A 110794-nucleotide genomic window follows, 5' to 3' on the forward strand; every position below is an offset into this window, starting at 1 on the left:
AGAAGAGTATCAACAGTAGAGACCTTCAAATTTCTAGGTTCTATCATATCTCAAGACCTAAAATGGTCACCTAACATCAAAAACATCATCAAAAAAGCACAACAAAGAATGTTCTTTCTGCACCAGCTCAGGAAGCTCAAACTGCCCAAGGAGCTGCTGATTCAGTTCTACAGAGGAATCACTGAGTCTGTCATCTGCACCTCTATAACTGTCTGGTTTGGTGCTGCAACCCAACAGGACCGACACAGACTTCAGAGGAGAATCAGAACTGCAGAAAAAACAATGGCTGCCAATCTGCCTTCCATTGAGGACCTGTAGACTGCACGAGTCAAAAAGAGGGCGGGGAAAATATTTACTGACCCCTCGCATCCTGGACACAAATTGTTTCAACTCCTACCCTCAAAACGTCACTACAGAGCACTGCACACCAAGACAACTAGACACAAGAACAGTTTTTTCCCGAACGCCATCACTCTACTAAACAAATAATTCCCTCAACACTGTCAGACTTTCTACTAAATCTGCACTTCTATTCTACTAGTTTTTCTCATCATTCCTATCACCCATTTCCTTCTCATGTTGACTGTATGACTGTAACTTGTTGCTTATATCCTAAGATTTTTTATTAATATTGCTTCTTCATTGCTTATTTGACCCCTATGACAATCATTAAGTGTTGGACCTCATGATTCTTGACAAATGTATATTTTATTTTATGTACGCTGAGAGCATATGCACCAAGACAAATTCCTTGTGTGTCCAATCACACTTGGCCAATAAAAATTCTATTCTATTCTATTCTATTCTATTCTATTCTAAGAGATTGGAGAACCATTTGAAATGGTTCTTGACCAGGGGGTTGGACTAGAAGACCTCCAAGGTCCCTTCCAACTCTATTATTATTCTGTTCTAAAACTGGCACTTTGGCTTCGCTGTCACATCTTGTGTATGAAATGAGCCTTCATCCCTCATCTCTTTCCTGTCTTCCCTACGAAAGCAAGGCATTGAAAGGTCATCCTCGCTTTACAACAGTTGGTATAGCAACCATCCCAAGTTACAAGGCACTTTAAAAAAATGGCTTTATGACCGTTGCAGACACCGCAAATCATCACGTGATCAAAATCCAGATGCTCGGCAACTGCTTTGTATTTGTGATGGTCACAGGGTGCTGGTGGTCCCTTCATTGACCTTCCGGCAAGCTAAGTCAAGGGGGGGGGGCAGCCAGATTCAATTAAGAACTGGTTAAAAGTGTAAGATATTTAATACTGCACATTGTAACGGCTGCAAGAATTGAGTTTGCACAAAAATGGAAGAACTCACAAATACCCAGCGATAAAGAAGTAATTTTAAAAATATATAAATGCGTAGGAATGGACAGATTAACTATGGAGTTAAAGGATCAAAAAGACTCTGATTATTGTTCAATCTGGACAAAGTGGTACACAGGGATACAAAAAGGAATGCGAATGTACAATAAGAGACGGAATAGTATATTATATACACAAATGTATAATTATAGAAAATATTGAGACGAATGTAAATATATGATGTTGATCCAACATGTAAGCATTAACATGTAACTATTAAAAAAACAATATATGTGTACATATATATATATATATATATATATATATATATATATATATATATATGTTAAAATGTTTTCAGCTGGAATTTTTTAAAATTAAGGGAGACTAGGATGGTCCCATTTCGGCCTTATTAGGCCTCATCAGCTAGCCACACCCCTTTCTTTTACTGGGATTCGATCTGGTGAACTCTGCATTGTAAAGCAGAGAACTAGCAGTTAGAGCTATTTGATCTGAATCCTTCCAGCTCTGTACCAGGGAGGGGCTATATGTTTTTCTTATGTCGGGTCACCATATATATATATGTCACATGTTTTTTTGCTGAATTTGAAAATTAAGGGAGACTAGGATAGATCTATTTCGGCCTTATTTTGGCCTCATCAGCTAGCCATACCCACTGGGACTTGAACCTGCAACCTTTGCCTAGTAAGGCAGAGAATTATCCTCTAGGCTACAGTATCCAATCCCTTCAGCTGTGCACCAAGGAAGGGTTACATATTTTTGTGTCGAATCACCCTGGTGTATTAAAATAATAAAATAAATCAATAAAATAAAAATAAATAAAATAAAATAAATAAAATAGAACGGGGTCGCTAACTGATCAACAGCATGGCAATCCTGGCAGGAAAGAAAGGGGGCTCGACTGTGGTTGTAAGTCGAGGACAACCTGGATTCCATGCATCTGGAGAAGGCCAGGTGGAAAAGAGGGGATTTAAATTTGATAAAGGAAGAAAATAATCTCTCCCAAGCACACACACACACACAAAGACACACTCTTGTGGACAGATAAGAGCACTGAACCCTACAGAGGGCCAATTTAGACATTTGAAGAGACTTTAAAACCAGAAAACATCCTTTTCTATAACACCTTCCTTCCTTCTTTCCTTCCTTCCTTCCTTCTCTTGCATTATTTTCCTCCCTCCCTTCTTCCTTTCCTTCCTCCCTTCCCTCCCTCCCTCCTTCCTTTCCTTTCTTCCTTCTTTCCTCCCTTCCCTCCCTTCCCTCCCTCTTTCCTTTCCTTCCCTTCCTTCCTTCTTTCCTCTCTTCTCTTCCTCTTTCCTTTCCTTCCTTCCTTTCTTCCTTCTTTCCTCCCTTCCCTTCCCTTCCCTCCCTCTTTCCTTTTCTTTCTTTCCTTCCTTCTTTCCTCTCTTCTCTTCCTCTTTCCTTTCCTTCCTTCCTTTCTTCCTTGATGCAGCTTTGATATGTAATGGTTGGAAGGGATTTCTGCAATTTCACACCTTTCCCAGCGAAGGGGTTCACTCAGGGTCAATTGCTTGATGAAGTAACCCCAAACCAGTGAGGACTTGGGACCAACCATCACTGCCACTCCAGCAAAAACACCTCCTTCCTTCCTTCCTTCCTTCCTTCCTTCCTTCCTTCCTTCCTTCCTTCCTCTATCTATCATCCATCCATCCATCCAACTATCTATCTATCTATCTATCCATCCATCCATCCATCCATCCATCCATCCATCCATCCATCCATCCATCCATCCATCTATCTAATTTATATGCTGCCCAACCAACTCCTCATCTATTGCATATTCCCTGGGGACTTTGTGCCCATCGTTTAAAGCACATTCCAAGCGTTTCATTCTGTGCTTTGGGAACCCAACAGCCAACAACGTATCCTGCCAAGCCTGGAATCTGGGCATCCGGATGCCAAAAGACGGCCATTGAGTTGTTGTTTTTTTAAAGCCAAATCACATCCACGGGTAGTTTAAAACTCCAGGAATCTGGATGGAAGATACTCGAGACAAAAATACACGTCGCTTGAAAGGCATCGAACACCCAGGGTCTGTTGCTATTCGTAAACCTCTGGAATGTTTCCGATTGGCACCGTCTCTTCAAAGGTTTCAGCACCTCTTTTGCAACTTTTTTTGATGGGTGGGTGGGATTCGAACCCTGTGCCAATTCCCCAGACGCAGCTCTTTCCCTGGATCGAGGTCTACAGCCCCTAAAGACAGGCTTGGTGGACGCACCCCTCCCCACCGCCCATTCCATTGGCCCCGCGAATCGCAAAAACACATTTGGAGACTGGTGAGACGAGGGGGTGGTGGATGGGGAGGGCTGAGCACGTCTCTCTCTCTCTCTCTCTCTCTCTCACACACACACACACACACACACACACACACACACACACAAACGCAACCCGCCCCGCCCGGACGGAGGGAAGAGGTGGAAAACGAGCTACTCAACCAGCACCTCGGAAGTTGTGTCTATAGCAACTGCCATAGCCCGACGCCTGAGAGACACCCAGGGAGACGGAGATGATGGTGAATTTGGGGGGGGGGGGCACACGATATAAGGAAGAGGAAGGTTTGGGGCCGTTTGCTCCTTTTAGTTTGCTTATTTATTTATTTGTTTGTTTGTTTGTTTGTTTGTTTATCCATCCATCCATCCATCATCTATCCATCTACCTCTATCTATCCTTCTATCCCTCTCTCCCTCCCTCTCTTCCTCTATCCCTCCCTCCCTCCCTCCCTCTATTCCTCTATTCATCTATTCCTCCCTCCCTCTATCCATTTATACGTCCATCTATCCCTCTATCCATCCATCCCTTCCTCCCTCCCTCCATCTATTTACTATCTATCTATCTATCTATCTATCTATCTATCTATCTATCTATCTATCTATCTATCTATCTATCTATCTCAATTCCATTTGTATGCCGCCCAATGCCCCAGGGACTCTAGGCGGCTCACAACCGAAATAAAATAAAAAAAAATAAAAATACACACAGTATAATATTTAGGACATCTAAAAAGTGCAATTGAAAAACAATTTAAAACCAGCAGTAACGAAACCGGGTCTTGCTGGTAGTTAAGTTGGTTCTTTTTCGGGGAATGGGGGGAGAGAGAGAGATAACCCCCCCCCCCCTCTGTTTCCTCTCCTCTTTGTAAAAATCCAGCGGAGCCTCGGTCCAACTGGCCGGCAATTCCTCGAGGGTATGAGAGCCCCCTCCCTCCCTCCGCCCCCACCCCCGCTGATAGCCAGGGCGGGGATCCCCCGGCAGGAGGGGGCGGAGGGAGCCCCGGGGGGACCCCAGCCCAGCCCAGCAAGGAGAGCCGGACCCGAACAGGGCTGGGGAGGGCGAGGCTGGGCAGCAGGCGAAGGGGCTGACTGGAGTGTAGCCTACGAGCCAGGAAAGCTCAGCCCCGGGGAAAGCCGGATCGAGCCCGGCAAAACAGCTGCGACCGCCGCTTACCTTGCAAGCCCCTTCCTCCTCCTCCTCCTCTGCCTTCTCCGCGATGGCTGAGCCGAGCCGGTCACTTCCCGGCCATGCGGGCTGACGGGCTGGGTGGCTTCGGTGGGGCGGCCGGCAAGGCGGGAGGGGGGACCCCCCAAAGACAGGAGCCCCGGGAGAGCGGGCGCTGGCAGAGAAGCGGCCCCGGCCAGCCCGCCCGCGTGCCTCGCTCGCAGCCTGGAGAGCCCGCCTCTGGGGGAGGCGGGGAGGGCTGGAGGGAGGGAGGGGCTGGCGGGCGGGAGAGGAGGAGGGGGAGGGAGGGGGAGAAGGAGGAAGAGGAAGGAAGGCGAGCAGGGAGGAGGAGGAAGGAAGAGGAGGGAAGAAGGAAGAGGAGGGTGGAGGAAGGAAGAGGAGGAGGAAGAGGAGGGGAGGAGGAGAGGAAGGAAGAAAAAGAGTGAGGAGGAAGAGGAGGAGGAAGGAAGAAGAGGGAAGGAGGTAGAGGAGGAAGGTGGAGGAAGGAAGAGGAGGGGAGGAAGAAGAGAAAGAGAAAGAGGGAGGAGGAGAAGGAGGAAGGGAGGAAGGGAGGAGGTAGAGGAGCAGTAAGGAAGGAAGAAGAGGAGGGGAGGAGAAGTGGAGGAAGAAGAGGAGGAGGACAGAGGGAAGTAGAGGAGCAGTAAGGAAGAAGAGGAAGGAAGAGGAGGAGGAAGAGGAGAAGGACGAAGGTAGAAGAGGAGGAAGAGGAGAGGGCTGGGCATTGGTGAAGGGGACATCGGGAGGATCGGTGGAGGGAACCAAGCCCCCCCCCCCCCCCAATGCCAGGTATTGACAAAATTGAAGCGGGAACAAGAAGTCGCCCAGCCAAAGGTGGGGGAACTACAAGCCCCATCATCCCCAGTAGCCAGAGGCTGACCCTCTCAGGGCCCAGTCTGCCAGTCGCCACCTCCCCCCCTACCCCCGCCTTCCCAGACTCACTTTCTCGCCCGGAGGCAGCAGAGCCTTTTCAGCACCAGGGAGGGGCGGACAGCTCCTGAAGGATGGCATGTTATCGCCTGCCTTCAAATTGGCCGGTTTTATGCATTTCTTTAATTGGATTTATTTCATTTTGTTCAATTTATATGCCACCCACTCCCTAAGCACTTGGGGCGGCTATATATATATATTATATATTTCCAGCTCAAACCCTTTCCCTCTTCCAGCCAGGAGAAAAGCCAGCCCCGAAGGCTGAAAGCTTTGCCTTTGGGCCCAACCGGACGCAGGATTCGATCTCAGGTCCCAGCTGGTAGCCCTGGAGGCAGCATTCCTTTCCTGGCAGAAATTATTCAGCCGATTTTTTTTTTTTTAAAAAAAGGAATTTTTATTAAATGTTGTTCCTCGTCGTAACTTCGGATGGTTGTTAAGCGAGGGCTACTTATGGATGCCGGCTTTTCCGATTAAACGCGTCAAACGGAAGGGGAATCCATCGCCTCTTGAGGCAGGCAGTTCCATCCCTCCATAAGTTCAAAAGCCTTCTCTCCGTTTATTGATCCAGTCCCATCGATCTGTGCTATCTTGTCATTCTGGCTGCTTTCGAAAGCAACGGAGGGAAATCCTCCTCTATTTTCTACAGAAACGGCTGCTCAGGGCCGGCTAGACAGATCCCCTTCTCCTTGCCAAGATCAATAAAAAGCCTGGGCTCTTTCGAGGGGTCCCTAAGATCGATCCACTAGATTTCCGAGAGGGTCGTTCCTGCAAAGGCTCGGAAGCCCCGCCCTCTTTTTTCCTGCAGCTTTAAGCAGCTCCGTCGGAATAGAGATTTCGCAGAATCTGGTTGGAGGCCTCCTCAAAATTGGATTCCTGGATGTCAACAGCCTGAGGCAGGAGCACACACAAACACACACAAACACACCTCCGTCCCCAGGAGGCAGGCTGTTGTGTGACTTATGCAACGCAAGGCACTCTGGCTCCACCCCTCCTTGCCAGGCATGGGGTGATTTCCCTGGCCCCGGACGAACGGCCCACGCTTCCTACAGGTGAAGAAGACAAAACGCACCTGGTGTTGCCGAGGAGATGCGGTGGGGCCTGACCTGACAAGGCCAGGCTGGCTCCGGTCCATGCCCCGCTCCCACTCCTCCCCAACGGGCTAAGATAGCACAAACCCCCTTCCTCATTGCAATGCTGCAAGTTTCGCCTCTCCCAAGCCATCTGTTCTCATTTGCCGGCAAAAATCTGGAACAGGCAAAGCTCTGGCGCCTTGCTGAGGAATAAGCGGGAGGAGGAGGAGGAGGGAGGAAGGAAGGAATAGAAGTAGAAAGAGGAGAGGGGAAGGAGGAAGGAGAGGAGAGGAAGAAGAGGAGGAAGAAAAGGAAGGGGAAGGAAGGAAGGAAAGGAGAAACAGGAGAAGGAAATAGGGGAAGGAAGAGGGAAAGAAGAGAAGGGATGAGGAAAGAGGGAGGAGAAAGGAGGAGGAAAGAGGGGGGGAAGGTAGGAAGAGGGATGAGGAAAGAGAAGGAAGAGAAAGGAGGAAAGAGGAGGGATGAGGAAAGGAGGAAGGAAGAGGAAGAAAAAAAGGACGGAGGAAGAGAGGGAAAGGAGGGATGAGGAAAGAAAGAGGCAGAAGGAGGAAGAAGAAAGGGGAGGGGAAGGGAGGGAAGGAGGGAGGGAGAGGAGGAGGAAGGGGGATGGAAGAGAAGGGATGAGGAAAGGAGGAAGAAAAAAAGGATGGAGGAAGAGAGGGAAAGAAAGGAGGGATGAGGAAAGAAGAGGAAGAAGGAGGAAGAAGAAAAGGAAGGGGAAGGGAGGGAGGGAGAGGAGGAGGAAGGGGGATAGAAGAGAAGGGATGAGGAAAGAGGAGGAGGGACAAAGAGGAGGAGGAAGAGAAGGAGGAAAGACGAGGAGGAAGAAAAAAGGAAGGAGGGAGGAAGGGGGGAAGAAGGAAGAGGAGGGATGAAAAAGAAGAGGAGGAAGAAGAGGAGGAGAAGGAAGAAGTAAAGTGGGGAGGAGGAAGACAGAAATCTGGAGATGTTGGTGGGGGAAAAGCAGCGTCAACCCGCAGCCTCTTCCCTTAGGAAAAACACCACCTGAACATATAAGGCAAAAGACTCAATTGACTGGTTTTCTTAGCTTCAACTCGGGTGGAGGCCTTTGACTCCCGAGCCCATGGGGCTGCCCCTTCCTTTCAAAGGGTCAAAGAGAGAAGGTAGCCCGGCTCTTGTCGCTCCTGGCCGCACGGCTGAAGGAGGAGACTCTTTCCTTGATTAAAAACTCTGCTGGACCAAAAAAAAGCCAGAGCAACAGAATAGCAGAGCTCGAAGGGTCCTTGGAAGGCTTCTAGTCCAACCCCCTGCTCAACCCGGAACATTCTATCGGTTCTATCCAATCTCTTCTTAAAAACCTCCCGTTGTCGGAGCGCCCACACTTCCAGGAAATTTCAGCAAGTTCTAGCTTGATTGAAAACACACAACCCTCCCAAGCATCTGCCAAGCGAGAACTGGGTTCGAGTCCCTGCTAGGGTAGACTGCACACAGCTTGTGTGCTGCTATGGCGTCCAATGGTGTCAGAGGCTGAAGAGCTACCAGGGCCTTCTGCACCTCCTGAGATGAGTGACTCAGGAGAAGAGGAGGAGCCTCTTCTTGATGCTAGGGTTTGCAGGGCCTCTAGGCGGCAAGAGTGGTTACTCAGGAGAAGGCTTACTCATGAGTGGCACTCCTGGCTACTGGGTCACGCCCTCAGGCTATTTAAGGGCGAGTCAGGCGATTCATCCTAGAAATCTAGTTTTAGTTCTCGTCTTTCGGCTTGTGATTTAAAGAACTAATGAATGAGTTCCATCTCTCAGCCAACTTCTGTACATCTAGGCTACTGAATCTTGCTTCAACCTGGTAATTACTGTTGTGTTTATCTCTTTCTGGGGCTCTGGCCAGCTGTTAAGACTTTATAATCAGTGCGGAGAAGCCTTTGCTAAAATTCACCTTCTTTTTCGAAAAGACTCAAACTGCATAAGACTTTTGTAAACGGTAAAACCTTTATTAGTTAATCCGGTGGTGTGCCTCTGTTTTTTGCGGGAACCTCGACGCTGGGACAGAACACATCCTTTCCGATTGGCTGCGGTTATGCCAGTGAAAGCGTCACGCAAAAGGATTGGTTGTCTCACTGCCCTTTGCGGCGGCCTAAATTAAATTTCCAGTCTCTTTCCAGGATACTGGAGAAGGCTGGGAGAATCCTTTAGGTGATGAGGCCCCGCTTTCATCGGGGAGGAAAAGAGCAAGCAGGGGGGGTGGAGGCACAGCCAGAACCTCACGTTCTTGGTCCTTGGCCATCCGTATCCTGGACTGGCTCCTGCGCGAAAACATTCGCCTGCGGCGCCCGGTTTGTCGCTTCCACCCGAAGCCGCGATAGAAGGCATTCGACCACATCGACTAGGCTGTGCTGCATTTGGGGGGGGGGGGAAGCAGTTTGTTGATTTGTTTGAAAATTTATATTGCCGCCTATTTGCACGTGGTGACTCCAGGCGGATTACAGAGATATAAAAACATCATAGCCCATGTTTCCCCTGAAAATATGACCTCCCCCAAAAGTAAGTCCTAGCTTGGTTTTTACACGGGCACCTAATATAAGATTTAGATTTAATTGGATTCGTATGTCCCAGCCCCCAAACAAACCCTAATGAAGACCCTGCCCACTCCAGTGTCCACAGGTAAAAATGAAGGTAAGGATGGGAGGGGTGAGGTGAGGTGGGGGAGCTTCACTACTACTTACCTTCGGATACTTGCAGCCAGGTTGTCGAGCTGAAGTTAGTGATAAATTAACAGCATGTCACACTATCTATAGAAGGCCTGAGGTTGATGGGAACTTGGGAGGGGGGGTTTCATGAGGGGGCAGATGCAACCACAAAGCATTCTTTTTGAGGGGTTCAAGGCCATCCCCGGCCCACCCACCTGGGCGGAAGCGGAAGGAGGACTGGCCATATTGGCACGATTCGAGTGGGCAACGTGACAAGTTTGTGGGTGGGGGAACGAGGGATGTGAGCTTTCAACCGGATGGTAAACTCAGATTCCGGTTCGCTCCGGAAATAAATTGGAACTTTGAGGAGCACTTGGACTTGGACAACACAATAGAACTCCAACTGAATCAAACTTCTGCGAAATCAAGCCGTCCACTTAGGAAGCAACACTGATTGACAATCATATTTCACCTGCTGTTGTGTACATTCAACACAATGTTTCAATGAGAATATTTCATTCATTCGGATCTAGGGTGTGTTCTTTGAGGGTTCCCCTTTATTTTTTTGAGCAGTGTATTTAATTTTTAATTTATTTATTTTATTTTATTTATTTTATTCGATTTTTATGCCGCCCTTCTCCTTAGACTCAGGGCGGCTTACAATCTGTTAGCAATAGCACTTTTTAACAGAGCCAGCCTGTTGCCCCCACAATCCGGGTCCTCATTTGACCCACCTCGGAAGGATGGAAGGCTGAGTCAACCTTGAGCCGGTGATGAGATTTGAACCGCTGACCTAACAGATCTACAGTCAGCTTCAGTGGCCTGCAGTACAGCACTCTACCTGCTGCGCCACCCCGGCTCTTTTAATTGGATTAATTTAATTGGATTAATGCTATTGTAACCTGACTGACTGAGTAATGCATAGGGTTTTTAGTTGTACTTTTTAATATATTAGATTTGCCCTGTAAGCTTTGTTTTTATATTTATTCTGGGAGCCGCCCCAAGTTTTCGGAGAAGGGCAGCATACAAACATTATTATTATTATTATTATTATTATTATTATTATTATTATTATTATTATTATTATTATTACTATTATGTCAATACAACACAGCAAACGAGATCACTATGCTGGATTTCGTATTTCATCCCCAGTCGGGCGCTTCCCAAGCCCCTAGGACTGCGTGATGTAGCGGCGAATTATGTTTGCTGATCCCAGTAAAGCGGCCTTTTGCAATTGACAGGTGGAGATTTTGTCAATTCCGATGGTTTTCAAATGTCCACTGAGATCCTTTGGTACTAGGCCCAGCATACTACTACTACTACTACTACTACTACTACTACTACTACTACTACTATTATTATTATTATTATTATTATTAATTAGATTTGTATGCTGCCCCTCTCCAAAGACTTGGAGTCCAGGGCTGACAACAGCAAAATCTAATTAATTAATTAACAAACAAACAAACAAACAAACAAACAAACAGACAGACAGACAAACAAACAAACCTACTGTTTTTATGTGTTGTGAGTCTTCGAAGATGGGTGGCATAGAAATCCAATCAATCAATCATAGAAACATAGAAGACTGACGGCAGAAAAAGACCTCATGGTCCATCTAGTCTGCCCGTATACTATTTCCTGTATTTTATCTTAGGATGGATATATGTTTATCCCAGGCATGTTTAAATTCAGTTCCTGTGGATTGACCAACTACGTCTGCTGGAAGTTTGTTCCAAGGATCTACTACTCTTTCAGTAAAATAATATTTTCTCATCAATCAATCAATCAAATAAAATAAAATAACTTGTAACTTGAAAATGAACATTCTGGTAAATGCTGCTCCTGCCTCTTGCGTGGGCTTTGCCCAAGGCGCCTTCTGCCCCCCGTCTTCCCCTGACCCACAAACCTGGAGTATATGCAGCCCCTTCAGACACACCACGGCCAGTTCGCAGAGTCCGTCGCAGGTCAGGTCGACGTAGTCCATGGACAGCAAAGGGCTGGGGAAAGTGCGCTGCCAGAGGAGGTGGAAGTCTCCGCGAGGCTGCTGGGAACCGGGGCGTCTCGCCGTGGACGCGACACACGTGTTTTCAGCCCGGTATTTGTAGCATAGGAGCTCCTAAAAGACCAAGGAGGTTGCCTAATACCGCTAAGCGGGTGATGAAACACATGCATTGCATTGAGTCTTCGGAGAGGGGCGGCATACAAATCTAATAAATTATTATTGTTATTGTTTTTATGGGTTGCACGCAGGCGCGCTTTTGGCACACTACAACATGAAAGGTTGGCCATCCCCAGAATTTAGGAAAATGCCTTCTCTGTGGCGGCCCCGGCCCTTTGGAATCAACTCCCCCCAGAGATCAGAACTGCCCCCACCCTCCTTGTCTTTCGCAAACTACTTAAGACCCACCTGTATCGCCAGGCATGAGGGAATTGAGACATCTCCTCCAGGCTTTTATAGTTTTATGCGTATGTTGCATGGTGTTTAAATGATGGGTTTTTAGATGCTTTTTTAATATTAGGTTTGTTTACATTGTCACACTGTTTTATGATTGTTGTGAGCCGCCCCGAGTCTTCGGAGAGGGGCGGCATACAAATCTAATAAATTATTATTATTATTATTATTAATTTACTGTATTTTTCGGAGTATAAGAGGCACCGTTTCCCCCCCCTAAAAGAGGCTGAAAATTCGGGGGTTTCTTATACTCTAAATGCAGCTTTTTCGGAGCATTTTCCCCCCAGCCCCTAACAAGGTGCTAACGATCTTCACGACTTGCAAGATTTTTTCCAGCCTTAAGTTTTTGCAGGCTTGTTTTCATTGCTACTCCCTCCGAAAAGATTTTTTCAAGCCCTAAATCTTTGCAGGCTTGTTTTCATTGCTACTCCCTCCAAAAAAGGTTTTTTCCAGCCCTAAAGACTTTGCAGGCTTGTTTTCATTGCTACTCCCTCCAAAAAAGATTTTTTCAGCCCTGATGAGGTGCTAACAATCTTCGTGGCTTGCAGGATTTTTTTCATTGCTACTCCCTCTGAAGTTTTTTTCCAGCCCTAAAGACTTTGCAGGCTTGTTTTCATTGCTACTCCCTCCAAAAAAGATTTTTTCGAGCCCTAAGTCTCTGCAGGCTTGTTTTCATTGCTACTCCCTCCAAAAAAGATTTTTTTCCAGCCCTAAGTCTTTGCAGGCTTGTTTTCATTGCTACTCCCTCCAAAAAAGATTTTTTCGAGCCCTAAGTCTCTGCAGGCTTGTTTTCATTGCTACTCCCTCCAAAAAAGATTTTTTCCAGCCCTAAATCTTTGCAGGCTTGTTTTCATTGCTACTCCCTCCAAAAAAGATTTTTTTCCAGCCCTAAGTCTTTGCAGGCTTGTTTTCATTGCTACTCCCTCCCAAAAAGGTTTTTTCCAGCCCTAAAGACTTTGCAGGCTTGTTTTCATTGCTACTCCCTCCAAAAAAGATTTTTTCAGCCCTAAGTCTTTGCAGGCTTGTTTTCATTGCTACTCCCTCCAAAAAAGATTTTTTCAGCCCTAAGTCTTTGCAGGCTTGTTTTCATTGCTACTCCCTTTGAAAAAGGTTTTTTCCAGCCCTAAAGACTTTGCAGGCTTGTTTTCATTGCTACTCCCTCCAAAAGAGATTTTTTCAAGCCCTAAGTCTCTGCAGGCTTGTTTTCATTGCTACTCCCTCCAAAAAAGATTTTTTTCAGCCCTGATGAGATGCTAACAATCTTCATGGCTTGCACGGTTTTTTCATTGCTCCTCCGAAGAAGTTTTTTTCCAGCTTTAAGTCTTTGCAGGCTTGTTTTCAATGCTATTCCCTCCAAAGAAGAGGGTTTTTTTAAAGCCCTAGCCAGAGTATAAAATAATGTGCTGATGATGACCAAACTAAGGACGCTAGCCAGATGAATACCTGGTAGGTAGATTTCCTTCCCTATTTTCCTGCCCCCAAATTAAGGTGTGTTCTTATACTCCAAAAAATACGGTAAGTCGCCCTTTGTCACGAGGACAGGAATGGCCAACCTCTTTACCTGCCCATAGGTGCCCAGCAGGATCTCCGGCTCGCTATCAAAGTCGACATCTGTCACCAGGGCACAGAGTACGCTGTCATACTGGTCACTCAGGGGCAAGATCAACTGGTCCTCCAGACCACTGTGAAGCACGTTCCTAGAAGGGACAGGGGGGAAAGAAAAACCAACGAGCTCTCAAGCAAGCAAGAAGCTAGATAGTTGGGCGGGAGACAGATTCCCCCGTTCCACCTACTTTACTCACCGATAGACCACCGAGAGTTCGAGCGTGCTGGTTACGAGGACGCTGTAGCTTTGAGGGTTGGGCTCGGTGGTGCCTGGGTGAGGGGCAAAGGATCACAGAGCAGAGAGCTTGGGTTGAGCCAGAGGTAGTGGCAACTTTAAAGACTTGTGGACTTCAACTCCCAGAATTCTGGGAATTGAAGTCCACATGTCCTAAAGCTGCCACGTTTGGGGACGCCTGGCTTAGCCTCACTACACAATGACTTTAAGACTTGTGGACTTCAACTCACGGAATTCTCCAGCTACCATAGCTGGAAGTTTGTTAAGGAGCATGCAGAGTTATCACTAAGTGGTCAAAGATAAACTTACACAGAGGAAACATGGAGGTCTTACAAATATCCAGCTGATAGCCCAGAGATAATAATTAATAATTAATTCAGTAATAATTCATAGAAACATAGAAGACTGACGGCAGAAAAAGACCTCAGGGTCCATCTAGTCTGCCCTTATACTATTTTCTGTATTTTATCTTAGGATGGATATATGTTTATCCCAGGCATGTTTAAATTCAGTGACTGTGGATTTACCAACCATGTCTGCTGGAAGTTTGTTCCAAGGATCTACTACTCTTTCAGTAAAATAATATTTTCTCATGTTGCTTTTGATCTTTCCCCCAACTAACCTCAGATTGTGTCCCCTTGTTCTTGTGTTCACTTTCCTATTAAAAACACTTCCCTCCTGAACCTTATTTAACCCTTTAACATATTTAAATGTTTCGATCATGTCCCCCCTTTCCCTTCTGTCCTCCAGACTCTACAGATTGAGTTCATGAAGTCTTTCCTGATACGTTTTATGCTTGAGACCTTCCACCATTCTTGTAGCCCGTCTTTGGACCCCTTCAATTTTGTCAATATCTTTTTGTAGGTGAGGTCCCCAGAACTGAATTCAATAATACAATACATTAAATGTATTGTATACATTACATTAAATTTAATGTATACAGATACATTAAATGTATAAAATATTGTTTACTTTAGCAAATATCTGAGTCAAGAACAGTCCTAGTCACACACAGCTAATTCAGTCATTAACTCTCAATACATATACAACACTACGAGTGTCGCCCAGAAGGTAATACACCACTCTCCTTTCCAATCCCCCGTTTCCCCCTCCCTTCGGATCTCACCTTTGGAAGACACAACCCCAGGTGGGTCATCAGGCTGGCCAACACTCGGAAGGGCGAAAACCAGGACCTTGGAAATGGGACCGTCTTGTTGGATGCTCCAGCTCTGCAGCACCACTTGAGTCGAGAAGGAGAAGACAGGCACCAATCAATCAACCCAAGGGCCAGAGTTAAGCCTCCCCCCGCCCAATCCCCAAAGGAGTAAGAGGGGGAGAGGAAGGGGGAAATCTTACCTCGCTTGGCGGGTTCAACCTGAGCAACCCGGATATATCCACTCTGGCAGCCAAAAGCTGTGATCCGCTGCCCCGAATGGGGGATGTTGTATACGTCGAGCCAGAGGACACTGCGAAGAGGGGAGGGGATACGAGAAAGTTTGGGAGGGAGGGAGGGAGGGAGGAAAAGAGAAAGGATAGAGGGAAGGAAGAATATGGAAGGAAGGAAAAGAGAACGGGGGGAAGGGAGGGAGGGAGGAAGAAGAAGAAAGGAAGGAAAAGAGAAAGGAGGGGAAAGAAGGAAGGAAGGAGGGATGGAAGGAAGATAGGAAGGAAGAAGATGGAATGAAGGAAAAGAGAAGGGAGGGGAAGGGAAGGGAGGGAGGAAGAAGAAGGAAGGAAGGAAAAGAGAAATGATAGATAGAAGGAAGAAGATGGAAGGAAGGAAAAGAGAAAGGAGGAGAAAGAAGGAAGGAAGGAAGGAAGGGAGGGAGGGAGGGAGAATATGGAAGGAAGAAGAGAAAGGAGGAGAAGGAAATGGAAGGAAGGAAGGAGGGAGGGAAGGAAGAAAGAAGATGGAAGGAAAAGAGAACGGAGGGGAAGGAAGGAAGAAAGAAAGGAAGGGAGGAAGGAAGGAAGAAGAAGGAAGGAAAAGAGAAAGGATAGAGAGAAGGAAGGAAATGAAAGGAAGGAAAAGAGAAAGGGGAGGAAGGAAGGAATGAAGGAAGGAAGAAAGGAAGGGAGGGAGGAAGGAAGGAAGAAGAAGGAAGGAAAAGAGAAAGGATAGAGAGAAGGAAGGAAAAGAAAGGAAGGAAAAGAGAAAGGGGAGGAAGGAAGGAAGGAAGGAAGGAAGGAAGGAAGGAAGGAAGGAAGGAAGGAAGAGAAGAGGAAGGGTTAGGGCTCCATCATGTCACACGATGAGGATTACCTTACCTACCACACCCAACATACTAATCTATGGTTTTAGTAGCAAACCACAATTGTGGGTTTCACACAAGACACCCAACTAAACCCAATCAGCCACATTATGGCTTAGCAGACCGTTGAGCCAAGTCGCGACCTATCGTCCCCTTTCATTCTGCCCCCTCTCCACCCCACCCTGACTTCGAGGCTTGATAACAAACCAGGTTTGCCTACTTGCTGGGCAGTTCCTTCAGCTCCGGAAAGAGATTCTCGACCGGCTGCTCCTCAAACTGATGGAGTTCTTCATTCTGCAAAATGAAATAAATACATCAAATAAGGCATAGGGAGCTTCGCATCTTTCGACCCCCCCCCCCCCCCCCGCAGTGAGCCTTCAAAATTCTGCCTACAACCTTGAGATTTCCATGTGGTCTCCTATCCAACTGCTATTTAGCTCTGCTCACAAGGGGGAGAAAGAAAAAAAGGGGGGGGAGAAATACCTGAGATATGATGGAACAAAAGAAAGACAAGAGAAAGGGGGTCTTTGCAGTAGAAAAATAGGATTAATATACTTTTATGTATGGTATGCTTGTGTTGTATGTTTTAAAATAATGGGTTTTTAGATATTTTTTAAACAGTAGATTTGTTCCCTGTATACTGTTTTACTATTGTTGTGAGCCGCCCCGAGTCTGCGGAGAGGGGCGGCATCCAAACCTAATAAATAATAATAATAATAATAATTTAAAAAGAAGAATTAAGAAACCCACAAAGGACTTAAAGGAGAACGGCAGTGGCACCATAGAGGAGGGGGACTAGAATGCCCAGAGAGGCCAAGCCCATCTGGAGGTCTCACCTCTTTGTAAAGATGAATTGCGGGATCGTTCCCACTCAGGAGGAAGACGGTCTCTGGGCGGTCAGCAACCTGGACCCTACACCACCAAGAGTAGCAACAAATACATCAGGCTTGAAATCCCACCACCGCGTTTCACAAGGAGAATACATACGTTCCGATGCAAAATCTGTGTCTAGTTTAGTGATGGTGAAACTATGGCACGAGTCCCACAGGTGGCACGCGGAGCCATATCTGCTGGCAATGAGTCGTTGCCCTAGCTCAGCTCCAAAGTGCATGTGTGTGCCGGCCAGCTGATTTTTGGCTCTCTCAGAGGCTCAGGGAGGGCGTTTTTGGCTTCTAGAGAGCCTCCAGGGGGGTGGAGAAGGGCATTTTTCAAAGCATATAATAAAAGTCAAAACACCAGAAAGCGGCCAATTTAAGAGAACTGCTTTGTTTCCAGTTCCATATAAATGGATCCTGGGGGAAAGGAAGGAAGGAGGGAGGGAGAGGAGGGAAGGAGAAGGTAAACTGAAGGAAGGGAAAGAGGGGTGAAAAGGGGATGCAAGATGGAGGGGGAAGGAAAAAAGGAAGGAATGAAGGAGAAGGCAAGATGAAGGAAGGGGAAGAGAGGAGAAAGGAGATTGCAAGATGAGGGAGGCGGGAAAAAAGGAAGGAAGGAAGGAAGGAAGGAAGGAAGGAAGGAAGGAAGGAAGGAAGGAAGGAAGGAAGGAAGGAAGGAAGGAAGGAGATTGCAAGATGACGGAGGAAGGAAGGAAATAGGAATGGAGGGAGAGAAGAAGGAAGGGAAGGAAAGAAGAAGGCAAGATGAAGGAAGGGGAAGAGAGGAGAAAGGAGATTGCAAGATGAGGGAGGCAGGAAAAAAGGAAGGAAGGAAGGAAGGAAGGAAGGAAGGAAGGAGAAGGCAAGATGAAGGAAAGGAAAGAGAGGAGAAAGGAGATTGCAAGACGACGGAGGAAGGAAGGAAATAGGAATGGAGGGAGAGAAGAAGGAAGGGAAGGAAAGAAGAAGGAAAGATGAAGGAAGGGGAAGACAGGAGAAAGGAGAAGGCAAGGCGAGGGAAGGAGGAAGGAAATGGGAATGGAAGGGAGGGAGGGAGGACAAAGGAAGAGGAAAGCAGAACAAGGGAGGAGTGAGAAAGGAAGGAAGGAAGGAAAGAAAGAAAGAAAATGTGTTCTCCAGCGAATGATGTTCATGGCCTTGAACCTGGCGATGACGCAAGTCTGTCATGACTAATATAGCTTTCTATATTTGTCTGCATCATTTTCGGAGTTGGTGGCTGTCAACTGCGCCCAAGATGCTTAAGTTCTCCACCCAACTGATGAGTAGACTTCCAAGAATTTTCTAAATAAAAATAGTTGGAGGTGCACTGCAGCTCCGAAGTTGTTACTATGGTTAAACTCAGTCTGGCTTCCTGTTCGAAGAGCCGGTCCTTTTATCCCTCATCATGAGTCACTACCTCAGCCCAATGTCTCTTCTTCAGATACTTCACACTTGAGACAGAACAAAGATCTGATCAGAAAGACAGGATAATTACTTCTTTTTCCTTCCTTCCTTCCTCTCCTTCCTTCCTTCCTCTCCCCTCCCTCTCCTATCCTATCTTCCTTCCTCTCCTTCCTTCCTCTCCTTCCTTCCTTCCTTCCTCTCTCCTACCTCTCCCATCCTATCTTCCTTCCTTCCTTCCTCTCTCCCTCCCTCCTTCCTTCCTTCCTTCCTTCCTTCCCTTTCCTAAAACCCAAGTAAACACTGATGTCTGGAGTTTCTGCATGGATGTGACCACATTAACATTAGCAGGGGAAGGCGGCTAACGGCGAAGGCAAAAGGTTGGATCAGCTTGTTGTGGTACGTACTCCGCATGGTACAGCTGGAAAGGTGTGAATTGTAATTCCAGGTTCAAGCAGCTTTCTGTGAAGAACCAAAAAGGAAAAAAAAAACATAGAAACCTGTAAGATTGACGGCAGGAAAAGACCTCCTGGTCCATCTCGTCTGCACTTATACTATTTCCTGCATTTTATCTTAGGGTGGATATATGTTTGTTTTGTTTTGTTTTTTTACATGATTTTTCTCTGACTTTTAAACATTTTAATACAGTTTGGTTTTCCCCCCTGATTTATTCCATTTTATTCACTAATTCCCTGATATTTCCCGGGCCGCCAATTTCCCTGATAATTCCCTCATTTCCGGGGTTTCTAGACACCCTGATAAAATCAAAATTAAAACTATCACTATCAAGGAGTAGTGATCCCAGCTAGGTACAATTTCTGATATTTTTTAAAAAATATACCAAGCCAAGTGTCTGCAAAAGGAGTCTCTTGATTGCAAGGTAAAAGACACTGCATGCTGGGTCTTGTAGTCATCATGATTTCTATCACTTGGGGCAACTAACTAAGGGGTCTCTTCCCTCTTGTTAATGCAGCAACCACGGAGAATCCGTTGTTTTTAAAAGTCATGTTTTTTTATAACAAGGAAACATTTGTCCTGTGGACAACTGAATGATGAATGAATGTTCTGGCTATTTTTCTTGCATCCATCACTCAAAAGGGAAAACCTCGAAGAGGCCAGGGATGGGGGGGGGGGGGAAACAGGAAAAAAAAGATAGCATTGGAGAACACAGAGCAGAAAACTCACGTGCAATAGAATCCAGATTATATTCAGAGCCGGGTTCATAGTCGCAATAAATATTAAGGAAGGGGCTGGCTTTGTCTCCAGAATCCTGAAAAGGAAAATAAGGACTTTAAAAAAAAATACTTATTTATTTATTTATTGGATTTGTACGCTGCCCCTCTCCGCAGACTCGGGGCGGCTAACAACAGTAATAAAACAGTATATAACAATAATCCAATACTAAAAACAGTTAAAAACCCATTATATAAAAACCAATCATACATACAGACATACCATGCATAAATTGTAAAGGCCTAGGGGGAAAGAGTATCTCAGTTCCCCCATGCCTGGCGGCAGAGGTGGGTTTTAAGCAGCTTACGAAAGGCAAGGAGGGTGGGGGCAATTCTAATCTCTGGGGGGAGTTGGTCCCAGAGGGCCGGGGCCGCCACAGAGAAGGCTCTTCCCCTGGGTCCCGCCAAGCGACATTGTTTGGTCGACGGGACCCGGAGAAGACCCACTCTGTGGGACCTAACTGGTCGCTGGGATTCGTGCAGCAGAAGGCGGTCCCTGAGGTACAACTCATGACAACTGAAGCCAATTTTTCCTTTGCTAAGCGAGGCAGTTCTTAAGTGAGCTTTGCCCCATCCTACAACCTCTCTTGCCACCGTTGTTAAGCAAAACCCCGTAGTCGCAGCACTGTTGAGTGAATCCAGCTTCCCTGTTGTTTTTGCTTGCCAGATGGTCACAAAAGGGGACAATACAACGGTCATAAATAGAGACCCCCTGAATTTTGATCAAGCGACCTCAGGGATGCTCCAGTGTTTTTAAGTATGGAAAACGGTTGTAAGTGTGGAAAACGGTCATAAGTCCCTTTTTTCGGTGCCATCTGTCCCTTTGAACGGACACTAGAAACATAGAAGTTTGACGGCAGAAAAAGACCTCATGGTCCATCTAGTCTGCCCTTATACTATTTCCTGTATTTTATCTTAGGATGGATCTATGTTTATCCCAGGCATGTTTCAATTCAGTCACTGTGGATTCATCTACCACGTCTGCTGGAAGTTTGTTCCAAGCATCCACTACTCTTTCAGTAAAATAATATTTTCTCATGTTGCTTTTGATCTTTCCCCCAACTAACCTCAGATTGTGCCCCCTTGTTCTTGTGTTCACTTTCCTATTAAAAACACTTCCCTCCTGGACCTTATTTAACCCTTTAACATATTTAAATGTTTCTATCCTGTCCCCCCTTTTCCTTCTGTCCTCCAGACTATACAGATGGAGTTCATGAAGTCTTTCCTGATACGTTTGATGCTTAAGACCTTCCACCATTCTTGTAGCCCGTCTTTGGACCCGCTCAATTTTGTCAGTATCTTTTTGTAGGTGAGGTCTCCAGAACTGAACACAGTATTCCAAATGGGGTCTCACCAGCGCTCTATATAGCGGGGTCATAATCTCCCTCTTCCTGCTTGTTATACCTCTAGCTATGCAGCCAAGCATCCTACTTGCTTTCCCTACCGCCTGACTGCACTGTTCACCCATTTTGAGACTGTCAGAAATCACTACCCCTAAATCCTTCTCTTCTGAAGTTTTTGCTAAATTAAACACTGTAAGTCTGTATTATCCACTCACTCACTAAGTGAATAAAGACGAGCGATGGAGAACATTTAGACACAGGTTCTAAGGAAAAGATGAGAAATATGTTTAGCCAAAGAAAAAAAAAGAGGAAAAAAATCCCAAGAGAAAATGCATACACAATTAGCATATTAATGGGGGATTTTTTTGTCTTTTAACACTAGTGTTGCATGTTAATAATGCGCATAAAATATCCTTGGTCTGCTGCCAATCATTCCGTCCCACCCAGTTGCTAAGCAACACCAAAAGGTGGAATAACTAGTAACAGTCAACTGGGAATATAAGGGACAGAATATACTTCAGTGCGTGAGACACTGAAAAGCATAGATCTCAGTGCCTAGAGGGGCCTCTAGATTTTATCTTATTAAGGCAGCCTAGTCCATATGTATATTTGGGGATGACTCTCCTTTGATTTAAGTGGTGAGTCACAGTGGCGCAGTGATTAGAATGCAGTACTGCAAGCTACTTGCAGTTTGAATCTCACCAGGCTCAAGGTTGATTCAGCCTTCTGTCCTTTCGAGGTGGGTCAAATGAGGACCCAGATTGTTTGGGGGCAATAGGCTGGCTCTGTATACTGTTTAGAGTGGGCTGTAAAGCACTGTGAAGCGGTATATAAGTCTATTGGTATTTATTTGTATTTATTAATTTTGTATGCCGCCCCTCTCCGAAGACTCGGGGCGGCTAACAACAATAAATGTAAACAAATCTAATATTAAAAATAATCTTTAAAACCCAAATTTAAAGAACCAATCATACATACAAGCATACCATGTATAAATTCTATAAGCCTAGGGGGATTGGAAAATTTCAATTCCCCCATGCCTGACGACAGAGGTGTGTTTTAAGGAGCTTGCGAAAGGCAAGGAGGGTGGGGGCAACTCCGATATCTGGGGGGAGCTGGTTCCAGAGGGTCGGGGCCGCCACAGAGAAGGCTCTTCTCCTGGGTCCCGCCAAATGACATTGTTTAGTCGACGGGACCCGAAGAAGGCCCACTCTGTGGGACCTAACTGGTCACTGGGATTCGTGCAGCAGAAGGCGGTCCCGGAGATATTCTGGTCCGGTGCCATGAAGGGCTTTATGGGTCATAACCAACACTTTGAATTGTGATCGGAAATTGATCGGCAACCAATGCAGACTGCGGAGTGTTGGTGTAACATGGGCATATCTTGGGAAGCCCATGACTGCTTTCGCAGCTGCATTCTGCACGATCTGAAGTTTCCAAACACTTTTCAAAGGTAGCCCCATGTAGAGAGCATTACATAGGCGAACCTCGAGGTGATGAGGGCATGACGGACTGTGAGCAGTGACTCCCGGTCCAGATAGGTCCAGATAAGTCTATTGGTATTTATGCAAGTGAATAATCCAGACAAATCCATGGATTGAAGGAACCGTTTGAAGTCACCGCTGACCATCGGTCAGCCTCCAATATTCCTGTTTCGTTAGCAGTCAGCCTGCCAAAAAGTAAAAGACGGTTTTGTTCTTGCATCGGTGCTGATGAGTTCAGCTTTAATCCGCAGAAATGAGATCAAGCACCGAGGGCCTTCCGTCGTTCCAAGTTTGCACAGGTGCCCTCTGCTGTTTTAAATGGCAGTTTCTGTGATGCTAAGAATAAAGCTGTGAATTGCTCAGATGTAAGAGAGATTTTAGGGCAGTGATGGTGAAACTATGGCACGGGTACCACAGGTGGCACACGGAGCCAAATCTGCTGGCACGCAAATCGTTGCCCTAGCTCAGCTCCAACGTGCACGTTTGTGCCAGCCAGCTGGTTTTTGGCTCGTGCAGAGGCTCTGGGAGGGCGTTTTTGGCTTCCAGAGAGTCTCCAGGGGGGGCGTGGGGGGTGTTTTTATTTTCAGAGCCTGGGGAGGGCAAAACATGAGCATACTGTAAAATTGTTTGTTTGTTTGTTTGTTTATTAGATTTGTATGCCGCCCCTCTCCGTAGACTCGGGGCGGCTAAAAACAGTAGTAAACAGCATATAACAAATCTAATGTTTAAAATAATTAAAAACCCTTATTTAAAACCAAACATACACACAAACATACCATGCATAAATTGTATAGGCCTAGGGGGGGGAAAGGGTTGTTCAGTTCCCCCAAGCCTGACGACAGAGGTGGGTTTTAAGGAGCTGACGAAAGGCAAGGAGGGTGGGGGAAATTCTGATCTCCAGGGGGAGCTGGTTCCAGAGGGTCAGGGCCGCCACAGAGAAGGCTCTTCCCCTGGGTCCCGCCAGATGACATTGTTTCATTGACGGGACCCGGAGAAGACCGACTCTGTGGGACCTAACCGGTCACTGGGATTCGTGCGGCAGAAGGCGGACCCGGATGTATTCTGGTCCGATGCCATGAAGGGCATGAATTGAATTACAGCCATTTTTTAATGCTTGTTCAATGTTAAAAGGGCATCAAGAAACGCAAGCCGTTGCCCCAGCTCAGCTCCAACGTGCATGTTTGTGCCAGCCAGCTGATTTTTGGCTCGTACAGAGGCTCTGGGCTGTGTCAAGAAAGGTCGTAAAATGCATCAAAACTCACTTAACAACCGTTTTGCTTAGCAATGGAAATCTGGGCCTCAATTGTGTTGTGAGTCAAGCACTTCCTATGTTTACAATTCTTGGGGAGAGGAAAATAAAGATGAACTGGTGGAAATACCTGGGATATGCAAAAAAAATGTGGATTTTCTTCCTGCCCCTGTTCTGCATGTGCAGGCCTAAATAGCAATTGGATAGGAGACCTCCAGGAAAACCCAAGGTTGTAGGCAGACCGAGAAGCTCAGAAGGGATCAAATTATTTTTATACGGCTATCAATAAAATGACATGATAGCTAGACCCTGAAGCCATCACAATTAAATCTAAATTCAAAGGAAATACGGTTCTGTAGAAAGCTTTTTTTTTTTTGCTGAACTGCAAATTTACCAGGATCTACAAGGTAACTACTGAGGACAGCCACTTAATAGGCCAACTTGGTGATCAGACTGTGTTTCAACAGCAGCAAAGAAAATGTTTGATTTGCAGCCCACAACATTTCTGCAAAAAACCCCACTGTGTGCCTTAAATCAAGGGTCCAGATTTAAGACTTCAACTCCACAAGAATTCTGGGAGTTGAAGTCCACAAGTCTTAAAAGTTGCCAAGTTTGGAGACCTCTGCCTTAAATGAACATAGCAAATGTAGCCATGTCACTGCAAAAAAATTGCAGCAGAAAACAATGAATGAAATAACTTGCATACCTTAATGAAGGTGATTCCCACGACAAGGCCTCTTTTGGGGGGAGGTTTGTTGAAAGTGTCAATGGAAACAATCTCAGCATCAACTGGGGGGAGGGGAAACCAGAAGCGCTACTTATGTTATGCAACCAAAGATTAATGTAAATAATAATAATAATATAAGAAGAAGAAGAACAACAACAACAACAACTTATTAGATTTGTATGCCGCCCCTCTCCAAGGACTCCGTATAAAACTGTATATGTATATATTAACATTTTTAGTAATTTGTATAATTCTTTAAAGTAATTTAGATTTCTTTTATATATTGTTGCATTTATAATGTTGTACGCGGCCCTGAGTCGCTTTGAGAAGGGCAGCATAGAAATCTAATTAATAAATAATACATTAATAAATAATTTATTATTTATTAATTTTTAAGACTGGTGGACCTCGACTCCTAGAAATCTGGGAGTTGAAGTCCACAAGTCTGAAAAGTTGCCAAGTGACAAAATGGATAGGAAATTTCAATTTCAGAAGGATGGAAATTCACGATGGAGACAGAAGTGGCCAGCCGGCAGTTGTGACTGATGGCGTTGTGCAGAAAATTTAAGAACATCTTCTCTCCATTCCACAATTGACAACCTGCATGAATTTTTGTCACATGCTGTCTTGACATTACGTCCTTTCCATAAACTGAAATGATTGTGGGAGAGCACAAGCAAATAACAGGGCAAGAATCAGTTGAAGGAGACAACATTGAATAAGAAGAATATAGAAGAATGAATGAGCTGGCAGGAATCTTGGAGGTCTTCTAGTCCAACCCTCTCAAGCAGGAGAACCTACACTATTTCAGATAAGTGACTGCCTATTCTCTTCTTTAAAAACCTCCAATGATGGAGCTCCTACAATTTCTGGTGGCAAGCTGTTCCACTGATCAATTGTCCTCACTGTTAGGAAGTTCCTCCTTAATTCTAGATTGCTTTCAACCATTGTTTCTTCTCCTGCTTTCTGATACTGTGGACAATAATTTGACCTCTTCTTCTTTGTGGCTGCTCCTCTAGTACTGGAATACTTCAGTTGGAAGGGATTTTGCAGTTTAGTCCAACTCTCTGCTCAACCAGTAAACCATTGTATGACGGTCGGGGTGGCATACAAATCTAATAAATTAAATTAAATTAAATTGAGAGATTGGACAAACCATTGACAGATGGTTCTCCAATCTCTTCTTAAAACCTCTGGTGTTGGAGCACCCACAACTTCTGAAAGCAAGTTGTTCCATTGATTAATTGTTCTCATTGTCAGGAAATGGCCAAGAGGTGAAGCTCTTGCTTCAGAATCAAGAGGTTTGCTTGGGTAGGGGGTTCGACTACATGACCTTGGAAGGTTCCCTCCCAACTCACCTGTTCAGCCTTACCTGGGATGTAGGTGAACTGCACCTCCCTGGCCACCGGCCGCAGGTTCCGCTTCATGTCTTGGTAGCGGAAATAAATGACTTTCCCTTTGAGGGTGGCGGCCAGGAGCCCTCCCGGGCCTTCCCCGGGGCCCCCGGCCTGGCCTGCCTCCCCCAGCCCCGCTGCAAGGTCCGGCCCCCATTGGGACAGGAGCTCTCCCCCGGTTTCCTCCGACCCTGCAGGCCCCTCTTGTCCTCGCCCGCCCCCGCGAGCCGCCCCGGGCAAGGCCGCCAGCCCGTAGACATTGCTTTGGGAGGAGAAGCGGGTGAAGCTGTCCTCCAGGAAGGGGGAGCCGCGGAGTTGCTCCATCCTGGCTCAGGCACCGCCGCGGGCAGCCCCGTCCTCCATGTCTTCTTCTCTCCCTCAGGACGCGACGGCCAAGAGGGGGCTTTCGAGACCGCAGTCGCGCTGCGGGTGACGTCTCCCGGGAGGGCGCGGCGTCGTGGAATATGCGCGTTGGAGGGCAAGCGAGGTTGGAGGGCGGAGCTGGAGGCAAGGGGGTGACGTCACTCAGAGCCAGGCTGGAATGTTTGACCCCGGTTTTGGCTTTGTTTTATTTGTTCGTTTGTTTAATTTCATTTGTCAAACAAGTATAGTATATACACTGCTCAAAAAATAAAGTCTGCAGAGAAGGGCGGCATACAAATCTAATAAATTATTATTATTAATTATATTATTATTATTGTCAATACAACACAGCAAACTAGATCACCATGTGTTGTATTGACAATTTATTAGATTTGTATGCCGCTCCAGACTTTATTTTTTGAGCAGTGTATATACTACTATTCTATACTACTACAGTACATTATTATTGTTGTTGTTTTTGTTGTTATTATTAAAGGGAACACTTGAATAACAGCTCCCAGATCTGAATGAATGAAATATTCTCATTGAATATTTCATTTGCACAACTATTCCATTTGCAGAACAGCATGTGAAATTGATTGTCAATCAGTGTTGCTTCCTCAGTGGACAGTTTGATTTCACAGAAGTTTGAGTTATACTGTGCTCTTTGAGTGTTCCCTTTATTTTTTTGAGCAGTGTATAAACATAAAAGAAGACAATAGAGCGGTAGGCACAGTGGTGCGCTTATGCACGCCCCTTACAGACCTTTTAGAAAAGGGGACAGGTCAAGTGTAGACAATCTAAGGTTGAAGATTTTGGCATTTGGGGAAGAAACCAGAGTCAGGTAATGGATTCCAGGTGTTGATCATTCTATTGCTGAAGTTGTATTTTCTGCAGTCTAGTTTGGAGCTGTTTACATTTAGTTTGAATCTATTATGTGCTTGTGTGCTGTTGCTGTTGAAGTAGTCATTAACAGGAAGGACACTTTGGTATATGATTTTGTAAACTATGGTTAGATGGGGACGACATAATTTCAGTATTTCAAGTCTGGTGGTGTTTTCATCCTATAATCTAAATGGAAATTATTTAAAAACATAGGCTTCAACCGGCAACCACGTTTAATACATTGTCTCATTTCCCCCTTTGACTTTTGCTTCATCACTGGAGGCTTTTGAGAAGAAACTTGTCTGAAATAGTATTAATAGGGTCTTTCTGCTTGAGCAGGTTAGATTGGAAGACCTCCAAGGTCCCTTTCCAGCTTTATTCTGATGGATGGATGGATGGATGAACTGTAGATATTGCAAGGGAGCCTATGGTGACCTCCAAGTAACATTTTAGAACGGTGGTTCTCAACTTGGGGGCCAGGACCCCTTTGGGGTCAAATGACCATTTCACACGGGTCGCCTACACCTCTCGGAGACCGCCTCCTGCCGCACGAATCCCAGCGGCCGATTAGGTCCCACAGAGTTGGCCTCCTCTCGGTCCCGTCGACCAAACAATGTCAGCTGACAGGACCCAGGGGAAGAGCCTTCTCTGTGGCGGCCCCGGCCCTCTGGAATCAACTCCCTCCAGAGATTCAAATAGCCCCCACCCTCCTCGCCTTTCGTAAAATGCTGAAGACCCACTTTTGTTGCCAGGCGTGGGGATAATGACCATCTTTCCCCCTTTTTATTATATTTTTGGCCTTACTGCATGATAGATTAGGTTGAATGTGTGTGACTGCATAGTTAGGGGTTTTATTATGTTATTAATGTCTTTTTAAATGGATTTTTTATTATTAGATTTGTAATGTATTGTATTACTGCTATGCTGTGAGCCGCCCCGAGTCTTCGGAGAGGGGCGACATACAAATCTAATAAACTATAACTATATAACTATAAAGCTTCTATTCTGGTGCCTTGGAACATATGTTTACAATCCGACCAATCAGGCATTTACAGTGGAGGTGTCCCTTTGACCTTCCTGCCAATCAGCTTGAAGCTCTGTTGGGAGAACTGGTGCTCGATTTATGGTTGGGGGTCACCACAACATAAGGGACTGCATTAAGGGGTTGAGGCATTAGAAAGGTTGAGAACCACTGGATTTCTCAGCATCGTGAGACTCAACATACCTGGAAAGGTTTGCCATTTCAAAAGGTCTCTACAAACACAATGGATTTGTAACCCATTGAAATTGATTGATTACATGGTTAAAATTTAACTAATGAATTCTGGGAGTTGAAGTCCAAATCTGCCGCACGAATCCCCGCGACCGGTTAGGTCCCACAGAGTTGGCCTTCCCCGGGTCCCGTCGCCTAAACAATGTCGTCTGGCGGGACCCAGGGGAAGAGCCTTCTCTGTGGTGGCTCCGACCCTCTGGAACCAGCTCCCCCCGGAGATTAGGATTGCCCCCACCCTCCTTGCCTTTTGCAAACTCCTTAAAACCTACCTCTGCCGTCAGGCATGGGGGAACTGAAACATCTCCCCCTTGCCCATGTTGTTCTGGTGTTTTGATTGATTGTGTGCTTGTTTTTTATATATATATATATTGGGGTTGTCTTTATGAATTTTTTAGCTTAAAATTATAATTGGATTGGTGGGTATTGGATTTGTCACTTTGCGCTGTTTTGCCGATGTTGTGAGCCGCCCCGAGTCTGCGGAGAGGGGCGGCATATAAATCCAATAAATCTAATCTAATCTCCAAGTTGTCACGGTTGGGAAACACTGACTTAGGCAAATTGTTCTCAGTTGAGAACTACACCTGAATTATACCATCTGTAGATTTTTTTCCGTTTCACCTGTCGCCTCAGTTTAAATCCCACTCACCCACCTACCATTTGTGTTCCAGCCTCTTCAGGACATTTCACTGGTGGTGCAGTGTTTTTAACCAAAAAACATGGTACAGAATCTAGGTGCTCGCTTTTAAGGTAATACGAGATCTAGTTGGGAGTCACAAATTCTAGCTTCATGCTTTTATTTCTAGTTTGTGCTGTTTTAACATGGCAAGAACAGTTTACAAAACTCTTTACTGGTCTAAATCACGCCAGGAAGCAGCTACTGCAGGTGAGGCTTCTGCAAACACTGTCCTACTGTCTCTTCTAGTTTGGCTGGTTTTACTACGTCCACATTACCTGGCCATTAGTTCTGGGACAATAGGTATAAGCACAAGAAGCAGCAATGAGGGGTATCACAAAACCTTTACCACTTCAGAAGCTACAGAAAAGTTTGAAATAAAGCAAGCTCTGGAGTCCCACGTCAAAGGTGGACTTCAGAGAAACCATTCCAGCAAAGTTGGGGAATCGGGGCGTTGGTTCAATTCTTGTGAATTAGAGAGAAATAGAAACATAGAAGACTGACGGCAGAAAAAGACCTCCTGGTCCATCTAGTCTGCCCTTATACTATTTCCTGTATTTTATCTTACAATGGATATATGTTTATCCCAGGCATGTTTCAATTCAGTGACTGTGGATTGACCAACCACGTCCGCTGGAAGTTTGTTCCAAGGATCTACAATAATATCTCCTCACATTGCTTTTGATCTTTCCCCCAACTAACTTCAGATTGTGTCCCCTTGTTCTTGTGTTCACTTTCCTATTAAAAACACTTCCCTCCTGAACCTTATTTAACCCTTTAACATATTTAAATGTTTCTGTCATGTCCCCCCTTTTCCTTCTGTCCTCCAGACTAGACAGATTGAGTTCATGAAGTCTTTCCTGATACGTTTTATGCTTAAGACCTTCCACCATTCTTGTAGCCCGTCTTTGGACCCCTTCAATTTGATTCATATCTTTTTGTAGGTGAACTGAACACAGTATTATTCCAAATGGGGTCTCACCAGCACTCTATACAGCGGGATCACAATCTCCCTCTTCCTGCTTGTTATACCTCTAGCTATGCAGCCAAGCATCCTACTTGCTTTTCCTACCGCCCGACTCTATCGCCCGACCATTCCTACTCTTCCATACAAAAATTATTTTCGTATGGAGGAGTAAAGCAAACTTACTCTCATTTAGATAGCATCTTTTGAGGATTTGCAATGTTAAGTATTGAATTGCTTAACACATAACGCAGAGGTCTTTAAACTTTGCAACTTTAAGACTTGTGGAATTAGCCTAGCTGGCTGGAGAATTCTGGGAGTTGAAGTCCACAAATCTTAAGGTTACCAAGTTTGGGGATTCCGATATAATGTGTAATAACTATAGTTATGAGCCTGTGCTTTGGCAAAAAATATCAGCTGCCTTCCTTCAATATGACCCCCCACCCCTCAAGACTGGCAGGTGTTGCCTTTCTCTGGAGAAGATTAATATGATGTAAATATAATTGCTGCAGGAAAATGTCCCTCGTCAATGAACACCAACTACTTCTTGCTGCAAGTCTTTTGGAAACCTCAAATTCAGTCATATTCAAGCTGCTTTTCTCTGGACTACCTGTCTTTTCATTCCTGACATCTGTCACAATCTTCCAGGTAATTTTAATGGCTGGGTAGATAACACTGCTCAAAAAACACTTGAGGTTTAGCAAAAGCTATTTCAGTGCCAGCAGGGGGAGAAAAGAAAGATTCCAGTTTAATAAAGTGAAAATGCAATGCCCTGGGTAGAGGATTATGTAATTTAAAGTAATCTTGATTTTTTAAAAAAAATAAATAAATATGGGGGCATGCTTATTTATGTTACGCAATTTCAGAGGACCTATCACTCTCGCTCCTGTAAGCAGGACGTCTCATTGGAATCTATTGTGGACACAACAATTTTTCTACAGATACACATTGTTGTGGTTAGCTCTGGCCCAGCTCCTGCCTCAAGGACTGTGGATGTGGGAGAGACCTGGTTTGCCCCTGGTGGAGTCTGATGATGAAGGCTCCTCTGACCAAGAAGACATGAGTGACAGGGAGGAGGAGAGTGGGGCAGACAGCTCAGGAGATCAATTATCTAGCTCCTCCTTGGATTCAGAACAAGAGTTAATGATACAGCCACGCATGCGGAGAGCGATGCATAGGCAGCAACAACTGAGAGATTATTATCAAAGAAATGAGGCCACCTGTGGTTGGGTGGGGCTGTGGTTATTAGTGAGGCTTCTATAAAGAGCAGCCTGTGGGTTTGGCCATTGTGGAGGATTATCTGATCGTTGTGTTTCGTGACTGCTTTACTGACTGACTTTTGTGTGCTGCTTTTTCCCTGCTTTGAAACTAAACCAGAGTAAAGTGTGTTTCACTTTGTGAAAGAAGGACTTTGAATTGCCTCACAACTGCAAGCTAAGTATCACAGGACTGATAAGGGACTTGTACAAATTACCAGTTTGTTTGGAGACAAGTGCTCTTTGCTATACCAAAAGAGGGCTTAGGTTAAGGGAATTTTCATTATAAAGAACATTGTTTTGAATTTTCAAACGTGTGTGTGTCTGAACTTTGTACCTGTGAATTTTTGGGAGGATTCTACCAGAGAGCCCGACAGAACACACACAAACATATATACACAGAGGCAGCCAAATTCGAGCATGCAAGTGTATTTTTAGACAGGTAGAATTGCAGCCAGTGTTCAGGAACTGGGCCACAGAAGAACTGATGGGAAAGGGGATCAGGGTTGGATTCCAGAAGGAAAGGGAACAGGGAAGGACAAGGAGAGGTGGCCCAGAAAACAAGCAAGATTTTGATAGAAGCAACAGAAATTTTAAAGTTGGGTGGGGGGAGAGGCTATCATCATAGTCGACACTAACGATGTCTCCACATGCAAAGTTGGTGGGGGGTTTTGTCTTTTTTTATTGTTTGTCGTGTGCAAATTATTTCACTATTAGTTGTTTCCTGGTAGACGTGTTTCGGAACATGCGACAGAATTTTAAGTCCACCTTCCAACAACTGAGTAAGGAAACATTAAATATGAGAAACCTTCGCGGAGGTGCTAGATTACATGATAAATGCTCTTAAAAGCAAAGACAAGGAGGGGAAAAAAATACAGCTGCTTTCATGACAATGTATACAGAACACCTGGCTGGAGAAATGCTCTTTTCAAACTAAGCCAGGAGGGAGAACCATGCGAGGCGAGAGATTAAGACAGCTTGCACATAGAGCATCTAAGTTTTAAATTAAGGGTTGGGGTTTTGTTTTGTTTTTGGCTACTGCTGCATAGTTCAAGAGTGACCTGCCTCTTGCCAAGGAGGAACAGGAGACTGGATATCTTGTATTAATTTGGACATGGGTATACAACACTATACTCCTGCACCAATCTCTAAAGCCGGGGTGTCCAGTCTTGGCAACTGTGGACTTCTGGCTGGCTGGGGAACTCTTGGGATTGAAATCCACAAGTCTTCCATGTTGCCAAGATTGGACGCTCTTACTCCGAAGGGATAAAACTGGGTTGATGCACATAAATTCAGGGTGCAAGAAAAAAACACGGGACGAAGCGGAATTATTTCACACAGCTCAACGACGATAGCATTTGTGAGGTTGGGGGAGGTCTGGGGTTTTCCTGCATTATTTGAAACAAGGCAGGTGGGAGACACTTAGCTCCTTCATTTAGAGATCGGTGCCATTCTGTCCACCTTTTAAATATTATTTTTGGGAAGGGGCTGACCGAAACTCAAGGGACTCCCTAGCCTTGTTGGAAAAGAGAATTGGAACTGCCGTGGTCAAAAAGGGGTGGACGGGTGGGGAGAATGAGATGAAGCCACAAATATCACAAGCTGTTCTTTTTTGCGGTAAAGGAGAAGCTGTTTTCCGTATCGGTTTCCGTGAAAAGTTTGGGGAGAAGGAGAAGAGAATGGCACCGTCAACAAAAACCGAACTTACGAGAGATGCTTTAAATATTAAACCATCAACAGAGCCATGGGGAGGATGTAAATGCTGACTCGGGAAGCAGGCTTGGAGAACTTCAAACCTCTCCGGAGCAGTCCACGGGCGACGCATCCCAGCCCTGTCCACTGCAGCGCAAAGAGGCGGGATGAGAAAGGAAGCGGGGATGAAGAATTTGTCACTTGAGTCTAATTCCTTCGTGCCAAGACCCTCTTTCTTTTTTCCCCCCTCCACAGGTGATCCAGGCAGAGTTCTGCAAACAACGGGCCAGGGGATGAAGGGCAGGGGGGCTTTGTTTTCTTTAACGCAGGTCTTCTTCTTCACCCTGTATGGTCTTCTTGATGCGCAGAAGCATGGTGGTCAGCCATTGGTCCAGGCGAGAGATGGAGTCGTATTCCTTCACCTGGGGGGAGAAAGAGAGAACTGTAGCCAGGAATATTCTAGAGCACGTGTCCTCAAAAACTATGGCCCGTGGGCTGCAGCCGGCCCATCTAAGCCACCCCGAGTCTTCGGAGAGGGGCGGCATCCAAATCTAATAAATAATAATAATAATAATAATTAATCCGGTCCATGCAGGACCATGAGGCAGATGGAAAGAGAGAGAGACAGAAAGAAAATTCAACCAAAACATGCAAACTAAAGCAAATAAACCCACCCCCAGGAGGGAAAAAAAAATAACTTTAATTTGTGTGCATTATTTAATGGACTGTTAAGTTGGCCACGCCCACCTAGTCACATGTTTCCCCCAGCCACACCCACCTACTTAATTGAACTGGGCATCAATGGAAAGGAGGAAGACAACCCAAACTTACTGATTCAGTGTAACTGTCAATATTCTGTTCCTCGTGAGCGTCCAGCAATTTCTAAGAAGGAAGACATATGGGGCATTGTTAGAATAGTTTTCCAAGTAAAACAGTATTGTTTTATTTGTTTCAGCCGTTGGTGCAAGGGAATTAGAAGACTCGTTGATTGGCACGCAGACGTCAGACACTGGCAAAAGAACCCCTCCTTGCTCTTGTGGACATTGTGTGATCTTGGGTAGACCAACCTGATATAAACGATCAAAGGGGAAGGTTTCCTCTCTGTCAGTCCCAAAGGTGCCTTTTTCTTTGAAGGCATTTCACTTCTCATCCAAGGAGCTTCTTCAGGATGAAAAGCAAAACGTCTTCAAAGAAAAACCAGAAAGTCCACTTGCCTCTTGCCAAATATATATTGTGATTCGACACAAAAATATGTAACCCTTCCCTGGTGCAGAGCTGAAGGGATTGGATACTGTAGCCTAGAGGATAATTCTCTGCCTTACAAGGCATAGGTTGCAGGTTCAAGTCCCAGTAAGGGTATGGCTAGCTGATGAGGCCAAAATAAGGCCGAAATAGATCTATCCTAGTCTTCCTTAATTTTCAAAAATTCAGGGGGAAAAAGTGACATATATATAAAATCTACGAAAACATATATATATACAATTGGCAGTTGCAAACAAACTATATTTACAGCAGCACGAAGCTTATAACTTCAGCCTGATGATGATGAATGTGATTTCACCGAAATGTCACACAGACACTCAAAATATTACACGGGGCAAAACCCGAACTCAGAACAATCTACACACACACACACACACACACAAAACCCCCAGTGCCTAAAAACAATGCCACTATTGTATCGCTTAAATCCTAGCTCTTTGTATGTTACTCAAGTCTCATACCTAATAATCTAATCCAAGTTTATCTTCTGTTCTTTGAGGCTTTAAACGTCTGCATGCTTTCAGTGAGACTGGCCTTAAACACTTAATATGTGGGTATATGCATAATTTTGAATTTATTTATTTTATCATGTTTATGGAGGTGGAATATTTCAAGAGCTGTATGCAACAAAATTAATTTTAATGTATGCTGATTAGTGTACATTCAAAGTGACAATAAAGTTAGACTAAGTCAGGGATCAGCAACCCACGTCTCTGGAGCCACAGGTGGCTCTTTAATCCTGCGGCTCCCTGTCGCTCAAAATACGCATCGCAACCATCGACATGTAATACCCGTCAGCACACAATTTAAGGAGCTTTCTGACCCCCAGTAGGCCAACCAGGGATACATCCAAGAAAAAAAAAAGTCTCAGAAGACAACAGAACATTTAATTTAACTACATATGCTAGTTCTGTGGCCGCTCAGGAAATAGAGAGGCACGGGAAGGGTTTTGTGGATCCCGGTGTTTTCTTTTCTGTGGGAAACGGGTCCAAAATGGCTTTTTGAGTGTTTAAGGTTGCCGACCCCTGGTCTGTCTAAGGGCTACTCACTTTAACCAGTTTGCATTCTCTGGAATCCGAGAAAGCCGGGAACATTTCTTCATACTTCTGTACAGCCAGCTGATCGAAATGAAGGAAAAGTAGGGAATCCCGGTTAGGGGGCTGGTTGAATCCAAAGGTATAATAATAATAATAATAATAATAATAATAATAATAATAATAATAATAATAATGGTAAAGGAGCTCAGTTTTACAAAAGGTGAAACAGCAGATAAGCCTTTTAGACTGCAACTCCTCCCTTCCTGCATTAATAGTACTCCACAGGTATTTTAATAGTAAAGATTATATAGACAAGACTGTTATATTGCTTTAATGTAGGTAGTAAATAGAGATAGAATGTGAGCAAAGAAGAAATAGTAAATAATAAAGAATTTAAGTAATGAACAAAAAGGGAAGGAAGGGAGAAAGAAAAATACAGTGATACCTCGTCTTAAAAACGCCTCGTCATACAAACTTTTTGAGATACAAACCAGGGGTTTAAGATTTTTTTGCCTCTTCTTACAAACTATTTTCACCTTACAAACCCACCACCACCGCTGGGATGCCCTGCCTCTGGACTTCCGTTGCCAGTGAAGCACCCGTTTTTGCGCTGCTGGGAGTCCCCGGAGGCTCCCCTCCATGGAAAACCCCACCTCCGGACTTCTGTGTTTTTTGTGACGCTTCAGGGGAATCCCAGCAGGGGAATCCCAGCATCGCAAAAACAGGTGCTTCGCTGGCAACAGAAGTCCAGAGGTGGGGTTTCCCAGCGAGGGGAGCCTCAGTGAAATTGCAGCATCGCAGAAACACAGAGGTCCAGAGGTGGGGTTTCGAGGACTTCCATGTTTTTGCGATGCTGCAATTTCGCTGAGGCTCCCCTCGCTGGGAAACCCCACCTCTGGACTTCCGTTCCCAGCAAAGCGCTCGTTTTTGCGATGCTGGGATTCCCCTGCAGTATCGCAAAAACACAGACGTCCAGAGGTGGGTTTTCCTATGGAGGGGAGCCTCAGGGGAATCCCAGCAGAGCAAAAACGGGCGCTTCGGCTGGCAAAAGGGGTGAATTTTGGGCTTCCACGCATTAATCGCTTTTCCATTGATTCCTATGGGAAACATTGTTTCGTCTTACAAACTTTTCACCTTAAGAACCTCGTCCTGGAACCAATTAAGTTTGTAAGACAAGGTATCACTGCATAACAATCTATAAAGAAAAAAGTACAATGTGGTGAGCTCAGTTAGTTGTTTTATTGCTCAAGTTTATACACAGGAATCTTCTCATACTGGCTGAACTGAGGGCAGCATAAGGTTCAAAGGCATTAAAGGGGAGAGTCAGATTTGACACAGGGACATAGGGATTCCAGACTAATTCCCCATTTATTTGACTCCTCCTCTGGATTGGCCACTTCAATGTAAACCTCTGTTTGGGGGATTATTAAAGCAAAAATAAAACGTCTATTTGTCACGATGGTCTTTTTCTCACCCATACGTCCCCTTAAAGTGTTGATTATGACCTATAAAGCCTTTCATGGCACCAGACCAGAATATCTTCGGGACCGCCTCCTGCCGCACGAATCCCAGCGACCGGTTAGGTCCCACAGAGTCGGCCTTCTTCGGGTCCCGTCGACCAAACAATGTCGTCTGGCGGGACCCAGGGGAAGAGCCTTCTCTGTGGGGGGCCCGACCCTCTGGAACCAGCTCCCCCCTGAGATTAGGATTGCCCCCACCCTCCCTGCCTTTCATAAACTCCTTAAGACCCACCTCTGCCGTCAGGCATGGGGGAACTAAACATCTCCCCCTTGCCCATGTTGTTTTGCCATTTGATTGATTGACTGTGTGTCTGTTTTTATATACATTGGGATTGTTTTATGAATTTATTAATTTTAAATTGTAATTAGATCGGTGGGCATTGGATTTGTTATTATGTACTGTTTTTTATTATTGTTGTGAGCCGCCCCGAGTTTGCGGAGAGGGGCGGCATATAAATCCAATAAATCTAAATCTAAATCTAAAATCTAATCTAAATCTAAATCTAAATCCCTCGCTCATTTTGAAGAAATCTGATTTCTTCATGCGGAAGATCTCTGGCCTAGAGCTTCTTGAAGACAAAGCTTTACAAAGCAGCATAAATAGAAAACATGGCACGTGTCCCATTCACTTTTCATCTGCAGAGTTTTAAAATTTTTAATCTATATTTATCCACATATTAATTCACTATGAGGCTGTAAACCGTCCAGAATCACTTAGGTTAGATGGGCAGTGTAGAAATTTAATTACAGAAATTGACAACTACAGTATACGCTTCTGCGTGGGCTCAGCATTTACAGACACTGCCTGACAGAACTATTTACGGAGGCTTTTAATAACAGATTGTCTTATTTCCTTCAAGGCACAAATATTTACATAGTTACTAGGACCAGTAGGTTTATAGTCAGGGCTGTCCAACGGAGAAGATATTTTATGGAGCGCATTGGGATGGCATGCAATGGTGAATTCACTTAAAACATACATCACTTTTGAACTTTTAAGATTCATTTTATGTTGTCAGGCAGGAAAAGAGTAGATCTACACACGAAAGTTCAATTGCTGTATTGCTAGTATTATTTTCAACTAATTCACCTGCATGGAATTAGATAAGGTCAGTGGAGTTCAAGGCGAGATTGGACTTAGTTTTCTTGTGGCTACTTTGGGATTTTATGCTGATCCCTCTTTTCAACCCGCCGTAAAGTTCTGCCATTCCTTCTCTCACCATTATATGTTTTTGCATTCCATTTTACCTTATGCTCTTTTATAGAAACATAGAAGACTGACAGCAGAAAAAGACCTCATGGTCCATCTAGTCTGCCCTTATACTATTTCCTGTATTTCATCTTACAATGGATATATGTTTATCCCAGGCATGTTTCAATTCAGTGACTGTGGATTTACCAACCACGTCTGCTGGAAGTTTGTTCCAAGGATCTACTACTCTTTCAGTAAAATATTTTCTCATGTTGCTTTTGATCTTTCCCCCAACTAACTTCAGATTGTGTCCCCTTGTTCTTGTGTTCACTTTCCTGTTAAAAACACCCCTCCTGGACCTTATTTCAACCTTTAACCTATTTAAATGTTTCGATCATGTCCCCCCTTTTCCTTCTGTCCTCCAGACTCTACAGATTGAGTTCATGAAGTCTTTCCTGATACGTTTTATGCTAAAGACCTTCCACCATTCTTGCAGCCCGTCTTTGGACCCGTTCAATTTTGTCAATATCTTTTTGTAGGTGAGGTCTCCAGAACTGAACACAGTATTCCAAATGGGGTCTCACCAGCGCTTTATATAAGGGGATCACAATCTCCCTCTTCCTGCTTGTTATACCTCTAGCTATGCAGCCAAGCATCCTGCTTGCTTTCCCTACCGCCCGACTGCACTGTTCACCCATTTTGAGACTGTCAGAAATCACTACCCCTAAATCCTTCTCTTCTGAAGTTTTTGCTAACACAGAACTGCCAATGCAATACTCAGATTGAGGATTCCTTTTCCCCAAGTGCATTATTTTACATTTGGAAACATTAAACTGCAGTTTCCATCGCTTTGACCATTTATCTAGTAACGCTAAATCATTTACCATATTGCAGACGCCTCCAGGAATATTACCCCTATTGCACACTTTAGAGTCATCGGCCAATAGGCAAACCTTCCCTACCAAACCTTCCCCTTTGTCACTCACATTTATCTATGTTTCTATGTTTCTATCTTACTCTTTTATCTTTAATCCATGTTATCCCGTCCCTTTTAAGTCTATTATTTCACTGTAGTCACATTTCACAGTATGTTATCTTATCTCATTTTACGGTATCTCACTATGGCTGCAGATCATCCTTGGATATGGTCAGCTAACTTGTCAGTAAAGAATGCCCCAAAGGTTTTGCAACAGTTCTAGAAACAAAGGGAGGTTGTCCAAACCTTAGCATTGAGCATGTCGATGCAGAAGTGGCAGAGGACTGCTTTGAAGAAGTATTCCTTTGCGCTGTATTTCAGCAAGGGACTGTCCATGGCAGTGCTCCCGACCTGGAGATCCCAGAAAAGGTGGGAGAAAGAAGAAAATCAGAAAGGGGGTTTTGTTTTGAAGGACGTCTAAACAAAAACGGAAGGAAATGATACGGTATTTATACCCTTATAGTCAGGACACGGCACCTGCCACAAAAGAGGTATGAAGGCATATCTAGTTTGGTTTTCTTAAGAGAAGTCAGTAAATCTTCCATATTGATGAGTCCAAATATGGCCAATGCAGAGCCGAGAAGAGGGGCCGGGCAGGGATGTGGTAATTATATTAATCTGTGTTATTAGTGCTTTTATTGATTGATTTGTATCTGTGATGTCTCCCTTGGATGTCAGCTCGTGCAGAATGCAGCTGCGAGAGCAATCATGCGCTTTCCCAAATATGCCCATGTTACACCAACACTCCACAGTCTGCATTGGTTGCCGATCAATTTCCGGTCACAATTCAAAGTGTTGGTTATGACCTATAAAGCCCTTCATGGCATCGGAGCAGACTATCACAGGGACCGCCTTCTGCCGCACGAATCCCAGTGACCAGTTAGGTCCCACAGAGTGGGTCTTCTCCGGGTCCTGTCAACTAAACAATATCGCTTGGCGGGACCCAGGGACAGAGCCTTCTCTGTGGCGGCCCCGACCCTCTGGAACCAACTCCCCCCAGAGATTAGAATTGCCCCCACCCTCCTTGCCTTTCGTAAGCTTCTTAAAACCCACCTCTGCCGCCAGGCATGGGGGAATTGAGATATTCTTTCCCCCTAGGCCTTTACAATTTTACGCATGGTATGTCTGTGTGTATGTTTGGTTTTACAATAGGGGTTTTTAACTGTTTATATTGGATTGTCCTATGCTGTTTACTACTGTTGTTAGCCGCCCCGAGTCTACGGAGAGGGGTGGCATACAAATCCAATAAAATCAAATGAGCCCATTCCTGGCATGTCAGGAGCTGAGTTGATTGATGGCTCTGAATGGGATGTGGAGGAGGCTTCAGCTAGGGAAATTTTGCAGGAAAATAGTTCCCCACTCCCACCCCAAGTTCTTGAGGCAAGTTTGATATGTGTCCATTTGGCACTGACTGCTTGGGTTGTGGTATATGTGTGTTCCTCTGTTATTATGCTTATTCTTACGTTTTATTATATACATTCTTTAGAGTAAGTGTTGAGCTGGGTAGCCTTACAAAGTCATGAATTACCTGACGTTTAGCAAAAATAGAACTACTGTACTCACAATAAATTTGTAAAATCCACAGAAGCAGCACCCCTGTTTTTCCTAACTCACAATGCCAACTGCCCTCCCCTTTTCATTAAAACTGGCAAATCTCAGCCCTGGTAGATTTTTGTTTTCACACCTCTGTTGTGGTTCGGTATGTTTTATTTATTTATTTATTTATTTATTAAATTTGTATGCTGCCCCTTTCCGTGGACTCGGGGCGGCTCACAACAGGACTCGGGGCGGCTTAACATGTTAAGAGGTGTCGTTTTACAAGGAGGAGTAGGGGGAAAACAGAAGCAACTAGACCTGCTCATAGATCTCGATAGCTTTCTGGTACTGCTCCAGCTGAGCTGCGTAGGTGGCCACTTTCAGCAAACATTTGTTGGCAGAGCTGCAGGAAAGAGGAAAAAAAGGGTGAGGGGGAGAAAGAATTGGAGGCAACTGGGCACAGGAAGACCAGCAACTCCTCTTCCCCACCCACCAACACAGCTTCCATCACGCCCGCCTGGGTAACATCAGTGGGCCCCAAAACATCCAAACCAGTTTAAAAAATGTCTTGAATGGGAGACAGGGCGGCTCTGCATTTTCACCAAGGCCTCTCTTCCTAATGTAGAAATACCAAAGAGTAGAACTATACCTCTCTAAGGCAAAGACTCGAACTCCAGACAGTGGGCAGAACTAGCTTGCAATGCTGCACCGCCACAGCTCTAAGAAAAACCCTTGGTGCAAATAGACTCATCTGGGGCAGATTTCAAACAACGGCTCCAAATCTCCACCACCATCCCAAAAACAAGTCACTTTAGTCTAAGTTTATAGAGAACCGCATTTCAAACCTGCGGCAGCTGTTCACAGGGAGAAAGCAAAAAAAAATATATATGGTCTAATAAGCAGTCAAAATAAGGCTGGATTAGTAGTGCAAGTCAGAGAAACTCATGGAAACATGGAGTACCAGCCACGCCAGAACCACATTCTCACTGCTTTCATATCCCCCAAAGCACAACGGTGAGGAAATATTGCTTCAACTTTGCTTCGGCGAACTGCATTACAAGACCAACTCGATATTTTACATTAGCTTGCCATCAGAGGAACACAGAAACCCCCCGGCCATTTCCAAAACAGGCAAGCTGTCCATCCAGCTTAGATCTTTTTCTACCAGTCTGTTTTCTGACAAACAGGAACGGAACCGTCATATAGCAGCCCAGAGCAGAAATGGAACCAGGAATGCTTGAATTACCTGTTTGATTCTTCACCTTTGTAGTAATCTGCAGCTTGTTCGTAATGAGCTATTGCCTGGAAAGGAAAACGGGGAAAAAACTGAGCATGTATGTGGTTTGGACTTGAGACCAAATAAATAGCCCATTATGGTAGACTCAGCAAAGGGCAGTGGGGCCTGGCGTGCTAAGGTCTCTGGGGTCACCAACAGTCGGACATGACCACTGTAAGCAAGCTTGTTGAGACAGGGTCTGCAAGACCCGCCTGTCCACCGTACCTTTTCAATGTCCACCAGCTCAGTCTCGTAGATCTCAGCTATGGTTATATGGTGCTTGGCTGCGATGGTAAAACGGCCCTGAAAAAAGAAAACCCAGGGAAATAGAATGAGTTCGAAACCAACTTTTGGGGAATAACTGGATGTCTCCGTCCCACCTGAGGCAGTGCTAATTTATTTTATTTATTGGATTTGTATGCCGCCCCTCTCCGTAGACTCGGGGGCGGCTATTAGGGTGGAAGAATACAGGCATCCGAGAGCAGGGGCGGCCACAGAGAAGGCCCTCCTCCGCAGCCTCGCCAACCTGCCTTGCTTAGTTGACGGGACCTGGAGGACGCCAACCCTGTGTACTCTTATAGGTCTCTGGGAGGTATGCGGCAAGAGACGGTCCCGTAAATAGTCTGGCCCTGAGCCATATGGGTGACCCTCCTCGGCTATGTGGAAATCAGGTGATTATCCTGAACCTCCAGATTCTATCAAGGACATAAAACTAGGCATGGCTCATTTAATGACCTCCTTGCTTAGCTACAGAATTTCTGGACCCGACTGTAGTCATAACTCAAGGATTGTCTGTAGTTTACTGCAAATTCTGTAGCAAGAAGCACAAAATGCCATCTACCTCTGACGGCGGTGGTTATTTTATCTAGGGGCAATCCCGAAGTACAAATCTTTGTTAGCATTATGACAGTACTATGCAATTTGTGTGTTAGCTAGACACCCCACTCCTCCACCCCGCCCACCATTTGTGATTCCTTGCTTGAGAGCCACGTCTAAACAAACCGGCAGAGAATTCGTGAAAAGCCATCCTCTTGGTGGGTTTGTCAAGTGAATGCTTTTTTTAAAAGAAAGTTTTTATTGTTTTTCTCCACATTAAAATCATACACAACATCACATATACAGTGTTCCCTCGATTTTCGCGGGGGATGTGTTCCGAGACCGCCCGTGAAAGTCAAATTTCCGCAAAGTAGAGATGCGGAAGTAAGTACACCATTTTGGGCTATGGACAGTATCACAAGTCATCCCTTAATACTTTAAACCCCTAAATTACCATTTCCCATTCCCTTAACAACCATTTACTTGCCATTATTACTGGTACTCACCATTGAATAAGACACTTAGTGATCCTGATATTTATAAACATCATTATTTATTAACAATAATTATTATTTTTGTTATTTATTTGCAAAAATTATTAGTTTGGCGATGACGTATGACGTCATTGGGCAGGAAAAACCGTGGTATAGAAAAAAACCCTGTGAAGTATTTTTTAATTAATATATTTTTAAAACCGTGGCATAGGCTATCTGCCAAGTTCGAACCCGCGAAAATCGAGGGAACACTGTACCTACCATACAAATCAAGAAAATATACGTTGTCTCTTAGATACAATAACCTAAATTACCGATACATTCCAATTTTACCTTTTATTGTTCAGTCTGTCTCAATCTTTCCTCTCCCCACTCCCCAATGAATGTTTTTCCCCCCCAAGCGTAAAATATTCCCTGTTTTTAATTAAGAAGGGTGCTTCCCAATTATATAAGCAGCTTACCATGTCTGTGTAGATCTCAATAGCTCTGAGGAGACAATTAATGGCCTCTATTAATAAAAAACACACACATACACAAAGTAAGCCATTTTAAATTCAGTCACATGAAGAAACAAAGACATTCCTCAATGCTAACCTTCCTGAAAGGAACAGAAGGCAGGAATATTTATAGCATATTTCTTTTCTTGGATGAGATCAATAAGCACTTAAGGAAAAACCACTGTGTTCTTCTTGGAACGGGGACAGACTATCTCGAGAACGGAAGGGACTTTTCTGTGTGGCTTGGCATTCCTCCTGAAGCGAGAACAAGGCAAACTGACGGGCACCATACTGGCATTTGGGGACAGACCTAACTGGCAAGGATAAGCAAAGCAACCCTTGGAAGGATTCCAATGCTGCCATCAGGTGGCTGCTTGAGGAACTGCAACCACGACCTCTAAAAAGACCTGGACTTACAACAGTTCATTGAGTGACTGTTCAAAATTACTGTGGCACTGAAAAAAAAAAAGCACTCAGCAGGCCAAAAATGGGCACATTTTGGGGACATGCTGAGGGTTTGGGAGACCAAAAAGGGCCTGTTTTTGGCCTGCAAAGTGCTTCTGGTGGTCAGGGAAGGCCAAAACAGGATGCACAGAGGCCAAAACTTTTTTTTTCCCTTGGAGTTTGTTTCTTCATTTATTTATTTCGACTTCTGTGCTGCCCAATCTCAAAGGACTCAGGGTGGCTTACAACAATATAAAAAATACAAGAACAATTAAAAAGAAGTCAAATATACAATTCTAACAATAAAATCCAAATTAAAGCCCACACTAACTAAACAATCAACATGCACGCACAACATTCATACAGTTTGGCCAGGATGGTAGTTAATTCATGGCCCCCCAGGCCGGCCGGCAAAGTTAGGTCCTTGTGGCCTTACAGAATAATTATAATAATAATGATGATGATTATGATAATAATAATAATTTATAATTTATTAGATTTGTATGCCGCCCCTCTCTGAAGACTCGGGGTGGCTATTCGGGTGGAAGAATACAGGCATCCGAGAGGGAGGGCAGTTGATTCCATAGAGCAGGGGCGGCAACAGAGAAGGCCCTCCTCCGCAGCCCCGCCAACCAGCCTTGCTTAGTCGACGGGACCTGGAGGAGACTGTCTCGTAAATAGTCTGGCCCTGAGCCATACAGCCATACATAAGTCATGGAAGAGCCAAGCTTGCCTACCCCTATCTAAAACAAACACAACTGCACCCTAATTTGTATCTGGAATTGGTTATATCTAGTTTGATGAAAAGAAAGACTAGGAGGTGACATGATAACAGCGTTACAATATCTCAGGGGCTGCCCCCCAAAAGAGGGAGTCAAGCTAATCTCCAAACAACAAAGAAACTAACCAAGGAGAGAAGCAACTTAGAACCAAGGAGAAACTTCTCGACAGAACAATTAATCAGTGGAACAACTTGCCTCCAGAAGTTGTAAATGCTCCAAGTTTGTTAAGAAGAGAAAGAAGTCCGTAATAGTAAAGGATTTCTTGCCTAAGTAGGTTAGATTAGAAGACCTCCAAGTTCCCTTCCAACTCTGTTATTCTATTCTAATTTGTTTTTATTGGCGGGCCCCAGGGGAAGAGCCTTCTCTGTGGCGGCCCCGGCCCTCTGGAATCAACTCCCCCCGGAGATTAGAACGGCCCCCACCCTCCTTGTCTTTCGCAAGTTACTCAAGACCCACCTATATCGCCAGGCATGGGGGAACTAAGACATCTCCCCCAGGCTTTCTTATATTTTATGTTTGGTATGTATGTGCTGTATGGTTTTTTTTAACAGTTGGGTTTTTTTAATATAATTTTTATTATTAGATTTGCTCCATTGTTATACTGTTTTTATTGCTGTTGTGAGCCACCCCGAGTCTTCGGAGAGGGGCGGCATACAAATCTAATAAATTATTATTATTATTATCATCATCATCATTATTAACACCTGTTCAGGGTGGACAAGAATGCCCCCCTCCCCCCCCCTCCCCAGGTACAGATTTGTAACTGACACTGTTTGGCTCCAAGGCCTCAGAACTCTTTCCTTCTCCAGAATCCAATCCCAGGAAAAATATTATTACTTTAAAAAGAAAAGGCAATCCAAAGGCGGCAAGCATCATATTAAAATCCTTGGGGGAACTTGGTGCAACAGCTTGGATCGTCTCTAATTTCATCTCCCTCTCATAGCCGATAATCAGCTTCCAAGCCTCCAGAAAGATTAAACAAATCCCTGGTGGGGATTAAAGCCGTTTTCTCCTCGAGTAACATTTTCCATCTTTCCAAACTATTGTCTGAGTCAGGGTAGCTACCAACTGATTCAATTGACTGCCGTTTTCTCATTAACAAGGACTAGCAACAAAGCCCAAAGCAGAATTCCTCTTCCCTGAAATAGACTCAAAAGCAAGAAGCGATGGGCCGGATAGGTCTTGCCAGGTGTTGCCTTCAAGAGAGACCAAAAAAGAAAAGGTAAAATCTTATTTCTAATCCTCCCCTAATCACAAAGGCCCTTGGGGGAGGGGGGAGGAAGAGCAGATTCATAATGCAAAGCTCAGATTTACTCTAAGCCAGTGTTTCCCAACCGTGGCCACTTGAAGATATCTGGACTTTTGCTGGCTGGGGAATTCTGGGAGTTGAAGTCCAAATATCTTCAAGTGGCCAAGGTTGGGAAACACTGCACTAAGCTGCAGAAAAAACTGATTTCTGGGAAAGCCTTCTTCATCATCATCATCATCATAACAATAACAACAACAATAACAATAATAATAATAGTATTTAGATTTGTTTGCCGCCCCTCTCCAAAGACTCGGGGCGGCTCACAACAATAAACTTAAACAGTAAGACATTAAAATGAAGTATGTATTCATGGATTAGAATCAAGCAGAATTGTTAAACTGCAATGCTGCATATAATTTTATTAATTTTTGCTCTTCGGCGTTCTAGCAACCTGCAGTTTGATGGGCGGTTTAAAGGTTTGAGCATCAAGACGCAAAGTGTAGTCCACTAATGACATTAGATTAATAAAGCAGAAGTGGAGGATAGTTGCAGCTTAGGGCTAACCTTGGGGTTCTCTGAGCTTGGTTGCAGATGTTTTATGGCCCAACTAGGGAACACCATCATTGCTACGTGATTATACTACTGATGATGATGTTAATCTATTTGGGTGGTGAAATGTCTAACAACAAAAAACAAGGCTCAGAGAATATCAAGGATCCTGGATACTCAAAATCTTTTCACGGAAATGACCTAGACAACAGGAGACGGCAGGGTCATGTGTGACTTGGCCCCTGAAACCATTGCTTAGTTCATATCTTGTCTTCTCCTGCCTAGTCATGACCAAAAGGCGAATAATTTAATAATAATAATAATTTATTGGATTTGTATGCCGCCCCTCTCCATAGACTCGGGGCGGCTAACAACAATAATAAACACATGTACAATCCAATAATAAAAACAACTAAAAACCCTTATAATAAAACCAAACATACACACAAACATACCATGCATAACTTGTAATGGCCTAGGGGGAAGGGCTATCTCAACTCCCCCATGCCTGGCGGTATAAATGAGTCTTACAAAAGACAGGGAGGGTGACTATCAATGTCAATAGCTATGTTGTCTTATTTTGAGGGAGAAACGAAATACAGTGAACCCTCGAGTTTCGCGTCCTCAAGCATCGCGAAAGGGCTATTTCGCGAGTTTTAAACCCGGAAGTAAACTCCACCATCTGCGCATGTGTGCGTAGATGGTGGAGTTCCCCAGCTGGGAAGCTGGGCGGCTTCCCTGGGTCTTTCCCCTCTTGCCCCGTAAGACCCCAGCGGCGGCGCAAGCAACGGCGTGGGCGGGCGGGCGGCACGCGCGGGGACACCCCAGCTCCGCTGCCCAGCTGGGGAGCGGATCTGGGGTTTCCCCAAGCGCGCGTGCGTTGCTGGGGCCGCTCCCCAGCTGGGGAGCGGAGCCGGGGTTTCTCCAAGCGCGCGCGCGTTGCTGGGGCTGCTCCCCAGCTGGGGAGCGGATCTGGGGTTTCCCCAAGCGCGCGCGCGTTGCTGGGGCCGCTCCCCAGCTGGGAAGCGGCCCCAGCAACGCGCGCGCGCTTGGGGAAACCCCAGATCCGCTCCCCAGCTGGGGAGCAGCCCCAGCAACGCGCGCGCGCTTGGGGAAACCCCGGCTCCGCTCCCCAGCTGGGAAGCGGCCCCAGCAACGCGCGCGCGCTTGGGGAAACCCCGGATCCGCTCCCCAGCTGGGAAGCAGCCCCAGCAACTCGCGCGCGCTTGGGGAAACCCCAGATCCGCTCCCCAGCTGGGAAGCAGCCCCAGCAACTCGCGCGCGCTTGGGGAAACCCCAGATCCGCTCCCCAGCTGGGAAGCAGCCCCAGCAACTCGCGCGCGCTTGGGGAAACCCCAGATCCGCTCCCCAGCTGGGAAGCAGCCCCAGCAACTCGCGCGCGCTTGGGGAAACCCCAGATCCGCTCCCCAGCTGGGAAGCAGCCCCAGCAACTCGCGCGCGCTTGGGGAAACCCCAGATCCGCTCCCCAGCTGGGGAGCGGCCCCAGCAACGCGCGCGCGCTCCCCAGCAACGCGCTGCGGGCGGCGGTGGAAGTAAAAACACCATCTGCACATGCGCAGATGGTGTTTTTACTTCCGCACCACTACTTCGCGAAAAATCGATCATCGCTTGGGGTCCTGGAACGGAACCCTCGCGATGATCGAGGGTTCACTGTACATATTTGTTGAAGCCTGAAGCATTGTTGGATGCACTGCATGATGGAAACTCACATACTGTCGTTTCAAGGGTGTCAAATTTAAGACCGTGGGGGCCGAATTCAGCCCACAGGGTGCTTAGATCAGGCCCACAGAATGCGGCCCTCCCAAGCTCTGTTTTCGCTGGCAGAGGACTGCAGGAGGCTGTCAAAGCTGAAAATAGACCTCGCTGGCAGAGGTCGGACCTGCACTCCAGACATCAGTGATGTTGAGCCGGCCACGCCAACCCCGGCCCACCCATGGTCAAACACAACCTTACTATTATTATTATTATTATTATTATTATTTATTAGATTTGGATGCCGCCCCTCTCCGTAGACTCGGGGCGGCTCACAACAATAACAAGAACAATGTAAGAACAAATCTAATAATTTAAAAAACGCTAAAAACCCCATTATTAAAAGCAAACACACACACAAACATACCATGTATAAACTGTATAGGCCTCGGGGGGGGAGATGTCTCAGTTCCCCCATGCCTGACGGCAGAGACGGGTCTTAAGGACTTTACGAAAGGCAAGAGAGTAGGGGCAGTTCTAATCCCCGGGGGGAGCTGGTTCCAGAGGGTTGGGGCTGCCACAGAGAAGGCTCTTCTCCTGGGTCCCGCCAAATGACATTGTTTAGTCGACGGGACCCGGAGAAGGCCAACTCTGTGGGACTTAACCGGTCGCTGGGATTCGTGCGGCAGAAGGCGGTCCCGGAGGTATTCTGGTCCGGTGCCATGAAGGGCTTTATAGGTCATAACCAACACTTTGAATTGTGACCGGAAATTAATCGGCAACCAATGTGTTTGGCCCCCAAAAAAATTGGGTTTGATACCCCTGCTGTTGATGAAACCGGTTTGCACAGGTTTATGAAGTCCACTAGTGGGAGATATGAACAGGCCCTCCTCATTCCCCAAGGGGCAACCCTATCTTATTCCTACCTTGCCCCCTTTTGCTTACCTTGAGGGTCGGCCTTTTTGAAAGCATTGCCAGCATCCACAAAGCTCATAGCTGCGTCGTGCTTGTTCTGCAGCTGGAGATGGAGCTGAGCAGCCTGGCAGAATGCATTCCCAGCAGCTATGAGAGAAAGAACAGAGTCAAGGGGGAAGTGGGGGAAGGAAATGAAAGGCTAGGGACTTGGCTGCATAGCTAGAGGTATAACAAGCAGGAAGAGGGAGATTGTGATCCCGCTATATAGAGCACTGGTGAGACCACATTTGGAGTACTGTGTTCAGTTCTGGAGACCTCACCTACAAAAAGATATTGACAAAATTGAAGGGGTCCAAAGACGGGCTACAAAATGGTGGAAGGTCTTAAGCATAAAACGTATCAGGAAAGACTTCATGGACTCAATCTGTATAGTCTGGAGGACAGAAAGAAAAGTGGGGACATGATAGAAACATTTAAATATGTTAAAGGGTTAAATAAGGTTCAGGACGGAAGTGTTTTTAATAGGAAAGTGAACACAAGAAAAAGGGGACACAATCTGAAGTTAGTTGGGGGAAAGATCAAAAACAACGTGAGGAAATATTATTTCACTGAAAGAGTAGTAGATCCTTGGAACAAACTTCCAGCAGACCTGGTTGGTAAATCCACAGTAACTGAATTTAAACATGCCAGGGATAAACATATATCCATCCTAAGATAAAACATAGGAAATAGTATAAGGGCAGACTAGATGGACCATGAGGTCTTTTTCTGCCGTCAGTCTTCTATGTTTCTATGCTTAATGCGTGACTTTAAAAGTTCAAAACCAGGGCTAAATTGTGAAGAATTTGTGCTGTAGCCTCCTCGGCTAGAAACAACAGGGCAACAAGGAGGAGAGAGCTTTGGGCAAAAATTTTTGCTTACACAATAAAATTAGATAAATGGCCGAAGTTATGGGACGTGGAAGTATAAGTTAACAATGTCAACCGCACATAAAGAAAATGTGTATAAAATGTTTTATAGATGACATTTTGCACCAGGAAGGTTTGCAAATATGTTTAAAGATAAATCTAAATGTTGGAAATGCCACCAGACAGCTGGGTCATATTATCCTATGTAGTGGACATGTGTAGAAGCAAAAAAATAAAAAATAAAATTGGACAAAAATACAAAGGTGGTTGGAAAAGATGACAAAGTAGCACATTGACCTAAAACCAAAAATATTTTTGGGGGGATTTTGCCCAAAACATATAGTAAGAGGAATGCATATTTAATTATTCATATATTAACTACAAATAGAATTATATTTGCACAAAACTAGAAGAGTAAAGGGATCCCTCCTACTGATGAGAATATAATTAGGAAAATATTAGAATGTGCAGAAATGAACAGATTAATGCTTACAATTAAGGAGAAAGAACAAATTGGATATTATATGATATGGAAATTATTTTATTGATGGCTGGAGAATAAAAATGGAAGAGTAGAAAATATGTTAAGGTAGAGATGTAAACAATATGGTTGTTATTATTATCACTATTAGGATTATTATGCTTAATATTATTATATTCTTTTCAGAAGATAGATTAAGGGGGAGAAATGAACAGGTTTTCTATGTTCAATACTATAATTGTAAAATTAGAGAATTACCATCAATGTAACGAATACTGTGAATTCTGATTGCATAGAGATATTTGTACCCAGACGACACATTGTTTAATGCAGAGGTCTTCAAACGTGGCAGCTTTAAGACTTGTGGTCTTCAACTCCCAGAATTCTGTCCACAAATCTTAAAGTTGCCAAGTTTGGGGACCCCTGGTTTAATGGAAGTTGAAATGTTTAAATAATTTTAAAAAATGGGGGGAGGAGGAAAGAAAATGCTTGGAATGTACAATCTTATTCACTTTGTCATCACTGCTATCAAATCTTAAACTACACCCATTGCTTGTAAAGCAATACTTAAAGTTGCACCACCTCCACAGCTTTGGGCAGTAGCAATCACAGCCAATGAGGTTCGTGTGAATATTAGTCATTGTTAATTGAAACTAGACGGAACAGCCCTTGCCCAGCCCTTCCTGATTCTGTAAGGTTGTTAGAAACATAGAAACATAGAAGACTGACGGCAGAAAAAGACCTCATGGTCCATCTAGTCTGCCCTTATACTATTTCCTGTCTTTCATCTTACAATGGATATATGTTTATCCCAGGCATGTTTAAATTCAGTTACTGTGGATTTACCAACCACGTCTGCTGGAAGTTTGTTCCAAGGATCTACTACTCTTTCAGTGAAATAATATTTTCTCACGTTGCTTTTGATCTTTCCCCCAACTAACTTCAGATTGTGTCCCCTTGTTCTTGGGTTCACTTTCCTATTAAAAACACTTCCCTCCTGAACCTTATTTAACCCTTTAACATATTTAAATGTTTCGATCATGTCCCCCCTTTTCCTTCTGTCCTCCAGACTCTACAGATTGAGTTCATGAAGTCTTTCCTGATACGTTTTATGCTTAAGACCTTCCACCATTCTTGTCGCCCGTCTTTGGACCCGTTCAATTTTGTCAATATCTTTTTGTAGGTGAGGTCTCCAGAACTGAACACAGTACTCCAAATGTGGTCTCACCAGCGCTCTATATAAGGGGATCACAATCTCCCTCTTCCTGCTTGTTATACCTCTAGCTATTGTTGAGATTCTTCCGGCAACTCAGGCTGAGGAATGTGCCTCTTCATGAGGATGAACTATCAGCAGACACAATGACGTACATATATCTTAGCAAGCCCAATATGCCACAGGATGAGGCACGTGATCAGATAGGCTACATACCACTCCAGTTCTTGGCCATTTTGAACATATTAGCCGCTCTGGCATAGATATCGCATGCTTCTTCAGTCCTGGAGGAGCCACCTCTGGGGAGGAAAAGAACACAGGTAGAATCATTTAGTTGCAAAAGTGTAGGATGAACAGGCTGAGCCAAGGGAGGGGTCAAAAAGGTCATCAGTCGCGAATCCCTCCGTGCCCACAAGGCAACTAGGTCCAGCCTACCTTGAATTCTATTGCCTCCTATCTGTCTAATTCAGTCCTGTCTTAGCAGCCATAATGTGAGGTGTATTTTTTATTTGTCCCTTGTGACATATTTAATTTTGTAATTTTATAATAAAAAGAAATCTTGCTTTAAGAACAAATGTCTGTGCTCTCAATCCATCACCTCCAGGATGATTTAAAGTTCAAACAGACTTTAATTACTCTCATCCTGACACTATCTACCGCCAATTTGCTTTGACAGTAGTTCAGATTCTTGGAGACAGCTTAAACTTGCAATAAATCTCTAAAGCCATTTTAATTGTCTGGATCGGGGGTCTTCAACCTTGGCAACTTTAAGACTTGTGGACTTCAACTCCCAGAATTCCTCAACCAGCATTGCTCTGATTTCCCTCGTACTTCGTAAGAAGTATCTAAAGAAAACCATCTCTTTCTCCATACTGAATTTCCAACAGTTGTAGCGCTTAGTATGTTGGCAAACAATTTACTTATTCTTTGTTTGTGTATAAACATCTATATGTTTACACCTTTTCGAATCGGAAGCTACTATTAGCTACATAATTCTAACAAAAACTCTGCATGCAATTAAATAATGGCCTGGCCGTAAGGGCCCCAAATACAGGTTGTGTATTTCACAACAAGGATCATGAATCAAAGAAAAGGCAAGTATAGCTTTACTTCAATCCAGATAGCAATATGATGTATGAACAAAATGATTGTTGCCTCAAGTTTTTTTATTTTTATTATTATTCATTCATTCATTCATTCATTCGATTTTTATGCCACACTTCTCCTTAGAATCAGGGTGGCTTACAACATGTTAGCAATAGCACTTTTTATATGTCTTTATATGACACTGAACTGATTAAATTAGATCTGCATTTCACTTTCAGTCCACACTTAGAAAATACTAAAGCACAGACCTTTGGAAAAATCACATCCCCTTCTTAAAAATAAATAAGAGAATTGTGTGCTACGTATTAAACAGACTCCAACATAAAAATTTAAAAATGGAGCTTTAGATTTATAGCATAATCAAGTCACACAACTTGTACATTATTGGATTTTAGTGTTTCAGTTCAAGTAGCATTGGCTACTGAAACTTTTAAAACATACGATTTAAAAGCGCTAATGCTTTAACTGTGCCCACTACAGTTAAATATATGAAACCAGACCACAAGGCTGGAGCTCAGGAAAAATAGTTGATTTGAGTTTTCCAGAAACCACACATCATATCTGCCAATGTTGCACCTGGTTATGCCAGCTCTGCTCTAATACCATCAGTCTGTAGAAAGCTTAAATTTTGTCCTACGGTTCCAGCATGTTCCCTTCCAGAAAGCAATTTCCCTGATCTGTCACTAGAAACCTACAGTTCATTTTCTTCAAGAATCACTTGCAGATGGCAGTCAGACTTTGCCAAATGCCAGTTTCAACCAAATAAAACCCAGGAAAGGAAAGTATTTTTAGTTAATGTTCTTTTGAAACACGAGAACAGAAAAGCAGGGGCCAAACTAACGGAACCAAGGAACATAGAAATAATATCTCAACGCATGTATTTTGAGATGTTGAATTTCTTCAGTCCATTCTGAAAAATGTCCAGAATCCAATTTGGGAGATTTCCAAGCCTTAGTGGTTGGAAAATTTGCAGCCTCTAAGGAAAGTTGAGTTGTCAGTTATGGTTTAGCTCAGAGACATGAGTGATAAATTCCAGAAAACATTTTAGCTGTTGCCCAAGATATACAGAGTGTGCTGGCCTGGGAACAATTCACAGGGCTGGATGCAAAGAATCATTTCAAATCCAAAAATTAAAAAAAAAAAACACCTGAGAAAACTTTGGACAATTAAATAGAGCCAACAAAGGCGGGTCATTGTATATCCAACATATAAGCTAAATGCTAGGAATCCAAAATGTTTCCCCAGACTATAATTCTGCACAATATTTTATCCTTTTAACTAAGGAAAATTTCTTAAAGTAATACAAAATGCTGCCTGCCAAATAGTTAAGAGGACCTTCTCTTAACAAAGTTAAAATCATGCCATTTTCTTATCTTTTCCAAAGCCAATGACATGTTTAACATGGAAAGGTTTTATGTAGTGCCCTATACTAGCCAGTCAGTTGCATGTAAACAAAATAAATGAGTGTAAACAGACAAATATTTTAATCCACACAATGCATCGGATGCCCTCCACAGAGCACAAGCATTTAATCAAGCTTGTATTTTTAATGCTTTTAAAACCAACACATTCCAATTTACACAGTTGGCATTTGCTATACTTCCTATGGAAATTGTCTCTTGGGACTTCACTAATTTTGTAATTAAACTAATCTAGAATAAGTTTGGACCAGAAACCTTGACCAATATTAGCAGTCAGAATTCTTATCCTGGAAATTGCATTTTGCTATGAGGTAGATAATTTAAATGGCCTCCTTTCACAGTACTTCCACGATGCTTTTTTTCTGGGAGTAGAGATTTGTGAATTCAAGTATTGTTCTACACAAATCCACTCAGTTACTACCAGTGTGTGACCCTCTCCCCTCCAATTGCCTCATCACACATAATTATTCATAGCAAACCTAGCACAGAAACAGCTAGGGAACATCATTTTTGCTTACAGATGAAGAATCTGGAAAGCAAGCATCTTCATAATCTATTTACCTTCTTCCAGATAAAACACACCCCATCAATGCTGGCAATAAGATGGAAACTAATCTACAACTATTGTCACACCAGGCTTTTATTCACAGTGGACACACACACCAATGTCCTGCTGCAGAAATGTGTGGCACCTCTCAAGTCCCAGACTGACATTATATATCATACAAGAAATCAACATTTGTCATACACCCTCCATTCTCTCTTTGCCCATCTCCCACTTGGCAAGAGGTGGTTGCATTGCCTTTGGGAGGAGAGAGACACATAGCTTTTTTAAAAGATCAAACTACTGCACTTCCACCCGCTCACATCCTGCTTTCAGAGGTGAAGAAAGCAATTTCTCCTGAACTTGAGGCATTATTGGGACACATGAAGAAATAAACCTTATGCAATTGGTTGAGAAATATTTTGCCCCACTTAACTGACCTACTTTTGGCACAGGGAAACTATTAACCTCTGTGACTTGGTTAAGACATTTAACATCAATTCTAAATTTGAATTCTGCATTAGACCACTCCCTATGTGAAGGCTCATTATAGTATGCGTGCATTTCATTCTCCAGCTCTTTCTGAAATGTGAAGGGAAATTATCCTTCACTCAGTTTTGTAAGTTGACAGCTAATTTTGTGGTCTACTATGCTGCCCTGTTGGGGAGATGGAGGGCAGATAACTTTCATAAACACAATGCAATGTGCCTCACTTGCTTGTAAACAATCCCTTGAATACTCTGCAGAATGTCCTTCTGTGGAGGTAAAAGCTGGATCCATGCAAGTCTTGTGTGTCTGTAACTTTCTAGGATCTGCAAGTTCCTAATCCTACAGGTAGTCCTTGACTTACAGCCACTCACTCAGCAACCACTGCAAGTTATGACAGCCCTGACTGAGCTGTAGTTACAACCGGTCCTCAAAGTTTATTTATTTATTATTAGATTTGTATGGACTCGGGGCAGCTCACAGCATAATAAAAAACAGTATACAATATCAAGTCTAAAATCCAATTAATATAATTAACTATTCCAAAAACACTGGAGCATTAAAATCATTAATTCACTTTCAACAAGCCTACTTCGCACCCGTCGTCCAGAGCCCAGGCCTGGCGGCATAGCTGGGATTTCAAGTTTTAACGAAAGGCAAGGAGGGTGGGGCCAGGACGAATCTCCAGGGGGAGCTGATTCCAGAAGGCCGGGGCCTCCACAGGGAAGGCTTTTCCCCTAGGTCGCACCAAGAGACATTGTCTAGTTGACAGAATCTGGAGAAGGCTGACTCTGTGGGACCTAACCAGTCGCTGAGACTCATGTGGCAGAAAGCGGTCCCGCAAGTAATCTGGTCAGTTGTGGATCGAGGAGGACATCCAAATTGTGGACCCTCTCTGAGGGAGTCAAGAGCTTCCCCCCCCTCCAGGTAATGTCCCAGGAGGACAGATGGAGGTGTCCTGGAGAGAGGCAGAACCCACAGCCACTCAGTCTTGTCGGGGTTGAGTTTGAGCCTGTTAACACCCATCCAGACCCCAGACACATGATCGAAATTCGCACACTGGGCAATTAAAATGTACTCAGGATGGTTGCCGCCTCCTCACAGTCCGACCAGCCAAGTCCAGGCTAAAACCAGATCCACTGAACCCCCAGAGTCCCTCGTTTCACTGCAGTTTCACTCAACAACGGTGGCAAGGACTGTCGTGAAACGGAGACAAAACTCCTTTAGCAAAAACCTTCTTCTCGCCTTGTCACTTATATTGCCCCCCCCCCCCCCCAAGCTTTTTCCATTGTGGTCGAGGACTGCCCGCAACAGTCACAGAAACATAGAAGATTGCGGGCAGAAAAAGACTTCCTGATCCATCTAGTCTGCCCTTATACTATTTCCTGTATTTTATCTTAGGATAGAGATATGTTTATCCCAGGCCTGTTTAAATTTAGTTACTGTGGATTTGCCAACCACGTCTGCTGGAAGTTTGTTCCAAGCATCTACTACTCTTTCAGTCAAATAATATTTATCTATTTAATTGGATTTGTGTGCCGCCCATCTCCGAGGACTCGGGGCGGCTCACAGCATATATAAAAACTGAACAATAATGTAAATCCAATTAATACTACAATTAAGAGAAAAACTTATCGACTTAAAAAACTTATTTTCTCACGTTACTCATAATCTTTCCCTCAATTAACCTCAGTCTGCCTCAAAAACCGTTTTCTGTCCCTCAAAAAAAAACAAACTTCACCGCAAAAGCCGGCATGGAAGAGACCGGGGCCCGCCTGAGAAGGTAAACACGGGCCCCTCACGGAGGGGAAGGCCGGTCCGCTTCGGCCACCAGCCAGACGGCCAGGCCTCGCTCCCTCCCTCCGCCCTCGTCGTTGGTTCCTGGCCCTCTCAGGTTCCGGCGGCGCTGGGCCTTACCCGAAGAGCCCCGAGAAGAAGCCGTGGGAGCCGCGGACTTTCTTGTCCGCCTCGGCGAGCAGCAGCAGCGCCTCCTTCTCCTTCCCGCTGGTGTCCATAGCCATGGCCGGGCGGAGGACGGGCCCGCGCCCCGCGAAGGAGTCGAAGCTGACGCGGAGGGGAGTTAAAAATAATATTATTTTTTTTTAAAAGGAGGCCCGACAGACGAGCTTTAACTGTCTCCCCTCACGGCCGTCGCTCTCCCTTCAGGCTGAGGAGAAAAAAAGAGACGTCGCCTGACGCCCCCTCACGTCGGCACGCGCAGCCAATGGGCGGCAGTAACCGTGGCAGTAATGCCCGCCCACCTTCGGCACGTGACCTAAACCACGCCCTCTAGGGGGCGCCGACGCACGCCCACTGCTGATTCTCCCTCACGTGACCCAAGGCCGTGCTGACTCACCAGCGTCACGTGAGGCCGGCGACGTCCACCGCCGCAAGGGAAGGCCGCTCGAGTGGTAGAGTCCAGGAGAGGGGGGGACGGGGTTAAGGCCGAGTTGGGCTGTACCATTTTTTTTTAATTTATGGGAAAGGGGTGGAAATCTCTCTCCCCCTCCCTCAAAAGCAATTGGAACTGCGGCCTTTGCGAGGTGGGCTTTGGTTTCGGGGCAGCCAGGTTGGTTACGGCAGTGTTTCCCAACCTTGGGAACTTGAAGCTATCTGGACTTCAACTCCCAGAATTCCCCAGCCAGCATTCGCTGGCTGGGGAATTCTGGGAGTTGAAGTCCAGATAGCTTCAAGTTCCCAAGGTTGGGGATGATGTAGGCCAGTTAACTATTCGGCCTGCCTCTTGAGGCTCCCAGCCAGGGAAGAGCTTAGTTGCTTGGAAATCAGGGGGGAAAAGAGCACATTTTGCAGGTGCCAAATTTGCAACGTTCAAAATTACAGCAGTCTGGCCTTTCTTGCTTTGCTCCAGTACAGAATAGAAAATAGAATAGAATTAGAAACAGAAAACAATACAATACAGAATAGAATAGAAACACAAGAGAATAGAACAAAGAATAGTAGAATAGAATAGAAAACAATAGAATAGAATACATGTTGGAATAAAAGATGGAATAGAAAAGAAAGAATAGAATAGAGAATAGAATAGAGAGAATAGAAAATATAATACAATATAGAAGAGAAATGAGAATACACAACAGAATAGAATACACATGTTGGAATAAAGAACAGAAGAACAGAAAAAATGAATAGAATAGAGAGTGGAATAGAGAATAGAATAATCAAAAGCAACGTGAGAAAATATTATTTCACTGAAAGAGTAGTAGATCCTTGGAACAAACTTCCAGCAGACGTGGTTGATAAATCCACAGGAACTGAATCTAAACATGCCTGGGATAAACATAGATCCATTGTAAGATAAAATACAGGAAATAGTATAAGGGCAGACTAGATGGACCAGGAGGTCTTTTTCTGCCGTCAGTCTTCTATGTTTCTAATAGGAATTCTTTATTGGCCAAGTGTGATTAGACACACAAGAAATGTGTCTTTGGTGCAGATGTTCTCAGTGTACATAAAAGAAAAGATACAACGCTTAATGATTGCCATAGGGTAGAAATAAACAATCAGTAAGCAAACAATATTTAATATAAATAAAGATGGGGGTTGCGCCCATCTCAGGATCTTCTAGATCTGGGGTTCTCCAAACCTGGCAGCTTTTTAAGACTTGGGGACTTCAACACTCAGAATTCCTCAGCCACCATGAATGGGGAATTCTTGGAGTTGAAATCCCCAAGTCTTAAAGCATCCAAATTTGGAGACCTGTTATACATTCCATGGAAGAAACCAGAATCCCAACTTCTATTTTCCAAATTATTGAAGTCCAAGCATGTTGGCTAAGAAATTCCAATTGTTTTCAATAGCCTTTATTCTCATTGTACGTCATATATAGAACAAAATTGGTTCAGCCTCTACTAGTGCAATCCATAATAAAACAAAAATACGAAAATAGTCTAGAGCAGTGTTTCCCAACCTTGGCTACTTAAAGATATCTGGACTTCAACTCCCAGAATTCCCCAGCCAGCTGGGGAATTCTGGGAGTTGAAGTCCAAATATCTTAAAGTGGCCAAGGTTGGGAAACACTGGTCTAAAGCAGAGGTGGCGAAAGATGCAACCTGGAATTAAGGAAGTTTCTCCTTTATTCCAGGTTGCTTCTCTCCTTGATTAGTTTCCCTCCGTTGTCTTTTTGTCCTACCTTCTGGTGCTTTGGGAAATAAGTCGACCCCCTCTTCTTTGTGGCAGCCCGTAGTCTCTGTGGCGCAGACGTTAGAGTGCAGTTCTGCAAGCTACTTCTGCTGATCACCAGCTGCCAGCAGTTTGGCAGATCGAATCTCAGTAGATTCAACGTTGACTCTGCCTTCCATCCTTCCAAGGTCCGTAAAACGAGGACCTAGATTGTTGGGGGCAATAGGCTGACTCTCTAAACCACATACCAGAGGGCTATAGAGCACTGCAAAGCAGTATAAATGCTAAAAGCTAAATGCTATTTTTTTTGTTTCCTTCAACTGTCCCTGAAGAACATCCAACCATGCCTGCTGGAGGTTTGTTCCAAGAATCTACTACTCTTTCAGTCAAATAATATTTTCTCAGGTTGCTTCTCACTTTCCTATTAAAAACCACTTCCCTCCTGAACCATATTTAACCCTTTAGCATATTTAAATGTTTTGATCGTAGAAACATAGAAACATAGAAGTCTGACGGCAGAAAAAGACCTCATCTAGTCTGCCCTTATACTATTTTCTGTATTTTATCTTAGGATGTATTTTATCTTAGGCATGTTTAAATTCAGTTACTGTGAATTTATCTACCACGTCTGCTGGAAGTTTGTTCCAAGGATCTACTACTCTTTCAGTAAAATAATATTTTCTCATGTTGCTTTTGATCTTTCCCCCAACTAACTTCAGATTGTGTCCCCTTTCCCTTCTGTCCTCCAGACTGTACGGATGGAGTTCATGAAGTCTTTCCTGAGAAGTTTTATTGAGTTGCCGTTGTTGGGTGGGAGGGAGGGGAGAAACCCCCCCCTCTCAATCCAGGGACGTTTTTAGCTCTGCTGCGAACTTTTGAGAGGAGCCCTAAAGGAATCACTTCCCCCAAAGAAAGGTTAGCCAGTGTAATCCCATTTTGCTGCGCCAGGAGTTGTGAGACCCGCAAAGAACGGGAGGCTGCCCGGAGCTCAGCATAACACAAAGGGTGAGGATGGCTTAGAGACCGTTATCTTCGTGTCAGGATGGCAGGAATCTGGGGGGGGGGGGGGGGGGGGGGGCGGAGTAGGTTGCCCCTTGAAAACTTTTGCCTCGCCATTCACGCTCTCCAAAGCTGAATTTGACGGCATTTTGGGGGGGATGTTTGAACGGGAAGGAGGCGGGATGGACAAGAGTGAAATTCCAGCAGAAAACTCACCTGTCCCTAAGGAACCTTTTAGCTTTTCTGATGGACGGATCCAGGGAGTGTTTGTCTGTCAGCTAGATTGGGGTTGAGCCTCTGGTGAGAATTAAGACCTAATTTGCCTTGCCTCCCTCCGGATTCAAATGCTGACCTCTCCCGATTCCTAAGAGGTCAGTAAGGGGCGTGCATAAGTGCACCAGCATGCATTCCGTCCCCGGTCCTAATGTTTCTTTTTTACTAGTATCATGTATATGAATATTGTTATATCTTTGTATACCACCACCATGTACTTGACAAAACAAATAGATGGATGGATAGATGGATTAGATAGATAGATAGATAGATAGATAGATAGATAGATAGATAGATAGATAGATAGATAGATAGATAGATAGGGAGGGAGGGAGGGAGGGGGAGAGAGAGAGAGAGATAGATATAGAGAGATCACCTAACCCAGGGGTCCCCAACCACCGGGCCGCGGACCAGTACCGGGCCGCGGGGCATGTTGCACCGGTCCGTGGAGTCAGCAGCTGCCAGTCCTCCTGCCGCCGCCCCCTCCCTCCAGTGCTTCATCTCCCGCTGGGAAAGAGGCCTCGGGAGGCAGGTTCTGCCGGCCACAGGGCGATGGACGGGACAGAGGGGCGGGAAGGACCGGGAGGCTCAAGCCTCTTTTGGCTTCTGCCGTGGCACGCCTTTGCGTTTTTGGCTGGGGGGGGAGGCAGGAGGGCCGGCTTGACCCCCTCCCTCCAGCGCTTCACCTGCCACCGGGCAAGAGGGTTTGGGAGGCAGGTTCTGCCGGCCACAGGGCGATGGCGGGAAAGAGGGGCGGGAAGGACCAGCACCCCCAGGCTTAATCCCACCCCCAACCACACCCCTTTCCGCCCCCACCGGGCCATAGAAAAATTGCCTTGCTGAAACTGGTCCCTGGTGGAAAAAACGTTGGGGACCACTGACCTAACCCCCCAAACTTTACTCTTTACTCTCCCCGTCTCGATCCTCGCTTTAGGGCCGCCATGGAAGACGTGAGTGCCAAACGGGTCAGTGACTTCTTACAGAAGTGCGTCAAGCTTGAGGACAACGATGGGGATCCTCCCGCCAAGGAGATCTTGGAAGTCCAGAGCCTGCCTTTGCTCGCTCCACCCTATGCTCAGACGGTGCAAGGTATGGGAAGCTCTCCAGCAATCGCTGCCCCTTAGAAGAGCGTTTTTATTTCAAGCGTAGCGGCTTTTAAGACAGGTGGACTTCAACTCCCAGGATTCCCCCGGGGCAGCAACTCTGGGTGGCCCTCTTTCAGTGGATTTATTGATGCATGTCTCTATTGATTTATTAATTAGGGTACCCCCACCCCACCTTTACTATAAAGAAGGTAAGGTGGCAAACTTCCCTAATCATCTTGGGCTAACAGAGAGGCTCAAAGTCACCCAATCAGCTTTTATGTTTAAGGCGGGACTAGAACTCACCGTCTCCTGGTGATTGATCAAAAGTCACCCAATCAGCTTTCATGTTTAAGGCAGGACTAGAACTCACCGTCTCCTGGTGATTGGCCCAGTCACCCAATCAGATTTCATGTTTAAGGTGGGACTAGAACTCACCGTCTCCTGGTGATTGGCCCAAAGTCACCCAGATTTCATGTTTAAGGTGGGACTAGAACTCACCGTCTCCTGGTGATTGGTCCAAAGTCACCCAATAGCTTTCATGTTTAAAGAGGACTAGAACTCACCACCTCCTGGCAATTGGCTCAAAATCACCCAGCCAGATTTCATGTTTAAGACAGGACTGGAACTCCCCGTCTCCTGGTGAATGGTCCAAAGTCACACAGCTGGCTTTCATGCAGAATTCTGATTTCTAGGCTAGCCCCTTGAACCACTAAACCAGAGCTAGGCATAGTTGGCTCTTCTATGTCTTGTGGACTTCAACTCCCAGAATTCCTGAGCTAGCATGATTAACTCAGGAATTCTGGGAGTTGAAGTCCACAAGTCGTAGAAGAGCCATCTTTGCCTAGCCCTGCACTAAACCAACATCCTGGTAATTTGTAAAGGGCAGAGTGGTCGTATCATGAAAACTGGGGATGCAACTCACTTAAAAACGGTCATGAAGTCCAGGTAGCCTCACAGTAAGACTTTCCTGAAAGCGTCGTCAGCCTTTTGACGACGGTGCCCCCATCCCTGGATAGGTGGGCCCCTTCAACTACGCTGCGGCTAACCACAGACGTTAGGGTTAACCATGTTCTCTCCTGTTCTGTTTTGACAGAGGAGATTTCCATGGTTTTCAATACGTGCGCAGTGCCAGCCAACCTGGGCCCCTGCGCCAGGAGGCGGCGCGAGAAAGGCAGCGGCCACGACGGGACCAGCGCGTCTCTCTACGTCGACCGCCGGAAATCCAAGGTGTGGAACTACTACACCAAGCTGGGGGACGCCTACGTGGAATGCAACGTTTGCAAGAAGCAGCTGTCCTTCCACAACAGCACCACCACTATGCGTGAGCACCTGGTGCGCAAACACAGCATCCGCGACACCCTCCTCTCGCAACTGAAGGACGACCAGGTGCCCGACCCCGACTACGTGGCTCCGGAGGTCGCCGTCAAGAGGCCTCGGCAGCTGACCCCCGAGAACAACAACCCCTACCATGCCGTCAGCTGCCCGGAACCCAGGACGGACGTGATTCTGGAGCTGGTGCTAGAGATGATCTTTCGGGACCTGCACCCGCTCTCCGTCGTGAAGGACAAAGGCTTCGGCCTCCTCATTGGCTACTTAGAACCCAGCTTCGTTCTCCCGTCCCCCGTGCAGCTCTCCAGCATGTTGTGGCATCGATACAACGTCGTCAAGCAACACCTAGAACACTACTTGCAGACCGCTCAGTCGATTGTCGTCTGCGGCGAGTTCTGGCTGTCTCACCCCAACCAGAGGTACCTGACGGTCGTGGCGAATTTTATCGACGGAGAGTGGCGGCGGGCGAGGTGCATCCTGGAAACCCAGCAGGTGCACGAGAGCAAAGCGGAGAGCAACCTGGCGGATAGGCTGTACGCGGCCCTCACCGACTTCGGGTTGTCCAACAAATCGGTCTTCTGCATGATGCACGACAGCCTGCGGGACCTGGAGGCCCATTCGTCCCACCTGAAATGCGTGTACGGCTGGACCAGCCTGTGCTGCGCGGCTCACCTGCTGCACCTTTGCGTCAAGGCCGGCCTCGAGGCAGAGCAGGTGCAGGAAGCGTTGACCGCGGCTCGAAGCGTTGTCCGTTACTTCCAGCAAGATGCCAAGGCTACTTGCTCCCTTAACAGCAAACTGGAAGCCATCAACAAGACCAAGCTGAAGTTGGTGACGGACACCGGGGCCCGGTGGATAACCACCATCGAGATGTGCGAGTGCCTGCTGGACCACAAGTGGGCCATCCTGTCCGTTTTGGAGGAACATCCCAAGGGGCCTTCGGCGGTCCAGAATTTGGCCGACCACCAGTGGAAGCTCTTGCAGGACCTGGTGCCCGTGATGAGGACGCTGAAGATCGCCACGTCTTTCTTGCGAGAAGAGCAAAACTTCTCCATCTCCTCCCTGATGCCTTGTATCCACGGTGTCGTCACCGCCATCGGGCAGCAATCCGAAGACGCCTGCAGCAGCGTCAAAACGGTGGTCGACAACATCCGAGGGGAGCTAACCCGCCGTTGGGGCATTTCGGAGGAAAAGAAGTTGCTGGAGAGCCCGGCGGTGATCGCCTCCTTTCTAGACCCTCGGTTTAAGGAAATGAGGTTCCTCAGCCCAAGTCTACGGAGCGAGTTGCACCAGAAAGTAAAGGCCATGTTGTCGCAGTTCTTCAACCCTCAGATCCCGCCGACCAACCCATTCTGGGTGCCCAATTCGGATTACAAACCGGAGGTTAGCGAAACTGCCGGCCAGCTTGCTCCTCACAAGGAGAGGGGGGCTTCAAGTGAACAATCTCAAAGCATGTATGACATCCTCCTGGGAAAAGACCCTACCGAAAGCATGCCGGAGATCCACCAACAGCTGGAAAACTACATTGTGGAACCCCTGTGCAAGCGTAGCACTAACCCCTTGGATTGGTGGAAGAGCAACGAACACCGGTTCCCCTCGGTGGCCCGGTTAGCCCGGCAATATCTGGCTATACCGGCCACAGTGGTACCGCCAGATCAGGCCTTTGCCGCTAGCGAAAGTGCCCTGGAGCACCGGAGAGGCGTGCTGGCTCCCGAAAACCTGGACCAAATTCTCTTCTTGCACCAAAATTTCGATTTTTTAGAATCGATGCGAAACGGGAACGAGACTCTGAGTAAGTCTGGGCACAGCCAGTACTGAAAAAAAAAGCCACCAAAGAATCCCGGGCGTGGGAAGAGCATAATAATAATTTATTAGATTTGTATGCCGCCCCTCTCCGAGTATCGCGATGCAGCCAATGCACAGGGAAGGGAAGGAGGAAGAGAACATTTAAATATGTTAGAGCAATGGTCCCCAATGTTTTTTCCACCAGGGACCAGTTTCAGCAAGACAATTTTTCTATGGCCCAGTGGGGGCGGAAAGGGGCGTGGTTGGGGGCGGGATTAAGCATGGGGGTGCTGGTCCTCCCCGCCCCTCTTTCCTGCCATCGTCCTGTGGCCGGCAGAACCTGCCTCCCAAGCCCTCTTGCCCAGCGGGAGCTAAGCGCTGGAGAGAGGGGTTCAGGCTGGCCCTCCTGCCTCCCCCCAGCCAAAAACGCAAAAGTGCCCCGCGGCAGAAGCCAAAAGAGGCTTGAGCCTCTCGGTCCTTCCCGCCCCTCTGTCCCATCCATCGTCCTGTGGCCGGCAGAACCTGCCTCCTGAGGCCTCTTGCCCGGCGGGAGGCAAAGCGCTGGAGGGAGGGGGTGGCGGCATGAGGGCCGGCAGCTGCTGACTCCACGGACCGGTGCAACATGCCCCGCGGCCCGGTACTGGTCCGCGGCCCGGTGGTTGGGGACCCCTGTGTTAGAGGGTTAAATACGGTTCAGGAGGGAAGTGTTTTTAATAGGAAAGTGAACCCAAGAACAAGGAGGCACAATCTGAGGTTAGTTGGGGGAAAGAACAGAAGCAACGTGAGAAAATATTTGACTGAAAGAGGAGTAGATGCTTGGAACAAACTTCCAGCAGACGTGGTTGGTAAATCCACAGGATCTGAATATTAAACATGCCTCGGATAAACATAGATCCATCCTAAGATAAAATACAGGAAATGGTATAAGGGCAGACTAGATGGACCAGGAGGTCTTTTTCTGCCGTCAGTCTTCTATGTTTCTATAAGTCTAGTACCAATTCTCCCATCAGAGCTTTAAGCTGATTGGCAGGAAGGTGGGAGGGGCATCCCCACTGTAAACACCCGATTGGCCCAATTGTAAAAAAATGTTCCAAGGTGCCGGAATAGAAGCTTTAGTTCCTAACACCAGGGGACATTTGTCTTTACCCTTGATCTTAGGCGACCCCTGTGAAACGGTCGTTCGACACCCCCCCCCCAAAGGGGTCCAGACCCGCACGTTGAGAACCACTGCAATAGATGAACATGTATGTCAACCAATTACGGTTGGTGCCTGAAAATAACCATAATTTATAAAATGCCAGGATATATGCCTGCTTGTTTCAAAGTGTTTCCTTTAAATAGACAGCCCTGGAGGAACCTGGGTTTCATTTCCATTAATAGGACGTATGTGTTGGCTGTATTACAAGTCATAGCATTTAGCAATAGCATTTAGACTTATATACCGCTTCATGGTGCTTTTACAGCCCTCTCTAAGCGGTTTACAGAATCAGCTTGTTGCCCCCCAACAATCTGGGCCCGCATTTGACCCACTAAGGAAGGAGGGAAGGCTGAGTCAACCTCATAATAATGACCTCTCGCTTTGAAAAGGTTCATAGAGATAAAACTCATAATGGCTTATTTAATCCCATTTAGTAAGTAACCAGATGCAAAGGTAGGAAATTTCATTTTGCATGTATCTGCCACTCTGTCTCCGATCATACCCCAGCTCAATTTCACAGCTCGGTCACACCCTATCTTAAAAGTGTGGAAATTCTACTTGGTTGTCTACGATGAGCATAGATTATTAATTCTAGTTTCAGGATCTCCAGGATGGCTTGAGCAACCCACAGGGATTGCAAATGTGAATGCAAAAAAAGCAACCACGAAGTAAGGAAGTGTACAAGGGTAGAGCAAGTGTCTTTTAAACGAGTTTACGGCTCTGATAATAAAACACAATTGCAGCCATTTAAAAAACAAAAAATCGTGTAAATTGAATTACGACAAGACCCCTATAGAAAGGAAAGCAATAAATTATTAAGAGTGGATTAAGACACGCTGCACTAATATTTTTATGTTCCTACATTCCTTTTGACCTTACGAGTCCCCCTTTCCCCTTTTAACTTTTGAAACTCAATAAACTATTTAAAAAAAATTATTAGAGTGGGATTGAAGAGTCAAGTTCTGAATGGCCCTAGTATCCAATTCGATCGGAGATGTACAGTAATCCCTCGCTTTAAGCTGATTGGCAGGAAGGTTCAGAGGGACCCCCCCACGTAAACGCCTGATTGGTCGGATTATAAAAATAGGCTCTTTTTCTCAACCCCTGCAAAATGGTTGTTTGACCCCCAGGTTGAGAACCACTGCTATAGAGTTTTGTTTCCTGATCTATCTGGTAGGATTCTGACCAAAGCACAATATTTAGATTGGAGCTAAGCACAGAATAAATCCAGGGAGCAGTTTTGGTTGCAAAACCCAATTTAATAACCAATGCTGTGCGCATACAAAATAACAAGAACACACTATAAGGCACTATAGAGTGAATCAAAAAGCAGTCGTACAATATCAGTCACAGAAAAGATATGAAATGCAATTTCAATTTCTCACTGATCGGTCTACTTTATCCTCCTCCAAAATAAAAATAGTAATATTAAACAGAACTCTACAAGACACAGCTGGGGAGGAGAGAGAGAGAGAGAAAGAAAGAAAGAGAAAGAGAGAATTAGAGTATCGTAACATTTGAACTGAACAAGATATGCAACAAAATACGATAGGCAGAGGATGTGATTTGGAAATTAAATCAACTGTTAAATTACCTGTCAAGGTTATACCTTTAAATCTGGAAGTTAATCCTCTGAATCAACCTGTTTTGTACTGAACACCATAAAACCCCTTCCAGTTGGGAGGATTAAGTTCCAGAAACCGTCCTTAAAACAGTCTGATCAGGAGATCTTGCACGGGCCTAATAAACATACCGGTATGTTTATGACAAATCTTTGTACCTAAAATTTAATGCAGTCTTAATTTGTTAAGTCACGTGGGATGGAATACGAATTGTCCGGAGCGATATAATAATGAGGTGGGGGGTTTTTGGGTTAGAAGTTAGAAACTCCACAAAGGACTTTAAAGCTGGCATCGAAAAGTCGATCTGTAAGATGCTGTTTTATTTTCTTTTGTTTCTATTGCAACCAATACGGTTAAATACTTCTAATACTTTGGAGGTGATGGGGGAGTCCCTTGTGTTAAAATGTATGCAGCGAACTGTTGGCATTAACAGTAGTCCGACCATCTTGAAAACTTTTTGTCCCTTATGTCTTGTTAAATTTTACGCGTCTTCGCCGTGCAAAATTGTCGCAGCGAATTCCCTGCCTTCCCCCTTTTGCTCAGCCTTTCCTGGAGTTTTTAACGCAGAAGCTGAGGACATGATCGTGTCAAATCGTACGGTGAATTTAGCTACTTCTAGCCAAGGATCCAGGAGGGTGGGCTTGGGTACCACCGCACCATCCAGGATGTCAACGCCCGACCAAGTAGTGAGGCATGGATGATCTTTGCAGGTATTAATAGCTGGCCTCGGCCCTGCTAACTCAAACCCAGGTAGGTTAAAAACTAGGAATCGTTTTATCTGTTGTGGGAGCGTGAAGACATAATTTTTACAAGAAACCTGATTTTCTCTCCCCTCCACCACCACCACCACCCGTGACAGTTTTCACAGCATCCTTACCCCGGAACTGCTCCTTCCCCAGTTTTTACCACTGGAGGAAATTCATGTCCAAGTTTTTTTCTTCCTTCTTTGGTTCGTTTTTCAAGTGCTTTATGGGCCACTTGATTTTGATCATTGGCTCCATTTGTTCCTGCAGGCGGTGGCGCTTCATGTGGGCATTCCGGCTTTTTATCTTGTCAAACACCCTGGGGGTAGAGCAGAGACAGCGCTTTTCAGTTGTACAAATTCTCTTCCTCCTCCTCTCTCCTCCTCCTCCTCCCTCTCCCTAACTTTCTCTTTCCTTCCTTCCTTCCCACCCTCCCTCCAGCTCTCTCTCTCTCCCTCTCTCCTTCCCTTTCACTCCCTCTTTCTTTCTCCTTCCTCCTCTCCCTCCTTCCTTCCCTCTTCTTCTGTCCCTCCCTCTCTCTATTCCTCCTTCCCTTTCACTACCTCTTTCTTTCACCTTCCTCCTCTCCCTCCTTCCTTCCCTCTTCTCCTTCTGTCCCTCCCTCTCTCTATTCCTCCTTCCCTTTCACTTCCTCTTTCTTTCTAGGCCACTGCACAGAAAGAAAGAAAGGAAGGAAGGAAAGAAAGAGGGAAAGGAAAGGATAGGAAGGAAGAAAGAAAGGAAAGAAGGAAAGGAAGGAAAGGAAGAAAAAAAGAAAGAGGGAAAGGATAGATAGGAAGGAAGGAAAGAAAGAAAGGGAAAGGTTAGGAAGGAAGGAAGGAAAGAAAGGGAAGAAAAAAAGAAAGAGGGAAAGGATAGGAAGGAAGGAAGGAAAGAAAGAAAGGAAAGAAAGAGGGAAAGGAAAGGATAGGAAGGAAGAAAGGAAGGAAGGAAAGGAAGGAAGGAAGGAAGGAAGGGTAAAATTAAATAAAATATAAAATAAAACAGCCTCTCTTTTCGCTCCAGCTTTTTCTGATGCGCATGGATCAATGGCCATCAGAGGAAGAAGGCAAAACTCTCTTGAGATGCCACAGCAAAGGACCCCAACGTGTAAAACGTGGACGTGGAGGGGGACCTCTTTTGGAGGCTAAGCCCTCCAACCAAACACGATCACAACACATCAAGCGCACGAATAAACTGCCGCACTACCTGGCACACTCTTTGCAAGGGAAGACCCCCTGGCCGCTTGTGCTCCTGGGGGTCTCTGGAGCGTCCTTCTGGCTGCTGGCGGGAGTGAAGGCACTTGGCGCTGCCTTCTTGTAGTTCCTCGATTTCGGCTTCGTCTCCTGTTCGGGCGGGTGGCAGTGCCGCTTCCTGGGGCTGCACACGATCTGCAAAGTCACGGAAACATCCGCGTGTTGGTTTAATTACTCACACGGGCCCCTCCTTTGCCCAGATAAAAGCCATTCGAGCAACCTTCAGAGAGATCCGATTAAACGCAACATCGTCCCAAACTTGTTCATCAAGTCAATACAATAAACCAGTGATGGCGAACCTATGGCACAAGGGCTTATCTGCTGGTATGCGAGCCGTTGCCCTAGCTCAGCTCCAATGTGCATGGGTGTGCCGGCCAGCTGATTTTTGGCTCACACGGAGGCTTCAGAGAGTCTTCGGGGGGATGGGGGAGGGCGGTTTTACTCTGTCCCGGCTCCAGGGAAGCCTGGGGAGGGCAAAACACAAGCCTACTGGGCCCACCAGAAGTTGGGAAACAGGACTTTTCTGGCCTCCAGAGGGCCTCCGGGAGGACGGGGGAGCAGTTTCCAGCCTCCAGAGGGCCTCCGGGAGGATGGTGGAGCAGTTTCCAGCCTCCAGAGGGCCTCTGGGAGGACAGGGGAGCAGTTTCCAGCCTACAGAGGGCTTCCGGGAGGATGGGGGAGCAATTTCCAACCTACAGAGAGCCTCCGGGAGGATGGGGGAACAGTTTCCAGCCTACAGAGAGCCTCCGGGAGGATGGGGGAGGTTTCCAGTCTCCAGAGGGCCTCCGGGAGGATGGAGGAGCAGTTTCCAGCCTCCAGAGGGCCTCCGGGAGGATGGGGAAGCAGTTTCCAGCCTCCAGAGGGCCTCCGGGAGGACGGAGGAGCAGTTTCCAGTCTCCAGAGGGCCTCCGGGAGGATGGGGGAGCAGTTTCCAGCCCCCAGAGGGCCTCCGGGAGGATGGGGGAGGTTTCCAGTCTCCAGAGGGCCTCCGGGAGGATGGGGAAGCAGTTTCCAGCCTCCAGAGAGCCTCCGGGAGGATGGGGGAGGTTTCCAGTCTCCAGAGGGCCTCCGGGAGGATGGGGGAGGTTTCCAGCCTCCAGAGGGCCTCCGGGAGATGGAAGAAACCGTTTTCGCCCTCCCCAGGCATTGAATTATGGGTGTGGGCACTCGCGCATGTGTAATAATAGTGCACACCCACGCTCTTTCAGCACCCGAGGGAAAAAAAGGTTTGCCATCATTGGATTAAACGCGTCCCAAACCTGTCTATACTATAACCCCTAAAAAGCCATGTGACAAACGAAGACCACAACTGCCATCCTTATGTACAGTAGACTTTAACTTATGGGCCGTAGTTTGAGCCTGGAATTATGGTCATTAACTCGTGCCGGTTGTTTAAATAGGTCATCATGTCCATCACTCGACTTTATGACTTTGTAGCAGTGCTTAAGTGAAACTGCAGAATACCATGTTTGTTAAGTGTAAACCCATTGTCTATCACCTGTGGGGGAGTGGCTTGTTTATTTGTTTTGCCAGAAACCAAAAAGTTAACTTTGCTGGTTTCTGGCACTTCCTTATAATTTACGAGGCAGCCCATTAACCCTTTATGAGGAGCCTGCAGAGCCATAAAGGAGTTGCAACCACTTTAACCCGAAAGTCAACAAGCCCCAACGGTATGGAAAGAACCACTTTCTAGATTTATTTATTTATTTATTTATTTATTTATTTATTTATTTATTTATTTATTTATTTATTTATTTATTTATTTATTTATTTATTTATTTATTTATTTATTTATTTATTTATTTATTTATTTATTTATTAGATTTGTATGCCGCCCCTCTCCGTAGACTCGGGGCGGCTCACAACACAATAAAAACAGTTCCTGACAAATCTAATAATTTACAATTTAAAATTTAAAATAGTTTAAAAAACCCCCATTTTTTAAGCAGACATACATACAAACATACCATACATAAATTACATAGGCCCGGGGGAGATATCTCAGTTCCCCCATGCCTGATGACAGAGGTGGGTTTTGAGGAGTTTACAAAAGGCAAGGAGGGTAGGGGCAGTTCTAATCTCTGGGGGGAGCTGGTTCCAGAGAGTCGGGGCCGCCACAGAGAAGGCTCTTCCCCTGGGGCCCGCCAACCAACATTGTTTAGTCGACGGGACCCGGAGAAGGCCAACTCTGTGGGACCTAACTAGTCGCTGGGATTTGTGCAGCAGAAGGCGGTCTCGGAGATATTCTGCTCCGGTGCCATGAAGGGCTTTATAGGTCATAACCAACACTTTGAATTGTGACCGGAAATTGATCGGCAACCAATGCAGACTGCGGAGTGTTGGTGTGATATGGGCATACTTGGAGAAGCCCATGATTGCTCTCGCAGCTGCATTCTGCACGATCTGAAGTTTCCGAACACTTTTCAAAGGTAGCCCCATGTAGAGAGCGTTACAGTACTCGAGCCTCGAGGTGATGAGGGCATGAGTGACTGTGAGCAGTGACTCCCGGTCCAAATAGGGCCGCAACTGGCGCACCAGGAGAACCTGGGCAAACGCCCCCCTCACCACAGCTGAAAGATGGTTCTCTAATATGAGCTGTGGATCGAGGAGGACGCCCAAGTTGCAGACCCTCTCCGAGGGGGTCAATAATTCCCCCCCCCCCCAGGGTGCTAGACGGACAGATGGAATTGTCCTTGGGAGGCAAAATTGCAAAATCACAAAATACGGAAAAATACCACGGATTTTTACAGAACAAATATTTATTCCGACAGCTTCAGGAAAGGGGAAGAGAATCAGGTCTGGGAAAAATCTGACCCCTGCAGGACCCCGAAAATTGGCTGCGTGAATTCTGTGTTTTCTAAAGTAAGCGGCGGATAGAGGATAAGGGGGGTGGGTGGGGGGGAATGTGGCTTTTAAAAAATCCATCTCTTTAAATCTCAGCTGTCGTTCCCAACCAACTTTTCAATCTTGTTCTACCTTTTCTTCATCCAATTCAGCCTCCTCCTGCTCAGCCCTGGATCTCTTTTCTCCCACCTGCGCTCGGTTGCAGTCAAATTTAAGTATTTTCTTCCAGCTGTAGTAGTATTCGACACACTGAGAGACGGTCTTGGTTTGAATCTATGGAATAGAGGAGGAAAGAAGAAGTCGTTTCAATACGGCGCAAAAGAGAAGGAGTCCTTTTAAACCGCTAAACGAACAAGGTGTAGATCAGGGGTCTCCAAACTGGGTCACTTTAACACCTGTGGACTTTTCCACACTTGGAATACTGTGTCCAGTTCTGGAGACCTCACCTACAAAAAGATATGGACAAAATTGAACGGGTCCAAAGACGGGCTACAAGAATGATGGAAGGTCTTAAGCATAAAACGTATCAGGAAAGACTTCATGAACTCCATCTGTATAGTCTGGAGGACAGAAGGGAAAGGGGGGACATGGTCAAAACATTTAAATATGTCAAAGGGTTAAATAAGGTTCAGGAGGGAAGTGTTTTTAGTAGGAAAATGAACACAAGAACAAGGGGACACAATCTATGTACACTGAGAGCATCTGCACCAAAGACAAATTCCTTGTGTGTCCAATCACACTTGGCCAATAAAGAATTCTATTCTATTCTATTCTATTCTACTCTATTTTCAAATAGGTCCAAAGACGGGCTACAAAAATGGTGGAAGGTCTTCAGCATAAAACATATCAGGAAAGATTTCATGCACTCAATCTGTATAGTCTGGAGGACAGAAGGGAAAGGGGGGACACGATTGAAACATTTAAATATGTCAAAGGGTTAAATAAGGTCCAGAGAGGAAGTGTTTTTAATAGGAAAGTGAACCGTGTTTTAGGCGCCGTAGTTCTAGGCTTTCTAGGCCCAGGATTGTTTAATTTAATTAAAAAGGGTAGTAAATCACTTTTTTCCACTGCTGTTACAAATTTGAATGGTCACTGAATGAACAGTTGTGAGTTGAGGACTGCTTGTGACAATGTGAACTGCTCCAATGTAAATGAGCCACTGAGCTGGGCGCCCTGAGGACAATTAATGGATTGCAGAGGGAACAGAAAAGCCGGGATGTTCAGGGCAAAGGGCATATTTTTGGAAGACAAAAAATGAAAGTGCCCCTTGGTGGGAAGAAGGCTCACCTTCTTCTGTATGAGGTAGAAGTCCTTTTTGTGCAAGGCAAAGGATTTTTTGAACAACAGCTTCTCAGCAGGCGTCCAGAGGTGTGAACCTGAAAGCCCAACCAAGAGACAAATTAGCAATATAAGCACTCTGGTTTCACAAACTTTACCTCTTTGTTGTTGTCCTTTGGCTTATTTTGGGGGAAACCTTCTCACTGAGTTTGTCAATACATCTGGAAAACTCAACAGCCTAATTTGCTTCATTAATTAACATTTGACAGCCACACAGGCGAAACACTTCCCAATAAAGGAAACACAACAGTAGAAGTACAGTGGTCCCTCTACTTCCGAACGTCTTAAGACCAGGTTCTTAAGAAGAAAAGTTTGTAAGAAGAAGCAGTTTTTCCCATAGGAATCAATGTAAAAGCAAATAATGCGTGCGATTGGGGAAACCACAGGGAGGGTGGAGGCCCCGTTTCCTCCCAAGAGATTCCTAGAGAGGCCCCACGGAGGCTTCTCCCTGCCTTTCTGGCCCTGTTTCCTCCCAAGAGATTCCTAGAGAGGCCCCATGGAGGCTTCTCCCTTCTTTTTCAGGCCCTGTTTCCTCCCAGGAGATTCCTAGAGAGGCCCCACGGAGGCTTCTCCTTTCCTTTTCTGGCCCTGTTTCCTCCCAGGAGATTCCTACAGAGGCCCCATGGAGGCTTCTCCCTTCCTTTTCAGGCCCTGTTTCCTCCCAAGAGATTCCTAGAGAGGCCCCATGGAGGCTTCTCCCTTCCTTTTCAGGCCCTGTTTCCTCCCAGGAGATTCCTAGAGAGGCCCCATGGAGGCTTCTCCCTTCCTTTTCAGGCCCTGTTTCCTCCCAAGAGATTCCTACAGAGGCCCCACGGAGGCTTCTCCTTTCCTTTTCTGGCCCTGTTTCCTCCCAGGAGATTCCTAGAGAGGCCCCACGGAGGCGTCTCCCCGCCTTTTCAGGCCCTGTTTCCTCCCAGGAGATTCCTAGAGAGGCCCCACGGAGGCTTCTCCCTGCCTTTTCCGGCCCTGTTTCCTCCCAGGAGATTCCTAGAGAGGCCCCACGGAGGCTTCTCCCCGCCTTTTCCGGTTACAGTTTCGGAGGCTCGGGTTTGTAAGAGGAAAATGGTTCTTGAGAAGAGGCAAAAAATTCTTGAACACCCGGTTCTTATCTAGAAAAGTCCGTAAGTAGCGGCATTCTTAGGTAGAGTTACCACTGTATTTCCTATCTCAATAGTGGGCGGAATATTAATGTTTCTCTTTTACTAGTATCATGTATAGTAATATTATTATTTCTATTCCACAAATACGTACGACAAAAACAAACAAATAAATAAAAATAATTGACCAATTTCCCCCAAAATTTAAATTAACAGTTAAATTAACTTGACATCCCTTTTTATTTCTGCGTAACTCCTAATTTTTAAACCTTGGAACTTCTTTTTTCTTCCGAGGAGTTAACTTCGCCTTGCCAAATATCACTGATTTTACAATGAATGCCAAAACTTGAAATTTTCCATTTTTCTTTTCCTATTTGTTAAGAACTGGACTTTTTGCCCTCATAAAATTGAGGATGGAAAAAGAACAATGAACTTAAAGTACAGTGATACCTTGTCTTACAAACTTAATTGGTTCCGGGATGAGGTTCTTAAGGTGAAAAGTTTGTAAGACGAAACAGTGTTTTCCATAGGAATCAATGGAAAAGCGATTAATGGGTGCAAACCCAAAATTCACCCCTTTTGCCAGCCGAAGCGCCCGTTTTTGCGCTGCTGGGATTCCCCTGAGGCTCCCCTCCATGGGAAACCCCACCTCCAGACTTCCATGTTTTTCTGATGCTGCAGGGAAATCCCAGCATCACAAAAATGAGGCTTTGCTGGCAATGGAAGTTTGGAGGTGGGGATTCCCAGTGAAGGGAGCATGAGTGAAATTGCAGCATCGCAAAAACACCGAAGTCCTCGAAACCCCACTTCCAGATCTCTGTGTTTTTGCGATGCTGCGATTTCACTGAGGCTCCCCTCACTGGGAAACTCCACCTCCGGACTTCCGTTGCCAGCGAAGCACCCGTTTTTGCACTGCTGGGAATCTCCTGCAGCATCACAAAAACACGGAAGTCCGGAGGTGGGGTTTCCCATGGAGGGGAGCCTCAGGGGAATCCCAGAAGCAAAAAAACGGGTGCTTCGCTGGCAACAGAAGTCCAGAGGTGGGGCATCCTAGCAGCAGTGGTGGGTTTGTAAGGTGAAAATAGTTTGTAAGAAGAGGCAAAAAAATCTTAAACCCCGGGTTTGTATCTTGAAAAGTTTGTATGACGAGGCGTTTGTAAGACGAGGTATCACTGTATTTCCAAAGGGTACAACTTCTTCTATTCAAAACGTTGACATCCTCGAAGAAAACAAGAGATGGGCTCGCTGTGCAACCCCACTGCTCCTGCTGCTAAATTTAAATTTCTACTGTTACTACTACTACTACTACTAACACTGATGCTGTTACCTAGTTTGGCCCATGAAACGTCCACAACAAACCACCCAGCTCAGAAACTCTTCCTCCCCCTCTGAAGCAACCCAATCCACCACAACCACACAACCCCACTGCTCCAGCTGCTAAATTTAAATACCTTAAACCCCAGGGCTATGCATCTTGACCAACAGAGGTCATCTTCTTTTACCTGAGTAATGGTAGTTAGCAAGAGGGTGGCCAGGAGGCTTCTGTGGCCCTTGGAGTAGCATCATATCCAGTGCTTCCTAGAATTGGATTTAGAGAAGACAATCATTGCAACTCTTGCCAAGTAGAAAGAGGCAGATTATATAAGTGTGTATACTATATAAGATTATACAGGTGTGTAAAACAATGGCTGCCAACCTGCCTTTCATTGAGGACCTGTAGACTGCACGAGTCCAAAAGAGGGCGGGGAAAATATTTACTGACCCCTCGCATCCTGGACACAAACCGTTTCAACTCCTACCCTCCAAACGTCGCTACAGAGCACTGCACACCAAGACAACTAGACACAAGGACAGTTTTTCCCCGAACGCCATCACTCTGCTAAACAAATCATTCCCTCAACACTGTCAGACTTCCTACTAAATCTGCACTTCTACTAGTTTTTCCCCCATCATTCCTATCACCCTTTTCCTCCCACTTAAGAATGTATGACTGTCACTTGTTGCTTGTATCCTAAGATTTTTATTAATATTGCTTCTTCATTGCTTATTTGACCCCTATGACAATCATTAAGTGTTGTACCACATGATTCTTGACATATAATTTTCTTTTATGTACACTGAGAGCATCTACACCAAGACAAATTCCTTGTGTGTCCAATCACACTTGGCCAATAAAAACTTCTATTCTATTCTATTCTATTCTATTCTATTCTATTCTATTCTAAGCTTTAATATGATTCAGTTGCTTTTGGATTTACTCGTGCCATCAACTACTGTGTTTTTTATTATCTATCTATCTATCTATCTATCTATCTATCTATCTATCTATCTTCTATTTATCTATCTATCTATCTTCTATCTATCTATCTTCTATCTATCTATCTATCTATCTTCTATTTATCTAGCTCTCTAGCTCTCTAGCTCTCTACTATTTATCTATCTATCTATCTATCTATCTATCTATCTTCTATTTATCTATGTATCTATGTATCTATGTATCTATCTTCTATTTATCTATGTATGTATGTATGTATGTATCTATCTATCTATGTATGTATGTATCTATCTATGTATCTAGCTAGCTAGCTAGCTATCTAGCTAGCTAGCTAGCTATCCATCCATTCATCCATCCATCCATCCATCCATCCATCCTTACCAAAATGTTTCCTTGAGCTTCGTGCAGACAATGTATGGCGAGTTCCAAATTGGTCCCTCCGCCTGGCATAGCGCTGGAGCAGGCCAACTTTAGCAGATCTGTCACTGTAAGGGAATCCGTTTTTTAGAAACATAGAAACATAGAAGACTAATGGCAGAAAAAGACCTCATTATTATTATTATTATTAATCCGCCCCGAGTCTGCGGAGAGGGGCGGCATACAAATCTAATAAATTTTATTTATTGATTGATTGATTGATTGATTGATTTGTATCCCCACGGATGTCGAAGCAGAGCGTGCACGTGGAGCGGGAAAAACCTCCAAAGAGGAGCAAAATTGTGTCCCCGCACCTTTTTTCTGGGTCTCCTTGTTGGTGACGATGTCTCCCCAGGGCTTCCAGACCAGTGAGGCCGGGTGCTCATAGTCCTCGATAGTAGATCTGTCCTGGAGATCGGGGATATCTGCCTGGAATCGGCTTCCAATGTTAATGTGCCTGGAGTGACGGAAAAAAGCTGTGAAACAAGTGAATTCCTTTCTTTTTTTAATAAAAAAGCATGAACGACGAGGTTAACTAATTGGAAAGAAAAAGAAGAAAGAGTTGATGTGAGATCTTAGAAGAGGGGCTTTTTAAATAATAATAATAACAACAACAAAACAACAACAATACTATTAATAATAATAATTATTATTATCTTTTGTATCCATTTTATATTATTATTATTATTATTATTATTATTATTATTATTATTATTATTATTATTATTATGTCAGTACAACACAGCAAACGAGATCACTATGCTGGATTTCGTATTTCATCACCAGTCGGGCGCTTCCCAAGCACCTAGGACTGCGCGATGTAGCGGCGAATTATGTTTGCCGATCCCAGTAAAGCGGCCTTTTGCAATTGACAGGTGGAGATTTTGCCAATTCCGATGGTTTTCAAATGTCCGCTGAGATCCTTTGGCCCTGCGTCCAGCGTGCCAAGGACCACTGGGACCACTTTCACGGGCTTATGCCAGAGTCGTTGCAGCTCGATTTTTAGATCTTCGCATTTCACTAATTTCTCTAGCTGCTTCTCCTCAATTCTGCTGTCTCCTGGGATTGCGATGTCAATGATTCATACTTTCTTTTTCTCCACGATCACAATGTCTGGTGTATTGTTGTTATTATTATTATTATTATTATTATTATTACAGCTGCTGCAAAAAGATTGCACAGACTGACTACAAGCATAGACACGATGCTGTGGCACAGATGATCCACTGGAACTTGTGCCAGAACTACCATTTACCAGTGGCAAAGAACTGGTGGGATCATAAGCCCGAAAAAGGGGTCGAAAAGGAGCAAGCAAAACTACTGTGGGACTTCCGACTTCAGACTGACCGAATTCTGAAGCATAACACACCAGACATTGTGATCGTGGAGAAAAAGAAAGTATGGATCATCGACATCGCAATCCCGGGAGACAGCAGAATTGAGGAGAAGCAGCTAGAGAAATTAGTGAAATACGAAGATCTAAAAATCGAGGTGCAACGACTCTGGCATGAGCCCGTGAAAGTGGTCCCAGTGGTCCTTGGCACGCTGGGCACAGTGCCAAAGGATCTCAGCGGACATTTGAAAACCATCGGAATTGACAAAATCTCCACCTGTCAATTGCAAAAGGCCGCTTTAGTGGGATCGGCAAACATAATTCGCCGCTACATCACGCAGTCCTAGGGGCTTGGGAAGTGCCCGACTGGTGATGAAATACAAAATCCAGCATAGTGATCTTGTTTGCTGTGTCGTATTGACATAATAATAACAACAACAAGAACAACGAGTTAGAAGGGACCCTGGAGGTCTTCTAGTCCAGGGGTAGGCAAGGTTGGCTCTTCTATGACTTGTGGACTTCAACTCCCAGAATTCCTGAGCCAGGAATTGGGAGATGGAGTCCACAGGTCATAGAAGAGCCAACTTTGTCTACCCATGACCTAATGGAATTAGGAGGTACCCCGAAAGCTCTCTGCAGGACAGGAGATGGGCTCTTAACGGAGGAATTTTTAAATTGACAGCAAATGAGATCAGAGGAGCCTTTCTCAGTGGAACCATCCCGATTACAGATCCTCTCCTAAAAGCGAAGCTGATCGCTGATCAATTTTAAAACAAAGCCCAGGCCATTTCAGTGTGCTAGCTTTTTACGAGGCTTGCTTGGCTGGTTTTTTTTTTTTCAAAATTGTGTCCATAGTTCCCTCTAAGCTGAGCAGTGAGCAATCGCTCACTTAAAAATCATCATCAACTCAGAGTTTTCCAAACCTGCCCAGAAGCCGAGGGGAAAAGAGTGAGAGGGAAGGAGAGAGAGAGGAAGAGAGGAAGAGAGAGAAACAGATAGAAAAAAGAGAGGAAGGAAAAGAGAAAGAAAAAGAATGGGAGTAAGGAAGAGAGAAAGAAAATCAAAATCTATTTTGAAACTAGCTCAACTATTTAAGTGGCATTTTGATACTGATAGAGTTGCCCTATTATGAGCTCCCTGTTATAGACACACAGTACAGTATTTTATTTTGAAATTCTCTGAGGCAAAACAGGGTGGGGTTGTTTTTTTTTGTTTGTTTGTTTGTTTGTTTATTATTTCTGTGCCGCCCAGTCCCGAAGGGACTGCCGCTCAGACACTATACTTTTCCGCCCACCCCAAAAAAAAATTAGAGGGAACACTGATTGTGTCATCTAGTTTGTCTCTTGTTTTTGCAAACCACCTTGTGAAGCTAAAAGAATTAAAAACAGGTGTATAAATTAAACAGCCAAGAGAAGGAGATTTGAGCAAAGAATACATGGAAGAAACAATTATGGAAGAACAGTTACGATAGTCTAGTTCAGTGTTTCCCAACCTTGGCCACTTGAAGATATTTGGACTTCAACTCCCAGAATTCCCCAGCCAGCATCCACTGGTGGGGAATTCTGGGAGTTGAAGTCCAAATATCTTCAAGTTGCCAAGGTTGGGAAACACTGGTCTAGTTATTGCACTTTGAAAGCTACCCGTCATTAAAAAGGAGAGACTATTTAAGGTGTTAATTTGCACCCTCTGGTTAACGCTGTCGTCACTTACGGTTCTATGTTAATTTTGGTAGTGTCTTTCACAAGGGAGAATAAAAAGGCTCCATCCATTCCATCTGAAAATAAAAGCACCAGTTGAAAACAAAACCAACATTTATGGAATCTTTCTCTTCTCTTTATCATTGTCATCTGCAACCTCAGCAGCAGGACGAAGGGCTGGACCCAGATGGTTCCATTTTTCACGGCTGTTTTACGGGTTTAAATATAAAACATCCCCCCCCCCAAAAAAATCTATTTTTAAACCTCAAAGAGCCAAAAAAAAAAGAGAGAGATAAAAATGCAGGTGTTTGGTGACATTAGAGCATTTTCAATGGTTTATTTATTTATAAACTTTTATTGGCCATCCACACCTTACCACAGGATAACTCATTAGCAATAACTATGATAAATACAGAACTATATTCTTTTTTTGGGGGGGGAGATAGATTGGAAGTAGGAAAATGTGAAGGAAGGAAGGAAGGAAGGAAGGAAGGAAGGAAGGAAGGAAGGAAGGAAGGAAGGAAGGAAGGAAGGAAGATCGAAACATAGAAGACTGACAGCAGAAAAAGACCTCATGGTCCATCTAGTCTGCCCTTATACTATTTCCTGTATTTTATCTTAGGAAAGAAAGAAAGAAAGAAGAGAAAGAAAGAAAGGAAGAAAGAAAGAAAGGAGGACAGAAGGGAGAAGGGGAGGGATAGAAAAAGAAAAGGAAAAGAAAGAGAGGGAGGGAGGGAAGAGAGAAGAAAGAGAGGGAGGACAGATGGAAGGGAGGAAGAAGGAAAGGAAGAAAAAGAAAAGGGAGGAAGGAGAAGGGAGGAAGGAAGGAAGGAAGGAAAGAAGAAAGAAAGGAAGAAAGAAAGAAAGTAGAAGGGAAGGAGGGATAGAAAAGGAAAAGAAAGAGAGGGAGGGAGGGAAGAGAGAAGAAAGAGAAAGGGAGGGAGGACAGATGGAAGGGAGGAAGAAGGAAAGAAAGAAAAGGGAGGGAGGAAGGAGAAGGAAGGAAAGAAGGAAAGAAAGGAAGGAAGAAAAGAAAGAAAGGAAGAAGAGAAAGAGAAAGGGAGGGAGGACAGAAGGGAGAACGGAAGGAGTGATAGAAAAAGAAAAGGAAAAGAAAGGGAGGGAGGACAGATGGAAGGGAGGAAGAAGGAAAGGAAGAAAAAGAAAAGGGAGAGAGGAAGGAGAAGGAAGGAAGGAAGGGAGAGAGAGAGAGAGAGAGGGAGAGGAGAGGAGAGGAGGGAAGGAGAGAGGGGTATACAAATAGTGCATTTATTTCGCATGGGGCAGCTTCATGCCAATCTCCCAGAGGATGAGGGCTGGGCATTTACCTAAAACGGAGGTGTACATGGAGACCGGAGTGGGGTTTGTGGAGGTCGAGCAGAGGGAGTTGAAGTAGAGCCCGGAGCCCTCTCGAAGGGGGCTGAGCATCGGGGGCGGCGTGTACGGAGAGTACTGCATTAAGCCTTGAAGGAAATGGTCCATGAGGAAGACAGGCGAGCGGAGGTTGCTCTGGTAGCATCCTCCGGGGCCAGGCTGGCCCTCGTTCTCGGCAGGCGAAGGTGGCGGGATGAGCAGGGACTTGGGGTGCGCTCGCTTCTTCTTCTTCTTCGGGGGCATGCCTTCCTGGAGATCTTTATCATCCTGGCTTTCCTTCTCATCGGCCTGACCCAAAAGAAATACACGGAGCCAAGGAGTTTAGGTTGATTAAGCGGAAAAGGGGGAAAAAAAATTAAGGTAGCCTGCACAGGTGGGGCATCCTTAAAAGGAGTAATGGAGAGGGGCGGCATACAAATCCAATCAATCAATCAATCAATCAATCATCTTTGTCCCAACTATTCAAGCTACGAAAGACCTACCTAGAATCCCATTGTACACTGCTCAAAAAAAGGGAACACTCAAAGAACCCACCCTAGATCTGAATGAATGGAATATTTTTTATTTTATTTTTTATTTTTTTTAAAAAGCAGATGATCATAAAATGTGGCCGATACTGCCGATGATAGAATATAGCTGATCTGGCTACCAAGTTCAATACTGATATTCTCGTTGAATACTTCGTTCTGTACAAAGTTCAATGTGCTGACAACACCTGAAATTGATGGTCAATCAGTGTTGCTTCCTAAGTGGACAGTTTGAGTCCACAGAAGTTTGATTTACTTGGAGTTATATTCTGTTGTTGAAGTGTTCCCTTTATTTTTTTGAGCAATGTATTTATAAGTGGGAATGCTACACACTGCAAGGATCCAGCAATTTAATAATAATAATAATAATAATAATAATAATAATAATAATAATAATAATAATAATTTATTAAATTTGTATGCCGCCCCTCTCCATAGACTCGGGGCGGCTCACAGCAACACTAAAACAATAGAGACAAATCTAATAATTAAAACTATAGCTAAAACCCATTATCTTTAAAAAACAGTCGATACTACACCATCATGCCCACTCATAACTTTAATGGTCAGAAAGGGGAAACATTAATTGCCCCATGCCTCTTGCAAAAGGCGAGGAGGGTGGGAGCAATTTGACTCTCTGGGGGGACTTGATTCCAGAGGGCCGGGGCCGCCACAAAGAAGGCTCTCCCCCAGGCCCCGCCAGACGACATTGTTGGGTCATTATAGTATCCAGCCCAGCCTCAGTTGTCAACTCACGAAGCTCTCTTGGTCGAAGCTTTATCTAGAATCCACTATACCCAGGTTGTCTCTTACACCATCAAACAGCTTCGACTTAAGAACTTTTTTCTATAATAATAATAATAATAACCCCGATAACCAAAGGATTTATTGATATTAGCCTACCAAGACATTTGTATGCCGCCCCGAGTCTACGGAGAGGGGCGGCATACAAATTCAATAAGTAAGTAAGTAAGTAAGTAAGGTAGGTAAGTAAGTAAGTAAGTAAGTAAGTAAGTAAGTAAGTAAGTAAATAAATAAAATAAATAAATTAAATTAAATTAAATAAATAAATAAATCACAATCAAGATCTACCCACAGTACCAAATATATCGGGTTTGATACCATATTAAATGCTATCTCCTAGGAATTGGAGCCAGTCAAAGATGCTCAGAAAATCGCTTATCTGTACCGCCTGCTTCATGCCCAGAGGATTTCAAAAACTCGACACTGAACAACCATGCGGGTCGGGGAATCAACAGCCAAATAAAAAAAGGAATTACTGCGACAGTCTAATTTTCATTAAAAATCAAAGTACTTTAAAGAAGGTTGAAAGCCGCAGTCCTGAAGGGAAACTGAAAGTGCCAATTCCGTTAGCGACGGGATTGTGACATCACTATGATGTTCTTCCAGACTACAAATGTTGATCCACGACAAGGATGGGGCACCATGGCCCCTTTGTGGACTTCAACTCCCAGAATTCCTGAGCCAGCTATGAGAATTCTGGGAACCGGAGTCCCTAAGTCATAAAGGGGCCATCGTTCCCCACTAGCGACTTCAGACTTTACTCATTCGTAAAAGCTAGTGCTGGCTGGCGGGAGACTTTTAAAACGTACACTTTTGTAATTTCACCCACTAATCATTTTCATTTAACGGCCCTGTAATCGCTGGGCCACCGAATGGAGCTAGTGGGGTGATGCCCTTCCTGTCACCGATGCGGAGTTTTGTTCAGCAGAGATATTCTCATTGTGCCCAGAGAGAGACAAATACAGTAGTACCTCTAGATACGAGTTTAATTCGTTCCAGAACGGAGCTCGTATGTCGATCAACTCGTATCTGGAACAAATGGCTTTAGACTTTGTTTTTCCCCGCCCAGATAACCAGAAGCAAGGATTCTTGCGCCACCTAGTGGAAGCTCGGCTCGTATCCCGAATTTGAGCTCGGGTGTCGAACAGAAATTTCGCTCCCGTCGTGGCTCGTAACTTGGAATACTCGCATGTGGAGCAGCTCGTATCTAGAGGTACTACTGGATCTGCCTCTACTTAGGGGGGAACTCACAGCCTCCCGATTGGGAGGGGAGAATTCCACCTCTAGGCCCCCACACCACTCCATTACACCCACTAAAACTTCACCCACATAGCAACTATGAAATGGCGGCTTCTATTCCTCTGGTGGATTTTACTCAGCAGCAGTCCTACCCTATCTGTTGAGGACATGATGGTTTCTGTTTTTCTTTAAGGGGGACGCAGAAGAGATACTGAGAAATCCCTGAACTTCTAGGTCCAACAGGGAGGAAGGAGAAGTAATGGCCTACGTGTGGCCTGCTTCCTTTAGGGTTTGGCTTGTGACATAAACGTGGCTGTCCTCAACTCAAGATGCTGGTGTGCTGCATCACAACGGGGTCATGATTAGGTAGCTTGAGGCAAATCATTGTTGGTTGGTCCTTTCCCAAGCAAGCTTCCCCTCTTCCCCTCCATGGGGAGAGTCAGCCCCACAGATATAACCCTTTCCAGACAGCAATAGCATTTAGCTTATTATTATTATTATTATTATTATTATTATTATTATTATTATTATTATTAATTAGATTTGTACGCCACCCCTCTCCGAAGACTCGGGGCGGCTCACAACAGTAATACAAAAACAATGTAACAGTGAGACAAATCTAATATTAAAATAAAACATATCTAAAACCCCAACCATTTAAAACCATACAACACATACATACCAAACATAAAATATAAAAGCCTGGGGGAGGATGTCTCAGTTCCCCCATGCCTGGCGATAAAGGTGGGTCTTGAGTAATTTGCGAAAGACAAGGAGGGTGGGGGCTGTTCTAATCTCTGGGGGGAGTTGATTCCAGAGGGCTGGGGCCGCCACAGAGAAGGCTCTTCCCCTGGGGCCCGCCAAACAACATTGTTTGGTCGATGGGACCCCGGAGAAGGCCAACTCTGTGGGACCTTATCGGCCGTTGGGATTCGTGCAGTAGAAGGCGGTTCCGGATGTATTCTAGTCCAATGCCATGTAGGGCTTTGTAATAATAACAACAACAACAGAGTTGGAAGGGACCTTGGAGGTCTTCTAGTCCAACCCCCTTGTTTAGGCAGAAAACCTTACACCAGTGTTTCCCAACCTTGGCAACTTGAAGATATTTGGACTTCAACTCCCAGAATTCCCCAGCCAGCATTCGCTGGCTGGGGAATTCTGGGAGTTGAAGTCCAAATATCTTCAAGTTGCCAAGGTTGGGAAACACTCCCCTACACTACTTCAGACAAATGGTTATCCAACATCTGCTTAAAACCTCCAGTGTTGGGGCATTCGCAGCTTCTGGAGGCAACTTCTGTTCCACTGATTGTTCTAACTGTCAGGAAATTCCTCCTGAGTTCCAAGTTACTTAGAAACATAGAAACATAGAAGTCTGACGGCAGAAAAAGACCTCATGGTCCATCTCGTCTGCCCTTATACTATTTCCTGTATTTTATCTTACAATGGATATATGTTTATCCCAGGCATGTTTAAATTCAGTGACTGTGGATTGACCAACTACGTCTGCTGGAAGTTTGTTCCAAGCATCTACTACTCTTTCAGTCAAGTCATATTTTCTCACGTTGCTTCTAATCTTTCCCCCAACTAACTTCAGATTGTGTCCCCTTGTTCTTGTGTTCACTTTCCTATTAAAAACACTTCCCTCCTGAACCTTATTGAAGCTATTCATTTTATCTTGTCATTTAAGATGAATATGCTTTATTATTTATTTATTTATTTATTTATTTATTTATTTATTTATTTATTTATTTACTTATTTAGTCCAATACATAATACCCATTGAAGAGAATAGATATGTCATAATATAAATAATAAAAGAATAGAAGAAAAGATATAAAAGTGTAGGTGAACGTATTTGAAAGGTAGAAAAAGATAAATGAGATAAGGAGAGACCATTGGACAGGGGACGGGAGGCACACTAGTGCAGGGGTCCCCAACCACCGGGCCGTGGACCAGTACCGGGCCGCGGGGCATGTTGCACCGGTCCGTGGAGTCAGCAGCTGCCGGCCCTCATGCCGCCACCCCCTCCCTCCAGCGCTTCGCCTCCCGCCGGGCAAGAGGCCTCGGGAGGCAGGTTCTGCCGGCCACAGGACGATGGATGGGACAGAGGGGCGGGAAGGACCGAGAGGCTCAAGCCTCTTTTGGCTTCTGCCACGGGGCGCTTTTGCGTTTTTGGCTGGGGGGAGGCAGGAGGGCCAGCCTGACCCCCTCTCTCCAGCGCTTAGCTCCCGCTGGGCAAGAGGGCTTGGGAGGCAGGTTCTGCCGGCCACAGGACGATGGCAGGAAAGAGGGGCGGGGAGGACCAGCACCCCCATGCTTAATCCCGCCCCCAACCACGCCCCTTTCCACCCCCACTGGGCCATAGAAAAATTGTCTTGCTGAAACTGGTCCCTGGTGGAAAAAACGTTGGGGACCACTGCACTAGTGCACTTATGCACACCCCTTAATATGATGAAATTGACAGCACCCACTTGCTGTTGGTTGGCAGCCATTATGGGTACCGAGACAGGCATAACGATCGGCGCCACTTGTCCGTCTTCTGAAAATCTCTTGGTTTCCGGAAGAACTGCTCGGTCTGCTGCTACCTGGAAGGGCCACTTCTCTAACTCATAGGCCTTAAAAGAAATACAAAGAGAAATATGCTCTTCAAGCAATGGGACTGCCAGCTCTTATGCAAACACTGGTGCGTTCTTTTAAATTGCAGGTACAGTGTTCCCTCGATTTTCGCGGGTTCAAACTTCACGAATAGCCTATACCACGGTTTTTTAAAAAATATTAATTAAAAAATACTTCAGTTTTTTCCCCACCCGATGACGTCATATGTCATTGCCAAACTAATAATTTTTGCAAATAAATAACAAAAAAAAATTTATTGTTAATAAATAATTATGTTTATAAATATCAGGATCACTAAGTGTCTTATTCAATGGTGAGTACCAGTAATAATGGTGAGTAAATGGTTGTTAAGGGAATGGGAAGTGGTAATTTAGGGGTTTAAAGTGTTAAGGGATGGCTTGGGATACTGTCCATAGCCAAAAATGGTGTATTTACTTCCGCATCTCTACTTCGCGGAAATTCAACTTTCACGGGCGGTCTAGGAACGCATCCCCCGCGGAAATCGAGGGAACACTGTACAGTAATCCCTCGCTACTTCGCAGTTCATCGTTCACGGATTCGCTACTTCACGGGTTTTCAAAGGGGGGCTTAAATTTTATTTATTTTATTTTATTTATTAGATTTGTATGTCGCCCCTCTCCGAAGACACGGGGCGGCTCACAACAGTAATAAAAACAATATAGCAGTGGAACAAATCTGATATTAAAAAACATATAAAACCCTATCGTTATTTTTAAAGAAACCAAACAGCACATTCATACCAAACATAAAACAAAGTATAAAAAAGCCTGGGGGAAAGGCGTCTCAACTCCCCCATGCCTGGCGGTATAAGTGAGTCTTGAATAGTTTACGAAAGACAGGGAGGGTGGGGGTAGTTCTAATCTCCGGGGGGAGTTGGTTCCAGAGGGCCGGGGCCGCCACAGAGAAGGCTCTTCCCCTGGGTCCCGCCAAGCGACATTGTTGTTAGGGGAGATGTCAATTTCTCCATGCCTGGCGGCAGAGGTGAGTTTTCAACAACTTGCGAAAGGCGAAGGGGGGGGGCAGTTCTGATGTCCGGGGGGCTGTTGGTTCCAGAGGGCCGGGGCCACCACAGAGAAGGAAGAAGAAGATGCAGGTTCAGAGAAGCACCGAGGACCCCCACTGATAGCAGAATATAAGCTACGTCCGACTAAAACGTGGAGAGTTCATTATCCGCGAAGGCCGACTCCTTTTTTTATGGGCTATTTCAGCGTTATTGCAATGGACATTGATTTACCAAGGCGATATTCCTTTTACCTGCTGTTTTTCCTTCCCTGACGGAGACTGCCACTGCTCGTCATAGAAACACATGTGGCTATTCAGGCCCCTTTCGGTATAAAACAGCTGGTTGCAGGTTGCACATCAAAAGCTGTTCCCTTTCTCACTCCTGTCTCCAGCATCTGCCTCAGACTTACTACTGTTGGCAACAATCGACGTAAGCAAGGTCAGAAACAAGGTAAGGTGGAACCCACCCCTGGTGCGTATGTATGTGCGCGCATGAATACACACAGAGACATATGCTTACATACGCTGATATTTCCGGCAGTTATTAAAGCGTCATGCGCCCCCGCTTACCATCCAGGAGAAAAGCATTCCTCTTTGACTGCATTAGTAAAGCTGTAGATATTTCCACCCTGTTTTTTTTTCAAAGAAAGAACGAAATTAATTAATCTACAGATGAGGGCTGTTATTTATTCATTCATTCATTCATTCATTCATTCATTCTTTCATTCATTCATTCTTTCATTCACTCATTCTTTCTTTCTTTCTTTCTTTCATTCACTCACTCTTTCTTTCTTTCTTTCATTCATTCATTCTTTCATTTGTTTGTTTGTTCGTTCATTCTTTCATTCTTTCTTTCTTTCTTTCATTCTTTCATTCATTCATTCATTCTTTCATTCATTCATTCATTCATTCTTTCATTCATTCATTTGATTATTTGATTTGTATGCCGCCCCTTTCGTTCGTTCTTTCATTCATCCATTCTTTCTTTCTTTCTTTCTTTCTTTCTTTCTTTCATTCATTCATTCATTCATTCATTCATTCATTCATTCATTCATTCATTCATTTGATTATTTGATTTGTATGCCAACCCTCTCCGTAGACTCGGGGCGGGTAACAAAAATAATAAAACAGCATATGACAAATATTTAAAATAACTAAAAAACCCTTATTAAAAACCAAACATACACACAAACCTACCATGCATAAATTGTATAGGCCTTGGGGGAATGAAATATCTCAATTCCCCCATGCCTGACGGCAGAGGTGGGTTTTACGGAGCTTACGAAAGGCGGGGAGGGTGGGGGCTAATTCTGATCTCTGGGGGAGCTGGTTCCAGAGGGTCGGGGCTACCACAGAGAAGGCTCTTCCCCTGGGTCCCGCCAAATGACATTTTTTAGTCGACGGGACCCGGAGAAGGCCAACTCTGTGGGACCTAACTGGTTGCTGGGATTGAGAAGATTTTACAAAGCAGAGCTGGTACATTTCAAACAGGTGGGGGTTTTTTTACATCAGCCCCCCTAAAATCAGCCTGGATTCCTGGTTGCTGACATAGGTACAAACCATATGGGTACAGGGAGTCCTCACGACTTATAACAGTTCGCTTAATGACTGTTCTATGTTACAACGGCACGGAAAAGTCACTTATGGCCATCACCTATGACCGATTTACGTTCGGGTGTTTGACTCACACTTATGACAGCTGCCATGTCCTGGCAGGGTGTCCAGGGAGAAAGCATTTTGAAATTCCCCGACATTTCCCTCTAACCTGCGATCTAGTTCTTCCATCCTTCCGAGGTGGGTCAAATGAGGACCCAGATTGTTAAAGAGCAATATGCTGATTCTGTCATCTGCTTAGAGGAGGCTGTAAAAGCCCTAGGAAGCGACATATAAGTCTAAGTGCTCTTCCTTCCTTCCATCCTTCCTTCCATCCATCCGTCCGTCCGTCCAACCCCTTCCTTCCTTCTTCTTTCCTTCCTTCCTTCTGTCCATCCAACCAACCAACCCCTTCTTTCCTTCCTTCCTTCTTTCCTTCCTTCCTTCTGTCCATCCAACCAACCAACCCCTTCCTTCCTTCCTTCCTTCTGTCCATCCAACCAACCCCTTCCTTCTTTCCTTCCTTCTTTCCTTCCTTCCTTCTTTCCCTTCTTTCCTTCCTTCCTTCTTTCCTTCCTTCCTTCCTTCCTTCTGTCCATCCAACCAACCAACCCCTTCCTTCCTTCCTTCTTTCCTTCCTTCCTTCTGTCCATCCAACCAACCAACCCCTTCCTTCTTTCCTTCCTTCCTTCTTTCCTTCCTTCCTTCTGTCCATCCAACCAACCAACCAACCCCTTCCTTCCTTCCTTCTTTCCTTCTGTCCATCCAACCAACCAACCAACCCCTTCCTTCCTTTCTTCATTCCATTCATCCATCTATCTAGCTCCTTCCTTCCTTCCTTCCTTCCTTCCTTCCATCCATCCATCCATCCAACCCCTTCCTTCCTTCCAAGGTGGGTCAAATGAGGACCCAGATTGTTGGGACAAGAGGCTGATTCTATAAACCGCCTAGAGAGGGCTGTAAAAAGCGCTATGAAGTGGCATAGAAGTCTAAGCGCTTAATGTTATTGCTATGGCTGTCAAAGGGCAGCAGGAGGCCCTCACAGCCGAAAAACAGATGCCTGGATGCCCCCCACCCCTCAGGTCAAACACCACCCTGGTGCAACCCTCAATGAAATTGACCTTTACACCCTCCTGACCTAGATGACCGACTATCTCTGCAGGCCTACTATTCTGATTTCTTTTTTGAAAAAACAAATAAGCCTTATTAAACACATGCCTGAATCCAGTTGAAGATGGTCAGCTTGGGCTTCGCTCTGGACACGCTCTCAAACGAGGTGCTGGGCAAGGAAAAAGAAGCCATGGCCACTTGGCTAGGGGAGGCCATGGAGGTGAGGTCGAACTTGGGCTTCTCCTTCCGGCGGGGCCGGCCACTGCGAGGATGCCCTTTGCCGCCGGACTCTTTGGGGCAAGCCGCGGCCTTCTCTTTCTTCCTGGGCAAAGGGGAGTCGCTTTCCGACTCTCTGGGCTTCCCGTAAGTGTGGTTCCCCGGGGTGTTTTCGTACTGGTTGGGGCTGGGGAACTCCTTACACTCCAGGCACCGTTTGGAGGGCCGGGAGGAGTGCTTGGCGTGGGAAACGCTGCTCGCGGCGGCACAGGGTTGCAAAGGAGGTGGGTGACCGTCCTTTTCAAAATCGGGCGACAGGTCTGCTTGAAACGGAGCCAAGGCGGGACCGTCGTTCTCCGGCCGAGCCAAATCCGCCTGCTGCTGAAACCCGGAGAGAACCGGCGGCTTGCTTCCCGCCTGTTCGGCCTCCTTCGACGGCGCCATCACTTTGGTGTGGGACACGATGTGCTGAGACTTGGTGATCCGCTGGAAAAGGTGGCTCTGGACCTGGAGCTGATCCTGGCTCAGGGAGGATTCCTTGGATTTTAGGAAGAGCTGCCGGAAGAGGGGCGGGGCCTCGCCTTTCGGAAGTAGGCTGTGTTTCGGGCCCTCGGGAAGCCTCCCCCCCCCTGGGCTGAAGGTCTCTTCGAAGCACCGGAGCCTGGCTTCTCCGGACACGTCCCCCTGGGTCTTTAAAGAAGCCGGAGGGAAGGGGAAAACCTCCGGGCACTCGAAGCTGTGTCTCCCGGAGTCAAACGCGTGAGAAGGCCCCACGATCCCTTGGGAAGCTTCGTGACCGGCAGAAGACAGCTGAGCCACGTAAAGGCCGTGTCCTTTGGCCTTGGCGCCAACGGGGGGCGCGTTTCTGGCCCACTGGACGCTGCTGCTCGGCTGTGGAGGGGGGTTAGGAAACTTCTGCCCCCTGAATAAGGGGAAACGAGGCATCCCGCTGTTGGACCAATACTCCAAAGCGCTGGCTTCGATGGGGAAGTCGCGCTCCGAACGGGGAGGCCTCTCGGGCAAATTCGCCTGGCATTCCGACGGCCCGAGGATGGATAAATTCCCCGTGTTGATGATAGTGTACATGTTGGAAGGAGGCAAGTTCTTCCGGCAAGGATAAAGGTCCTTCATGACTTTCTCGACAGCGGATTCTCTGGCCGTGGCGGCACTGCAGGTGGGCGGGCAGGAAATCTGACCGTAGACCGAGCCGGGGGGTTGCGAGGGTCCCCGGGAGTCGGTTTCGCTCGGTCCTACAGAGGAGGAAGGAGCGGGCAGAAGCTTCGGGCCCACCAAGCTGCTCACGATACATCTCAGCAGGTCTCGGTTGGGCACCAGGGAATGGTTGGACGCTTGCGGTTCTGGGTGGACGGCCAAGCTTTCCGCCGCTCTCGAACCGCTCGGCCCCACCTGGGTGTGCGAGTCGTGGGGAGGTGGCGCACTCTCGCAGGCTTCCTCGTCCTTCAGTAGCCGCAAGCCGTGGTGCATTTCATAGTGCCGCCGCAGCGACCGATGGTCCGAGTAGCTCTTATTGCAACCTTCTTCTATGCAAATGAAGGGCTTTGTTTTTTGGTGGGTCAGCATGTGACCACTCCTGATAGGGTGTTTGGAAAAATAAAAAAAAGATTAAGCCACGAAACATGGGAAGGAGGTCTAGGCTTTAACCCTCATTGCTATCCCAATGCTAAATATCACCTCCATCCTCAGACACCGAGGACGGTGCAGGAAAAATAATAGGATGGTTGGAGCCTCTGTAACCAATGTATCCGCTGGCTTCTCCTAGAGGACTTTTGAAGCCACTATTTCTTTCTTTATTTTATTTGTTTGTTTTGTCCAATATGTATTGATGGTATACAAAGATATAATAATATTTATATACATGATACCAGTAAAAGAGAATCATTAGGACGGAGGACGGAAGGCACACTGGTGCACTTATGCACGCCCCTTACTGACCTCTTAGGAATCAGGAGGTCAATAGTGGAGAGTCTAAGGGTAAAATTTTGGGGGGTTAGGTGATGATCTAGCTATCATCTATCCATCCATCTCCTATCTATCTATCTATCTATCTATCTATCTATCTATCTATCTATCTATCTATCTACTATCTATCTATCTATCTATCTATCTATCTACTATTTATCTATCTATCATCTATCTATCCATCCATCTCCTATCTATCTATCTATCTATCTATCTATCTATCTACTATCTACGGTATCTATCTATCTATCTATCTATCTCCTATCTATCTATCTATCTATCTACTATTTATCTATCATCTATCCATCCATCCATCTCCTATCTATCTATCTATTTATCTATCATCTATCCATCCATCCATCTCCTATCTACTATCTATCTATCTATCTATCTATCTATCTATCTATCTATCTATCTATCTATCTATCTATCTATCTATCTATCTAATGTATCTATCTATCTAATGTATCTATCTATCTATCTAATCTATCTATCTATCTTTCTATCTACCTACCTACCTACCTACCTACCTAACTAACTAACTAACTAACTAACTACTTATCTGCCTGCCTGCCTGCCTGTTTTGACAAGTACATATTGGTAGTATACAAAGATATAATATTCATATGCATCATGCTAATAAGAAACATTAGGACAGGGGACGGAAGGCACACTGATGCACTTATTCACGACCCTTACTGACCTCTTAGGAATCGGGAAAGGTTAACAGTGGACAGTCTAAGGGTAAAGTTGTGGGGGTTAGATGATGATACTAGAGTCAGGTAGTGAAGGAAGTGATAAAGGAAGGCAAAGGCTGGATAAGCCGTCCCTTCCCAATGTAATTCTGATTTATAGGGTTGAACATTCCCCTGGTTTTATTTTTTTAAGTTTAAATCAAAGTGAAAGAATCTACCACAGCCTTCTAATACAATGAGCTTGCATGGTGTGGAGAGGCGCTTATTGCTTAGGTCAGTGTTTTTCAACCAGTGTGGCATGGTCAGGTGTGCCGTGAAGCTCAGCAAGAGAGAGAAAGAGGGAGAGAGAAAGAAAGCAAGAGAGAAAGAAAGCAAGAGAGAGAGAGAAAGAGAGGCAGGGAAGGAGGGAGAGAAAGAAAGAGCAAAAAAGAGAGGAAGGAAGAGAGAAAGAAAGAGGGATGGAGATTGAGAGGAAGGAAGAGAGAGAAAGAGGAAGAGAAATAGAGCGAAAGGGAGGAAGAGAGAGAAATAATTTTTTGTCCAAACTTTTTTTAGCCCCCCCCCCGCCGCCCCTCAATGTGCCCCATGATTTTGTACGTGTAAAAAATGTGCCGCAGCTCAAAGAAGGTTGAAAATCACTGGCTTAGGTAGCACTTAAAGTCATTATTTTGTGCGTGCGAAGAGGATACCTACAGGTGGTCCTGCCGCTTGAAAGCTTTGCTGCAGATCTTGCAGATGTGCTTCCGTTCCTGGCTATGCGTCACGTAGTGTTTGCTGAGGGAACTGGTGCTGCTGAACACCTTCCCGCACAGGCTGCAGTCCAGGAAAGGAGCTTGAAGGGCGTTTTGCTGGGGTCTTCCTTTCTTTCCGCCGCTGGGCCCGGATCGGCTCCCTGGCTCCACTTCCTTTGGCGCCGAAGGGGCAGGGAGCCCCAATTCTAAAGGAGTTAAGGCCAACGTTTAGCTCACCGGCACGGACACTGCTGCGAGGCAGGTAGACCTCCACTTACGACAGCTCGTTATTATTATTATTATTATTATTATTATTATTATTATTATTATTATTATTTATTAGATCTGTATGCCGCCCTTCTCCGTAGACTCAGGGCGGCTCACAACAATAACAAGAACAGTGTAAAAAACAAATCTAATAATTTAAAAACACTAAAAAAACCCATTATTAAAAGCAAACACACACACAAACATTCCATGTATAAACTGTATAGGCCCGGGGGAGATGTGTCAGTTCCCCCATGCCTGACGACAGAGGTGGGTCTTAAGAGCTTTACGAAAGGCAAGGAGGGTGGGGGCAACTCTGATATCTGGGGGGAGTTGGTTCCAAAGGGTCGGGGCCGCCACAGAGAAGGCTCTTCCCCTGGGTCCCGCCAAACGACATTGTTTAGTTGAGGGGACCCAGGGAAGGCCAACTCTGTGGGACCTAACTGGTCGCTGGGATTCGTGCGGCAGAAGGCGGTCCCGGAGATATTCTGGTCTGGTGCCATGAAGGGCTTTATAGGTCATAACCAACACTTTGAATTGTGACCGGAAACTGATCGGCAACCAATGCAGACTGCGGAGTGTTGGTGTGACATGGGCATATTTAGGAAAGCCCATGACTGCTCTCGCAGCTGCATTCTGCACGATCTGAAGTTTCCGAACACTTTTCAAAGGTAGCCCCATGTAGAGAGCATTACAATAGTCGAGCCTCGAGGTGATGAGGGCATGAGTGACTGTGAGCAGTGACTCCCGGTCCAAACAGGGTCGCAACTGGTGCACCAAGCAAACCTGGGCAAACGCCCCCGTCGCCACAGCTGAAAGGTGTTTCTCTAATGTGAGCTGTGGATCGAGGAGGACACCCAAGTTGCGGACCCTCTCTGAGGGGGTCAATGATTCCCCCCCCAGGGTTATGGACGGACAGATGGAATTGTCCTTGGGAGGCAAAACCCACAGCCACTCCATCTTATCCGGGTTGAGCTTGAGTCTGTTGACACCCATCCAGGCCCCAACAGCCTCCAGGCACCGGCACATCACTTCCACCGCTTCGTTGACTGGACAAGTGGCTAAGTGGCTGCTCAAAGTCACGGCACTGAAAAAAGTTACTTATGACCAAATTTCCCACAAACCCCAGTGGCCAATAAAGTAATAATAATAATTTAATAATAATAATAATAATTTATTGGATTTGTACGCCGCCCCTCTCCGTAGACTCGGGGCGGCTAACAACAATAATAAACACAACATGTACAATCCAATAATAAAAAACAACTAAAAACCCCTATTATAAAACCAAACATACACACAAACATACCATGCATAGCTTGTAATGGCCTAGGGGGAAGGGCTATCTCAACTCCCCCATGCCTGGCGGTATAAATGAGTCTTGAGTAGAAAGACAGGGAGGGTGGGGGCAGTTCTAATCTCCAGGGGGAATTGGTTCCAGAGGGCCGGGGCCGCCACAGAGAAGGCTCTTCCCCTGGGGCCCGCCAAACGACATTGTTTAGTCGACAGGACCCGGAGAAGGCCAACTCTGTGGGACCTTATCGGCCGCTGGGATTTGTGCGTTAGCAGGCGGTTCCGGAGGTAATCTGGTCCATTGCCATGTCGGTCCCACAGAGTTGGCCTTCTCCAGGCCCCGTCAACCAGACAATGTCATCTGGCAGGGCCTAGGGGAAGAGCCTTCTCTGTGGGGGCCCCAGCCCTATGAAATCAACTCCCTCCGGAGATTCACACTGCCCCCCCCCTCGCCTTCCGCAAGACACTTAAGACCCATCTAGGTCGCCAGGCATAGGGCAGCTAGACCATGCCCTCTCCTTCTCTGACCGTTAAATGTTATGTGTGGATGTGATTGAGTAGACTGACTGACTTTTATATAATGGGATTTTAATTTACTCAAAGAACACATCCTAGATCTGAATGAATGAAATATTCTCATTTGCACAACAGCAGGTGAAATTGACTGTCAATCAGTGTTGCTTCCTAAGTGGGCAGTTTGATTTCACAGAAGTTTGATTTACTTGGAGTTATATTCTGTTTTTTAAGTGTTCCCTTTCTTCATTATATATTGGCACAGGTCTGGTGGAAATTGACTCTGAAAAGTCCCATGGCTTTCACCCCATTAAAAGTGAAAGGTTTCCCCACTTTCTCAAAATATATCAGTCGCGTGGCCCAATCCCGGTGCGGTGTGGCAACTGGGTAGCATCACTCTGCTTTCGTCCAACTAGGTGTCCTTGGTTCCCGAGAGAAAACATTTTGTTTTGGCCACATCAAATCTCCCCCTCTCTATCCCTCTGCTCCAGTGTAGCAACACGAAAGCAGTCAAAATGGCTTCGGTAAGGTCAGCTTCATGGGCGACGGAACAAGACGGAGTGGCTGTGGGTCTTGCCTCCCAAGGACAATTCCATCTGTCCGTCCATCACCCTGGGGGGAGAATCATTGACCCCCTCAGAGAGGGTCCGCAACTTGGGCGTCCTCCTCGATCCACAGCTCACATTAGAGAACCATCTTTCAGTTGTGGCGAGGGGGGCGTTTGCCCAGGTTCGCCTGGTGCACCAGTTGCGGCCCTATTTGGACCGGGACTCACTGCTCACGGTCACTCATGCCCTCATCACCTCGAGGCTCGACTACTGTAATGCTCTCTACATGGGGCTACCTTTGAAAAGTGTTCGGAAACTTCAGATCGTGCAGCTGCGAGAGCAATCACGGGCTTTCCCAAATATGCCCATGTTACACCAACACTCCGCACTCTGCATTGGCTGCCGATCAATTTCCGGTCACAATTCAAAGTGTTGGTTATGACCTATAAAGCCCTTCATGGCACCGGACCAGATTATCCCAGGGACCACCTTCTGCTGCACGAATCCCAGCGACCAGTTAGGTCCCACAGAGTGGGTCTTCTCCAGGTCCCGTCAACTAAACAATGTCGCTTGGTGGGACCCAGGGGAAGAGCCTTCTCTGTGGCGGCCCCGGCCCTCTGGAACCAACTTCCCCCAGAGATTAGAATTGCCCCCACCCTCCTTGCCTTTCGTAAGATATAGAGAAAGAAAGCAAGAGAGAGAGAGAAAGAAAGGCATGGAAGGAGGGAGAGATAGAAAGAGCAAAAAAGAGAGGAAGAGAGAAAGAAAGAGGGATAGAGATTGAGAGGAAGGAAGGAAGAGAGCTGCTTAAAACCCACCTCTGCCGCCAGGCATGGGGGAACTGAGATACTCTTTCCCCCTAGGCCTCTACAATTTTATGCATGGTATGTCTGTATGGATGTTTGCTTTGTATAATAATGGGTTTTTAACTGTTTTTAGTATTGGATTGTTATTATATGCTGTTTTATTATTGCTGTTAGCCGCCCCGAGTCTCCGGAGAGGGGCAGCATACAAATCCAATAAATAAACAAATAAATAAATGTTTCACTTAGCAGCATAAATTCTGACCTCAATTGTGGTCATAACTCAAGAGACTCCTGAATTTGCGACCACAATTGAACTCCAAATTCCCATTGGCGAGCAAGGCAGTTGTTAAAAATGAATTGCATCCCGTTTTAGGACCTTTTATGCCACCATTAAGTGAATCGTGCGGTTGTCGGAATCCAGCCGGGGAGGTCACCAAAGGTGATCACATGACCCCAGCAACAGTGCAACTGTCATTAGTACCAGTCAGTTGCCAAGCGCCTGAATTTTGATCACCCGATCTTGGAGATGCTACAATGGTTGTTAAAATGTGAAAAACAGTAGTAAGTTAATGCTAAGTTACTAATTCGGTGGTTAGGTAAATCTGGCTTCCTCACTGACTTTGTTTCTGCAAAGCTTGCAAAAGAGGATTGTGTGACCCCACAACATGGCAACGTTCTCGGAGAGGGGCGGCATACAAATCTAATAAATTATTATTATTATTATTATTATTATTATTATTATTATTAGTCAGTTGTCAATCCAAATTTTGAACATGTGATCGCAGGGATGCTGCAAAAGTCAAAAGTTTTGCAAAGGTGTGAAAAATGGTCATGAGCCACTTTTTTCAGTGATGTAACTTTCAATGGTCACTAAATGGATTGTTGTAAGTTAAGGACGGCCTATCTGGACAAAATATACAATTGCCTCTGTCTTTTATTTAAACTTTAGCCTTACACATACAAAATATACCATAAGCCAACAGCCTCCTGGCACAGCTGTTTCTTTATATTGGCTGAGAATTCTTGACAGTTGAAATCCCAACCATTCTGGGAAAACATCCAACTCAAAAAAACACCTGAGCTGAAAGAACATGAAGTTCAATAAGGCAAAAGACCTGAATCTGCAGCTGAAAATAAGACCATTTCCCCTTATATATATTGCCACGTTAGCTCTGCCCTGGACTACTCACCGTGCAAAAGCGGTTGTGAGTCTGTGTCACACTCATCGAGGAGTTTAGCGGAATCACAGTCTTTGACTGAATACAAAGACAAGGTATCCAAGTTGTCTTCCATTGAATCATTGTTTATATTTGTAGTTGAAAGGCTGGGATCCACATCCAGATTGTTCAGTCCAGCATAAATCATGTCTCTCATATCTGGACATAGATCATGGCTGAAAGTATCACTACAGTCCAAAGCCTGGTTCCCAGAAAATTCAGGGAGCTGAATTTCAGAATGGAGTGAACTGTCGTCACTCAGATGATACTGGTCCATATTTAATCACTTCTAGATTTGAAGATGTTCCCTAAACATACACACACACACAAAAAGAGGCAATGGGGCCATCTCTTCAGAAAGCAATAACTAATAAATTCAATAAATGATAGTGAAATTCTATTAAGGAAAGCTATTCAGAACTGTTTCTGCTCAGGAAAATCTAAAAGTTCTGCAAACCTATTTGATCTATTGTTTCTTATGTCAAACAACTTTGTCCCTTTTATTGTAGCTATTTTTGTTGCAGCTTTACGTGTTTGTTGTGGTTTTATGACAATTATACATTTTGGCAATTCTTTTATTGCTTTGTGCAATACTCTGAATAGTTTTCACAAAAGTAGTGTATTAAAAAATATTGCTTTTTAAACGGTACGCACAATTGTTTCGTCTCTAAAACGGTACTTTTAATTTAGTAACAGAGCAAATAACTTATATTGCAAAATTACACTTGAAGATTCATGTTTGCTGAGTCAGTACTTTCCTTCTATAAATCCCTTAGCTAAACATTTGATTAAGAGGTGCCATTCACTAGCAATAAAGCTAAAATCGTCAGCACTTATTTTTGTCTTATATCAATAGTGAAAACAAGTAGCAAAACTTCAGTTATCTGTATTTTTAGGCCATAACATACCTTTTGGGAAAATCCTGGAAAATGAGTCTCCTTCAAATAAAAAGAGCAAAAGGAATTTTAACTCACATTCACTCAGAAGTAAATTCAATTTTTAATCTGAAGTTCTAATCAAATTAGCTATTTGAAGCATATGTATACTAGGTTTTTTAAAATCTACGTTCATAAGATGCATCATGTATTAAACACACGTGTCATTTAATTGTTGTACAATCATTTACCATTAGGAAAACGAATGGGATAGTTCTGAAAAGGGGTGTGTGAGGGTGAGGAATTAATTAGTCAAGAGAAACAAGGGGAAAAACTTCAGAGCAATCAGACTTTTAGGGGATTTTTCTAACATTATGTTATTTATATGGCTGGCAAAAATAATAGTCACAGTACTACTTTCAAGTAATATTAATGCAAATATACTTTGTTTGCATTGTGGCTTTGGTACAATAAGTGTCAATATGCCTGTGCAAAAACATACATTTGGTGATGTGCAAGTTTGTTTAAAAAGATCACTCTAACAGCAGGAAGATTAATCAACCACAGCCTTTCAATTATCTGTCATTCAAGATGCTCAATATTCACTTGCATCATATTGATTTAAGATGCTCAATATTCACTTGCATCATATCGATTTTTCCCAATTGTTTTTTTAAAAAGTACTGCTGGTCTGAACTCAAATCAACATTTAAAGGAAATGGTGCTATTCTCTGATCCAAATAAAAAAATCTGATTAAAGAAAAAAAAACCCTGCAGAATTTGATTTTAAAAATTCTTGATTAAAGGGGTAGCAAAAAAAAAGAGGTGGTTTTATTTATTTATTCGATTTTTTTTTAATGCCACCCTTCTCCTTAGACTCAGGGGGGCTTTTCTTAACAGAGCCAGTCTATTTCAAAGGCAGAATTTGAATCTCTCCAGTGGTTTAGAAGGAAGACCTGCAACCACCAACAGAAAAGATCTTCCATTTCACCCACATTCTATTTCCTGGCCATAAAATATTCCCTTTGGGGGGGGTTCTTTTCCCTTCCCACATTTGCTCCCCAGTTTCATTCAATCTTTTTGAACCAACTAGGAATGCTGATTATCAGCGGGGGGGGGGGGGGGGGGGGGGGGGGGGGGGGGGCTTTTTTAAGGAGTCAAGTTTTGACAAGTTTTAAAAATAATAAAAATAAAAGGGATCTTCCCCAAAGCCCATCCAGGCACACCCAAACCCATTTTTCACAACTTTTCGCAACTTGGCAATCTCACAACAGGCTTGGGGGGGGGGGGACACACTTCCCCCCCTCCCCAAAGCACCCCCCCTTCTCTGAATTGCAGGGGGCCCAGCAAAGCCCAGGCTGTGCAATGGCTGCAGGCCCCCTCCTCCTGGGGGGGAGCCTAGAAACTGCCTTTTTTTTGCACCAGGCCCAGCAGAAACCCCCCCTCTCTCTCCTTGGGGAGGGGGGGCGCGTGAGGGGGGGAGGCCTCTTACCACAGGCCCAGAGGGAGCCCTCTTTGCTTTGCTCCTCCAGCGGGGACCCTATGAACCCGGGGAGGGGGGGAATAAAGGGGGTGGCTTGGAAGGACTACAAAGCCCCTTCTTCTTTTCTGCTGGGGAAACGGGGAGGCTGCTGCACGCAGAGGTGGGGGGGGCGTCCCTTGAAGAGATGCGGGGGGGAGGAAACGAAACTGTTTGAGGGGCGGGGCCGTTGCATCCGCACCTGAAGGAGGCGGGGCCAAGTTTGGCGTCTCCCCCAAAGAAACGAAGGGGGGGAGAGAGAGAGATCCAAAGTGGGACCGCCCACTTTTCTGAGGAGGCGGGGAAGGAGAGGGGTGGCGGCCGAAAAGAGAGCGCGCGGGGCGGAGCCAGCGAGCCAAACCCAAGCGACTGGGTAGCGACTGGGTTTACCCGTCGTCTCGCGCCGGCCCCTCCTCCTTTCTTTTCTTTTCTGTTTTTTTTTTTCTCGACGTCGTCGTCGTTCTTGTCTTCGGATTGGCTGGGCGAAGACGGCGGCAGCGCGCAAGCTCCGCCTTCTTTCCAGCCCTTCTGCTCCTCCGGCCGCGAGCGACGAGTCACCGCCCACGCGCCGGGCGGAGCAAAAAAGGGGCGGATCTCGCTGGCGGCCTTTTTCTTTTTTTGTCTTGTATTTTTTTTTTCTCCTCCTCCTCCTCCTTCAACTCTTTTGGGCGGGAAAAAAAAATAAAGAGGCGCCGCCATTTTGGGAGGAGGGAGGGAAAGGCGCGAAAGCGGAGCGAAGGGAAAGCCGGCAGGGGCTTTTCTGAGGGAGATATGGCCGTGAGGGAGAGGATGCGGGGAGCGGGGTGGGACTGTTCATGAGGGAAATACCGGCGGGGATGTAAAAAACTGTTTAAAAAAGCACACACAAAAAAAAGACACTCACGAGGGTTTGTGTGTCTTCCCAAGGCGTGTGCAACATTTAATTCCTGAGGCGCCGAACTTTCCCTCGGTTCCAGAAGGCGAGGTTGCCGAATTAGTTAAAATTGACGATTCTGAGAGTCACTTTTTATAGTTCTATATATGATAGTCTACAACCAGCCCAAATAGGATTGGGGATGATGGTCCAGTACATGTGGGAATGAGGCCTAGGTCTAGGTTTCATTCCATCTTTGTAGACTAACCAAACGTCATTGATGGGACTTTTGTTCTATTATGAATCAACTTATTTTAAAAATATGGCTTATATCCAGTTTCTTACATTTCTCAAGCCTTTCAAGATTTACCACTTGTTTGTTTGTTTGTTTGTTTATTGGATTTGTATACCACCTCTCTGGAGACTCGGAGCGGCTAACAGCAACAATAAAACAGTGTACAATAGTAATCTAATACTAAAAATGATTTAAAAACCCATTAATATAAACACCAGACATACATACATACATACCATGCATAGAATTGTAAAGGCCTAGGGGGAAAGAGGGTCTCAATTCCCCCATGCCTGACGGCAGAGGTGGGTTTTAAGTAGGGTAGCTTACGAAAGGCAAGGAGGGTGGGGGCAATTCTAATCTCTAGAGGGAGTTGGTTCCAGAGGGCTGGGGCCGCCACAGAGAAGGCTCTTCCCCTGGGTCCCGCCAAGTGACATTTTTTAGTTGACGGGACCCGGAGAAGATCCACTCTGTGGGACCTAACTGGTCGCTGGGATTCGTGCAGCAGAAGGCGGTCCCTCGGATAATCTGGTCCGGTGTCATGAAGGGCTTTATAGGTCATAACCAACACTTTGAATTGTGATCGGAAACTGATCGGCAACCAATGCAGATTGCGGAGTGTTGGAGTAATATGGGCATACTTAGAGAAGCTCATAATTGCTCTCGCAGCTGCATTCTGCACGATCTGAAGTTTCCGAACATTTTTCAAAGGTAGCCCCATATATTTCCATCATACATACACAGTAGTACCATTTAGGATTTCTAGGCCGCTCTTCTCCAAATAGACTCAAGGTGTCTTATAGCATATAAAACAATGAAAATATAGAATTATGAAATCCAGCCATAAAAACTAATCTTAAAAACCCAAACTTAATCCAAACCATTCAATCGTCTTCATCCAAATCACCATATTACATGCTCCTGTATTACTGTTATTCATGTGCTCTATGCCACATGCTAAATAAATGAGGATTTTGTAATTCTAGCTGAGAATATCCCTATTTTATGGTCACACTGGCTTAATTTTAGGGATTGTCTCTTATTTACATTCTGCTTTTACTACTGTAAAAAAAACACCTCAGGATAACACATGGTATAGATAGTACTCGACTTGGCCGGTATTGAAAAAAATGACAACTTTTTCACATTTATGAAACAAAAATCTGACCCAGATTTGGTTGGTCCTTAGAAAGTATTGCTTGTGGCCTTCTTCTCAACCTGTGTAATTTCTATTTATTTGTTCTGCATTAAAAAGTTGGAAAGCTTTGGAAATGTCACCTAGGTACACACCAATTGGAACAAGCCATATCAATAAAAACTATCCACAACTAGGGTTCCAATAAGTCAAGATAGCAGAGACAATTATGCAACTTCAGGTAGTCCTCAATTTACAGCCCGTTGCTTAGTGACCAAATTATGACAGACCTCCCAAAACGTTTTTTCCTAGTAGTTTCCTGAAAGTGCATTATCTTTTTTTCAGATCAAGCAATGGAAACTGCAGTTTAATGTTTCCAAATGTAAAATAATGCACTTGGGGAAAAGGAATCCTCAATCTGAGTATTGCATTGGCAGTTCTGTGTTAGCAAAAACTTCAGAAGAAAAGGATTTAGGGGTAGTGATTTCTGACAGTCTCAAAATGGGTGAGCAGTGTGGTCGGGCAGTAGGAAAAGCAAGTAGGATGCTTGGCTGCATAGCTAGAGGTACAACAAGCAGGAAGAGGGAGATTATGATCCCGCTATATAGAATGCTGGTGAGACCATATTTGGAATACTGTGTTCAGTACTGGAGACCGCACCTACAAAAAGATATTGGCAAAATTGAAGGGGTCCAAAGACAAGCTAGAAGAATGGTGGAAGGTCTTGAGCATAAAACGTATCAGGAAAGACTTCATGGACTCAATCTGTCTAGTCTGGAGGACAGAAGGAAAAGGGGGGACATGATCGAAACATTTAAATATGTTAAAGGGTTAAATAAGGTTCAGGAGGGAAGTGTTTTTAATAGGAAAGTGAACACAAGAACAAGGGGACACAATCTGAAGTTAGTTGGGGGAAAGATCAAAAGCAACGTGAGGAAATATTATTTCACTGAAAGAGAAGTAAATCCTTGGAACAAACTTCCAGCAGATGTGGTTGGTAAATCCACAGTCACTGAATTTAAACAGGCCTGGGATAAACATATATCCATCCTAAGATAAAATACAGAAAGTAGAATAAGGGCAGACTAGATGGACCATGAGGTCTTTTTCTGCCGTCAGTCTTCTATGTTTCTATGTAACTGTTAATTCATTGATTGCAACAGGAATTGACACACTTGCCTGGTTTTTGAGAGGGAAGCCTGAATCTGAAGCAAGGAGAGCCTTCTGCTAGGAAGATTTGCAGATCTATAACATATGTAAGTAAAGATAATAGGAGTGTGTGAACACACTCCTGCTAACAGACTGTAAAATACTATAAAAAAACTATGAAAAAATGTTCTAGTTTACTTCTGTCTGTCAGTATGTCAATCAGTCTTCTTCTGCCAGACATAGCCGCCCCGAGTCTTCTGAGAGGGGTGGCATACAAGTCTAATAAATTATTATTATTATTATTATTATTATTATTATTATTATTATTATTATTATAATATCCCCGCGATCAGTTAGGTTGCACAGAGTCAGCTTCCTATGAGCCCCATTGGCCAAACAATGCCAGCTGGCGGGTCCACAGGGGAGAGCCTTCTCTGTTGCGGCCCCGACCCTCTGGAACCAACTCCGCCCAGAGATTCGCAGTGCCCCCCACTCTCCTTGCCTTTCGAAAGGCGTTAAAAACACATCTGCCTGCAACCTGGGGATTGTGAGCTTCGTATGAAAGAGGTATGATTTATTGTTTTAATAGTGGGTTTTATATATTTCAATGTTTTAAACTGTATTATTATTTACTGTGTTTATTTTTACCATTGTGAGCCAGCTTGAGTCCACAAGAAGGGCGGCCTGTAAATTAAATAAGTAAATAAACAAACAAACAAATAAATATAAAAAAAATTAAAACTCAGGACAAGCTATATTAGGACTGGCTTAAAACAACTTGGGAGAATGGCTGTGCGGTAGTTTTAAACTCAAAAAAATTTACAGTCCACATTCTTGCCCAGTCTCATTGCAAAGTCTTGATTTCCTAAGTCCCACTCACGTGACATATCGTGACATATCACTTTTTTGCCTTTGCAGAACTGGAGTGGGTGTGCCCTGCATATGACACATCCAGCTTGAGAGCTGCCAGTTTGACTCCATTGGTAGTTGGGGGGGGAAACTATTGCAAGATATATAAACAAGGGCATAATGAATGAAGCAAACGTAATCCAGAAAATAAGTTTGAGACGTATCTCCCTGCAACTGCGAGAGCAATCATGGGCTTTCCTAAATATGCCCATGTCACACCAACACTCCGCAGTCTGCATTGGTTGCCGATCAGTTTCCAGTCACAATTCAAAGTGTTGGTTATGACCTATAAAGCCCTTCATGGAATTGAACTAGAATATCTCTGGGACCGCCTTCTGCCGCACGAATCCCAGCGACTGGTTAGGTCCCACAGAGTGGGCCTTCTCCGGGTCCCGTCGACTAAACAATGTCATCTGGCGGGACCCAGGGGAAGAGCCTTCTCTGTGGCGGCCCCGACTCTCTGGAACCAGCTCCCCCCAGAGATTAGAACTGCCCCTACCCTCCTGGCCTTTCGTAAACTCCTCAAGACCCACCTTTGTCGTCAGGCATGGGGGAATTGAGATGTCTCCCCCAGGGCCTATATAATTTATGTATGGTATGTTTGTAGGTATGTTTGCTTAAAAATGGGGTTTTTTAACTATTTTAAATTTTAAATTGTATATTATTAGATTTGTTATGAATTGTTTTATTGTGTTGTGAGCCGCCCCGAGTCCACGGAAAGGGGCGGCATACAAATCTAATAAATAAATAAAATAAAAGTGATTTCAATAATTTTCATTTTGATTTATAGTACTGATTTTTTCTAGAGTGCCATTTTCATGTCATAATCTTTAAAATTAGGTTGCAACTTAATAGCATCTTCTACAATCTGTTTCCCCATACAGCCTTCCATTTTTAATTTTCCACCCTGTGAAAAATGCTAAATAAAACTATTTCTCAGAGAAGTGCAGGGGAAGGATAGAAGAGAGAGATTAATATACAACAATCTACTTCACGGAAAACACAGAACTCTCACCACACTGTACTTCTAGCTTTGGCTTTTTATATATGAAGCCTTCCCCTCCCTCCATGTATATTTAGTACAGAATATCAAAGACGTTTCAAATCCAGCCAATTACAGAGTATAAACATTACAAAGTTCCACCCTCTTAATTACCAGCAATAGTCAATCACATTTAACCTGTCTAATCAGGGTGCCGAGTACTGCTTTTAGCCCATCCCATTACTTTCTAATGGGCTTCACTTTTGGCCAATCAGGAGGGCGCTCTCTCCAGTGAAACCAGTTTTTAATTAGTACGCCAAGGACCCTTTCCTGAGTTGTGCTTTCAGCTGCCTGATAACAATGCTTGTTTTAAGAAGATGCTTGATTTGACTGTTCCGCCAGAGTTAAGAATATCCGCAGGAAGTACTCCTAAAGTCCTATTTTGCTTTGATGATTTCAGTTTTGTTTGCTATATTGTTGTAGTGTACAAAACTACAGTAAACAAAGTACTGTAGAGCAGCAATCAGTGCTGTCTTCATTAATTTTGCTTAATTTGTTGGTTTTAAAAGTGAGATACTACCTTTTATTTTGTTTAGGTACTATTATAAAAACAGGGAAATGTTTCCTTTACAGTGGATTCGTGCAGAAACTGGCCTGTTTAATAGCATTGCCAAATATAATGAATCCATAATACTATAAAATCCACTTTATGTTTGTGTTTCTTTCAATAAACGTCAGTAGTGATTTATAATAGGTTAGAAATGTTAAAAGCTTTGAGGCTGTAGTACTAATCTATATTGTTAAGCACAAAGCTACAATTACAGTGGTACCTCGAGATACGAGTTTAATTCGTTCCGGACCTGGGCTCTTAAGTCGAGCAGCTCTTATCTCGAACGACTTTTCCCCATAGGAATTAATGTAAATAATTTTAATTGGTTCCAGCCCTCAAAAAACTCACAAAGTTAGTCTAAATTATGCAGAAAGACATGTTTTTAATGAAGAAATGTACATGTACATATAAATGAATAATGAAGTTTCTTTCACTTAACTTGTAAACTTTCTTAAACTTTTAAATTTACATATGTTCAACTTCTCTGCCACCCAATCCTGTAGGACAGAGGTCCCCAACCCTTTTTGCACCAGGGACCGGCTTTAAGCGATCAAGAGAGGAATGGGTGAATGAATGGACGGAAGGTGGGAAGGAAGGAAGGAAAGAGGGAAGGGACAGGAACAGAGGAAGGAAGCAAGGAAACTTATGAAAGGGGAGAGTAAGAGAGGAATGAGTGAAGGGAGGGAGGGAGGGAAGAAGGTGGGAAGGAGAAAGAAAAGAAGAAATAGAGGAAGGGAAGGTAAAAGAGAGAAAGAAAAAGAGCAAGAAAGAAAGAAAGAAAGAAAGAAAGAAAGGGGGAAGGGACAGGAACAGAGGAAGGAAGCAAGGAAACTTATGAAAGGGGAGAGTAAGAGAGGAATGAGTGAAGGGAGGGAGGGAGGGAAGAAGGTGGGAATGAGAAAGAAAAGAAGAAATAGAGGAAGGGAAGGTAAAAGAGAGAAAGAAAAAGAGCAAGAAAGAAAGCTGCAAGCACCCCCCCGAGTCCCCCAGGCCGGCTGCAACCTTTTAAAACACGCGCGCCGCTTCGCAGCTGTCTCCTGAAGCCGAACGCGGAAGTTAGCGTTTGGCTTCAGGAGACAGCTCCTTGGCGCTTGTATCTCGAATTTGGGCTTGTAAGTAGAACAAAAATATCTCTCCCCTCCCAGCTCTTATCTCGAGTTGCTCTTAAGTAGAGCAGCTCTTATGTCGGGGTTCCACTGTATTTTGATAAATATTTATTTATTTATTTATTTTTATTTTATTGGATTTGCATGCTGCCCCTCTCCGTAGACTCGGGGCGGCTAACAACAGTGGTAAAAACAACATGCGACAATCCAATACTAAAACAGCTAAAAAATACAGTTGAGTTGTTCCAAATAGTTAGACTCATGTCTTTGGACTATTTGAACAACTTTCTATAACATTTCCTTAAATTTGATTTATGTTATTTATTCCATCAGATTTATTTCCTGGTCAACCTGTTTAGGATTAGGTGCAATACCTGCTGTTCTACACGTACCTTTCAATGCACTTTATTTTACACCATAGCCCTTTGTCCTCTGGAAAGATGGTACTGTTTTACAAAACTTATTAAAACCAATACTGTATTTGGGTAATACGTAATAAAGCAACAGACAATAGGTTTAAAGGCTATGCATTTCATGCATCATGCTAAACCAAAACATAATTTATTTGGTTTAATGCATTATGTGAATCCGGACATTGTAGTTACGTTTAAACAAATTATGGTCTGGTACAACGTACACACATCAATATTTATTTATTTATTTATTGGATTTGTATGCCGCCCCTCTCCGGGAGACTCGGGGTGGCTAACAGCAACAATAAAGCAGTGTACAATAGTAGTCTGATGTTAGAAACAATTAAAAACCCATTAATATAAAAAACCAAACATACATACATACATACCATGCATAGAATTGTAAAGGCCTAGGGGGAAGAGGATCTCAATTCACCCATGCCTGATGGCAGAGGTGGGTTTTAAGCAGCTTACGAAAGGCGAGGAGGGTGGGGGCAATTCTAATCTCTAGGGGGAGTTGGTTCCAGAGGGCCGGGGCCGCCACAGAGAAGGCTCTTCCCTTGGGTCCCGCCAAGCGACATTCTTTAGTTGACGGGACCTGGAGAAGATCCACTTGGATCTAACTGGTCGCTGGGATTTGTGCAGCAGAAGGCGGTCCTGGAGATAATTTATTTATTGGGTGCTCCTAAACTGCAATTCAATTCAGAATATCTTGTTCATTCCAGTCAAATATACTCCCAAACCCTTGTGATTGATATTTTGTTGTTTAATGTGACGCCTATAGTTATACTGTATCTCTATATTAGAAGATCCAAAAATCCACTAGTTAGGGCAGTGTTCCCCAACCTTGGCAACCTTGAAGATATCTGGACTTCAACTCCCAGAATTCCCCAGCCACCATTCGCTGGGAGTTGGAAGTCCAGATATCTTCAAGTTGCCAAGGTTGGGAAACATTGAGTTAGGGAACTGCGTAGCCTGTATTATAAACTCAATTTGTGTAGTTGATCCAGGGTTTAGTGAACCCAAAAGTACATGGAGCATATTCTCCATAGGTAAATGAGCCAAGTTGAATACAACTAGTGTGTTGGTGTGAAAGTTTTCAGTAGACCATGTTTAATGACATCAACATGTTCAGTCGGAGGCTTTAGTAAACCTTATTTGCCCAATCTGGGTTATAAGGTCCGGATAAACTGTTCTGCCTGCTTAAAATCAGCAGCAAATAAATCCAGCACATATTTAATAAAAAAAAAACCTTTCTGAAATGTTTAGTAAAATAAAGCAGGTTTAAAGTTAGTGCATTTCTGGGCCTGCTTATGGGTTGAAAAGGAGGCCACTAGGAAACCGCAGGCTTGCCTTATTCCTCCCCCCCCATCCCATGGCCCCATCCCATGATTCCATGTGATCCCAAGTATATTAAATACGACCTTAATAACCGAGTAGTTGATGCCTCGAACTCACTACCAGGCTCTCCAGTGTCATCTCCTGACCCCCAAAACTGCCCTGCTTTGACTCCCTCCACTGTTGACCTCTCCCAATTCCTAAGGGGTCAGTAAGGGGTTTGCGCAAGTGCCCCAGCGTGCCTTCCGTCCCCTGGCCTTAATGTTCTTCCTTTTTACTAGTTGCATGTATCTGAATCTTATTGTTTCTGATACTCTTTTTCAAATGTTTGGCTTTTACGAGTAGCATGTATCTTCACGTTACCATATTTTCACTTGGCAAAA

At 45.1% G+C, this 110794-nt stretch overlaps 4 protein-coding genes across 4 annotated transcripts; 1 reads left to right on the forward strand and 3 right to left on the reverse strand.

The window, feature by feature from the left end:
* Positions 1-8750: 8750 nt before the first annotated feature.
* Positions 8751-26129, reverse strand: KPTN (kaptin, actin binding protein). Its single transcript, XM_070764080.1, has 12 exons — positions 25701-26129; positions 24308-24390; positions 19479-19563; positions 18701-18755; positions 16854-16929; positions 16238-16311; positions 15122-15231; positions 14892-15005; positions 13728-13800; positions 13487-13622; positions 11380-11589; positions 8751-9173 (listed from the first exon to the last, which is right to left on the reverse strand). Exons 1-12 carry the CDS (start codon positions 26044-26046, stop codon positions 9042-9044), a joined length of 1494 nt encoding a protein of 497 aa, XP_070620181.1. The 5' UTR covers positions 26047-26129; the 3' UTR covers positions 8751-9041.
* A 5665-nt stretch (positions 26130-31794) lies between these two features.
* On the reverse strand, positions 31795-57601 carry NAPA (NSF attachment protein alpha). Its single transcript, XM_070764837.1, has 11 exons — positions 57165-57601; positions 51906-51988; positions 49118-49234; positions 43400-43446; positions 41854-41931; positions 41599-41654; positions 40671-40755; positions 39063-39167; positions 35141-35209; positions 33660-33710; positions 31795-33250 (listed from the first exon to the last, which is right to left on the reverse strand). Exons 1-11 carry the CDS (start codon positions 57266-57268, stop codon positions 33149-33151), a joined length of 897 nt encoding a protein of 298 aa, XP_070620938.1. The 5' UTR covers positions 57269-57601; the 3' UTR covers positions 31795-33148.
* A 2685-nt stretch (positions 57602-60286) lies between these two features.
* Positions 60287-67827, forward strand: LOC139173952 (E3 SUMO-protein ligase ZBED1-like). The gene is made up of 3 exons (XM_070763923.1): positions 60287-60392; positions 61594-61748; positions 62838-67827. The coding sequence occupies exons 2-3, from the start codon at positions 61601-61603 to the stop codon at positions 64889-64891; spliced, it is 2202 nt and encodes a 733-aa protein (XP_070620024.1). The 5' UTR covers positions 60287-60392; positions 61594-61600; the 3' UTR covers positions 64892-67827.
* A 94-nt stretch (positions 67828-67921) lies between these two features.
* ZNF541 (zinc finger protein 541) lies at positions 67922-101723 on the reverse strand. Its single transcript, XM_070763925.1, is given in 17 exon segments — positions 67922-68740; positions 69631-69812; positions 72654-72794; positions 73809-73897; positions 76459-76534; positions 77613-77716; positions 77963-78105; positions 80692-80755; positions 82007-82340; positions 87094-87237; positions 88514-88673; positions 88832-88890; positions 91073-92771; positions 94549-94792; positions 99204-99538; positions 100139-100168; positions 101598-101723. Coding segments are annotated over 15 exon segments (3903 nt in total). The 5' UTR covers positions 99508-99538; positions 100139-100168; positions 101598-101723; the 3' UTR covers positions 67922-68580.
* Positions 101724-110794: the final 9071 nt, after the last annotated feature.

This window comes from Erythrolamprus reginae, chromosome 11 (assembly GCF_031021105.1).
Source record: "Erythrolamprus reginae isolate rEryReg1 chromosome 11, rEryReg1.hap1, whole genome shotgun sequence".
NCBI classification, from domain to species: Eukaryota; Metazoa; Chordata; class Lepidosauria; order Squamata; family Dipsadidae; genus Erythrolamprus; species Erythrolamprus reginae.

Coding starts and splice junctions, on each gene's coding strand:
- KPTN (XM_070764080.1), bottom strand. CDS start 26,046: ATGGAGCAACTCCGCGGCTCCCCCTTCCTGGAGGACAGCTTCACCCGC. Junction 15,006..15,121: donor GGTTGAACCCGCCAAGCGAG/GTAAGATTTCCC, acceptor TCTCGACTCAAG/TGGTGCTGCAGAGCTGGAGC. Junction 11,590..13,486: donor TGCTGGGCACCTATGGGCAG/GTAAAGAGGTTG, acceptor TTGGTCTTTTAG/GAGCTCCTATGCTACAAATA.
- NAPA (XM_070764837.1), bottom strand. CDS start 57,268: ATGGCTATGGACACCAGCGGGAAGGAGAAGGAGGCGCTGCTGCTGCTC. Junction 51,989..57,164: donor TTCTTCTCGGGGCTCTTCGG/GTAAGGCCCAGC, acceptor TTTCCTCCCCAG/AGGTGGCTCCTCCAGGACTG. Junction 49,235..51,905: donor AATGGCCAAGAACTGGAGTG/GTATGTAGCCTA, acceptor TTTCTCTCATAG/CTGCTGGGAATGCATTCTGC.
- LOC139173952 (XM_070763923.1), top strand. CDS start 61,601: ATGGAAGACGTGAGTGCCAAACGGGTCAGTGACTTCTTACAGAAGTGC. Junction 61,749..62,837: donor CTATGCTCAGACGGTGCAAG/GTATGGGAAGCT, acceptor CTGTTTTGACAG/AGGAGATTTCCATGGTTTTC.